The sequence below is a fragment of the Strix uralensis genome, chromosome 21, assembly GCF_047716275.1.
Source record: "Strix uralensis isolate ZFMK-TIS-50842 chromosome 21, bStrUra1, whole genome shotgun sequence".
Classification (NCBI taxonomy): domain Eukaryota; kingdom Metazoa; phylum Chordata; class Aves; order Strigiformes; family Strigidae; genus Strix; species Strix uralensis.
In genome coordinates this window covers 7,343,736-7,450,502 of record NC_133992.1, presented here as the reverse complement: position 1 = coordinate 7,450,502, position 106,767 = coordinate 7,343,736, and the positions used below count along the sequence as shown (strand labels likewise).

The 106,767-nt window shown below is 59.3% G+C and overlaps 4 protein-coding genes across 4 annotated transcripts; all 4 read right to left on the bottom strand.

Annotated features, from left to right (window-relative positions):
* Positions 1–11,853: 11,853 nt before the first annotated feature.
* Positions 11,854–40,757, bottom strand: ASS1 (argininosuccinate synthase 1). Its single transcript, XM_074891420.1, has 16 exons — positions 40,694–40,757; positions 38,503–38,567; positions 37,705–37,816; positions 37,181–37,249; positions 36,705–36,893; positions 33,878–33,934; positions 33,319–33,393; positions 29,962–30,032; positions 29,546–29,576; positions 25,736–25,826; positions 23,802–23,886; positions 22,670–22,734; positions 18,371–18,502; positions 14,239–14,395; positions 12,673–12,738; positions 11,854–12,148 (listed from the first exon to the last, which is right to left on the bottom strand). Exons 3-16 carry the CDS (start codon positions 37,810–37,812, stop codon positions 12,094–12,096), a joined length of 1,251 nt encoding a protein of 416 aa, XP_074747521.1. The 5' UTR covers positions 37,813–37,816; positions 38,503–38,567; positions 40,694–40,757; the 3' UTR covers positions 11,854–12,093.
* Positions 40,758–41,761: 1,004 nt separating this feature from the next.
* On the bottom strand, positions 41,762–79,587 carry LOC141952906 (hemicentin-2-like). Its single transcript, XM_074890976.1, has 69 exons — positions 79,353–79,587; positions 78,364–78,434; positions 77,261–77,419; positions 76,887–77,009; positions 75,906–76,077; positions 75,441–75,547; positions 75,120–75,240; positions 74,761–75,024; positions 74,432–74,576; positions 74,050–74,171; positions 73,684–73,956; positions 73,440–73,581; positions 73,000–73,127; positions 72,628–72,741; positions 72,323–72,472; positions 71,433–71,627; positions 70,993–71,088; positions 70,489–70,613; positions 70,054–70,198; positions 69,812–69,924; positions 69,402–69,558; positions 69,030–69,192; positions 67,382–67,509; positions 67,123–67,231; positions 66,596–66,765; positions 62,664–62,788; positions 62,334–62,490; positions 61,699–61,980; positions 60,925–61,092; positions 60,645–60,758; positions 60,364–60,450; positions 59,670–59,861; positions 59,050–59,223; positions 58,535–58,648; positions 57,140–57,282; positions 56,843–56,993; positions 56,396–56,614; positions 56,056–56,169; positions 55,800–55,987; positions 55,478–55,595; positions 51,840–51,878; positions 51,551–51,741; positions 51,391–51,472; positions 50,989–51,125; positions 50,732–50,873; positions 50,374–50,521; positions 49,985–50,112; positions 49,726–49,882; positions 49,485–49,606; positions 49,084–49,248; positions 48,888–48,995; positions 48,665–48,799; positions 48,222–48,356; positions 47,909–48,099; positions 47,364–47,577; positions 47,057–47,191; positions 46,795–46,985; positions 46,627–46,708; positions 46,216–46,485; positions 45,334–45,483; positions 45,071–45,208; positions 44,765–44,886; positions 44,422–44,659; positions 44,227–44,289; positions 43,985–44,113; positions 43,546–43,866; positions 43,192–43,311; positions 42,764–42,890; positions 41,762–42,634 (listed from the first exon to the last, which is right to left on the bottom strand). The coding sequence occupies exons 1-69, from the start codon at positions 79,585–79,587 to the stop codon at positions 42,292–42,294; spliced, it is 10,596 nt and encodes a 3,531-aa protein (XP_074747077.1). The 3' UTR covers positions 41,762–42,291.
* LOC141953195 (hemicentin-2-like) lies at positions 63,154–66,331 on the bottom strand. Its single transcript, XM_074891640.1, has 9 exons — positions 66,316–66,331; positions 65,932–66,027; positions 65,637–65,813; positions 65,159–65,313; positions 64,679–64,802; positions 64,311–64,486; positions 63,964–64,051; positions 63,584–63,600; positions 63,154–63,240 (listed from the first exon to the last, which is right to left on the bottom strand). Exons 1-9 carry the CDS (start codon positions 66,329–66,331, stop codon positions 63,154–63,156), a joined length of 936 nt encoding a protein of 311 aa, XP_074747741.1.
* A 3,766-nt stretch (positions 79,588–83,353) lies between the features above and the next one.
* NCS1 (neuronal calcium sensor 1) lies at positions 83,354–106,295 on the bottom strand. Its single transcript, XM_074891281.1, has 8 exons — positions 105,898–106,295; positions 91,227–91,251; positions 89,336–89,474; positions 88,767–88,845; positions 88,529–88,617; positions 88,184–88,261; positions 87,683–87,799; positions 83,354–87,045 (listed from the first exon to the last, which is right to left on the bottom strand). Exons 1-7 carry the CDS (start codon positions 105,959–105,961, stop codon positions 87,701–87,703), a joined length of 573 nt encoding a protein of 190 aa, XP_074747382.1. The 5' UTR covers positions 105,962–106,295; the 3' UTR covers positions 83,354–87,045; positions 87,683–87,700.
* Between the last annotated feature and the right edge of the window lie 472 nt (positions 106,296–106,767).

Below are 106,767 nucleotides of genomic sequence, written 5' to 3'. Positions count from 1 at the left end.
TCAGGCCCCCCCGGCCCAGCCTGGCAGCACAGGGGAGCCTTGATCTAAACCCCCCCCCACCCAGATGCAGCTGCATGAGTGGGTGAGAGATGTTATCTCCCAAATTGCAGCCTGCAGCCAGCTCCTGGCGTGGCTGGGTTTGCACGCTGAGCCTGGAATAGTCCAAGTTTCACTGATCCCAGACCCTGTTTCCCAAAGCCACTGAGTATTAAATTCAAAATTCAAACTATGACCCAAGTTGTGTTGCGTTCCTTCTCAGCTGTTTCTTGCTCTTTCCAGTTTTATGCATCTCATTTGCGCCTACATGAGTAGGCAGGAATTGCTGAGGCCCATGGAATTATCTGGTGGCTTTCCAAGAGCAGTGAACACGCTTCTTCACTGGGATGCGCAGTCTGCTGCCAGTCACCTGCGTTACACCAGTGGGCTTGCTGATGACCAGCCTATCCTCCTTTCATAAGTTGATATAATTTTCTTAAGCAAAATGCCTATTTATTTTAGGAGAAAGAAACACAGTCCATGGGGGAAGAATTTTAAGATGATCTATATCACCGCGGCCACCCCATCATCTCCTGACCAGAGTGGAGGAAATTTCTCCAGCCATGCCCAGGGCTTTGCGTCTTCCTCTCTTGCAAACAGCCCGGCTACTTTACTGGATTCAGCATCTTTTTCCCCTCCTAGCCCTGGCTGGGAAGATCCAACAGGCTCAGCACCAGCCTTTCCCCAGCTGCCCCTTTCCCCAGGCGGGTGGGGGGATCACCCCAACATCCCCATTCAGCTCTCAGGGGTGCCCTGCCCTGAGCAGGATTTGCCCTGTGACCCTCCAGCTAACGCCAACCTCAAAGTGGCTGCCAAAAAGGTGACCAAATCTGAAGCTTAAAGCCCCCAGTGCTCGGATGCCAGCAGAGAGAAGCCATAGCCTCTGCTGCCAGAGCCAGCGTGACTCTCGGGGCTGTGAGAGCTGAGTTTTGGCAGTCTCAACCCCGGCAAGAGATGGAGGAGCCTCCTGGGTGCTGGGCAGGACTGGGCTGAGGGACCAGGCTGCCAGGTGGGTGACAGTGAGCCCTGGCGCTGGATGAGCAGGGACGACCTGGAGGGAGCCCAGTGAGACGAAGACATCAGGCAGCATTTGAAAAGAAGGAAATTACAGGCCTTAAACACTTCCAGAAACAAATTTCTGATGTAAATCTTCCTTTTGAGGGTAAAAAAAAAGGGAAAAAAAAAAAGAAAGGAGTGATTCTACGCCTCCATCACCCGCCTCCCCCTGCCCGAGACACACACACCTTCACACACACACGCGCTGAAATTAGTTGTGACAGCTGAAATTCTCCTCTTGTCGGACGCTGTTTGACAGGGTACTTAAAAAAGGAGGAGAAAAAAAAAAAAAGAGAAGAAGAAAAGGGAAAGTGGTTTGGTGTCGCATGGGGGAGGCAGAGGGGGGTGATGGGGTGGGGGGTTTCAAGTGATACAAGGCGCATAATTCAGGCTTCTTGGATTGCAAAAGCTCCTCTTACCTAAAGGGCCTGCTGCCTTTATTTTTATCCAAATGGCTCAATTACTGCAAAGCCCCACAGAGAAAATTATGGATGTTTGCCTCTATTTTTCTCCCCTTGTCTCGACAACTGTAGATATTTTGTTTTCCTTCTTTCCATCTCTTTTTTTTTTTTTTTTTTCTTTCCCTTTTGGTGGTGGTGGCTGCGGGAGGTGGAAGGTGGCTGGGGACCAGGACGGGGGATGGATGGAGAGATGAGGGGGGACTCAGGGCAAGGGACGGGGCACTGACACATGGTGGCCCTGCCACCCTCCCACATCTTGGTCCTCCCTCCATCTCCCCCACGTCACCTCGCACCTTTGGATCCTCACATCCCCCTCATCCCCATGTCCCCCACCCTTCTCCCTTCCTCCAGCCCTCTCTCCCTCTCTTTTCTCCCACCTCCCTCCTTTCCTTCCCCCTGCTCTCCTCCCCATCACCCCCTCCCTGTGCCTCTCAAAGCCACCATAATAGCAGCTTGTTTGGCACTTCACTTGGTCTCAATGAGAAAATTCCCCCCTCTCCCTCTTTTTGCCTTCGTTATTTCCAAACCCTGCAATAGCTCCTTTGCTCAGGGCTGCGGGAAGTGCCCATTTTTCAACATTTTTCTTTGGCTTATGTTTGTCATCCTCTGAATTACCGCACCGGGGAGTCCAGTCAGCCCGACACCAGGCCCTGCTATTCACGCCTCTCCTGCTCCTTGAGATCATGTAGGGAGAAATTAGTTATTTATTTCAAGCACCACTGCAGTGTACTTCCCCGCAGAAGTGTTTGTTTTGATCCCCCACTGGAAAAGGAGGCTCCGCGGGGAGTGCCGGCATGCTGGCAGCGCCGGGTCCGGCAGGAGATGCGGTGAGGGCAGGGCAGGGTGTGGGCAGCCCCTGGGGTGTCCCAGGAGAGGTGTGAGCATGGAGACCCCCAGCAGACACGTGGCTCATGAAGGGGTCTTCACCATGCTGAGATGCTTCCCCGAGGCTCCTCCTGAAGCAGATGCTCTCTGCAGGTCCTGAGAGTTTCCAGGTGATGTTGTCCCATCAGGAAACCTGATTGTCCATGGTTTTATCCTTAGGGCAGGCATGCCATGGTGAGATGGATCCCAAGACCGCATGGCTCCAGGGGAGCATCCCACCCCAAGGTGGCCATGACTGCACCAGGGAGTGCAACCCAGGAGGTGCTGAAAGACTGGGTAGATTTGACAGCTGGAGGAAAAAAAAACCTGCACCAGACCACTGTCACCAGACACAGTCCTTGGTCCCACTCGCTGTCTGCTGTCCTGTCCCCCCCCAACCCCCTTCGCAGAGTGGTACCAGCCTTGCACGGGCAGCCGGGCCTTTGGGCAAGGGCAGCGGAGACCAGGAAATATTCACCAGCTCAGAGGTGGTGCCAGACGATGCGAAGGATATTGCCTGTCCTTGGAGGTCATAACCCATCTCCCCTCCTCCCTGTGCCAGGGTCAGGAGTCAGCGAGTCCCATCGCTGAGCCCACCAGTGCCGTTGCAGGCCAGGCTGGCATCGCTGCAGCTCCACGGCTGCCCTGGCAGTCGAGATGCTGCCAAAACTCATGAGCCCTTTCCTTGCGGAGATGCCATGGGCAGGCACGGGCAGCACTGGCACAGGCCTTGACAGGCTGCTAGTGAAGGGGCCCAGGGAGCTGCAGCTTTAAAGAAAGAAGAGGAGCAGCGGGAGGAAGAAAATGCAAAATTGGCCCAGTGGGTAGACCTGCTATTTAAGTGCAGTTGAGAAGCAAGCAGGAGGAATTACAGGAGAAATGATAGTGCCCTGACAGCTGCCATTTCCCATCGCCAGTCTCCCCTAATGGAGTCCTAATGTAGTGGTGGGCTCTTCGCTGTCAGCCCAGCCCGAGACAGGGCTCGTCTTTGTGCTGGTGACAGATGGGACAGTCCGGCCACAAACCTGTAATCCTCTGATTTCTGCTGGCGCTGGCTCAGCTTAACCCCTTCTTCCCCCAGCACCCACCCGCTGCCCAGGTGTGTGGCCGGCGTGGGGTCCAACCTGCCCCCAGGGTCCCCCATCCACTGCAGTGTGCCGGGTCTGGCAGCAAAACAAGGCACTGGGAAGACGAGGCAGCTGCCTGCAGCTCCCTCCACGTCGCTTGGCTGCTTCTGGCTGAGGCAGCGCAGCAAAGTCTCAGCTCTGTCACCAAACGGAGCCCGAGCAGGCGGCAGCACCGTTCCCTGTGGGGAAAGCAAAAAGCCAGAGCCCACTCTGGCCAGGTTCCCTGTGCTGCTCTGCCCGTGTGACATTTAAGTGGGCAGGTGAGTGCAGGCAGGTGAGTGCAGGCAGGTGAGTGCAGGCAGGTGTGCTCTGCGGCACCGTGCCCACCGGGAGGGCTCTGGGCTGCCTGCCTGGCACAGCACCCGCCAGGAGCCTCCCACTACTGCTGCCAGCCGGCTCTGGCACTGAACCTCCTTGCCTGCCTCAAATTAGCCCCAAGCCAGAGTAGATTAGAGAGTTTTAAGCTAAAAGATGTGACGGTTCCCCCCCCAAGACCAGGCTGACTTGACTACATGCAGTTCCAGTCCTGCTCCCCAGGAAGCCGGGAGTGGCAAAAGGAAAAGCTGCCAGAGCTTTTCTGCAGAAAAATAAATGCAGCTACTCCACACGCTTCTCTGTCTGCTGGGAGGGAAGGCCAGGCATGCTGGGGGACTCTCTGCAGCAGAGGGATGGGCAGAGGTATGCTCTCACCCCTGGGGATGAAAAAGGGTAGATTAACCACCTGCTGGTCTCTTCTCCCCCATCCCAAAGGGCCCAAAGGATGCCTGGGGAGGCATTTTTGGATGCTCCTCCATTAGGCAAAGGTCCAAGCCCCTCAGCCTCCTTCCCAGCACGGAGCATCTCTCACTTTCACCTTATCTGCCCTCCAACACACGTCTGGGTCTCCATCCCCTCTGGTGAAACCCACCGACATCTCCAAGCTTCTGTTGGCACGGGGCAGCCAGCTCTTCTCACCCTTCAGACACAGGGCCATCACCCCGGGATCACAGGCACCAAGCAAAAAGCCACCGGCCCAGTGGGGTCCCAGCACCCTCCTCATCTGCCCCTGGAGCTTGCATCCCACCAGCAGTGTGCCTGCCTGCTTTCCTGCCCAGGCAGAAGTTAGCAGGTAGGACAGAGATCCAGGCAGCTCTGCTGGGTCCATCTGCTCATCCATCCCGCTGCAAAGGGGGGTCCTGAACCGAGCCCCACTCCCAGCTCTATGACCATCCTCACCGGCCAGTCCAGACCTACCCAAGGCTGTGGGGAATAGAAGCATCCCCATCCCATATCCCTGCCCCACTAAACTCTGGGGAGCAGCTGAGACCCCAGGCCCAATCCTGGAGGATGCTGAGGGTCCCCATCACCCTCTGCTCAGAAGGGACTCCCAGCCCCCCGGCAGCGTCAGACCCTCCTTGGCAGGAAAGCGCAATGCGGTGCACGCAGGTCCTCAGCACAATTAGCCAACAAGTGGCTGTTTTGTGAGGGATTGTTGCTGATGTGTTTTAAGTGGCTTTCTGAGTGGAAATTGTGAGGCGCTGGAGAGGCCGGCAGACAAAGAGGGGGATGCATTAGGTTTTATTGGTCTGCTTCGCACACATCTGACATCACTCCACGGAGCAAGTTCTGCCCGGCTTCGGGGAAAATGAAAAATAAAGCAAGAAAAAGGGGCCGAGGGTACAGGGGCGGGGGGAGCATGAACGATTCAAGCAGGCAAGTGAGGGCTTAATAGCAGGAGACACTGGAGCAAACTGTGTCAACCAGATGGGACCCGGGTGCTGCGGGAGGAGAGGGGAATTAGCCAACCCGCGCTTTGTTCCAGCAGAAAGCGCGGCCCTCTCCCCCCAGGAGCTGCCTACATGTGATATAATACAGCCCCTTTCAGCCGCTAAGCTGGCCAAGGACAAAAGTCACCGATAAATAGCGAGAGGGTGAGGCTGAAAGCAAAAGGCAGAGTTGCCAAGAGCTCCCGCTTTCTCCTCGGGCTGCCCGCGCTGCTGTGCATCTGCCCTGGCCGCCGGCGTGGGGACCCGTGGGCATGGCCATGGCAGGGCTGGGGCAGGAGGGGTTTTGGAGTCATGGTGCCTTCAGCAGGGGCGGTTGCAGCCTGTGTGGCCTTCGTCATATTCTTTCTGCCTTGATTCCCTTTGCCAAGCCATAAGAACAACAGCCCCCGTGCCTTGGGCATCCCCCAGCGCCACTGGGAAGGGCTGAAGGCTGCCGTCCTGGCTGTGTCTCCCGGCAGCCCACAGCTTGGGTTTATTAAGCCAGCGTGCATCCTTTACCTTCACTTCCAGGCTCTGGTAAAAACACCCCCCAGCACCAAATAAAACAGTTCAAAAATCCCTCACCCAGCCCCGAATATCGGGGAGTCAGAAGCAAACCCCACTGAACGCTCTCCCTACAGCCGCCAGCATCCCTCGGTTCCTCTGTCGTTCATCCAGAGCCCCGTGAGCACCCTGTGCCCTCACCCACTGCCACCCCCCGTTGCCCACAGCAGCCCCACGTCTGATGGGTGGGAGGCTTGAGGCATCCTGGCCATCGCACCCCAGTGCAGAGCTTGAGATCCACAAACTGGAAAGAAGAGACCCCGAATGTGCCCAGTCTGAGCTGGCACCCCCAGTTTGGGGTCTCCCTTCCCTCCCAGCCCCTAGCAGGGAACCAGCCTGGCCAAGCACTAAACCAGCCATGAGGCTGTGCAAACAAGCAGGACCCCATATCCTCTCCCATCCCCAGAGGGGTCTTCCTTGCTCTTGCAGAAATATTGATCCAGATAAACCAGGGAGACACATTAGGTGCCCCGGGGGGGTCAGGAGATCAGTGGCTCAGCTGGACACCCGCTGGCCCGTGCCCATGGGGTCCGGCTACACAGCACCAGGATGGGCAAGGGGAGCACCGGGGGCCTTGGGAAGTCCCTTACACCACCAAGGGGGCCGGGGCCAAAGTGCTTTTGCCAAGGGGAGGTAAAACAAATCGATGAGGGGCCACTGTGACACGCTGACCCTGGCGCTGAGCCGTGGTTTTAACACGTGACAGTAAATCTGGGCGGGGGGCTTGGAGGCAGATGGCTGGAGGCGGGGAGGCGAGACGGGGCACTTGCTGGTGGGATGAGGGAAAGACAAGAGCTCCCAAACCGAGCAGAGGCCAGCAGAGCCTCTGGAGAAGGGAGAGGAGGTGGGAGAGGGCAACTTGGACACTGACATGGGGATGGGTGATGCCTCTGCCATGACCAGGATGCCCCTTGCAGCCGAGCATCACTCCCAGGTGGTCCATCCTGCTGCTGCACGTGCCCTGGTCCAGCCGGGAGGGCTGCGGGGTGCTGGAGCAGAGACACCCCAATGCTTTCTCCAAACCCACTTCCATCCAGCCGAGGGGAAGCATCCCCTCCGAACGGAGGTCTCAGTTTCCAGCCCATAGCTCCTCACTCCCACCTCCAATCTCTCACGCCCCGCCAAAGCCAGAGGAGAGGGCAGGAAGGCACCAACGGCCGTGGATCCAGTTACCTGCAGCCAACAAAACCTACCTGTCCCTTCCCGGCTTCTCCCCCTGCCCCCTCTCCTGGGGGACGTACCAGAAGGACCCCCCTGGCCCTCCCCGAGCATCGCCGGGTCGCTGCCTGCCACGATCGAGTGACCAGATGGACGGCGGGCTCGCGCCACAGCCTCCTCTGTGGGTCCCTTGTCCCCCCTCCCTGAGCCGGCTGAGCTTTGACGCTCTGTCCCCCCGGGGCAGCCTTTTGTCAGGGGCGTGCAGAAGGGCCCCTGTGTCCCTCTGATCCCCGCCGGCCCCACGGCAGCGCGTCCCCGGCCAGAGCATAAAGCTGGCTTTCAGGGACCCCGCGTTGGGAAACTCCCAGGGAAGAGGCAAGGGAGCTTCTTGTTAAACGGGGAGACAAAGCCACCTTGTTAAGGGGTTTACAAAGGCGACCATCTCCCCCCTTGCCTGGGAAGCTCGCGACCGGCGACTCCCAACCTCACCGGGGGGATGGCTTTCCCTTGGAAAGATAGAAACACTTAATAGCCGTGCTGTGCTGCAGCCCTGTGACCTGTGTGCGGGGCCCAGGGCATCCTCCCCGCTCCCATGATCCGCTCGGAGAAAGTCTCTGAAGGAAAACGGGAACCAAATGCTCATCGCGAGGGTTCCCGTGGTTTTCCCGTGAGTGTGCCATCACTACCGGTGTCCCTGCCAAGGGGATGCCATCCTCAGCAACATGGCCCAGGGACCACCGCCTGCACAAAATTACCTGATATTGGGTAGCACAAGAGGATTTTCTGTCCCTCCTGTGGGAGAGGTGGGCCGGGGTCCCCTCCCACACACCCCACAGATGGGGAGATGGAGCCCCAGAAGGGGATGTGATGGGGACACAGTCCCACAGGACACAGCCACACAAGACCTCCCTGCTTCCCTTCTGCAAAATGTCATCCCTTTTGCCTGCACAGACCTGTGATCCCTCTCTCTTCCCAATAAAATAAAGTTTAAGCAAAAACGCAGCAGCCCCACAGCTGCTCTGTCCCGCTGGGAATTTTCTCTTAACACCCATCTATTCTTACTGTCTTTTGCAGGAAAAAATCCCTGCCCTGAACAAGGTCAGCGGGATCTTTGGCACGACTTTTGTGGGATCTGATGGTGGCTCAACCTCTGATGGGCACCCCAAAGCCAGTGGGCCCCCCATTTTACAGACCACATCTGGAGGGTCCACACACCATGGCCACATCTGAGCGCCCAGGATGCGTTGCCCAAACCTGCGCATTGTTCCAGGTTGTTCCTGGCAACGCTTGCGCTAAAATCCACATGCATATTAAACCTTAAACCCAGTAATTACCTCTACCTCCAGAGAAACGGGAAAATTGATTTTGCCATAGTGATGCAGCAGGCTGCGGTAGCCAGAGCTGGCTGGTCAGCTTATAAAAAGCGGGACCCCCCCCGGGATGTACAAAGCCTGGCTGGGTGCAGGCTGGGCAGGGGAAGGGGAGATCTGCCCCTGCTAGCAATCCCTAGGGACACGAAAAACAGGCTGAGCCCCCTGCGGTGACCCCCACGTTTCCCAAAAAAGCCAAATTAAGAGCAAGGAGCTTTAACCCCTGTTTCTCCCTGTGGCACATGCTTGCCTTCCACCTACACTTGCAGGTGGCACTCTGGAGGGTTCACATCTCTCCTGGCATCATCCCCACATCCTCCTCCTCCTCCCCTCCCTGGAGGAAATGCCATCCCCAGGCAAGCAAGGCTGGAGGACACGTCACCTTCTCTGCTTTGAGGCAGCAAATCTGAGCTGCCACGGCTGCCCGTGCTGCGTGGTGCCACCCTGAGTTCTGGCCCTTCGCTGGGAAGCCCTGGCCATGGCTCTACACCCCACAGGGCTGGGCTGGAGGCGACTCTCCCTTGCCAGAACCAGCACTAAATTGGACTGCTGCAGCTTTAAAGAAGCATGTCTGCTCCTTGACTGGCTGCGGGGCTGGTGGCAGCGGGGAGAGCCGGAGGACACCTGCGGAGATCCTGTACAGCTGGGGAAGATTAGCCTTTTCCACTAGACAAGTCCCATTACCATGTTCCAATATACCATCACTTCCGCTAGGAGAGCCTGCAGATGAGATATCGATTGCAGTGACCCCGGACAAGCCCTTCCCCAGAGCCTGGGAGGGTGGCAGAGCACCCCCACAGCACAGCCCACGGTGCAAAGAGGGGGTGCAGCTTCCCAAGGGCATCCCCAGGGACCCCCAGCCCCAGGGCACCAGGGGGCTGCCTTGAAGCAGGCAGGAGCTTGAGCGATGGGCGACGCTGTGGGGGGATGCGCAGAGGAGCTTCGAAGCCCAGCAGTGACCCAGGTCCCGTCCTGGGGGCCCTCCAGGCTCCTCTCAGACACATGTTCTGCCCTGGGGACAGGGACCCCCATCCCACACTCATTGTCCTTACAGCCAGGCGGGCGTTGCAGAAACAAGCCTGCTACCTTGAAAGCCCAAAATGTTATCCCTGAAATGTCTCTGCCGGGGAGTTACCAGGTGGTTCAGGAACTGCTCACACCATGGCACTCACCCGCTGCTTTTTCCTCCTGCTGTGACATGAGGCCGACAGCCCCAGCCCCTGAAATACCTCCCTGAGACACGCCAGAGGTGGAAGGGTGCTGGGAAACTGCAAGGGGGGCAGTGAAACACCACCAAATCATGGGAACTGGAAGGGCTGATGTTAATTAGAGTAGTAAAGTAATTAAACATGTGGTGTTTGACTCACAGCATCCTGCTGCTGCAGCCCCCAGTAGCTGCACCAAGGGGAAAGAGCAGGCACTTGCTGGGTCTCCTCTATCCTGCACTTCCATGATTTTCAAGAATTCTTTTTCCTCCTGCAAGACTCGCTCTGGGTTTGACTTGGCTTTTTGAATACCCTGAGCTCTCCTTTACCAGCACTATGTGCTTTCAGCCCAGTTGGAAGCATCAGCTGGAAGCCAACACAGGCTGCTCCTCCAAGCCACGTCCAACACCACCTCCAAGAGCAGCCCTGTGCTGCCCGAGGAGCTGGAGCTGCCGTGGTATGCAGCATCCTCTACCCTCAGCCAAAAACCCCCTTGCACATCCCAGTGGGTGCGGTGAGGCAGGAGTGACCAGGGAACCCTTGGGTCTGGGCTCCAAAGTGCTGCAGCACGAGTGCTGGAGGAGATTCGAGGCCTCGGAGTTAAATGTTTTTTTCCAGCAGATGATTTAAGCCCCCTGGGGAGAGGTGGCCCAGCTGGTGTGATGAACCCTCCCGGAGCATGTCTGGCATTTCTCAAGCATTGGGGCACAAGACACTTCTGCTGTGACACTTTTTTTCTGCTTTCTCCCCCACCCAAAAAGACTTCAGCTCATCATTGCACCAAGTTCTTTCAAACTCCACTTTGCCAGTGGAGACCTCTGCCATGGCCAAGCCATGTCACTGCCAAGGACGGGCAGGGGAGGCAACACTCACAGCTTACAGGGCTGCCCCTTGTTCCATGGGCCAGCACAGCATCCCTCCCCGGTGTGCGGGAGGGCAGCAACTCTGTTCTCATCCTGCTTTTTGGATGACCCCCCCAGGAGGTGGCTCCTGATGATGTTTCAAGCCCTTTCCTCTGCCTGGGAAGAGGCTGCTGTGGGAGGAAGAGGGCTGGCTTGACGCCGAGCCCCCATGTGGGGTGGGCTCCGCAGCATCCCCCTGCTGCCCACCATCGCTCAAGGACACTGCTCGTGTGGGACCCCCACATGAAGGTGCACTTTCAGCATGGACTTGTTACCAAAAGCAATGGGATGTAGGGAACAGGGCCGCCCCGTGCAGCATCGGCCCTCCCCACACCCCACGGGGATTGGACAGGCTCCACCAGCCCAGAAAAACATTTCTCTCCCCTCGCCTGACAGCCCTCTGCTGCTTTCTCCTCCCAAGATGGTCGCTGCCAGTAATAGCAGGGAAAGTCACATCCAAGCTGGGAAAATAACATGTTATTTTCCCAGCTGTGATGTCAGAGCTTGTCACACTTGTCGGCTCGGCAGTGGAGCGGGCAGGGCACGCCTGTATGTCCCCAAATGGCCACCGGGCCTGGCTGTCCCCCCGGGGGCTACTAAAATATTCCCTTTTTTGGTGGCAGCTCTGCTTTTTCTCCTCAAAAGCGTTGGAAAGGAGCATGTCCCTGCCGTGGGGATGGGGCTGCCCAGTGCCCCGCAGCCGTGCCGGGCACCGCAGGATGGAGCACGGCGAGCGCATCGCTCCCAGCCCCGGAGAGCGTCTCTGCTCCTGGCTGGGGACACTCACCATGGGGACATCCCAAACTGGGTCCTTCCCCATCCTCAGCAGCGTGGAGCAGAAGAACATCCTGGGTATTTGCATGGGTTAGAAAGTGTTTTCTTTCTTTCCTCCTGCTTCCACCGTAGTTTTGGAGCAGGTCTCCCTCACTGACCCATCCCTGCATCACAGCCAAGCGCTGCAGCCTGAGCCCTGGGGACGGAGGGACCCGCAACCCGCCCAGGCACGATGGGAGAGAAACCCCCTGCCCGGCCCGGAGCGAGCACTCCTCTCCTCCTTGCCTCCCTCAACACCATCAGAAGATATTTCCCCTGTTTTTTCCTTTTCAACAAGCCCCAAGTCTACACTTAAAATGCACTAAAATAAAGACAAAAGAGAAAGGATCAAACCCTCTTACCCCATCCCTGCCACCCAGCTCGCCCCTCCGGACTGCCACTGTGTGGGGTGATGTGCCCCGCTCCCCACCTTCACAACACGGTACTGCCAAACCCCCCCACGTCCTTCAGAGGCACTTAATCCATTACAAATTTCACAAAGCCCGGCTCGGGGAAGCGCTGGGCCAGAAGAGCAAACAAACAAGGCAGGAATAAAGCCCAGCTCTCAATGAGCGGACCCAGCGCGTGGCTGGGTTTTTATTTCTTTTCCCACTTCTCCTCTGGCCAACCACCTTTTTTAATGATTGCATTTCACTTGCCGCCCCATAACAAAGCCATCACCTCCGCGGTGACTCCGGGGAGACGAGTTACAATTACAAATTACCACCACAATTAGTGCTAGTTCTTAGAGAAATTAGAAAGGGGAGCGGGAGGCTCGCGGGCGATTGATTGCTATTCATCCTGCTTTACGGTGACCTTGCTCTGGAGACGATGATATTCCTTCAGCCTGGAAACCGGATTAAAAAAAAAAATTAATTGTAAATTAACAGTAATAACACACATTTCCTTTCAATTAATTTAAGCAAAATGAGGGGGCGTGAAGAGCAGGCATTTGTTAAGGCCTGTACAGTTTAATTATTTTTTTTTTTTCCATGAGATAATGTAATTAATTTATCTTAAAGGGGTGGGGGGACATGGCGGATGGGGAGAACAAAGCAGTTAACAGGCAATGGAAAAATTAAGAGCCCATTATGTAAATGTGGCGTGTTTTACAGCCCTGGAGTTGGGGCGGGGTGGGGAGTATGGTGGGCTCTGAGAAATAAGTAAAATAACAAGACTGGCTGTGCTGGGGAAAGCTATAATTAGGCAGAGCTGGTGCTGGGTGGGGGTGGTCGCACCCCAGTGGTTGGTGGGGGCTTGGGGGGAGGCCTCGGTGCACCCCCAGAGCCTGAGCCAGGAAGGGGAAGAGCCCTGGGGGTACCAGGGGCTTCTTCCCCCACTTGGGCAGGGTCCCGCCTCGACCCCACAGACCTCAGCGAGTTGATGTTGATGAAGCCAGTGGCGTCGGCGGGCTCGTAGTCCCCTTGCACGTTCATGCTGTGGAGAGAAAGGCACCGTCACCAGGATGGGAGATCCCGGGGGGGGGGTGGGGCTGCCTTTTGGGGAGGGCGAGGACATGGGTGACCCCGGAGCTGGCTGCTCCCCAGGACCAGTGCCCACTGCTGCCCCCTCACATCAGTTGCTGGTGGGTGTGGGGGGCTCAGGGGCAGGGTCCCCACCCTGGGAAGGGACAAGTGGCCTCGGGAGCACCCCGATGGCTGTCCCCAGGCTCCCCAGGCCCTGCTACAAGACATAGCCCCAAATTTCCCTCTGTGGTCCCTCGTGTGCATCATCACCCTTCCTCCCCATGCTCTTGCATCAAGCAGGGATGCTCGCCCTGTCCTGGAGCTGTCCCATGCCAGGCAGGGACATTGTCCTGAGCAGAGGATGGGGTCCCGAGAAGGGGACATTGCCCTGGGGCTGGAGGACACCCCCGGCACCGATGGGGTTTGTGGCTGCGGCAGCCAGTGCCTCGGTGCAACACCGAGCTCATCCCCCTCCTCAAAGGCAGCAGCCACCCACCAAATCCCAACTCTGATGGTTTCCTACATCCCCCAAACACACGGCTCATTTCCCAGAAACTGCAAACCTTAAAGAAGGAAAGGGGGGGGAAATAAAGAAAAAAAAAAGAAAGAGTTTACAATGATTTTACCTCCCCTGACGGGCTACAGAAAAACCTCTGTGCTTTTGTTTTTGCTCATTCGAGTGGTTCTGACCTGCTCTATAATTACGTTACTTTCTACCTACTGTGCAGAGGCATTTCCACACAGCTCTGCCTCTCACAGCTTTCTCTCGGGTTCCTGTGACGCCGTCACTCAAAGGCTTTCAAACCAGCGATGTAGAAATCAAAAAGAAAAGGAAAATGGTTGGAGACGCAGGGAGAATAAGTGCCCCTGCTTTTCTCTCCCTCTCTCTTTTTCCTCCGTCCCACCCCCCTCCATCCTCCTTTTTTTTCTTCCCTCTTTTTTTTTTTTTTTTTAATACTTTATTCATTTAATCTCTCCAAGTGAGAGCGCGAAGCATAATGAAGGGTTGGGACGGATTATTAGGAGCTGTTGATTTTGAGGGGGAGGGAAAGGGGGAAAAAAAGCCAGAGAAGAGAAAGAGAGAAGATAATTTGACATTTACTCCGACTGATCTAAACTCATTCGGGTGTATTTATGGCTTATAAAGTGTTTAGAGAGATTGAAAGGGGTTGAGGGAGGGCTGGGGGGGTAGTGAGCGAGCGAGAGAGAAAACAACGTGAAGAAAAGCAAAAAGCCAGAGGAAAAAAAAACATTGACTTGAAAACACGGCTCGTGTTTTGGCCAGGCGCTTGGCTGGGAGGATGGTGTCACCAGTGTCACTGGGAACGGGACAGGATGGGATGGAGTGGGACGGGATGGGATGGGATGGGATAGGATGGGATGGGATGGGATGGAGTGGGATGGAGTGGGATGGGATGGGATACTCGCTGCCACCACCCCTGCCCGCCCCGGCCCCTCAAACCCCACTCACCTCACCAGCTCCTCGTTGTACAGCGACCGCGGGGACTCCCTGCCCAGGATGTAGACCTGGCCCTTGAAGACGGAGAGGCGGACGGTGCCCACCACCACCTCCTGCGAGCGCCCGATGCACTGCCGCAGGAACTCACACTCGGGGCTGTGCCAGAAGCCTGCAGGCAGGAGGCAGTGTCAGTGGGGGCACAGGGAGGGCTGGGGTGCCCCAGGGTGCCCATTCAGGGTGGTTGCCCCAGGCTAAGTCCTTCGAGGCAGACCCTAATAATTTACAAGGAAGGGATTTGATCACGGGCCTGGGAGAGGTGCCAGAACACCCAGGTTCGGCTCTGAGGGATGGAGACCTCACGTGTGTCCCTTCTCCTTGGTGGCCCTCGGGTTCCCACCCAGGAGAGGAGGCTGGAACCAGCTGGTGGAGAAGAGGCAGTGGGGCCATTCTCCTTCCAGCTCCACTGGGTGGGGGTGATCACAGAAATTAAAAGTTTTGTTAAGTTAGTATGGAACTGCCACTCAAAAACCACCATCTCGGGAAGGGCAGGTGGAGAGAGACAGACACAGAATTGGGGTGAGGGGGGATCAGCTTCCAGCCCCCTGGGAAGGCAATGAGCTGTTCTCCCCTGGGATGGGCAGGGCAGGCCCCCAGGCAGCCCTGGGAAGGGAAATCCCCCAGCAATGGGGGTCCCAGAGGGGCAGCCCCCCCAGCCCGCTCCCACAACCCGTCCCGGAGGAATGCAGAGCAGAGCGCTCCCTCCAGCTAACACAGACCGGGCTGACCCCAGAGCTGTATCGGGCTGCCCACTGGGGCACAGACATCACGGCAGCCCCGGGTGGGCTTCACCTTCCCGGCCCTTTCCCCCACCACCACGCTCCCCCCATCACCAAAGTTTGACTTCTTCCCCTGCACCCCCAAGTAAGGGGCTGGCGGGGTGCAGGGAACCGGTGCCCACGGGAAGCTCCATCTAACCACGACCACAGCAAGTGGCTCCCCTTCCTGCCCCAGCTCCGGATGACACGGCAGCACCCCAAGCCCCAGGCAGCTGGGCTGGGTGTTGGGGTGATGTGTGGTCACACCGTGGCCCCCCAAAATGCATCCTGTGGGAGCAGCCATCGGTGTTGCCATCCGCTGAGGCCATCGTGGGCACACCGAGGGGCTGTGGCCCTGCCTGCCGCCCCCGTTCCCCCTCCTGTCCCTAAGCACAGTAATTAGCCAGGGAGCCCTCGGAGACTTGGAATAAAGCCTGGGAGATGGAGAAGGAGATAGAGGCAGAGAGAGAAAGAGCCCATTCACCACCCTCTGGTCATCCCCAGGTTTTATCTCTCCCATCGCAGTCCCGCTTGGCTCGCACACCGGTGCCCTCTCACCTTTCCCTTCCCACCTGGGCTCTGGGGCTGAAGCCATTAAAGAAACAAACAATTTCTTTTGTTGTTTGGCCTCACCAGCCCCTGAGCGGGGCCGTATCCTGCAGCCTTGTCCCCGGGATCTGTGCAGCCCTGCTCCGAGGCACAGAGTCAAACCCTGCAACCCCTCACCACCAAAACCACCTCCTTGACCCAGACCCCCGCCTTGGCCACCCCACCACAGCACGGCCCAGGGGTTCGGGGATCCCCTCCCCACAATCGGCACTGCCATGCAGGTAGGGATCCCGGCTCTGGGCAAACACACCCCTCTTTTTGGTAACCACCCTCCAAGTACAACTCTTCAAACATCAGGATTGATGTCGGGCTGTTGCATCCCCGTAAAAATAAACCCAAGACACATTAAAATAATAACCAGCTACTTAAATCCTGGCTCTGACAGCTCCAGGTGTGAGGAAGCATCCTTCCCTCCCCACTTCACCCCCCACCGCAGACACATTCCCCACTGGAAGCAATCCCCCTTAATGACCTTCCTGCCTCGTAACCATCATCCTGCCCTAATCATGCGCTGGAAGGGGGACAATGGCATTTCCACACCTGGCTGTACCTGCCGGGATGGGGAACTGGCTTCAAAGCCAACCCTCCACAATGGGATCAATGGGGACAGGGGGAAGATAAACACTAATTCTCCTAAAATCAGGGACTAGTTAAAATAATGAGGTGTTAAAGGAAGGTGAGCTTGAAAGCCTGGCCTCCGGCATGGGCACCCACTGGTGTTGTTTGCACCCGGTTGGGGTTGTTCCTTAGATTCAGGCTCAGCAGCCAGGAAAGTCTAGGACCGTGCTGAATATCCCTGGGGATTCAGCATCTGGAGCCAGGGAAGCAGCAGCCTTCGCCTGGCAGAGGTGGGGAGGGAGAAGCGAAATCACGCTTCCCCAGGTGGCTCTTTAGTCTGGTGGCTTCACAACAAGCAAGTGGTTAGAAATAAACAAACAGGTTTATGCTTAAATTAAAAAAAAAAAAAAAAAAGTCAAAATAAAGGCAGCCCAGGACAAAGCCTAATAAAAATAGCCAGAGGCAGGAGCAGCATCAGAGAGTGAATTAAGGCAAGGGTTGTGATTCAAGAGGAAGGTAACTGAGACTTCGGCAGCCTGAGAAGCCCTCACCCTGCCGGGGCCCTAAAATATGGTTTAAGCAGCAAAGGGGCTCGGACATTAAATGCTGGTTGTTGAGGAAGACACAGGAGGGAACGTCCTTGGAGGGGAAGGTGCTGAGGATGAGCACAATCATCAGAAACTGCAGGGAAGAAGAGAGCCTGACCCAGTCCTGATGGATTTGCTGCTGCCCAAAACCTGAGTTCCTGGAGTCAGGTTATTTCCAGAGGATCTTCCCATGGAAGATTCCATATGGGAATCTTCCCAGCCTTTGTGGTTAGAGAAAAATGCCTGAAAAAAGTACTGGGAGGAGGAACAGGGAGGCTGAGAAATCAGGGCACGTGAAAGATAAAAGTGGTGTTTGGCTGAGGGGCAGGAAATCTCCCTGGTGTGGGGCCTCCAGGGATGTCAGCTCTGAACCAGGCAGGGGACGGAGGAAAAGCCAGGGCATGGGGACACACCGCTGTGCTTGGAGCGGTGTAGTGGGCACCCAGCTGTGGGCAGCGGGGTTTTGAGCCCACCTACGGCATTTCAGCCTGATCCTGCTTCTGCTTAGCACCAGAAACCGAGTTGGGGTTGATCCACGGAGCAGACCCCAGGGCAGTGCTGATGTGTCCCCCCGGGGGTGCCACTCCCGGCCCCCCCCAGGCCTGACAGCCTCCTGGCCCAGTGGGCTGTTCCCTCCAGCCCCCGCCCCAGCAGCACAGAGGGCTGAGACCCCTCAAACTCAACCCACATGGGTGGCTGAGCAGATCCGAGCTGGAGCTGCTGGGTGCACCACAGGAAGAAAGGCAAGAGGCTTCATTTCTGTCCCTAACTACGGGTGCGAGCCAGCGTCCCCTTGTCCCTTATGGCTGCCAGCCCAGTCCAGGCTGTTCTGGGAGCAGCTGGAAGCCCCTCCTGCAGCCCCCGGCAAAGCCACAACCCGCAGTGCCCCTGTGTGGGCTGCACACCGCATAGCACGGCCGGGACCCTCCCGTCCCCTCCCGCAGCCCCCCGGAGCGCAGCAGCCAGGCCCACGGCACCTCGAGAGACCCCTTGTGTCATGCACCCCGGCGCTTCTCCCTCCCAGGGCACAGGGAGAGGTCACCGGCTTCAAATCCCACCGCAGGGGCGCCCGTGCCGGGAATGTGGGTGCTCGTGTGCCCCATATCCCCACGTGCTGCAGTCCCCGTGGGGCGAGGGCAGGCGGAGGGATGGAAGGGGTCGGAGGGAAGAGCTGGGGAAAGGCGATGTGAGGGGGACAAGGAGACAGTGAATTACAGCCTGAGCGCCGCCCGAATGTGGTGGATGGGATGAAGTGGTGGCACCGGGCTGGGAGAGATGCTGGGAGAGATGCATCCCCCACCATCAAGCCCTCGTGGAAGGTGGCGTTGTCTCCCAAAGGCAGGCAGGGAGCCACTTCGGCACAAAAGCAGGCCAGGTGCAGGATTGAGCTCAGCCCTCAGCACGAGCAAAGCCATCTTTTCCTCCGTGAGTAGCCTCAAAATCCACACCTAAATTTTACATCCCTGAGCGCATGCACCAGTGGGACCTGCAGCCTCCAGTAGCAATGAGGGAGGAGGAGGAGGAAGGCTGGGAGGATGCTGCAGCAGCAGGGCCGGGCCGAAGGACCGTACGTACCATTGTACACCAGCTCGGAGAATTTCAAGGCGAGACCCTGCTTGATTTTCCGTACTTCCCGGTCCATGGTGAAGGCCTCAATATCTAAATGCGCATGGTATAGGATCGTTCCCGCTGGGGTCTCATAGATACCTAGCCATTTTTCCAGGCAGGGGGAAAAGCAGAAAAAGAGAGAGAAACAAATGAGACCAAAACTGTCAGCAAATGACAAAAAATAATGACTTGGCTGACAGAAGGAGCCGTGGTCGAGCGCATTCAGTCCCAGCTCGCTGTAAAATGCATCTGTCATTATATTCATGCTGGGGCCGAGACAGTCCACTCCGCACCTTGCGGAGAAAATTTCTAGATTCCCCTCTTTGAAGAGGCACTCTGACGAGGCTAAATGACAGGGTTTGGGAACCGATCCCCCCGCCGATCCGTGCCCAACGGTCTGCGGCTGAAAACCTGTAATTAAAGGAACGACGCGGGGCACAGGCACGGGGAGCGCAGGGCCTGAAACACTCTCCTCTCCCCTTGGCTGGCGAGAAAGAGCCCCGTGCGTCCGCTGTGAAGCAATGAGGCTACCTGGGGGCTGGGAGGGCAACCTCATTTGGGGCTGGCAGGGACCCCCCAGTCCCTTCCCTCCTGCCCCCACCATTGCACGACGCCTGGAGATGAAGGGATGCTTAATTATTTTGGCGATGGGGGCTAACGCAACGGGCGAGCTGCTCCCTTTGTTCCAGCCGCTTGGGGCTTATTTGCTGCATAACGTGTTTACTTGGTGTTTAAATCTGAGGGTGGCAATGCGGTGCTCCGCTCCAGGTCAGATGTGGGTGGAGAACCGGTAGGGGAAATGCTGAGCTAGTCCAGTAACGAACACGCAGCGGGCATGGCTGTAACCTGCCTGTGGTTGGGGCTGCTCCACCAGCACGTCCCTGTCCCCTGCCCGCCCATGGGGACTGTCCCCTCCCAACGTTGGGCATCTGTGTTATAGCACGGCCATAGGAACGGCAAAGGGCACCCACACGTTGGAGTTTGCTGGCACACAAAGAAATGCCATAGAAAACTGTCCCCGCCAAAGGGGACCTGTCCCCAGCCAGCCCCAGCCCCGAGAGGGGTGAGGGGAGCCCATGGGGCTGTCAGGGGGGCTTAAACCCACACCGGGCTCTGCCTGCTCGGTGCCCTGGAGAGTGGCACAGGCTCAAACATGGCCTGTCCCGGAGTGGCCACGGTCCCACGGACACGGCAAGAGCCCTGTCTACCATGGCAGCCCAAGCCACTTCCATCAAGCCTCATCCCTACCAGGGTCCACGATTTCAGCATCCTACAGGGACAGGATGGGTCTCTGTCCCGAAGGAGAGCCACCCCCTCCTCTCAGGCCACCCCAGCAATGTTGCAGCCCAGTCTTCGAGGGCAGCTCACGGGGTGCTCACTGAGCACCCGTCCTCACAGGGCTGCGGGAGGAGGCAGCTGAGTTAACACCAAAACCCAGCTGTCCCCATGGGCACGGCAGTGGCACAGGGGCACAGAGGGCTGCTGTATGCCCCCTCGACACCAAACCCACCACTAACACAATTAATATTCCCTTCCCTTCCTTTAGAAGGTGTTAAAGCCAGTTTAGGCTGACCAAAGGTTTGGGCCCATGTCTTGACCTCCACATTTTGCCCATCTGCCTGTGCCCCTGCCCATCCCATTCAACCTGATGCAAGAGGATCGGGGACCGGAGCGTGACAGCCAGGGTGGAGGGGAGGGGAGCTGACAACCATGCTCCAGCCTTGCCGCCGAGGAGACAAGAGACACCTTCAAAGTGACACTCGCAGCGGCTCCAAGTGTCTATTTTCATCTCCCCGTGTTTACAGGAAAAAGACAGAGGTGTCAGCGCTGCAGCCTGGCGAAGCTTCAATCACCCCGTAATTACTGCTGGGGAAGAGGGGGGGACTGGAGCAGGGGGGGGACATGGAGGGGGGCAGCCAAGGAGACAGCTGCCGCTGCTTAAAATTTTCTAATTTGTAACCTCAGCTGTCAGTTCACCTTCATCTGAGCAATTTTGCTGTGCTGAGTGCGGGCTGTCACTCCTGACGGCATCCGTGGGACAGGATGGGATGCGGTGGCTTCCCGAGGGGAAGGGGAGGGCGATGCTGCCTGTGGGAAGATGCTGCCCAAATTTCTACCGCTGGTCCAGGGCTGAGACTGAGCATGGCCTGATGGGTTCATCGCAGGGAAGAGGTTTTCCACTTTCCTCCTCCATCTGCTCAGTGCATTTAGGGGAGGAAAAGGGAAAAGGAAGGAGAGAGCCGAGGGGAGGAAAAGCCCCAGCCGAAGGCAGCGCTCGGCTCTTTTGACAGCGGCTGTCCCCTCCTTCCTGCTTCCTCCCCACTGATTTCATTTACTTCACTTAATTAGCCCCCCTTCGGAGTTAAAAAGATAATTTGATAATGAGGATGTGAAAATGCGGGAGAGGCAGGGCCACGCTCGTGCTTGCAGCCAAGAGCCCCCGGCTGAGCCATGGCCCCCCCGGCTGGCTGCAGCGCTACTCCCCAGCACCCCATAATTAGCCACCCTCCTCCCACTAAAACAAATACGGAAAAATCGAGTTAATAGGTCTTAAAAGGCTGGTACGGGCACGCTCAGCTCGACCCTCGCCCATTAGGCCTTAACGAAGTTCAATTAGGAGCTTAGTAAAAATCAATGCAAATGAATTTTTCTCTTCTCCGACTCCCCGGGTCTGGGAGGTGAGGGAGAGGAGGCACCTGGTGGGAGCCTTCGCTGCCACCTCTGCAGCCGTGGAGGGCTCTTGCTGTGCTGCTGGCTGCCCATGCCTCAGTTTCCCCTGCAGAGCGGGGCTCCCTGGGGACGAGGGGTCCATGTGCCACCCCAAGGACCTGCAGAGCCCCGAGCCATCGAGGCCATCGCACGCCGCTGGGGTTTAAGGGATCATTTCCTCCCACCTGCGAGGCCGGGGCCTGTCTCCTGCCTCAGTGACCCTAACCCCATTTGGGGTCCAAAATGTTCCTGGCATTGTGGTGGTGGGGCCACCTTGAGCTGCCCTGCACCCCAAAACCCCCAGGGGAGGCAGATACTGGTAGCACCTTCCTGCTCCAGCCCCCTCCCATCCCAGCTCTCCTGCAGAGCATCTCTTAAAGCAGATTTCTGGGCGATTCCTGCTAATCCCAAGGAGCAAAACTGGGGACAGGATCCTGCTCAAAACAAGGGGGAAAACCCTCCACCAAGGTCTCGTCCCCAAGGCACGCGCACCCCCGCTGTCCCCAGAAAGCCCGGTCCTCCCGCGTCTGCTGGCGCACAAACACGGCAGCGATCGCTTGGCAATGTCACGCAGGAGACAGACATGACAGTTAAATGGGGTTTAGAGAAATTATTAAATGCTGGAAGGGTCACTAGAGCGTGTCAGTGGCTCTTAAAAAAATAAAATAGATTTTGACAAATTACTCAGCATCCTGCATGCAAATGCGCAGGCTGGTGTATGTGGTTTGGGGTTGTTTTATTTTTTTTTCTTCTTTCTTTCGGTTTTAATTTGATTATTCAAACTTGGATCAAATGATTTGGGGTTTTGTTTCTCGCCTTTTGTGGCTGATGGTCCTGCAAAGGGGCTGGTGTCCTGCGCTGGGGAGGGAGACTGTGGACTGAGTCTTATCAAAATGTTTGCTGATGCCCTGTGCAGAGGGCAAGTTTAAAGAAAAGGAGCATCTAATTAGGTATTAATGAGATTTAAAACAAAAGAGCAGGGGCAAGGAAATGGGAAATGATGATGAGCCATCTTGTTACTTAGTTCTGCACGGGGCAGCTTGCTGCCTCCAGAGATTTCCAATGAAGCTGATCCTAATGGATGATCAATATTAAGAGTCACAGCCTCAAAAACACATAGATAAATCAAAGAATTGACTTAAAAAAACCTTCAGTGACTTGCATCAGCCTGTGCTTTGTACCTGTCATAGAGCCTTGCACCCTCCAGGACCTCCCATGAGCATCCTCCCACGTGAGCCCACAGCTTGGTGTTTTTCCCACTGGAGACAGGTCTCACCCGAGACCTGGGGTCTCCGGTGGCACTGGGACCCCAGGGCTGGTGCAAACAGTGGCACGGGCAGCAAGCAGGCAGCTGCCTTCATTGGAGAGCCATGAGAAGTCCCTGTCACAGGGAAATCTTTGTCAAAAGCTAATGGGGAGGGAGCGGTTGAGGGCTGGTGCTGCCACCCGAGCCAGAGCACCCCAGCGATGCTGAGCACCCGCCGCATCCTGCCAGGGTTTTCACTTCTTTTGTTATTTTTAGGGCAGGGACGGCACTGCTGCCAGGTGACTGCTCACCTCTGGACTTCATCCCGACGAAGCGGTTCTCCACGATGTCGATGCGCCCGACGCCGTGCTTGCCCCTGCCGAGGAGAAGGGAGGTTGCAGCAGCCGCAGTAGGACACGGGCGGCTGCCAGAGGTGGGTCGGAGCAGGGGAAAATGGGGGACAAACCCCAAATGACAGCGTGGCCAGCCCCTGAGCAGCACTGGTGACCCTCAGTAGTGACCCCCAGATAAGACAGGTGCAAGGAGATGGATTTTCTCTCCTTTTTTCCTCCTCCTTGCTGTGCCACCAGCCTCTCCATCCTCACTCGCTGCAGGGACTGGCAGCCGCAGGCAGCTGTCACACTTGGGCCACTGGAAAATAAACCGGGCAAGGGGACAGGCCGTGCTGGAGCTGTATTCCCGATGGCCTAAGTCATTTTAAAACCACTTGATTAACATTTAAAAAGTGAACTACATGGAAAAGTTCATTCCCATTCAGTGCCAGGGGGATAAAGACAGAGGCACAAAGGAGGACGGGCCGGGGACTGGGTGGCACTTGGCACGGGGTGGGAGGAGTGAGCACTGTCATGGGCGCTGCCATATTTTTGGGCAAGACCCTGGGGATGGCTCTACCCTGGTGGCAGCAGAAACCGGGCACGGGGTGGCACAGGGCAGAAAACCCCAAAGGAGCTGCTGCTGCAGAGGCAGGGAGAGGGCAGGGCAATCGATGGGCCTGGCCAACATGTCTCCATGCACCAAAAAATTTGACTCTCCACCCAAAAGGAACACTTAGCCCCTTCAGGCAGGCAGGGTGAGGCAATGCCCCCCAGGGAGGGGGGTAACACCATGCAGCTGGGGCACACAGTAAATGCAGAGGGTGCTAATAAGACTTTTTAGCCCTCCTCATGCACAGGGAGCAAAACCCTAAATACCCCTGTGCTCCTGGCCTCAGTGCCCAGCTCTGCTTGCTGGCATGAATGGCACAACTGGGACTCAACTGGGACCCAACTGGGACCATTCCATCCTGACCACTACCCCTGGGCTCATTGGGACGTGCCTGCTGCGAGCATCCCGCTTCCGCCCGGCACTGGGGACCCCGGGGACGCTGCCTGTGTCCCCGCTGCCAGCCGGCGGGCAGGTGACAGGGGCCAGCATGGCACTCACGCGATGTCGTTCAGGTACACGAAGAGCTCCAAGGCCGAGCAACGAGTGGCTCCATCCCCGGCGTTGGTGACCTTCACGGGGACACCTGCGGAGGCGGGGAGGGAGGATGGGCAGGATCAGCCGGTGTCAGGATCCCCCCGGAACATCACCCCGCGGGTGTTAAATAGATGTGACAGATATGAACTCTAAATAACTTCTTAAAAAGGCATATCCAAGCTGGTGCCGGGGGGAGGCAAGGGGAGGGGGAGCCACCTCGGGAGAGAGGCGAAATAAATAAATAAAAAAGGCCATAAAAATGTCGCCCCCCCCGCCGCTTTCTCCCCTCTCCTCTCCCTCTCTCTTTTTTAGGGCCTGTGAAATTGCAACCAGGCCCTTAACTAATTGAATTTCACGCTCGGCAATTGTCTTACGTCGCAGCACCTTCTGTCCCACCAGCCCCTGCCGGGGCGGGGGGGTGCGTGTGTGTGCTGACAAATGTGTCCCCCCCTCCCCTGCCAGCATGGGGGGCGTCTGGGGGGGACCCCCACCCCGGGACACGGCTGCTCGCACACGCACACACACGCACCCCGCGGCGGGGTGCTCCCCGCCATGAATTAATTATTGCACTTTTTTTTTTTTTTTCTCTTCCCCTCTCCTCTTTTTTCCCTTAAATTTTTTTTTAAGGGTGCTGGGCAAGAGCAAGGCGGCGGGGGGGGGGGGATGCTGAATAGAAAGAGGCATTTTTCTTTAGCGGTGTGAAATGAGCAATAAATGTATTAGGAAGCTGACAAGGGGGCTGCGGGGCCCACAAAGAAAAGCGGTGCGGAGTTGGAGGCTAATCCCCCCTCCATCTGCCCTCCTCATTACCATTTAACGCACTATCAGTTGCCAATCAGCCTCAATGCCTCCCTTTCTAGTCTTTATTATTGAGGCGCCCGAGCCCTGTCTAGTGACGGGGGCTGTCAGATCCCTCCCCCCCGCCCCCCCTAAACCCCCTATTTTCCAGGGGTTTATAAACTCAGTTGTAAATTGCTATTAAATGTAACTCGCGGCAATAATGAACCTTAAGCTGCTTCTCGGCGCGGTTTCCCCCCCCTCCGCGCCCTCCCCTCGCCCCGGCTCTTTCTATTCGCATCCTCCGCCGGGGTATTGGCCGGGGTCCGCTCGGCGGAGAGCCGACGTTGTTGGGGCCGTTGTTGGCAAAAGCTGCTTAGCCTTTAAAATAGTTAATAATTAGATTAAAACTTCAAATAAATTAACTAGGGGCTGAATGGGCTGCTGGGAGGGGGGGGCTGCTCCTTGCAGGGGGATCATTATAATGGAGCAGGGATGCTGGAAGCAGCGGGGGTGGTGGGGAGGGGGTGCCCCCTCCGAGTGGGGTGTCCCCAGCGCAGGCTGGGCTCGCTGCTGCTGCCAGGATGAATGGTGGCCCCGGGGATGCCTGTGGCTGGTGGAGGTGGGAGATGCTGCCCTGTGTCCCCTCTCCGGGTGACGGCTCCGGGGCTGGGCCCCACCGTCCATCCCTGGGGATGGAATGGGGGTGTTCCTGTCTCCTTGGCACAACGCTGGTAGCATCGCCGGCCAAATCCTGCTGGAGCATCTCCCCAGCTGTGACACCGGCCTACCTGTGTGTTCCCAGGGCCACCTGTGTGCCACCCTGAAGAAGAGGGACCCTGTGCCCACTGCCCCTCGATGGCTGAGGAGGGGGCCCGCTCTCTGCTCTCTAGGGGGTTCCAGCAAGCCCCCCAAGATGTACCCAGACCCTCTGCGCACCTCAAAGAGTCCCAATGTGCTGCAAGCACCATCCCAAGCCCTGACACCACGAGTTGGGGCTCACCCATGGGCCCCCACCCCGAGGATGCTCCCAGCTGTCTGCAGCCCCGGTCCTGGCCGGGAAGTGGGGTTCAGCTTCGAGGGGCAGAGGCGCGAGGGGCCGGCTGCGAGGAGACGCTTACCCCGCTCAAACTCGATCTCCAGCACGTCCGGGGTGTCGGGAGAGGTGGCCGGATCACGGGTCTTCGTGTAGAGCCCAGGGGGGGCCTGATTCTGCCGGGGGGGTGGCGGGGAGAGAAGAGGGACAGTCAGTGGCATTGACATGGCCAAGGCTGCCGGCAGCCCCCACCCCGGCACGCATCCCCCATCCCAAAGCGCAGGGCCGGCACAGCACAGCACCGGCGCTTACCGGGGCCCTGGGAACAAAGGGGTTGGAGGAATCAGCCAATTTTTCCCCTCAACTTGATCTCATCTTTTCCTCCGACGCCCCCACAGCTGGAGGCGGGATGGCTGTGGAGAAGCAAGTCAGGCAGGGAAAAGCGGGACGATGGCAGCGAGCGGCAGGGCGGGCGCCCGCACGTCCCCGCGCCGCGGCCGGGCTTATTCAGCACTGACCGAAAAAACTAATGAGGAGGCCTGACCCCAGCAGGTGCTCCAGGCGCACCGGCTCTTTCATGGTGTCCCCGGGGTTAATACACACGGGGGAAAATAGAGGAACAAAGCAAAAACCCATTTCAGAGCACATCAACCTTTATGTATATATTTTTTTCTAGATTTATAGGAAAGAGGCATCTTATCTCCATCAGAGCCGGGCCAGCAGAGGCTTGGGCGCCAACGATGAATTGCAGCAATTGGAGCACATGTCAGAACAGGGGGGAAATATATAATAAAAAAAAAAAGCTTTCCGTCCCAGAGAGCAAATGCTTTGCAATTTCGTGTGTCCCCTCGGCACTCACGCGTGACGTGACTGCACATGTGGACCCCCAAAACACTTTTGGACCAGCGTTTGCAAACTCCTGTCTCTAAAAGGACCCTCCAGCCAGCCACAGCTCTGGGAGGCAAAGGGGAGGGAAACTGAGGCACGGAGCACCCAGGGCCTGTGCAACGTGGTGGAAAGGCAGGTAGTGCCGAGCAAGCCAAGGGCAGAGCCAGGATGGGCCAAAGCTGGCCGTGGCCAGCATCGAGGGAACATCGCCAAGGAGCCTCCAGCGGAGGGGTCCCAGTGACCTAAAACCCCCTTGCAAGCCGCTCGGGTGGAGTTTCTCCAAAGAGAGCTGCTCCTGCAAACATTTTAAGCAGTGATAAACTAGTATTTCCCCACAAACCCCAGCTGGTGAGAGCTGGAGCTCTGGGTATCCCTGGGCAGCAGGGCTCTGCCTGCAGTCGGGGCTCTGCCTGCACCCACCCACCCCCTGTTTCTCCTCTCCTTTTTAAAGCACAACTCTTCATCTGCTCATTTTTCCTCCCTTCTCCTTTCCAGCAAGGAAAAAAAAGAACAAGGTAGAAAGCAAGTTAGGGGGGAAAAAAAAAAAAAAAAAAGAAAGCAAAAGTGATTGCTTTAAAAAAAAAATTTAAGCTTTTTTAAGGGAAAATGAATTTCTCTGCAGAAGTAGTTTTCATCTAAAATTTTTAAAGATGGGCAATAAGTCTTTTAGTGAAAACTTCCCCTTTTTTTTTGGTACAATAAATAGCAAAGCCCAATCACTGCCAGCACGTGAGGGCAGCCTGCCCAGCTGCGAGCATCCCTGCCACCGCCTCTGCACCGGGGATCCCCCTCACCCCAAACCCTGCGGCACATGTCCCGGCACCCACCGCAGCCGAATCCTGGGAATACAGACATAACTACCCCAGCACACACTCCAGCAAAACCACCCTCAAGTTTCCATTTTACCTCATTTTTGCTCCTTTCCCTTGTTTTAAACAAGAGGTGCTCGCAAGCGCGTCTCCCCCATGCCCCCCGCGCGTGCACACGCACAAATTACACGGGCTGCGGATTTCAATTTTACATCGTCTGGCCTTTCCTAGCCCTGATCACACTTATTAACTAGACAAACCCATGAGAGATGATGAAAAACTTTGAGTTCAAAAGGAAAGATGGGGGGGTGGGAGGGGAAAAAATACCGGAAAGTATTAAAAACTCTTTACTAAACATTGGAAGTCAAAGTCAGGTAGTTTCCAATTTTCCGAGCCAACTATGAAAACCCCTATTAAATAAAATAACTAAATAGAAATAAAAGTGACATTTGGCTTGCATTCCATCATTACGGTGCGAGTCTGTCCTCTTTTTATTCTCTCTCCTAAAAGCACAGTTCAAATGACAAATAGTTTGTTGCAGTGTATCAATGCCTTCTATTTATCCCTCCCCGCAGGGGGGCTAGTCCTGCAATGTCATCTTTAAAGGGGAGAGAGGAAAAAAAAGGGAGAAAAAAAAAAGGGAAAAAAAAAAAAAGGAAGAGTGTGTGGACAGGGAGAGAGGGAGGGGGGAAGAAAGAAGCAAGAAAAACGGGGCAAGAAGAGAAGAAATTGGAAGCAAATGGTCCATGAAGTAAACCATGATGCAGAGCTATCGATGCCGCAAATGGTTTATTCATCCGGCTGATATTGTTGTGCCCGGGACTGAATGAACTCTTTCAGAGTGCCATATGAAGTTAAAGCAAGTAAATTTCTATCTTTCTCCGCATTAGCTGCCTCATTGCCCTTCAATCGGGCCTCACAGAGGCAGAAAATAGCTCAACCATCTGCTTTCAAATCCCTGCGTTTGGCAGGTCCCGGGGGTTTGGGGAGGGGAGCCCGCCGTGCCTGGCACCCCGGATCCTGCCGCGGCCGCCCTGGTGCCCGGCGCTGCTTTCCGGGCTGGGGAAGGAGATGGTGGTGACACCACGCTCCGGGGAACCAGCCCCTGGTGCTGGCAGAGGGAGAGGTGCCCAAGCGGAGGATGCGCAGGGATGGGCTCAGGGCACCGGTCAGCCCCATTTTCCGAGCTGGGTTTGGGAAGGAGTTGGATTTGGCAGAGCCTTGAGACCGGGGTCTTCCCCAAGAGGAGAGGTGCTGGGTGCGGAGGGGTGGATCAGGATGGATGCACCAGGAAGGGCGCAGGTCAGCCCCTTGCTAGCTCCAGCATGAAAATCCATCCCTGTGCCAACTGCTCTCCTGGAGGAGGAGACCCCCCGAGGGCCCAGCTTTGCAAAGCCCGACCCGCAGACACCCCTCCGGAGGGCGCCAAAGGGGGAGCGGGACCCCGTCTCCACCTTCCTCTTCCTCACCAGAGGCACGCGCCAGCCCAGCCACGGTGAGCCGGCTGCGGGCGCTGAGCTCCAGCCAGCTCCTCTCCCTCTCCGCCTGCCTCCCCCTCCTCTCCCCAGATTGTCTAATTAGCGCTGATGGATAGTTTAAGTAGCTAAGCCTGGCGACCCACTGGAGCATGAACAGTGTGGGCAGGGGCCAGCAGGCAGCCGGACCACGAGCAGTATTCGGAGGCAGTCGGGGCCAGACCCACACCTCCCGGAGTGATGTGCCACGCTCACCGCAGCGCCCGGCTGCAGCGCCCACCGCCACCGGCCTCCAGGTCCCATCAGTAGCCAGAGCTGCCCGGGAGCTGGTGGTCCCATGGGTACCCCTGGACAGTGGGGATGGGAAAGTGAGGAGGGCTGGGCGAACTGCAGGCACGGGCAGGGGACCCAAGCTGCAGGGGCCAGCCCAGACCCCCGTTACCCACCACCAGCCCCCACTCTCCCACCAGCGCCTCATCTGTCTAATTGCTCCTTTATTGCTGCCCCGTGACATTGTCCCCTCTAGTGTCACCCTGAAACGGGCCCTTCCCCTATTCACGCCGGCGGCAATTAATGTGCTGGGAGAGGCGGAGGGGCTGGGGTGGGCGGCAGGGCCTCCCCACCACACACGGCCCGCCGTGAAATTTCCAATTAGGCTGCAAATACACGAGACGCCCTCAGCTCTGTGGCTGCCATGCTGGCCGGGTGGCCATGATCGATTACCTTGGGGTTCTCCAGGATCCCGGCTTCGTAGCTGCAGCAGGCAGGGAAGGAGAGAGATGTCACTGCAGCACCTGTAACCTGCAACCCCAAAACCCACTGGGATGACCCCCCAACTCTCACCACCCCATGAGGATGGGCGTAAACACGTGTCATGGATCTCCACGGGCTTTTAGCAGCAGCCCTGCAAGGAGCGCCAGGTTTGGGAGAGCCCAGGAGATGGATGGTGCCATGTGGGATGTGGACAAGCAGGCAGAAAGGGAGGCTGGAGGTTTTGGGGTCACCCTTGGCCAGCACGCGGTAGGGCAGCCTGGGACTCTGGAGGTGTGAGCTGTCCTGGCCATGCAGGATGAGGGGGATTGGGGCCCCAGGCTCTGGGTCCTCACCCCACAGGAGCTCCCACCCACCCGGCTTCTCACCTGATGTGCATGAGGTTTTCATCCATGCTCCAGGGCGTCTGAGGCGTCACAGGCACCGGGATCCCGTGTTTCTGCAGAGAGAAGGGGAGTGGGGCTGAGCCAGCCCGCGGGGAGAGCCAGCCCCCACTGGCACCGGCTCCTGCCGGGATCATCCCAAAAAGCACAAAGGCACAACTCAGGGCCACCAGCAAGGCAGCACGGAGAGAGGTGGACATCTGTGTCCCTGACCCTGGGCAACATCAGCTCCCACCATGAGGGCCACCTCGATGGGGACATTAGGGACACATTGTGGCTGGGAGAACAGCCACCCCAGCCCTGCCACAAGCTGAGAAGGAGCTCCAGAGCACCCCATGAACCCAAGCGATGGAGACGTCAGCATGGACGTTGTGTGCTTTTTCTCGGTCCAGGTCCAGGATGGTGCATTCCCCCAGCTTAGTGCCTCATCAAGGGGAGGTGACACAGGGACAGAAGTCCCCAAACCCACAAGATGCTCTCCAGCCTAAACAGGACTGATGCTCTGCCGCGAGGGAAAAACACACGTGTCCCCACAGCCTCGTTCAAACACGTGGCGATGCAGACACACGGCACACAAGCAGCAGGCACTCCCCCAAGCCCAGGCACCACGAGCATGCCATGCCCAGGGACGCATGGCCCCGCACCGGCTGCCTCCCGGCACAGCGCACAGCGCCGAGCCCAGCTCCCTAACAAGGTCACCAGCGTGCTCAATTATCCACTGACATTTCAATGGGGGAAATTGCCTGTGAAGACGAGGTGAATACATGGGGGAATTAGCGGGATAGGCGACGGCGGCGAGCTAACAACCAGAGCCAGCAGGGACGTCGCCCACCCTGCCAGCATGCTGAGACGCAATGTCCCGGCTATGGGATGGCCACGGTGAGTCAGGGCTGGAGACAGCAGTGGCTGCGGGTTCTCACCATGCCTCGGCGCATCTGGACAGGCTGTACATCATCGGGCAGCTCTGCCATTTCAGTGTCACCTCAGCAGGGATGTCAGCTAAGGGCTTGGCCAGAAACAGAGGAGCAGGGGCTGAGCAGAAGCTCCTTGTTTGCCAGGAAGAGGGAAGGGAAATGCTTGTGGTTGTTAAATCATGGTCCTCAACCCATCACTGAGATGGAAGCAAGGTTCTGAGATACCTCCTAAGGCTGCAGAGGGATGAACTCAACCCTGCTCCTGGGGCACTGTTGCCCCGGGCTCATGGGTCCTGGTTTGCTGGTCCCACACTGTACACCCGGTGTGGGACACCCTGGTACCCCCATCCCAGGCTTTGGAGGTGGGTGCTGGGCAGCGTTCATCTTCTTGACCCAGGCCCCTCTGCAGAGCTGCTCTCCTGCCTGCAGACCTTGCCCACAGAGGAGAGCAGGCAGGGCACATCAGCGCTTCACACAGGCTTCAAAACACAATCTTGGGCTTGCTGGAAGGGCAAAACGCTGCCTGTTGGGTGTGAGTGCAGGGGATCTCCTGGCTTCTCCAGGAAAGAGCAAGAAGATGCCTCCTCTCCCTGTCCCACCCCTTGAACAGATGGAGCTACAGGTGCCTCCGAACCCCCCAAAGTCCACCAAATAATGCTAGGGGGGACCAAAGGCTGGGGGACAGACCTCAACCCTGCCTGAGGTCAGACCATGCTCCCATTGGCACCTGCCTCCTCATTCTCATCTTCATCCCATCACCCTCATGGATGTTGACAGAGGACATTTCACCTTAATTAAAGCCGAGCAATTAATGCAGAGGGCTGTTTACCCTGAGGGGTCGCACTCAGCCACACAGGGCTTGGGGGAGGCCATGCCCTCTGATGGGCTCTCTCCATGCCATCAGTCATACCCATCTCACTTGGGATGCATAAACGCATCTTTCAGACCCAAATACCCACCAGTCGCAAGCCACAAGCTCCAGCTGATTTATTTTCTCAGCCAGCACTCTCCTTCCTCTGCCTCCTCCTGGCAGCTGGGGAAGCCCATGCTCCCCAGCCCATCCTCGCCCCATATTATTGCTTCAAAGGGGATCCTCCAAGTCCAGACCCACGTACCATCTGCCAAGCCCAGGCAGCCTTGGTTGGGGTGAAACATGCCACAACCAAGGAGAGATCTCATTTTCAGGGCACAGACTCCACGAGCTCTGTTCCTCCCAGCTCTGCCTGCAGCAATGGCTCATCCTGGAGCAGCCTCCAGGAGAGCTTCACCTTTCTCATTAAGGTGTTTCAGCCTCAGCTGCTTGTGGGGATGAAGTGGCCGCCAAAGCGGCTTGCTGCCAGAGCAAGGTTGGCTCCAGCCCCTGAGCAGCAGATCTACGCAAGAGCTGTGCCACGGTGGCACGGATCCCAGCTTCCCCCGGCACAACGGAGCCCCAAATGTCAATGCGTTATAACTCCCCAAGCGCCGAGTAACCGCATCCTGGTGCTGAAAAGACCTGGCCACACATCTCCCTCTCCTGAGAGTGAAAAGGAAAGGAACCTCTCCTTTTTTTTAAACATTGAACATAACGAGAGACCAAGAGGTACTACAAACCCTCAATCCCAACCTTTTCTCTTTGAGCGGGGCCCCAACCCATTTAATTTCCCTTTTTCCCCCCCTTCCAAACAAAAAAACCCAACCCCAAACAAAACCCCCAAACCCAAAACACATGTTCCATTTTCCATATAATAAAACCGTGGCGCTCTTAATAACTCCCCTATTTGACAATTTGTTTGGCAACATATGGAAAGCTCTCGTAAACTCGCCCCTTCATAATACAACGGCAGATGGCAAACACAATCCTCAACACGCTGCTCCCGGCAGCCCTAATGGGCTCGGAGGGCTCCTCACCCCATGCCGCATCCCTCCGGCTCCACACCTCGCCTTCCCAGAGATTACCCAGGCAGCCTCGGTGGCAGCTATTTAAAAACTGAAGCAATTTTCTGGTTTATGCACAGAGCTGTCTTTTCCCTTTTGATTGATTGAGCCGAGTTGTCAAGCATTTCCATGAAGTTGCTAAAAAAGAAAGGTACCCTGGTGGGCATGTAAAAACCTGATGCAAAACTTCTAATATGTTTTATTGCAACTTGTACTTCAAAAAGGAAGGGACAACAAAGGCGAACGTATTTGCTTTGTCTGTTACGCAAATCAGGGAGCTGGGACCCGTTTCCTTGGAAAGCAGGTTACCATTAATAGCCAGGTAATTATGGGGCTTTTAGAAAGGAAGGAGAAAAAAAAAATAGGGGGAAAACCCCCCCCCCCCGACCAGAAGGCTCCAGCGTGGTGCTGCAGGGATGTTGTGCAGGGCTCGCTGCTGTCACCTGCCAAGCCATGGTGAGCACCCCCCAGCCACCTGAGCATCCCACGGCCGCCCCACACCAGCTCCTACCTTGGCGTAGTCCATCAGCTCGCGGCGCCCAGGGAAGCGCTGATAAAACTCGGGCAGCCTCCACGGCGCAATGACCTGGCAGGAGGGCAAGAGCATGAGACCAGAAGCCCCCAGCTCCCTTGCAGCCCCTGGGCCCCCTTTTCCCCTCAGCACCCCCATGAGCTCCCCACACGAGAGGGCTCCTGGCAGCCCTGGGGAGTCGGGACCCATGGGGTGTTGGTTCCCCAGCCGAAATTTAATCTCCCTGCACAAGGGGGGAGTAACTCAAACCCCTGACCCTAACAAGGCACTGGATGCAAGGCCAAAACAGGCAGCATTGATTATCCAGCAGCTGCCTTGGTACTGTTTCCTCCGTGGCCTCGTGGTGTTTGGGGTAAAAATAGGTCAATTAAGGATCATTACAGCCCCCTCAAATGCCAAAACGCCACTGTGCAGCTGGCAGCTTGTTAAAGCGAGGCACGGCTACTTGCATCGGTGTTAAAACAAAATTCCCCATCAGCTGGGGAGGGGGCCAGGACCCTGGCAGTGAGGCCCCAGGGAACAATTTTGGGTGCCTTACCTTGATCTTAGGACACAGGGCATAGCAGGTGAGCTCGAACCGAACCTGGTCGTTGCCCTGAAACACAAATGGGTGATGCTGAGGGGTCAACCCCACATTGGGTCGGGCTGGGAGATGGGTGCCCCCCACCCCAATCCCACTGATGGGGGACAGAGCCTCCTCCCTGGACCAGCTCGCCCAGGGCCATGCAGCACTCTCAGGAGAGGAACGTGGCCTGGCAGCACTGCAGGTTTGGATTTGGGAAAAGAAACTGCAAAATCGGTGGGAAATGTTAAAAAAGTGGAAGGAGCGTTAAAAGTGCAGGTGACAAAACAGCAGTTCCTGGCTGTGCTACAGCCCCATGGCTTCACCCAGGGAGCTGGGAGACTCCGGACTGCTGGGCGAGCATGTGTGTGGCGGTACACACGTGTGTGACAGCCTTTGAGACACTGCTTGGCTGCGTGTGACAGCACACACGTGTGCAGCCTTTGAGGCGCTGCTTGGCTGCAGCAGCAGCTCCCCTTGTAGCGCTGGAGACTTCAGGCACGGCGAGCAAGGAGCCACCGTTTCCCTGCTCCCGTCTGCTCTCCCTGCACAAGGACGGGATTGAAATCCCCTCAGCAGAGATCTGGAGGGGACACGTCTCAGGGCCTCAGCTCCAGCCAGCACAGGACAGCCACTTGTCCTGTGTCCATGGGGAAAAGCATCCCAGCCCGCGGCGCGGGGGACCCTCGGATGAGCGGAGCATTTGTAAATCCCTGTGAGAGCCACCAGCCAGGAGGGATGGTCCGGCTGATGCTACCCAGGACTTCATAGACTGAGGAGGGTGTGACACCTATTCTCCCAGTAATGCCACTGGGACGGGATTGCTGGCAATTTTCACTGGAAAAACAAGGCCTGAGGCTGAGGACCCATCTCCCTCCTCCATTCCTCAGCATGGAGTGTGGCAGGATGCCAGGACCTGGTCTGGCTCTGTCCCACGGGGTCACTCATAGTCCCTCTCCATGGCTGGCTTGAACCCCAAACTACCTTCCTGATGCTCCTGATGCAAAACCCCAATGCAGCTCATTTGCCTGGCTCCGAGGGAGCCTGGCTGACCCTGGGGTCCCCCAAGAACTGTGCTCTCCCCTGGGCTGACACTCCTAAAACCTGAACCAGCAGAAACCCAGATTTGGGGATTTTTTTCCCCTACAAGCATCAAAGGACACATGGAGGGAGAAGGCAAGATGGAGGGGAAGACCATGGTGACCAGGAGGATGCAGCACTCATAATTAAATAGCTCTGAACATCCCTTTATCTTAATTGGACCATGCTGACAAGGTCCCACTAATGAGACCAGGTAGTTGGGAAGGGGCGAAGAGCGAGCCTGGGAGTTATTAGCACTTCCAAGGGAACAGCGCTCACCAAAGCCTATATTCCACCAGCGCCAAGGGGTGTAAGGACCCCCCCCCCCGCCTCTTATTGGCCCCAGCCTGCAGGATACATTTACAACCTGGGCTGGGAAATCCCTGAGGACTATTACACAGAGGCGAGTACATCCACCAAAGCACTCATTTCCCTTACAGGCCCAAAACAAGTCCATCTGCTCCGGCAGCGGGGACACCGCAGATGGCCCACTTTTAAGACGCCGCGGCCTCAGCCGGGGACGGGGCGCAGCCGGCTCGAGTTACCCACAGTCGGTCCCTGCCTGCGCCCGCGGCTTAATGGCTTGGGGAGCGGGCAGAGCCTGGGGAGCAGCTGAGGGTGCCCCTGTGAGCGGGGCCGGCTGGTGCTGGTGGTACCCAGGAGTGGAGGGGACATGGCAGCACTGGGGGTGTGTTGCTCCAGGGCACCTTGGGGCTGGGGCTTTCAAGAGGGGGCTGCTGAGGATGGATGAGATGAACAGGGAAGGGGTGTGGGAAACCCATGGCAGCAGGAGCAAGAGTTATTCCAGGCACAAAGACCCCTGGCTGCCCCTCTGCCCCGTCTCCCTGGTGCTGGCATGTCCCTTGGCTGTCTCTGGGCTGGATCTAACATCCCCCTCACCACAGGGTCCTCTGCCATAGCTGGGGACACCCAAACCCACCCCTCCCAAACCCAGCCCCTTCCACTGAGACCCCTCCAGGTGGGCACCTCGTCTTTACCCCTAAACCAAGATGGGCACAATCCACACCTCGAGTCCCTGTGGGACAGGGAAAAGGGGGCATTGGGTAGGTCCTGGGTGCATGCACAGCACCCAAGGGCCCCACAGAGGCCTCTGGTGACAGTGTCACCCTGCCCCAAGTGTCCCCCCACATGGCTGGGCAGCATATGGGCAGGGGCTGGAGGTGCCAGGGGGTGGCCCATGGTCACGTCGTAGCAGGTCCCACGCTCCCCGTGGAGGATTCCCTCTCTCCGGGCAGGGACTGGCCCTGGGCATCCTTTCCACGGTCTCTGGCTGCCTCTAGTGGCAAAGTGTCCTCCCTGCGACCGGCAGGGATGGGGACAGGGATGGAGACAAGAATGGGGACAGTCGCACTCTGCCCGGGGTGCCCCGAAACACCCCTGGAGGTGCTGGCTCACCCCCAGCCAGGTCCTGGCCCGGGCAGCCCCTGTCCGTAACAGCTTTTAGAAAGTTGAAGCCGAAAGTGGGGGTTTGGCTGTGACTCGAGCCTTCCCGACAGGGAGAAGGAACCGAAATTTGGTATAGAAATCCCAGAAGCAAGAAGGAAGTGTCAACACGTGGTTGGGCTTTGCGCAGCCCCACAGAGCACCCACAAAACACCCTGCACGCCCTTCCTGGTACCCGCAGCTTGGCCAAGGGACTGACCTGATCCCCCCACCAAGCACCCTGTGTCATCCCCACCGTGGAGCCCCCGTCCTCCCTCACCTTGCCAGTGGCCCCATGGGCAACATACTGGGCACTCTCCCGCTGGGCGATCTCCACCAGCTTGCGGGCGATGCAGGGCCGTGCCAGCGCCGTGCCCAGCAGGTACCGGTCCTCGTAGAGAGCGTTGGCCTGCACCGCCGGCCAGATGAACTCCTCCACGAACTCCTTGCTGATGTCCTCGATGTAAACCTGCCAGCATGGAGGGAGCCTTGTGATGGGAGGGTGCCTGGAGGGGGATCCCACTCCTCTGGGGTTTGGGGACGGTGCAGTGAAGGGTCCCTTCATCTCCCCTTCCCTAGATGCTGCTAAAAGGCTTTGGTGCAAAACCTCTGGAAAAGGGATTTCTTGCTGGCACTGTCCCCTCCCCTGCAGTGTCCCCGGCCATGGGGTGTGTGAGACCCCCGGGCTCAGCCCCATGGTGGGAAACAGGGGGAGCTCAGAGTCCCCTGGGCACCCAGAGGGAGGGATGCTGTTACCTTCTTGGCCCCCAGCGCCAGTGCTTTCTTTCGTGCTGCCTCAAAATCTTCCTTCTGCCCAATGTTGGCCTGGAAGAGGGGGAAAAAAAACCCAAACAGGATGGTTTGAAAGGAGACCACAAAACTCAGCACAAGTCCAGCCCAGCACAAGGCATCATGCAAGGCATGACAGAGCCTGTGTTGGCCAGGCTTAAGGTCACCCAGGACGGGCAGGAGCGGGGTTCCCCCCCCCTCCCCAAGATGGCATACCTCAGGGCCGTACCTCCCTCTGCCAGGCCCCTTGGCTTTGCCCCGACGTGCTGCCCTCATTAGTGGAGGATCATTTGCTGGCAGGGACAGGCTGTGCCGCACAGGGCTGGCAGCTCAGCAGAGCAGCACCCAGGCTGGGCGATGGTTATCCAGTGAGAGCAGAGTCACCACCATGGCCACACACACACCGGGACCCCCGTCACCCACCCAGGTCCCCAGACCCAGGGCCCCCTTCACCCCCAGCCCCCACAGACACGGCAGGGCTCGGAGCTCACCAGGTAGGTGACAACATCGTAGCCCTGCTCCTTCAGCCACACCAGGATGCAAGAGGTGTCGAGGCCCCCACTGTAGGCAAGGACCACTGTGCTCTTGGGCTGAGCCATGTCACTGGCAAAGCAAAAGGAAAGGGGTTCACGATGGCCCCAGCCCCTGCTCGGCGCAGGGATGCTGCAGCCATCAGCTGTGAAACCCTCCAGTGTCCCTGAACTGGCCATGGGGCCGTCACGGTCCAGCCTGGTGCTGAGGGCAGCCAGGGGCGAGAGCTCTCCCGGGGGATGGGATATTCTGGGCAACACAAAGATTATCCTGGGAATGAATAACCAGGAGGCAAGAAGCAAAGCCAGGGGCAAACTAAACACTCGGGGCCGGCAGTGGCTTGAGTAGGTAGAGGAGCATGTGGTGGAGCTGCCGGTGCCAGGACAAGCTCTCTGAGTAAAACACAGGCTCCCAGAACTGCTCTCGTTCACGGGCAGCGAGAGCTGCTGCCATCAGGTGCTGGGTGCTCCCTGGGACCAGGGCCATGGGCAGCACCCAGAGTCAGGCCACGCTCAGCTCAGCCCCCTCCTCTGCCAGGCACTCGCCCTGGCATCAGGGGCGATCAGTTGGACCAAGACCCTTCCCAGGGCTGCAAGGAGAAGGCTGGGGGCAGGAGAAAAAGCCACGGCACCATGGCCACATGCAGGGTGTGGCTCCCAGCCAGGATGGGCACCCTGCCCATGTGCTGGCCAGTGCAGCCAGTGGCAGCCGGGCAACGGAGGAGGCCAGGGCAGCCATCGCGGCCACTTCGCTCTTACCTTTGCTCCACGCGGCTCTCGCTCTGGCAGCCCTGGCACAGCCTAGCCCACGATCTGCAAGCACCCTGCAACGCCAAGGGGCCGGGACTCAGATGCAGGCACCCGGCCATGGCGGAGATGCAGCCTGATGTCTCACTCGGGCACGACCCGGCACGTCGCGACCCTGCGCCAGATGGGTGCAGCCACACACCGGCTCAACCCCGAGCACTCACCGGCACTGCTGGGTGTGCGAGAGCTGCAGCGCTGGGGGCTTGGCAGCACCCCCCACAGCCCAGCCCCAAGTCTAATTAACGCTTATTGGGTGCTTGTCCTAATTACACTGCCCCATGTTTCCTGCCAGTGCGAAACACCTACGTGTGGATGCCCTTCACCCTTCAGACGAGGATATCAAGGACTTCAGCCAACAGCAGGAGATGGCGAAGGATGCGGCAGCCCGGAGCTCAGGGGGAGGGATGGGGGTCCCGCTGCGGGAAGGGGCTCGGGGCTGTCCCCACAGCCCCCGGGGCTGGGCTGCCCAGGGCGCCGTGAGGAGGCGATGCCAGCTGACCCTTGGCCGGGGAAGGTGGACAGCAGAGCCAGCCAAATCCCATCCTGAGCAACTTTCATCCTGCTGCTGCCAAGTCAGCACAATCCTGCTCCTGCTTTTGCAGGCAGGGAAGGCGCTGCCGGGCTGGCCCACCGGCCCCTCTCACACCCGGCTGCGGTTATGCCGGGGTGCACCCCAGCACCCTGGTCCTGCAGCGCGGTGTGTGGCCAGCGTCCCACGGGGCATGGCTTGCAGCCGGCCCGGGTGCAGGATCCGGCCTGCCGCTGCTGGTTTCTTGCTGAAGAGCAAAAGGCTCTGGCAGCCCCACTGGGCTCCCTGCGCCTGCCTGTGCCCGTCGGGCTGCCTGCGCGCGCAGTGCAGGCAGCACCCCGGCTTGTGCAACCACTGTTTCCCTACCCTCGGGGCCCCACGGGTGTGCCGAGCTGGGGACGCTCAGCCGTTCCCTTCCTCACTGGAGCGTTTACAGGAAGGCAGTCGCAGTTCCCGAAAGGGCCCAGCCCAAGCATGACGCTGCACCTGCAGCTCCTTGTTGGGCAAATTCCTTCCTTTACCCTCAAAACCCGTCCCTGCTGCGGCCGCCAGCATCGCTGTTACAGCTGCCAGCCTGACTAAGCGCCTCTGAGACCGGGCACGCTCGCTTCATGAGTGGCCCGGCAGCAGGTTAGAGGAAACACCTCCAACTTCTGCCTGCTCAGCCATGTTATGCTGCCCACGTGATGCCCCAGGGACCTGGGGGACGCATCCTGCACCCCAGGAACAGTGCGGGGCCACCAGCATTTCCAGCTCCGGAAATGGGGCTTGGGCCAAGCCCGTCTGCCCAGGAAGGGAGAGCCCCGAAGTTTTGGCATTAGGTGGTAATAAATCAGAGCAAACAAAGCTCAGTGAAGAGGAACGTGGTGGGACTTTCTCAGCCCTGATTATTATTCTGCAGCAATTTCCGTGTGAGTTGGGGCAGGGTTTTTACCAGAGCGACTCCAGCAGCTCTGCTCCGCAGGAACATTGTGTTTTTGTTTTTAAAACCAAGGGGAAAAAAAAATAAAAGGGGAGGGGAATAAAAAGTTTGAAACTTTGCTAAGGAGAGGAACTGCCTTCGCTAGCCGGGCTGGAAGAGCTGCCTCTGCTCCGGCGAGTGCTGCCTGCGGGCAGGGATGGGGCAGGCAGTGCGGGCAGGCTCCCCAGGGGTGCCTGCAGCAGGGGCATGTGGGGATGCACTCGCTGGTGCTGGGGTTTGCCTCAGCATCGCTCCTCAACGTCTTGGGGGTCCCATCCTGCCCCTCAAGAGCCCCAGAGCAGAGCGGGGAGGGCACGGGGTGGTACCAGCCGAAGTCCCAGCTCCCCTCCCTGGGGGTGGCCAAGGGGACCCCTGAGGGAGATGGAACTCACTTGGACACCCCCCCACACCCCCCCCCCCCAGACTGAGGTAGAAGAGGCTTGACTGCATCCTGCACCTCCCAGCGCTGGGAAGGGTCTGGGACCCCACTGCCTGGCTCCTGCAGGGACCAGCGAGCCCTTCTCTGGCACCCAGGGGTGAGGGAGACCCATGGGTGGGTGGAGAGGGGACAGCCAGGGACAAGAGGTCAGGCCCCCCGAGGCAAAGGGCCCCCTTTCCCCTCGCACCCCATCCCATGCCCTGTCTGCACTCACCCGCTCTCCGGCTGCCCTCAACGCTCTGGTCCGGTGCCTGGAGCATCCTCCTCCTCCTCCTCCTCCTCCCTTATAGCCGGGTGTGGGCAGGCGGAGCCGCCGCAGGACTGTCCCCTCTGTGGGCACTGTCCCCAGGCAAGGCCCTGCCCTGTGCCTGCCCACAGGACACACGGGCAGAAGGGTGCAGCTTGCACCCCGATCCCAGATGGAGATTGTGCCTGGCGCTAGCCTGCTGCACGGCTGCCCTAGGTGCTGTCACCTGTGTCACCCCACTCCTGACTTCTTCGTCAGCCTCCACAGAACACTGAGGGGGTGCCCCCCCACCCCACAGAGCCATCTGCCCTGAGCTGTGGGAAAATGGGGGGCAGAGGGGAGCTGGTGCCTGGCTGCTCTGCGACCGCCTGGCTTTCTTCCCCAGCACAGTGACAGGGGAAGGTTGAATTTATTAGAAACACCATAAGGAGGCAAATTTGGGAGCTGCAGCTCCCAGGGAGCCCAGGTGGGCAGGAGAAGATGGGGCAAAACCACCTTTCCCCCTCACATATGCCCAGGGGACCCCAGACCAGCAGCAGACCTGGCCTTGGGGGAGGGGAAGCCCCTAGCCCAAAGGACAGCACCTTTTGGGGGCAGCTCAGTGCCCCTCCATGGGTGCAGCAAGAGCAAGCTCCAGTGATGGGCTCCAACCGTGGCACCCTCACCTGGGTGCACAGCCATCACCAGAGCCAACGGCCCGAACGTGGGGAAGTGTGGGCTCAGTCCCTGGGGTCAGTGCCAAGGAGTAAGACTGAAACAGGTTTTTGGGAACAGCCTCCACCAGCACCATATGCAGAGAGGGCAGATCCTGCTCTTGCTGACTGAGGAACCTGACACTGGGGCAGGATTGGACCTTCAGATGCTGGACATTGGCCCTCCAGCGTTGCCACATCCAGACAATCTCCCTTCTATGGTCCAAGGCCATGCAGGGAGGTGCCCAAAGCCCTGGGAAGTCAGGGCTGCTGCTAGGGCAGCCCCCTCCTGCACACTGAAGGAAGTTGTTTTCTTCAGGCATGGCTGATACTTAGCCACAAAACACCTTTATTTGGAACAAAACCATAAATAAATAAGTGTACAGAGAAACCAAGTGGATTAAAAAAAATAAAAATTGAACACAAGGCTATTTCAATTTAATACATGATTAATGCCAGGGGGCCCTGTGCCCTTCCCAGCCCAGGGGTTCACACCCTGCACCCCAGCAGGGCCCTTGCTGGCCGCTGTCACGCAGCTCATCCCCCCACCCCCCCCCCATCTGGGGGCTGATTGCGGCCAAGGCCGTTCAGAGCTGTGTTTGCTCCGGGGCTGCCGCTGGGAATTGCGGGGTTGCAACAAAACCTGATTGCGAGAGGCTGGCGGGACATCTTGTCCCCCCAGGGCTCTGCTGAGTCAGGGACTGGCCCCGGGTGAAGGCAACGCAGGCAGGGGCTGCTGGGGGGCAAGGGGGTGTCCAGGGGGGAGTGCAACGGTGCAAGCTCAGCTCTCCCTGAGCCACGTGTCCCCACCAGCGTGGTGGTAAGGGACAGGAGGAGATATGGCCCTGCATCCCCTCCTGTCCCTCGGCTGTATCAGTAGGGGTAGGGTGAAACAGAGATGAGGAGGAGGAAGGTGCTGGGTGCCCGCTGCCCGCCCGGGGCCAGCGCCTGCACCTTGAGGCGGTGGGTGCCAGGGTCCCTCAGTGGGCGCAGGGTGGAGATGATGCCACGGCCCCGCTCGGTGCGGAGGGTGAAGGGGCTGCTGGGCTCCCACTCCAGCAGCGTGAATTTGGGGCGGCGGCGGAGGGCAGGGCTAGGGGCGAGGTGCACCACGTCCCGGCCGGCAGCGATGCCGAGGGGCAGGGTGAGCAGCTGGTACTGCAGAGTGGGGGGACCAGCCAAGCCACAGTCTGGGGCGCAGCGACCGACACACAGCCTGCATGAGAGCCAGGGGCGGGGGGGGATACGGGATGCAGCGGGGTGTCAGGAGTGGCCAAGACATCTGGGTCCACAGGGCCATGTGGGGTGTGGGACAGACACCCCCAAGCCCTGCAGCACAACTCACCCGGGGCTGGAGCCTCTCTGGTACCCAGCTGGGCACAGCACATCCACGCACTGGGCACCTCCGCGGGTGTTGAAGCACATCTGGCTTGAGCCACACTGGATCGTGCCCTCCCCACACTCATCCACGTCTGTGGGCAGAGAGCGGACAGGTCTGAGGGTGCTGGGGTGCCCATGTGCCCCAGGCTGAGATGGGGATTCAAACCCCAGCTCCTACCCCTTCCCACCCCTGCCTGGGGTTTCACACACTGGGGTAAGCTGACACCCAGCCTTGGAGAGGTGCTGAGCCTGAGAACAACACTCCCCTGGAAGAAGAAAGACTTGCAGCCCCAAGGGGATGACATCCAGGGTGCCGTGGGGACTGGGTTCACACCCCGAGGGACACGGGCATCCCTCCAGGGCAGGAGCATCCCCTGGCACCCTGGCACTGACCATGGCAGGTCCTTCCGTTGGGCAGCAGCCGGTAGCCAGGGGGACAGACGCAGCGGTAGCTGCCTGGGCTGTTCCTGCACTGGTGCTGGCACTGGTTCAGCATCTGACACTCATCAAGGTCTGCAGGGTGAGAGGGGCAAAGGCAAGTGGGGAAGTGTCGGTCCCCTCCGGTGCCTGCTGCCACGCAGCTCTCACCTCCCCTTCCTGGCACAGCCAAGCCCAGGGAGACCCCAACCACATGAACGTGGGCGCAAACAAAATGGGAGACAGGGCAGCAACGGGCACAGGGGCTGCCTTTTGGGCACAAAGTTGCCTCCAAACGCCCTGCAAAGCCATTCCCTGACACACACTCACCGGTGCAGGTGCCATTCCTCTTGACAAAGCCTGTGGGGCAGGGGGGGCCGTGGGCACCCAGCCCTGCAGCCTTCGCCACGCGACGGAGGGCGAGCTGAGTGTAGAAGGACCGTCCCCAGGGGCGGCTGCTTGGCCCCAGCCGGCGCACAGGGGGGTCCCGAGGGGTGCTGCCCCTTGTGCTCCCTCCATCCACCCCTGCTGCATCACACTCTCCGCCCGGCAGCAGGGTCCTGCCAGGGGGGCACAGGCACTCATAGGAGCCCCGCAGGTTGCGGCACTCAAAGGCGCACGGCGGAGGAAACCGCAGGCACTCGTTTATGTCTGGTGGAGGAAAGAAATGGGGTGTTGCAGCTGGATGGGGAAACTGAGGCTGGAGAGGGCAGGAGAGTGACCCTGTGCTCTGTGCCCAAGGATGTGTCCCCTGAGGCCCCAGCCCTACCCAAGCACGGCCAGCCAGCACCCAGCGAGTGGTAGCCAGGAGGGCAGTCACAGTGATAGGTCCCTGCCACATTCTGGCAGAGCTGGTTGTAGTGGCAGGTGTGGGACCCCTCGGCACATTCGTCGATATCTGGGGAGCAGAGAGGGCACAGGGTTGGGAGGACAGGGTTGGAGGGACAGGGAGGTGGCACCACGCAGCAGGTGCCCCTCGCCATCCTCATGTACCCTCAGGAAGGTCCATACCGATGCAGTATGGCTGCTCAGGGCTCAGGATGAATCCTGGTGGGCACTGGTCTCCATCGGCCCCTGGGAATCAAGCAGAGATGATGAGACGGGACATGTCACTGCAGAGACGTGGCTCTTTGCACCCTCACAGCCACCCAGGACCGACAAGGGATCCCACATCTCCATCCCCATCCCTGGGAATCCCCTCGTTACCTGCATCAAGCGAGGCACGGAGCTGGAAGAGCAGCTCCTTGGAGGCCGGGTCGTAGGAGGCTTTGACAGCGCTGGCCCGGACGTGCTGCACCAAGGGGGGCTGAGGGTCCGTGGCGGGGTCATAGATGATGGTGTGATTGCAGCGGGCACGGATGATGTGCCCATCCCGCAGGAAGCTCTGCACCGAGCCCCCTGAGAGTCGCCCCGCGCCCGTCTGCACGTAGCGCTCACTGAAGTCCTGGGGAGAGGCAGGGAGGGGAGGGGGGTCAGGCCACAGAACCCCTCTCTTGGGCTCCCAGCATGGGAGTCATGGCCCAGCAGGCAGGACGGGCAGCTCTGGCACCTGCAGCAGCACCGTGGCCTTGCCGATGCTCTCTGGCACAGAGCCGCTGATCACGCTGTCCAGCAGCAGAGCACCGGCTGCATCCGTGCCCCGGGCGAGGTGGGTGACCCGCAGGAGCTCCCCTGCCAGGGGGGAGCAGTCAGCAGCAGCCCGGGGCACCCCAAATGCAGCTCCATCTCTGGCTGTGAGCTCAGCCCAGCAGCGGGCTGAGCCCCCGAGGAGGGTGCATGGGCTGAGGGAGGCTGAGCTGGGCAGGACAAGGCACTGCAGCCCCCCAAAACACCTGGGGCTCCTGAAATTCCTCACCTGTGGCAAACTCCAGCTGTGACTTGTGCCGAAAGGTGCCCTGGGTGAGCAGGAACCCACTCCGGGCCTCCCTGCTGGCGTGTGCCAAGGACCAGTAAACAGGGGAGATGATGGCAACCAGCACCCGCATCAGTGGCCCTGGGGGTGAGGGACAAAAGATGCCACCACAGAGCCAACACCCTCCCAAGGGTCCTTTCCCCCAGGCTTTTCACCTGATACAGGTCAAAATCCTCCCTGGGGTGAGGACGGGGGCAACCACCTACCGATGGCGGGTGGGATGCTGCCGATGCTGCTCCGGATGGTGGTGGTGCCGGAGCGCGGGTCATCCAGCACGTTGGCATCAAGGGTGGCAACACCAAGCCCGTGGGCATTGATGACACCAACCAGACTGCCCCGTGCCCGCTGTGGCTCCCCTGGGGCAAAAGAGACAAGGGCAGCAATGTTGGGGCTGCTCTCCCATGGGAAAGCGTGGAGTAATTTGTGCATCAAGAAAATCTGATTTTCTGGAGGCAAAGGCAGCCAGAGCAAGGTGGGCAGCATCCCTACCTGGCTGCGAGCACAGCCCCCAAAGACCCCGTGGGTCTGGGCAGCACGGTGCCATGTTGACAGGGGATGCTGCGAGCGTGGCCCCGTGCCTTGCTCACACCGATGTGCACCAACACGCCCCAAACACTGCACAGTATCAACCCCCACGGTCCTGGCCGCAGCCCCAAGATTTATTTGCTTTTCCTCCAGCGTGCCTGGCAGCAAAATGCCAGCAACCACGCAGGGGGCACACAGGGCACCCGGCGCTTCCTCCGTGCTGCCAGCCAGCCTCACCCTCTGCTCCCTGAGAGGATGTGCCTGTGCATTTAGCAGAGCCCCTGGGAAATGGGAATTTAATCACAGGCAGCAAATGCAGGAAGGCTGAGGAGAGGAGAGCGGGGGTGAAAGCTGGCACGTGGCGGCTGCACGGGTAAGGGTTTGTCTGGGCTCAGACCTTCTGAAGAGCAGTGGAAGAGGGGAGAGAGCAAACCAGAGTATGAATCAAGTAAGCAAGGAAAGGTGATATCCCTCCAAACCACCGCGTAGGAGTCTTACCCCAGGGTGTAATGGTGCTGTGGGAAGCCCCACCCCCCCAGAAGCCCCCCGGGGCAGACACCCACCTTGGACGGCCAGGGAGGCATGGGCGACAGCGGACCCCAGGGTGTTGCGAGCGAGGCAGGAGTAGCTGCCGGCGTCACGGCGGCTGACGGCAGGCAGGAGCAGCGTGGCGTTGGGCAGGACGCGGGCACGGGGACCCTCGGGCAGCGGTTCCCCATCCCACTGCCACTCCACAGAGGGGGTGGGCTCCCCTGACACGGCACAGTGCAGCAGCACCCGCTGCCCGGCACGCACCACCACCGCTCGGGGTGTCACCGCCACCACGGGGTCACCTGGGCAGGGAGAGGAAGGTGGGCAGTGCCGCAGCATCCCAGTGCTACCCCAGGGCCATTCCCCAGGGGTCAGGGGTGGGCTGGGGGGTGACTTGATTTGCAGTCCCTCAAAAGGAGGGTGCAAAGTGGGTCAGCACTCACTTTGCAGGGCCAGGGTGACAACCTTGGCTGCCGTGCCTGCGTCATTCTCCGCCACGCACTGGTAAAGCCCCGTGTCGGTGCTCTAACAGTACCAATAGCATTAGCACAGCACTTGGCTTTGCTGTGAAAGCTCCCAAAATGCTCCGGCATCCCCCAGGCCCCACTCACCCCCACGGCGTGGATGGCCAGGGAGCCGTTCTGCAGCTGGTGCAGGCGCCTGCTGGCAGCCACCGGCACCCCGTCCTTACTCCAGCGGACGAGGGGCACGGGGTGGCCCCGGGCATCGCAGTCAAGGAGGGCATTGCCCCCAGGGTGCTCTGCCTGGTAGGTGCTGGGGTCCCCCTGTATGATGGGTGCCTCTGGGAAAGGGAGAGGGGTGGCAGAGGAGGGGGGGTTGGCTGGGCACCCCAGTTTCCCTGCCAACACCTACCTCTGACGGAGACGAAGGCGGTGGCCATGATGGCACCAACGCTGTTCTCGGCGTGGCAGACGTAGGTCCCGCTGTCAGCATGGCTGGCTGCCTCCCGCTGCAGGGCACTCTGGCCACTCTGCCCAGACACACCATCTGCGGGGCACAAATCCCCCAAAAAGTACAGTTGGGGACCAACTGGTTATAACCTCACACAGACAGACATGCCAGCACCCCAGGAACCCCAAAAGGTGGAACAAGGACTGGGGACAGCACCAGGATCACATCCTGCCCCCATGCTCAGCATCGTCTGCCCCTGCCCACACACCAGTGACGAGCTGCCCGTTGGTCGTCCAGGAGACGTGGGGCTGGGGGCTGCCTGTGGCAGCACACACCAGCTCCAGCCTCTCGCCCTGGCTCAGGGTGACATCTCCGGGCAGGCGGGTGAAGGTGGGCAGGGTGTGGACAGAAAGGGAGAGCCGGCGGACGGCCCTCCCGGCCGAGTTCACCGCGGTGCAGGAATAGCTCCCGGCATCCCCTTCCTGCACGGAGAAAGGGAAGGATGAGAGTGGGTCAGCTGGGGTCTGGGGTCCAGCTGCAGCCCTGGCTCACTGGGCTAGGGCTCTGCTGGCTGTTGTGCATCCAAAAAGCCATGACTTGGTCACAGCCACTTTTTTCCAGCCCAAGTTAGCAAAACCACTCTGCCAGCCTGTTGCAAAGGGATGCACAGGGCTCTCCCGCTGCCAAATATTTTTGAAAGCAGCCTGGGACATGGCAGGGTGCAGAACAACCTGGGCTTTCTTTTCAGCAGCAAAAGACACTTATTCCTCAGACCTTACAGCCAGCTTGGCTGCAGGAGGGGATGGTGCTCACCTGGGCATCCCGGAGCAGCAGGTCCCCAGAGGGCAGGACGGTGGCCTTCCCCCCACCACCCCGCATCATGGTTCCCTCCCGGCTCCAGGACACACGAGGCTCGGGGACACCATGGGCAGCGCAGGGCAGCAGCACCTCCAGCCCCTCCAGGACAGCCAGCTCCACCGGGCCGGCCGCAATGACAGGTGGCACTGGATGGGGCAGGAGGGCAGGGACTTGCTCACACCTTGACAGCCACATTCCACTGTGAGGTGCCAGGGAAGGAGCCAAGCAGAGGAGGGGTTGAGCACTGGGGCCCCGGTCACAGCCTTACCTTGCACAATCAGCCTGGTCCTCCCTGCAGCGGTGCCCGAGGGGTTGCGAGCCACGCACAGGTAGGTGCCCGCGTCCCCTGGGGAGGCTCGGAGGAGATGCAGCTGCCCATTGGGGAGCACCTTCAGCCCAGGCCCTGCGGGGATGGGCAGGAGTGAAGGGCAGGATTGAGCAGCACAACCATGCCAGGGCATGGATAGACAGTGGGCAGGGACAACTTCCCCTGCAGAAGTGCCCCTTCCTGGGGACTCTCCAGGGAATGGCTTCAGTGGCAGTGGCCGCTGTACCCACCTTGGATAGCAGCCAGGAGCCAGGAGGACCCATGCACGGTGCCACCCAGCACCCTGCTGGGACACTTACAACCCCTGGGCACCCAAATCTCCCCCCAGGCAAAGGCTAGCAGGCAGCATGGCCTCTGCCAGCCTCCAGCAGGCTCCTACTCACCTCTGGTGATGCCAACACCATCCTTCTGCCAGGTGACCTCAGGCCGGGGGATGCCTGTCACCTCACAGGACAGCACCGTGCTGGTGTTGACCATCACCATCACCATGGCAGGCAGGGGCTTCAAGGCGGGGGGCTCTGTGAATGGCAGGGGAGTGTTACCGATGAGGGGTCCCCCAAATTGGGCCAAGGCACAGGGAGCAGGACCCCTGGGAGCCATGCGTACCATGCACGGTGAGCTGGAGGTGTTTTCGGGCTGTGCCAGCAGTGCTCCTCGCCGTGCAGGTGTAGCGGCCAGCATGTGCAGGCAGTGCCTGCTTGATTTCCAGGGCCCCTGGGAAGAGAGTAGGCAGAGGGGAGGCAGCAGGAGGGCTGGCAGGGACCCACTGCCCCGCCAGGGCTGCACTGCCCTGTGTCTGTACCTGTGGGCAGGACACGGTACCCCACTCCTCGGCTGCCCAGCTGAGCCCCCTCTTTGCTCCACGACACCGTGGGTGGGGGCACGCCGGAGGCGTAGCAGGTGAGGACTGCGGGGGACAGCCGGGTGACAACCACATCCGTAAGGTCATTAGCAATGGTGGGGGCCACTGGAGAGGTAAGGGAGGGAGGTGAGCAGGGCTGCATGCAAATGCTGAAGGGAATTCCATCCACATGCACACGGACAGAGGTATTTCTATTTCCCCTCTTGCCCACCCCCATGGCGCAGTCCTTGAGAGGGGACCCAACCCTGCAGGGGGCTGGAGTGCACCCACATCACCCCCGAGGTGGTGACAGACCCCAGGAAAGCCGCTTTCGGCAAGACTCACAGCCCCTGGAATCTCACCGCTGACAGACACGAGGAAGACCTTGCGAGCCTCTCCGGCGGCGTTGGTGGCGATGCACTCGAACCACCCCTCGTCCCGGGGACCAGGGCTGGCAATGAGCAGTGACCCCGAGGATTGCAAGCTGTGTGGGCAGAGCACGCACCGGGGTCAGCCCCTGTCCTGTGGGGAGCAGTGAGAGAGAGAAAACCCCACCCTACGATGGAACCCTTCAGTGGGCGAGGTGACCGGTGTTGCAAGTACCTGTAGGCACCGGGCCGGAGATGTGGGTTCAGGGGGTGGCCATCCTTCTCCCACCTGACATGGGGCTCGGGGGATCCCCAAGAGTCGCAGCCCAGCATGGCTGGCTGCTGAGCCAGCAGCGTGAGGTTGGAGGGCCCGGGGGCGATGGTGGGAGGGACTGCGGAAGGGCATGGTGGTGATGAGCAGAGGACAGCAGCACATCGTTGCAGGGTTGCAGAGGGGTGAGCCCAGGAGGGATCCATCTAACTCTTCTTCTTACCCAGGATGTGGAGGTCCAGGCCTCGCCGGTCGGAGCCAGCAGGGCTGGATGCCATGCAGAGGTAATAGCCCGAATCCTGGACCTGAACGGGGTCAATTTGCAAGGAACCGTCTGGCAGGAGCTGCAGCCTGGGGAGGGAGAGCAGGGGAGTCCTGGGAGGGTTCTGCATGGCCGGGCTGCAACACGGAGGGACAGGCAGCTGGGAAGGTGGCAAGTGCCACTGCAGCTATGTGGCATATGTCCACTGAGCTGGTGTGGGGACAGAGCACAGTTCTTCACAGGGTGACAGTGCTGCGCCTGCTCCAGGCATGCCCAAACATCTACTGACGTGGAGGGTGGCACAATCCAAGAGCCAGCTCTTGGTGCCACCAACCCACAGATCCTCGTACCTGTTGCTCCCGCGCAGGGGAAGGAGCCAGCCGTCCTTCTGCCACGTCACCCGGGGCACAGGCCACCCCTCCGCCCGGCATGGCAGCACCACCGAGCCGTTCAGCAGTGCCCTCGCCTCCTCAGGGCCTGGCTGGATCTCTGGGGCCACTGCAGCAGCGCCCAGCCAGCACACAAAGTCAGAGACAGGGCTCAGGGGATGGAGAATGTCATCCCAGACCAGCACTAGAGGCTGGGCACTGTCCAACCCTGCCTTCCCATTCCCCCAACTGTAGGACATCCCATAATATTGCGCATCCCTGAACTAACAGGGAAGGAGCTGGCACCACCAGCAAAGCCCCATGGCGGGGTGGCACTCACCGTGAACCTCCACCTGGGCGTGCAGGCTGGTGTCCCCCAGCGCGTTAGTGGCACTGCAGCTGTACTCCCCGCCGTCGGCCACCTCCACGTCCCGGATCTGCAGGAAGCGCCCCTGGGCCAGGACCTGCCTCCGGGCATCCTCCTAACACCCCCAGGAGCCCCCATCAGTGGCTCATCCTTGTCAGGGGCCTGACAGGGCTGGTGAAGGTGCACCCCAGCCCCTGCCCATGCACCGTCCCTGGTCCCATCACACGTACCCGCAGTGGGGAGCCCTCCCGGTGCCACTCAATGTAGGGGGGTGGCACGGCAACCTCAGGGCACTCCAAGATGAGCAGCCCCCCTGCCACAGTGGTGATGCTGGGGGTCTCTCCAATGCTCGTGATGCTGAGAGGTGCTGTGGGACACATGCCAGGTCAGTCGGGGGTGCCACGTGGGTTGGGTACCCCCATACCTGTCCCTGTAAATCATGCACAGGCCCCCACTCTACAGGACCATCATGCTGTGCTCCAGCCCCGACCACTCTCCCCATCCATCCACCCCCCAACAATCCCAAGGAGGGGTGCAGGGGATGCTCTGGCTCTCTGGTCCTCCAGAGCTCTGACACCCCCCCAGCACCCCCTGCTAGCACCCTCCTCACTGCACCGCTGGGGCTATACTACCTTGGATGCTGATGTGGAAGCTCCTGCTGTCCTCCCCAGCTGGGCTAGTGGCCAGGCAGGTATACAAGCCAGCATCAGTCACCTACACAAAGCCAAGAGATAGAAAAATTGAGGCACGAAAAGAAAATCCAGGTGGAGAAAAGAAAAAAGGAGCCTCTACCTTTGTGCTCTCGATGTGGAGGGTGCTCTGATTCCCCAACACAAGCCAGGGCCCTGCCAGCAGCTGTCCGTCCTTCTCCCAGGTGACGGTGGGCATGGGGACACCCATCACCACACAGGTCAGCTCTAGCGGGGTGCCCACAGTGATGGACATCTCAGTGGGATGGGACGCAGCCTCGATGCGGGGTGGCTCTGCAAGGCGCCCAGTGAGACAGGTGGGCTCTTCCCCTCATTGTTCCCAAAAAATTGGCTAAGCTGCCTTTCCCAAATCCCCAGGGGAAGACACGCACCCATCACCAGGAGGTGGAAGACTTTGCTGGCCTCCCCCACCTCATTCGCTGCCAGGCAGGAGTACACCCCTGCGTCGGCTGGCCCCACGGCCACCAGGCTCAGCCGCCGGCTGCCAGGCACCAGGTTGCTCTGTCGCCCCAGAGGCTCGCCATCCTTCAGCCAGGTCACCGCTGGTGCTGGGGACCCGGTGGCTTCACAGGTGAATGTGATATTGGAGCCTTCAGCCACCATCTTCTCCTCGTTGCTCTCGGGGTTCTCCAGGACGGGGGGCACTGGGGAAGCGGAGTCCCTTTAGGGGAGGGAGCCGTGGGAGCAAAGTCGGGTCCCCAGGCTCTGGGGACAGGTTTGGCAGTTCCTTGGTGTCCTGCGACCACCCAGGGGTGGCTCAGCCTCCCTGCAGGGTGCTCTGGGGCTGCTTTAAGCCTCACTCCATCCTCTCCGAGCCCATCCCAGCAGCCACGGGATGGCTCAGGACCCCGCTTGTAAACAGAGCTGCAAAGCACAACATGTGCTCTGACAGCAAAATTGGTGCCTGGGTGCTCCCCCTCCACTCTCCCCAAACCCCTGGGTGCCCCATACCCTGTATCTGCAGGACGAAGCTGCTATCGGCCACCCCTGCCCGGCTGGAGGCGATGCAGGTGTAGAGCCCGGCGTCGGAGACCTGTGCCTGGGAGATCCTACCCCATAGAGTGGGGCATGGGGATGGGGAGGAAACTTCAGCTCCAGGTCCCCTCCCTGCCCCCCAAACTGACACACATCCATCTTGGGGTGCAGCCATGGCCACCCTGGTGTACAAACCTGGGTACCAGCCCCAAAGCCTGCGGCTGAGCATCACTCCAGGGTTGTTTCTTACCGGAGGATGTGCCCAGCTGAGAGCAGGGTGACGCGGGGGGACAGACGCAGGGGCAGCCCATCCTTCAGCCAGCTCATGTGCAGCGGAGGGGACCCCCCTGCCCGGCACTCCAGTGTCACCGCCGCGGACAGGACACCACGAACCACCTCCGAATCATCGGTGCCTCTCTCAATGGTGGGAGGGACTGGGTGAGAGGACAGAGGGACTGACGGGTCTGTCAGGGGTGGGTGGCCCAGACACTGCCCCGTGGGCCCCAGCCCCACTCACCCAGCACGCTCAGGGTGTGCAGCCGTGCGTCTTCGCCCGCGCTGTTTCGGGCCAGGCAGGTGTAGGCCCCCGAATCGGCGGCTTGGAGTCCCTCGAGGAGCAGGGAGCTGCCGTCCGGGGACATCCTGCATGGGAAGGATGGTGCAGTGACCTGTGTGTGCATCCTTAACATGCCCATGGGGCAGAGGTGCTCTGTGCTCTGTTTTGGGGTGCACTGCAAGGCCAGGGCAGCAGCTGAGACCCTTGGCAGGGTGACAGTGACCACAGCAGGCTGCAGCACCATCCAGGACACCAGGGCTTAACCCAGGATGCTGTTCCTCAACAAACAGCTGGGATATGCTCATCCCAGCCCAAGTAGGGAGACAGAGGAGAAGCAGCAGAGCTCAGCCTGCTTTTGCACATGGGGAAACTGAGGCACGGAGACTCACCGGGCGTGCGAAGGGGTCTGCAGCCGCAGGGGCTGCCCGTCCTTCAGCCAGGAGATCTGGGGGGTGGGCTGCCCCTCCGCCCGGCATTCCAGCCTCACCCCTCTGCCCTCCAGCACACTGTGTTCACTGGGTACCCCAGCGCTGGTGATCCGGGGTGCCACTGCACCGAGAAGAGAGGAAGGCTGAGGAAGAGAAGGGGGAGGAAGGCTCCCCTCCGAGGAAGAGCCTGTGGGATCTCCCGCCACCTCGGGGAAGCCTTACCTCGCACCAGCACCACAAAGTCCTTCCGCATCTCAGAGCCCGGGCCGCGCACCAGGCAAGTGTATCGGCCCTGGTGGGAGGGCTGCAGGGGGCTGAGCTGGAGCTGGCCCCCCCCGGACACCAGGCCCCACTCCGGGCTGCTCTCTGCAAGGAGATGGGGTGAAGAGGGCTGCAGCAGCGCTCCTCCACCAAGCCCTTCCCAGGTGCCTTGTTATGCTCCCCCCTTCCCACCCCCAGCACCCAGGTCTGGGGACATTGTTAAAGCAGAGGTCTCGGCTCTGCAGAGCAGGGCATTTGCACTGTGCATTGCTGGAGATTTGCAGGAGAAAAGAGCTGCTGGTTTGGGGGCAACCCCCTGCCCCAGCCGGTACCCCAAGGGCTGGTACCCAGAGAGCTCACCCCCACACCCTGTGTCCCATCTCATGCCCACATCCCATTGCTTCAGCCTCAGAAACAAAACTGAGGCCTCTTCAAATCATGCAGGGAAAACGCCAGCCCTTTCATGCTCTGCCTCCTCCCCTGTGAGGCCTTGTGGGGTCTCTTGCAGCAGCAAAACTGAGGCAAGACTTCTTCAGGCCAGGCAGCAGCGAGGCACGGGATGGCAGCCCGTCACAGTATCCCCCTGCGCACATACCCAGTGGGCTCCCGTCCTTCAGCCAGGTGACGGCAGGTGCGGGCACGCCGGTGCCTTGGCAGGTCAGAACGAGGGGGGTCCCCAAGTCAGCGTCCAGCACCTCCTGCTGTGGGTCCTGGATGCCCGGGGGGTCTGAGGAGGAGGAACCGGGATGGGGTGTGGGAGCAGGAACACACAGACCGGTGTTTGCCATCAGGTCCTCGGTGTGTGTTCGGGGGGCAGAGCTCTGGACCCAGCCCTCTTCGCTTACTGTGGACAGTGAGGATGAAGCTCTTCTCGTCCCGGCCGGCCTCATTCAGCGCCACGCACGTGTACGTGCCCGAGCTGGAAAGCTGCAGGCGAGGGAGCTGCAGCACCTGTGAGCCTGAAAGAAGCAGGGAGTGGGGGGTCAGAGCAGGCTGGAACAGGACCAGGTCTGGGCCACCATGCCAGCAAGCTGACCCATCCTCCAGCAGCCAGCCAAGCTCCATGCAAGAGGTGTCTGACCATCAGAGTCTCTCTCTGAGGTCCGAGGCCTCACTGTGCACAGCAGAAAAGGTGCTGAGCTCCTGGGGAGTGGCAGCACAGAGTTTGTGGGATGCAACCCTTGGCAGTCTCAGAGGACATCACTTGGCAACAAGTTGTTAGCACAAAAGTCTGGCCAAAAGTCTGAGCTTGAGTCCCACGTGTGGCATCCAGAAGGGTTGATTAGGGGACGTTAGAGCCTGCCATCAAGAGCTGGCAGCAGTGCCAAGCCTCGGGGACAGACTGTCATCCTTCCTCATCCCAGCGTACCTGGGGTGACAGTCACCTCCTCACTGAGCCGCAGGACTTGTCCATCCTTGTACCAGGCGATCTCCGCAGCAGGGTGGGATTGGACATCGCACACCAGAGAGATGCTGCCGTTGATGACACCATCGACGCTTTCGGGGTTTGTGCCCACAAACCAGGGAGCTTCTGCTCTAGCACACCCCAAAAGAGAGTCCCAAAGGGGAACCGTCACTGCAGAGGTCGAACTCTCCCCAGGGGGAAATGTGCACTGAGCATCTCGCCTGCTCGGAGCGTGCCAGCAGCTTGACCTCCTCGCATGGAGTGTGACAAGTAGAGGGGACAGAGGCAGTCATGCTGTTCAGGAGCCGTGGGAGACTCCAGCTAGCAGAGGAGGAGAAGGAAGAGGAGGGGGAGGAGGACGAGGGTAAATCATCAACCCAGGTAGGGTTGCTGGGGATGCCTTACCCTGCACGGTGAGGGCAAAGTACTTCTCAGCTGACCCGGCTGGGTTCTCAGCCACACATGTGTAGCTGCCAGTGTCACCCACCTCCACCGCGGCCACCTGCAAAGGAGGAGCAGAGCCCCGCTGAGGGTTTCCCTGAGCCACGGAGCTGCTGGAGCTCCCATGGAGCCCTCAGCACCTGGCAAGACCAGGGCAGCCTCCTCCTTGGGGAGGGAAGAGTGTTCCATCCCCTCCACATCTCCCATGTGTCCCCCGCCCCCCCCCTCCCCGCAGCAGAGTCACCCTGCCCAGGGGGACACCAACCTGCAGAACTGTGCCACCCTCCAGGAGCTGGTGCCGTGGACCAACCACAACGGGGACATCGTTCCAGAGCCAGGACACCGTGGGCACCGGGTGCCCAGTGGCTTCGCACTTGAAGCGGACAGTGCTGTTGATGGTGGCTGCCACCTCCTCAGCCAGGTCATCTGTGCCACCGCGGATGGCTGGGGTGGCTGGAAGCAGGCAGTTATGGGGCTGCCACGTGTCACTGTCTCCCCCCCAGCCCTGGTCCTGTACTCACTCAGCACCTCCAGCTCATAGTGCAGGCGGTCCTGTCCTGCCGCGTTGGCTGCCTCACAGGTGTACCTGCCCGCGTCCTCCTCCCGCACCGCGGGCAGCTGCAGCACCCGGCCCCCTGCAGCACAGGGCAGGGTTGGGCTCTATGAGGGGCTCCCCTCCGATCTCGCTGTGCACAGACCCCTATGCAGCCCCAGTGACCCTGCAGGTCCCAAGAGTGCTGTGCACGTTGGCAGGAGCAAGGGGACAGGATCCAACCTCCTCCATGCTATGGATGCTCTCAGCCCACAAAGCTGCTGCAGGAAACCCACCCAGACCCCACAGTGAGGGTCCATGGCCATTACCTAGGAGCATCAGCACCCCTGGGCCAGGAGAGAGGGGCTCCCCATCCTTGTACCAGGTGAGCTGGGGGGGTGGAATGGCATTGGTGTCGCAGTAGAGCGCGGTGGGCTGGTCGAGGACAACTTGACGGTGCTCTGTCACCTCCCCATCCTGGTCTTCCTCCCGGTAGAAGATCTCAAGGGCTTCACTGGGGCTTGTCTGCTGCTGGAAGAGGGGTGGCACTGCGGGGACAGGCTGCGGTCAGCTGTGGGGAATGGGGACTTGCACCCTCACATGCAACCAGAGCATCTGCCCAGGCCTGACGAGGACCAAGGGGATACTTGTTTTCCAGCAGATACAAATTCTCTTTCTGCTCACCCTGCTCTGATCCCATAAGGGACCCCACCAGGGACTCTCCTCTTGCCAAGACACCCACTGCTCTGGGCACTGGCTGGCCACCCAGGGCTCACCTTGGACATGTACAATGAAGTCCCTGTCATCTTCACCCACAACATTGGTGGCCACACAGGTGTAGTGCCCCGAATCTGAGACGCTGGCTGGTTTGATCTGAAGGACCTGCCCCTTGTGGAGGATCTGGAGGTGGCTGGCACTTGCCAGGAGCTGCACGGGAGCCGCAGCCCCAAGGCACAGTCAGGAGGAGGATTACACACCCAGGAGTGGGACAGAGCTCATATCTTCCCACTTCCGTCCACCTGGGAGGGTCCCCAAACCCAGCAACTCCTCCCTGGTCACTGTTAGAACCTCACCTGCTTGTCCTTGTACCACCGGATGGTTGGCTCAGGCACAGCCCAGGTCTCGCACTCCAGCACCACTGTGCTGTTGACTCTGGTTTTCACCTCTTTCACGGCAAATTCCCTCAAAGGGTCATCTCTGGCAATCCAAGGAGGAACTAGCAGGGAGAAACAACACAGCTGTGATGAGAGAAGAGCCCTCAACAGCCTTGCTCTGCCCTAATCAGCAACAGGCAGCATCTTGGGGTACCGCTGGCACCCCCAGAAGAACCCTTGACAAGTGGCATCCCTCAGAGGTCCGTACTGGGACCAGTACTGTTTAATATCTTCAACAACGACAGGCAGTGGGATCAAGCACACCCTCAGCAAGTTTGCAGATGACACCAAGCTGAGTGGTGTGGTTGACATGCCTGAGGGCTGTGATGCCATCCAGAGGGACCTGGACAAGCTCAAGAAGTGGGTCCATGTGAGCCTCATGAGATTCAACAAGGCCAAGTGCAAGGTCCTGCACCTGGGTCGGGGCAAACCCTGGTATCAGTACAGGCTGGGGGATGAAGGGATTGAGAGCAGCTCTGCTGAGGAGGACTTGGTGGTACTGGTGGATGAAAACCGGACATGAGCTGGCAATGTGCGCCCAGAAGGCCAACCATATCCTAAGCTACATCAAAAGCAGCGTGGCCACCAGGTCCAGGGAGGTGATTCTGCCCCGCTGACCCGCTCTGGTGAGACCCCACTTGGAGTTGTGTCCAACTCTGGGGCCCCCAGCACAGGAAAGATATGGGCTTGTTGGATTGGGCCCAGAGGAGACCACAAAAATGATCAGAGGGCTGGGACACCTCTCCTGTGAGGACAGGCTGAGAGAGTTGGAGTGGTTCAGACTGGAGAAGAGAAGGCTCCGGGGAGACCTTATTGCAGCCTTTCAGTACTTAAAGGGGCTTATAAGAAAGATGGGGACAGACTTTTTAGCAGAGCCTGTTGCAATTGGACAAGGGGTAATGGTTTTAAACTGAAAGAGTGTAGGATTTATACTAGATATAAGGGAAAAAAAAATACTATAAGGGTGGTGTAACACTGTAACAGGTTGCCCAAAGATGTGGAAGATGTCCCATCCCTAGAAACATTCAAGGTCAGGTTGGATGGGGCTCTGAGAAACCTGATCTAGTTGAAGATGCTCCTGCTCATTGCAGGGGGTTGGACTAGATGACCTTTAAAGGTCTCTTCCAACCCAAACTATTCTATGACTCCTTTTCCCTCCCCACGGTAGACCAGAGGCTTTCTGGGGCCACGTGCTGATATGTGTGTGACCAAGCACCAGCTGCATGAGGTGCAGCTCCCCAGGAGGAAGGCATGGCCCGGTCACAGCAGTGGATTCACTGCAGGAATTAGAAAGGACACGAAGAGCTCCCGCACCCAGGACCTTCACGGAGTAGTTCTTCATGGCCTCCCCGGCTTCATTGGCGACGATGCAGCTGTACGTGCCTGCGTCCTCTTCCTGGGCATTCAGGATCTGCAGCTCGTGGCCACCTGGGCAAAGGGGGTCTCCTGAGAGGGTCACCGCTCACAGCCACAGCTGTCTATCCCCATGCAGCACAAGAAGGCATCTTATGGGACCTGCTGATCATCTGCAAGCCTGACTTGAGGGGATCTAATGCTCTGCTAGAGCCCAGTTTCCAGGTTTGTAAAAACCATCACTGTCTCACTGATGCTGCCGAGGAGGCTCTTGCTATTATCAGTTGATGCAGCACATGGAAGAACAGCATCCACCTGATGGCCTGAGCCCCTTGGGTCCTGCAGGATGATGACTTCTCACCATCCCACTGCCCTGGACCCCAGCCAGACCAAGAAAAGGCCCCACTCCCACTCCCCCAGGCATGCAGCAAGGGACCACCATGGTCATGCAAAACCACTGGAGACCAGCACAGTACCAGGGAGCAGGAGGACATTTCTAGATGCTTTGAGGGGAACCTCATCCTTGAGCCAGGTGATGTTGGGAGATGGATATGACAGAGCCTCACAGACCAGGGAGATGGGGTTGTTGATGATCACTGTGACTTCTTCTGCGGCAGCATCTTGGACATCTCCAGCAAAGGCAGGACTGGCTGCAGAGAGGTGTTTGTGTGGCAGATAAGCATTAGCACCCACTTAGGCTTCCCAGTGCTTCTTCCCCCCACCAGAGAGTATGATCCAAGTTCAGGGAGTTGGACTTGACCACAGCATGTGAAATGCACAACACATACAGCACAAGCCCAGCTTCAGATTCTGCTTTGTCTTGCTGCCCTTGAAAAACACAGGGGACACAGAAGACACACTCCCCCTTCCCACAAGCCACCATCAGAGATGGATCCTGCACTAGACGGACCCTTTATATTCCTCCATGAGGTCTCACAATGGTTTTGGGGCAGGTCCAGGACCTCATGCCATGCTGCTGGCTGCAGGACTAAGGGATCCTCACCACCTACCTGGGGCAGGCAATTCAAAAGCCCTCTAAGTCCACATCCCCTGCTCACACTTGAGACTCTGCCTCCATCCAAAGACATCACCGTACCTAAAACATCTAGCAGGTAGTACTTGGTTTGGTTTGCCACAGAGCTGGAGGCCATGCAGGAGTAGCGGCCAGCATCAGACAGGGAGGCTCGGGGAATGTGGAGCACGGAGCCGTCAGGGGAGATGGAGAAGGTGTCTCCACTGGGCAGAAGGTGGCCGTCTTTCAGCCAGGTGATCTTCGGTTGGGGGTTGCCTGTGTGGGGTGGAAAGCAGGTTTTGGCCTTCACGCAAAAGTTTTTCCATGCATGAGCACAACCTGACCAGGGTCACTGTGCCGGAGCTTTTCTGGGAAGCAGGGACATGAGCCCAAATCCAAAATTATCATGATCTGGATCAGATTTTTAGAGGCTGCTGGATGAGCCAGCAAGAAGAAAGAAAACTGTCCTGAGTAGGAGGTGATTAATTATTCCCATCACTAAAGGAGAAACCAGATTAGAGGAGTTTTAGCTCCATTTGGGAAAGATTGGAGCTTACGTTGTGGAACAAGTTCCCCGCGTGGGCGCCCCCTCCCCAGCGCTTCCCGGACAGCCCAACTGCAAAGCCAGGAACTATCCCAAAAAAGCTCTTCAGTCGATTTCAGCTATTCTCACGTCATCAATTGGAGCCATCCATTTGCTCCACACCCCAAAGGGAGACTCAGGCCGGCTGTCCCGAGCTCCATCTCCCACCTGCTCCGCTCTCTGTGTGATGCTCACCCGCAACCAGACAGGACCAGGTGACAGGGTGACCCTCGGGCACTTTGACGGTCTCTTCTTCACCTGCGTTCTCGATGTGGGGAGGAACTAGGAACACAAGCCACCAGGGACCTCAGCAGCTGGCCAGTTTCGCTGAGTCTCTGAGCTCACATGCTAAGGCACGAAGGACTCCAGCACTGCAGCTCCCACTATGCCCAGTCTTAACTCATGCCTCGTCCTGCAAGGATGAATCTCTGAAATCCCACCATGACTCCTGCAGCAGATGGAGGGCCCTTTCTTACCTAGGACCTCCACATAGAAATGCCTCCTGGCCTCCCCAGCTACGTTGCTGGCCAGGCAGGAATAGTGGCCACCATCCTGGACTCGTGCACGGGTGAGCCTCAGCAGCCAGCCGCCTGAAAGCATGGAGCAGCGAGGTCTCAGGGCCCGAATCCAGGCACAAGCCCATCCCAGCAGTGCTCTTGCAGGGCTGGAGCTCTACCATGTTTAAACCCATCAGAATTGGGGCAAAAGTGTTCCCGAAGCGCTTGTCTCTCACAGCATCCTTGCCTTGTCCCTGACCTGAAAGCACATGAGTGTGCTCACTGGGGGTGACAGGAGAGCCGTTCCAGGACCAGGTGACTGTGGGCAGAGGAACACCAGTGGCCTCACAGGTCAGTGTCAGGGATCCTTGCAGAGAGATGCTGACGTTGGTTGTTGATCCTGATCCTTGAATGAACTCAGGAGGAACTGGGGACGAGAAAAGGATGGGCATCCATTTACAAAGCAGCCAAGACAGCAAAGGAGAAAGGCAAAGGGGGAAATAGGGTAAACGCAGCTTGTTTCCACCCTTCTGCTTTGTACAGTTTGAGGACACAAGCCCAGAAGGACCATTAGCATCATCTGAAGTTGTCGACTTTGCAGGTTTTATGGGACAGATGACCCACAGGAAGTATGTGCCACTTACCTGCACCCCCAAGCCCACTCTTACAGGGGTGACACCAAGCTGGCCACACACCCTGAGCCACCTCAGGTGTTTTTCAGCTCAAGGGCTTGGTACCTTGTCCGATGAGGTTTCCCCAACTCCTTGGGAAGTAGATGACTTTTTATAAAAGAGATGGTCTGTTCTGATGACCCTGGAAAGAAACTCCTGCCTGATGGAGCCAGTTCTATAGCTACGCCTGGAGCATACCCCTTCTGACCCAAGACCTTCTATGTGCTGAGTCACCCAAGATCTACTCCACGCCAGGTTGCTCTCTGTGCTTATGCTGCATCAAACGTGTGGTGGGACATCACCACCTTCCTAAGCCTGCCTCCATCCATACCCCCAGCCACAGCCTCATCCCACACCCTTACCATGCACTGCAACATCAAACTCCCTCTGCTCCTGCCCCACTGCATTTGCCACCAGGCAAGCGTAGCGTCCCGCGTGGGCCACCTCCGCCTTGGGGATGCGCAGCCGCCTCCCTTGCTCCATAATCAGGAGCCCATCCCCACCGGCCACGGGCTGCCCGTCCTTCACCCACGTCACCATGGGTGGTGGCGTCCCCACGGTCTCGCACTCCAAAACCGTCTCGCCAGCCTTGATGACAGAAACCTTCCTCAGGGCTTTGCTGCTGCCCTGGATCCTCGGCAGCGCTGCAGGCAGAGGGACACAGGGTGGAGGGGATGCTGTAGCAACTCCCTTGGACATATGCAAGGGGAAATACCAACGCCATTGGTCTGGATGGCAGGAGGGCGAAGCAAATGTGAGTGGGTGCAACTAGTGCAATTGGGCTGCTGGAGTGAAAACCAGCTGCAAGCAGCTTGGAGCTAAGAGGAAAGCTGGAGGGGCAAAGCTAGCCCTGCTAGCAGCATCCTTTCCAAAACACCCAAGGCAGCAGGTAGAGGCTGTGAGCTTTTTTGTCCAGCTGGACCTTGCATTGAAAGAGATCATGGCACGTTCAGCCACCCCTACAGGTCCTCTGTGTCTCTGGGGCCCTCCAGCTCACCATGCACCTCCAGGCGATGCTCCTTGCTGCTGCTGCCGGCGGCATTCCTGCACTCACAGGTATACGTCCCCTTGTCCACCAGCTGTACCTTCTCGATGTATAGCATGCTCCCTCCCATGGACACCAGCTTTGGGCTCCCGGGCTGGGTGGAGAGGGGCTCACCTGCCCGGAGAAGGGGACAGTGGCCTCCTCTCAGGTTCCCAGCAGGACCAGTTCCCACCCAGAAGCTGGATACTGCTCAACACAAAGCACTCCTTTCTCCAAGGAGACCAACATCTGTCTGGGGGGATCAACACACGTATGGGGAGGTATGAGGCTGAGCAGCAGGACCCTACCGTCCTTCTGCCAGCTCAACGTGGGGAAGGGGATCCCATGGCACTCGCAGGCCAGCCTGAGGGACTGTCCCTCCAGCATGGACACGTCGGCAGGCTCTGCTGAGGAGAAGGACGGGGGCACTGCAGGGGACGAGAGGAGAGGAGCAGGTCAGTGATGGCACTGGATGAGAGGAGAGGGGCAGCTCCCCGCTGGAGCTCCGTCCTCCTGGCTACACATCATCCACAGCTCTGCTGAGCATTGCACAAAGAACCATCAAGCCTCCCCTGCACTGGCTCCATGTGGAAATAATAATCTTGACTCTCCAGCTATTAAGCGAGCGATGCTTTTAATTGCACGTGGCCTACAGCAGAGGATGACCAAGCATCCTGCGCCAGCCACACAGGCAGGCCAAGCCCAGGTTGGCCAGACACAGCCTTATTAGGTAGCACTGCTTGCTGGAAAGGTTACCTAACTCTTTCCATTATCGGATGCTGTTCTCAGTTGCTCATAAATACAGCTGGCTGAAAAACAGTAACTCCTTCCCATGAGGGATATCAGTTTGTAGAAGAAAAACCCCAACACCCAGAAACCCCTGAAAAACAAAAACAGCAGAACCCAAACAATCCACCCGAGCCAGGACGCCAGACGTGCAAACGTTTCCCTGGGAAGGGATCGCAGGAACAAGCCCGGATCAGGAGAACTGGATTTTCTCCACTCCCTGGCTACCTGCCTGCAGGACTTCCACCAACTGGCCTAGATCATCCCTGAGAAAAGCCAGACCCTGGCTCAGCCCCCAGCTCTACGGACATGCTGAACAGGCCAGGAGGCTGCAAGGATGCTCGAATTGAGTGAGGGAAAGCGGCTGGTGCCCGTCTGGGAGGAACCACCACTGGCATCCTCCCGACTCGGGCAGGGGGAGAGAAGGGGGACAATACCTGCAGTGACTGCCACACTAAGTGCAAAAAAGGGACAGAGAAGCCCTGACAGTGGCAAGGAAATCCCTTCCCTCTCCTGTCCAAATTTTGGAAAGACACTTCTTCTGCATCTCCACTGAAATCTCCCCCCAAGAGTCATGCAAACACCAGCTTTTTCCCCTCTAACACCCGGTCTGATGGGGATTCCCTAACACCTCCAGCTCCATCATTTTGCAGAACTTTAATATTTTGGGCTTAGAGTGTTTTCCAAGCCAGTCAACTATCCCAGCTACATATTTTATATATAAACAAGTGGTATAGCATATAGTATATCTATGTATACACATACACACAGTATATATTTGCCCCTGGCAGGCTATTTCAGCTGCAATGGCCCTTACCCCACACATCAAGGTTGTAGTGTCTCTCCGGGTGACCAGACACCTGGCACGTGTACCTGCCCGCGTCCTGTGCAGTGGCTTGCCCGATCTGCCGGAGCAAGCAGAGACACTAAGATGCTCTGCAGCAGAGCTGGATCCATGCAGCCCCTCCATGGGGGGATTTTGTGCCAGCTGAAGCCACGGGGATGGGATCAGTGTGAGGGGTGGGAACAGTTCTGAGCCATGGGCAGCAGGGATGGAGACCCCCTCCCTCTGCACCCACTCTCTCTCAAGGGTGGGGAGGAGGAGATGGGGGTCTTCACAGCCCTGTTTCCTCTCCCATCCTCTACAATACTCCGAAACATCACCTGGAGCACGGTCCCCTCCACAGACAGCTGCACGCCCTGCTTTGGCATGAGCAAATTCCCATCCTTCAGCCAGCGGAACCCCTGAGGGGGGACCCCGGGGGCCAGGCACTCCAGGGTCACCGGCTGGTTGGCGATGACAGAGACATTCTCCTCCTCACCCAGGGTGGTGGAGGGCACTGGAAAACAGATCAACAGGGCAACACCTCCCCCGAGCCACCCCCTTTGGTAGCCTTCCCCCCCAGGGCTGGTCCCCCACAGCCCTGTGTGCTCGCAAGGGGACTGTGGAGCAGCCCCATAGCCCCAAGCATCACCTCCAACCCCACAGCCACACTGGTGCGAAGGGGCCACGGATGCACGGGGTTACTTACACCACACCTCGAGAGTGGCCTCATGTCTGTCCTCCCCCACGGCGTTGCTGGCTACACACGTGTATGTCCCCGAGTCCTGGAGGCGAGCGGTGGGCAGGGACAGCATATGTCCACCAGAGAGAATCTGTGATTCCCCAAGACACAAAAAGAGTCTAAATGAGCATGAAACCAGAGAAACTCACAGCTGGACTACAAGCCAGCATGCAGGAGAAGTGATGGGTGGGCATAAGCCTGCCTCGAGCCTGTCCTCATCACATCCAGGGACCTTCTGCCCATCCATGACCCTCGTGGGGCAGGTAAGCCCAGGGCAGGGCTGAGCAGGTCCATGCTCCCATGGATCAAACATAGGGCAGGTCTGAGCAACATTGCATCTACTTAGCTCCAGCAATTGTTTTTTTAAAAGACAGAACAAGGAAAAGAATCATCTTCCTAGAGGGATGTCCCTGGTAAGCCCCCCTCCTCCATCAGCAGCTGTCTCACCTGCGGGCCCCCGGCCACCACGCTGGGCACCGGATTGCCATCCTTCAGCCACAGCAGCACCGGAGCTGGGGTCCCCGTGGCATCACACTCCAGTGTCACCGGCTCATTCACCACCACCACGAGGGGGCTGGGGCCAGCTGTGATCTGTGGAGGCACTGGGGAGGCAGAGAAACATCACCAGGAGCCACAGGGTGCAAAAAGGACAGGGTGGGTAGGAGACACCACAGTGTGGAGCTGGCAATACCCATCCATGGGGCCATGGGTTTTTAGGACATTATTTGGGATGAACACAGCGGATTGCATGGCTGGAATTGCATACAGGGCAGAGGACAGGGACTCTGCTAAACCCATATTCCAGGAACACATCCTGAGGGCTGGAACAGCCCTGTTGGTCCCGTGCACACACAAGAGGTTCCCGGTGGGGAAGCACCCAGCTCTTGGGCAGCTGCAGTCCTTCCCCTGCTCACCAGGGACTCACCAGTCACCTTCAGGCTGTACCAGAGCTCAGTGACACCAGCCACGTTGGAGACCACGCAGCGGTAGCTGCCAGTGTCAGAAAGCCGGGCACGCTGGATCTCCAGGCGCTTCCCATCCCTGGACAGGGTCCGGCCCGGCCCGGCCGAGAGCTGCTCGTGCCCCTTGTACCAGGCAATGTCTGGAGGGAAGCACAGAGCCAAGCTGTAAGGGGCAATGCTGCTGCCCCTCTCACCAAGGGGACCCAGGGAAAGCCCCAGGGACACATGAGCAAGAGCCCAAGGAGAGGAGCCACTCACTGGGAGTGGGCAGCCCCGAGGCCAGGCACTCCAGGGACACCGTGCCATTCTCCAGGACGGCCAGGTCCACCTCACTGGGTTCGATGTTCGGAGGCACTGCAACCCAGCATGGACAGTCATCGACTCTGCATGGCCCAAGCCAGCTACAGCTGCATAGTGCAGTGCCACAGGGCACAGCCGGGCTCACCAAGGGCTCTCGGCACACACCGAGTGCTGGGAGAGCAGCAGCCAGGGGTCAGGACTCGCCTCCCGCTCTGGGAGGGGACCACGTCACCATGTGTTTCCACTGCTGCTCCCTAAGTCAGCTAAGAGACTTGTTCCCCGCCCCAATGAGATATCCATCCTTTCCAGGCAGGGATCTCTGCTCCCTGCCTGGTTTCTCACCCAGCACCTTCAGCATCACATCCTGTGACACCGACCGAGGGGTGCTCTGGCCAGAGGGGCTGGGGGTAGACCCTCCATTGGGAAGCACCCATCAAGGTGTCAGCAGCCATCAGCTCTCAACCTCAAGTTGAGACTGACGAAGGGCAAGATCCCAATGGATCAAGCTAGTGACCCTACACCTCCCAAAAAGTAGGGCCAGGAACACCCACTCCTTCAGCTAGCCATGTCCTCCCTGACACGTGGGATGTATAGTAGTTCTTGCCCCAGATGCTGCACTCACCTTGCACCGAAACCTGCACCTCTGCCTGGGCCACCCCTGCATGGTTGCTGCCCTGGCAGACATAGAGCCCTTCATGGCTGAGCCCCACACGAGTGATCAGCAGGGTCCCACCATCCTCAGACACCACCACCCTGTCCCGTTCTCCCAGTGGATGCCCATCCTTCAGCCACCTGTGAGGAAGGGGACAGGAGGCAAGTCCTTGGTCTGTCCTGCCACCACCCACCACCCATTTCTGCCCACCAAAGAAGTGAACCTGGCAGCAAGAACTGTCCCCTTGTCATCTGGAAGGGGGCTGGCAGTGCCCAGATCATTGGGCAGAGCAGGATCCCAGGGGCAAGGAGTGGGAATGGATGCCTCCCATCCTAAGGGACACCCCAAGCTGGAGGTCCCCATCACTCATCCTGAGTTCCCATCCCGATCTCTGCGGCAGCTTTGCCCACTGGGCTGTGGAGCACCCCAGGGAGTTATGCAGTCCATAAGGGAGCTCAGGGGGACATGGGCAGGACCCCCAACTCTGCAGTACTCACTGGATCCGGGGGGAGGGGATGCCCATGGCACGACAGTGAATCCTCAGGGAGTTGTTGGCGACAGCCGTGAGGTGACTTTCCCCATCGCCGATCAGCAGCTGGGGGGGAGCTGGGGAGAGAGGGGACCTCAGGCTGGGACCACCCTCAGACCCTGACACAGCAAAGTGGGAGCAGCCAAGGGCTTGAAGGGTGCAGGACTCTGGCGGTACATTAAGACCCGCAGCCCACGGGTGGAGCATTTTAACCAGCAGATGTGAACCTTGGACACGCAGGCTGTAGCTGAGCGAGGCGTTCCCCGCGGCGTTTGTGGCTGTGCAGGTGTAGAGGCCGGTGTCCGTCACCTGGGGCTCAGCCAGCCAGAGGGACCCTGAGGGGAGGACACTGTACCTTGGGAGAGAGGGAACAGAAAAGCTGGATGGGAGGAACAGCCATGTCCTCTGTCACCTACCCTTGGGTAGGAGATAAGGGCTGAGAGCTCAACATCACCTTGAGACAGCCAGAAGAAGGTCCCCAGAGCCACCTCATGCACATGATGGGCAGCAGAACTGTCCACGGGTGCAAAATCCCCTTTTTCAGCTCCTGCATGAGCTCAGCATGAGGCAGCAGTGTGAGCCACCCACCCGGGGGGACAAGGGAGCACAACCCCTGCAGCTGGAGCTGGCCATGCTCTTGCTCCCAGCACTGTCTGTGCTCCACAGACATAACATCATCTCAGCCCACGGCTGCAGATTCCTCCCATGTGCTCCCATAAATCACCCGGGCACGTGAGGGCAAGCCAGCTGAGATGTGGGGAGCAGCACAGGTCAAGCAGGAGCAGCCATGGGAAACTAGACTAAAATAACAAGGTAACACAGTCCCTCAAGAGGAGCAAAACCAAGATGCCTTCCTGCTTCCCCAGGTTACAGCAATGCTCAGGTGCAGGGAAAGAACTGATTAACCCCAAGACCAGGGCCCATGATTTTAGGAAGGCCCTTCCAGCATAGTGCTAACATACTGAGAAAGCACGTCCATCTTTCAAGGGGGAAGACCAAGACACTCAATAAACACATATCCAACCACCCTCCAGGTTATCTTCTCTCGTCAAATTACACCAAATGACTGTCCCGTGGCTGTCATCAGCATCAACGTCATCAACAAGTGAATTTGACCCTCCAGAAGTCACCCACTGGAACAGAACTGGCCTTTAAACCCATGTCCCAGTGCAGACAAAGCCACCGCTGGGCTCACAACTGTGTTTCTGCCAAACTTTGGCCCAGGAGCATTTCAATGCCTAAAGCCCATTAAGTCACCCCAACACATGGGATGTGAGGGGCAGCAGAGGCTGCAGCACCCCCAGTCTCCCTGGCTGCCCATTCTCCTCGCCACACAGCGCTCCTCTTCCTCCAGACCTCAAAACTACTCCTCCTCAGTGCCCTGCAGCCACCTGGCTGTGGAGCAGCAACAAGACCCAGTCCAACACCTCCCACAGGGATCCGCCATCCCCAGGCACATCCTTGACCTCGCCGCCTCCAGCACCGTGACAGCACAAGGCAGGAATGTGCATGAAGGCGGATGGGTGAGTGGGGGTGAGGAGCTGTGCTGGAGCTGCCTTCCCTTCCCAACCCCAGCCCTGTGTCCAGGGCAGGCGCGTGGAGGGTCAGGAGCAGCTGTTCTGTTCCAGCAGATGTTTGTATGATGGAAAAAAAGCCTGGTGGTTCTTGCTATGCTCTCCTTGAAGAGCAGAGCTAGTGCCACACCGCTCAGCTGCCTTAGGTCTTGCTAGGGCATTGAATATTGGCCACTTGGTGCCAGGGATGCCCTTCACACCTCCCTACCAAGCAGCTGAGTCCCTTCCTGGGCCCAACATCCCTCTGGGGAGACACATAATCCCAAGAGATCATGGCCCCAGCACCCGCAACGCTTCTTACCTGGCAGTGGCAAAAGGCAGCGGCTGGGACTCCTGGGTCCACACCACCAAGGGAGGGGGATAGCCTTGAACCTCGCAGGGCAGGGTGGTCTCCTGCCCAAGTACAGCCAGGATGGTTACAGGGTCTGATGCCTGCGATCCGTTCATGCTGATCCTGGGCTTTGCTGGGTGGAGAGGGAGCACCACTAGTACAGAAACACTTCAGGTGCCCCACAGCCCTCATGGCTGCTCTTCCCATCCTGCAAACCCATCTGGCTCCTGACTAGGTGGCCCAAGGAAGCTAGGAGAGTCCCCAGGTCATGCTTTCCCAGCCAGTCACCCCCTGGAGCTGCTTTACTGGGAGCTGGCACCAGGGCCAGTCCCAGGCACTCACTGCTGACTGAGAGCTGCATCTCCCGGCTGGAGAAGCCTGCCACGTTGGTAGCTGTGCAGAAGTAAGTCCCAGCATCCCCAGGGGAGGGTGAAGGGATCAGGAGGGTCCCATCGGGGTTGAGGTGGTAGCGTGGGCTCCGTGAGATGGGCTCTGTGCCCTGCAGAGGAAAGGGAAGGGAGGAAGGAAGACAGCAGAGTCTCCCACAAGCTGAGCATCCCAAGGGCAAGAAGAGGGCTCTGGACCCATCAGAGCAAGCCGCCTCCAGGTCCCAGCATCCCAGGGCACTTTGTGCCACCTCCCACGGCCACACTGGAGAGCTATGTCCCCTCCAAACACGTTACCCCGCTCATGAGGGTGACCCACAGCCTGGCTGGCATGGGGGCAGCAGCCTGCCAGTCCCTGTCACCTACCTTTGCCCAGGTGACAGTAGGGGGGGGCACGCCAGTGGCATTGCACCACAGGGTGACAGCCACTCCCTCAGTGGCAGTGACAAGGACAGGGCCAAGCTCAATGCTGGGAGGAACTGGGAAGGAAGAGAAGCACCTCATACTGCATGGCCAGGGCCACGTCCACCAAAGAGAGCAGGGTTTTGCAGCTTAGGAAGTGCGGAGGGCACAGGCAGAGTGGGGACACCCAGCACCCCACCACTCACCGTGGATGATCAGGGATACGTCCTGCCTGTGTGAGCCAAGGGCGTTGGTCACCTCACAGGTGTACCTCCCTGCATCCCCCTCTGACGCCTGGTCCACGTGCAGGCTCCCGTCAGCCTGGACGGAGTAGCGGCTGCTTGGGGCTACCTGGGCACAGGCAGAGAGCAGAAAGCAGGACAGACTGAGGGTCAAACATTGCCATATTGCTGTGTCTTTGAGGCGTATCTAGAAACCGATCCTTGAGCAGTAGGAACATCCTCATGTGGTGATAAACCCACAGTGCCTTCCCAACCCAAATGCTCCCTTGGCTTCTTTCACCAGCAGCTTTGGCCCCAGGAGGTTGGGGCACCCATCCTGCAGCAAAGGCTCCGCTGCAGGGCCGTGCTCGCATCTGCCAACCCACCCACCCACCATCCCGGCGGGCATGGAAGCCTCACCGGCTGCCCGTCCTTCAGCCAGCGGCGGGTTGGGAACGGCCTCCCGGCCAGGATCACACAGGGCAACAACACGGGCTGGCCTGGGAGCGCACGGACCACGGGGGATGCAAGAGCTATTTCTGGGGCTGCTTGGAAGATGGGAAAGGGAAACAGTATTAGTTGGAGATAAACTGGCCAGGAACACTCATAAGAACAGATCTAGATTGCCTTTCTTCCAAGGTCCAGACCTTGGCTCAGCACAAGCCGGCTCCAACATCAAGCTCCCCCAAGAATATGGGGATATTTATCTACAGTTTGGGTTCAAGCGCGTGTCAGTGCATTAAGCCAAAGTGGTGGAAAGGCATTATCCAAACCCTGAGCTGGGGGGTGGTTTTGCTGAGCATTCACCAAGGCAAGCTTGGGAGCAGATGTGGCTGCACAGGTCAGCCGCTCACTCACCGCCAGCACAGCCGGCGCTGGCAGCAGCCAGGATCAATATACCAACAAAAGCATGTAAAAGCAAACCGTGTCCAGTGACCGTGAGCTTGACCTCCGCTTGGATTTTCCCAAACTCATTCTGGGCTTCACAGATGTAGATGGCTTGGTCATCCAGTGAGGCACCTGGAGCATGGATGGAAGAAGCCTGAGGCTGATGGGGCTGGAGAGCTCTGAGCAAGCTCCGGGATGGGGGTGACACCACCCTCCCCTGCCCCACCACTGCCTCAGACAGGGGAGAGACCGCACAGCACTGAAGGCTTGAGGGTTGTTACAGCTCAGCTAAGCTTGACACGTAAAAAGTGCAAATAAACCCACTATGTCAATGTTTTACTACTGCAAAAAGAGTGGGCACAGGGGCTAATCCCACCAGCCTGCAGCAGGCGGGGGGAGAGCACCCAAGGGTGACACTGTGTAAGCACGCACCAGGCGGGATGCCCAACACACACGATTGCACGCTCGGCTCTTACTGTCGATGAGGAGCTCGGCAGCCTCCAGCTGGCTGGAAACACCCCGTGGCTGGTGCCAGCCCGGCACAGGCTCTCCATCCTGCCGGGACCAGGCAACCCATGGTGGGGGAGAGCCCTCGACGCGGCACAGCAGGCTCACGCTCTCCCCAACCTGGACCGCCACGTCCCCCAGGGGCTTGGAGAAGTGAGGGGCCACTGGAGGAGAGACCAGCGGAGAAGGGGCTCAGGTAGGTCCAACAGCCCGGCTTCCCCACAACAGACTCTGTGCCAGTCAAGCCCAAAGAAGAGACGGGGCTGCAAAACCCACAAGCCAGGTGCCCTGAGAAGCTATGAGACTGACTTAAAGCGTTTGGTGTTTTTCCGAAGCTGTTACAGCTGTTGCAGTTTCCATCCCTTCCAGTTACACTCAGCACCACCCCGGCTCAGCAAAACCTCTTGCACTTTTCCACCTTTAACTGCTTCAAGCCTCACTGCCCTCAGCTCAGCACCACCTCTCCTCCTCCTCCCCAGGCTCTTCCATCCCTTCTGACTCCAGTGGGAAGCCCTGAGCACTGCTGAGGTACCTGGATTTTCAGACACACAGAAGCCAGCCCCCACCTCTGCCCTCTAATTGCAACTTACACCCCCAGTCTTGCCCCATGCTATCATGTCCCATGCCATAGCATCATCTTCTGCCTCTTCTTGAGCCTCTTCCCTCCTCCTGACCCTTGGAAATCCCACCAGGCTTCAGTCTGCTTGTACTGAGCACTGACACCCCGATGTTGGGAAATACAGGAGCTGGGGGCAAGAGGAACCCTGGGAAGCAGCAAGTGGGAGCTGAGCCGGGAGCGAGAGCGGTGGAGGTAAGGTCACATGCTCAGTGTCACCCAAAAGAAGAGGCGGAGACTTACACCCCACTTCCAGCACGGTGCTGTCGAAGGTGACGCCAGCCTCACCGAGAGCCTCGCAGACGTACCGCCCCGCATCCTCCTCCCGCACCGCCTGCAGCCGCAGGACAGCACGCTGGGTGCCGGGTGGGAACGTCGCCACCTCCTGCTCGCCTGCCCAGAGACCCCCCCACATCAGCACCCCAAGTGCCTCTGGGGGTCCCTCCCGCCATCGGTCCAGGGAACCCCATGTGTGACATTCCTGCAAGGTGGCAGAGGGCCACCAGTGCACGGAAGGAGTTTGCTCCCTGGGTCTGTCCCAGTCTCACCTTTGTACCACACGATGTGGGGAGGGGGCACCCCCAAAACCCAGCACTCCAAGGTCACGTCTTCTCCCACCAGCGCCTTCAGGCTGGGCGTCACCACCAGGATGGCAGGAGGCTCTGTGCAGTGGGGAGAGACACAGCTTCGGTGACTCCCTGCAGCGCTGGGTGTCATGTCATTCACCCCAAGGGGACCCTGGGGCCCTGGGAGTTGCCCCCCAACACCCTCCATCACAGACAGCCCCATCCCATGGCTCGCGTGCCGCAAGATCCCAGACGGCAGGGAAGGGACAGCAAGGAGGGATAATAAATCCTTCCTGCGGCAGCGCTGAGCCAGGGCCCTTCCCAGGATGGCGCCGGCAGGTGGGGAGCAGGTACCAGTGAACTCCAGGGTGACGACTTGCTCATCCCAGCCCAGCACGCTGCCGGCGTAGCAGCTGTAATTCCCCGCATCCTCTGGGACTGCGGCCTTGATGTGCAGGGTGCCCTGAGCATCTGTGAAAACCCTGCAGCAAACGGGGAGAGAGAGGGAGAGAAACAAGCCCGGTAAAACCAGAGCTGATGTAAAATGTGTTGAAATAAGTGAGCGGGCTTAAGGCCATCCCACACGTGTGGCAAGTGCTGGGCATTTGATAGATGCGGGTTAGCACTTAAAGCCAGCTTCATCAGGTCCTTCCCCAAAGTCCATTCCAGCACTCACAGCTTGACATGGACAGGGAGGTGGAAGCCCCTCTCCCTCAGCCCGTGCACCCCTGCAAGGGGAGCGCCATCCCCAGTGGGACAGGGAGGATGAAGGCCCCCAGGTCCCCAGGGGTTACCTCTCATCCTGCTCCAGCGCCCAGCCCCAGCGCTTCCAGGAGGTGTGGGGCGGAGGGTGGCCCCCAGCCGTGCAGTTCAGCTGCAGCTCCTGGCCCCTGCTGAAACGCTGGGGGCTGGCATCGACCTTCACCCAGGGCACCTCTGCATGGGGTTGGAGAAGAGCTCAGCCCCCCAGTCCCATCCACTGCCCGCCCAGAGGGCAAGGGATCACCCGGGCCAGGGTCCCACGGGGACAGAGCCTACCCTGGACGAAGAGCCAGAGGGAGGCGGTGGCAGTGCCATGGGCATTGTGGGCCACACACTCGTACAGGCCCCCGTCCCCCAGCTGCACGGGGCTGATCTCCAGTGAACGGTTCTGCAGCAGCCTGGTCCGGCCGTCCCCCGACCCTGCTGCCTTCCCGTCCCAGCTCCACGTCAGGTTGTAGGGCATGTCGCCCAGAACCAGGCAGGACATGACCACGTCTTGGCCCGGTGAAGCCGTGATGTTGCCCAGGGCTATGAGACGTGGCGGTGGCTCTGCAAACATGGCACGCCGGGGTGAAATGAGCCGCTGCCCAGTCACAGACCTCAGACTCATGGGCACCGAGGCTTGGCCTGAGCAGTCCCCACCTGAGACAGAGACGTGGGCACGAGCCCGTGTCACCCCGACCTTGCTCGTGGCTGTGCACTCGTAAAACCCTTCGTCACTCTTGGACACCACAGGGATCAACCAGCTGATGTTTCCTGAACTCCTACAAAAAGGGAGAGACTACAGGGTCACCCCCACCCTGGGGCTGCCATGCCACCACCCTGCTCCAAACCCCTAGGACTTTTTTTTCCAACTGAGTCATGCAAAGGGATGCACCCCCACCCCTTGCAGACACACATCCTCCAGGATTTTCCTTGGCTGCCTTGGGATGCTCACAGCTTGCAGGCACACAGCCAGCTCAGGGGGCTGTTGCTGCCCACATGGGTCCATTATGGAGCCCACTGGGCCAAACCAGAGGCTCACCTGAAGAGCTGCTCTTCCCCAAGCCTCATCCTACCACGGCTGAGCTGCAGGTGGAAAGGGACCTCGCTCCGTGCGGAGCAGGAGATCAGCTGTGGCTCACGGTTGTAAGCCTGGATCTTGCTGGAGATGTTCACTTTGGGTAGACCTGAAAGTAGTTGGGGACATGCACACAGTTGGGGACACGCACACATGTAACTCTCCTTGGGAGCTCACCAAAAGCTGCGCTGGGAAGCAGGATAAAAAAATACCCAAGCAGAAACTAAAGCTGAGGCAGTGCTGGAGCCTCTGGTCCCTTCTCAGCACCTTTGGGGAGTGTGGGGACCACTCACCGGGGATCACGCTGGTGTAGGTTACCCCGGAGAGGCGGTGCAGGGTGTGGCCCTGGGCATCTTCACCCTTCACCTTCAACAGAAAGTCACCCGGGGGGACACGGAGCGGTGAGCCCACCCAGAGCTGCCCCAAGGAGGTGTTGGAGAGAGGCCGTGCGGGCAGCGAGAGGAGGGCATGGCCGGAGGTGTTGAAGAGCTCGATCTCCTGCAAGCGCCCAGGTGGCTTCAGACCGGTGCAGTTCACCACCACAGCGATGGGCAGACCTGGAAAGAGGGAAGGGAAAAAACAACCCAGGCACATTCCCAGCTGCAAGAAGCCCAGATGTAGCATCCATGCCCCTGGGCAGCACCAGCCTCACCCTGCACCGGCCTCTCCCCAGGCTGGCTGGCATCAAAGTCTGGCTGGGTGGAGAAGCTGGCTTGAAAATTAACGTTGCTGATGCCCGTGATCCTCAGTGAGTGGCGGCCACTGCTCTGGGTCTGGAAGCGGAGCAAGAGGTGCATGTTGAGGGCAGGGGAAGGAAGAAGCCACGGGGAAGGGAGGAGGTGGCCGCTGGTCCCTTCCAGCATCCTCTGCCTGGCTGGAGGAGGATGGGGAAAGCCCACGCCTGGCAAAGCCTGGCCAGCTAAATATCCATCAGGGATGGGTAGGGGATGTTCAGGGTCTGCCACCAGCCTACCGTGACCAACCACGTCCCTGGCTCGTGGGGCTCCACGGCCACCACCATGGCTGAGTTGGGGATGCTGAGCAGTTCCTTCAGGCCTTGGCCTTTCTCAAGGACCTTTCCTGAAACAGCGAGTGAGCCTCTGGGATGGGCAACCTGGGTCCAGCCCCAGGTCTCTGCAGCCAGCCAGAAGCCCCCTCCCTCAGGGCTCACCGTGGTGCAGAGCCCATCACATAGTTCTCACAGCCTGGGCAGCAGAGAAAACCCTCCTAAAACCAGAGGCAAAGCCAACCCGGCAGGGGAGCAGAGCAGAAGCACTTGGTGCTTAATGAGGGCTTTGCAGCTCGTTGTTTTGTTATTTATGTTTTCAGCACAAGGTTTGGCGATCCCCATGCCTGCAGCCTCCCGTTTGTCCTGACGTGAGGGCTCTCCAGAGGCAAAGCATCACCCTCTGCACATTCCCCTCCCCTGAGCTCCTACCTGCCGGATCCCGGACCTCGATCCCTGGGGCAGGGCCGCTCAGGGAGATGGTGACCTCCTTCAGGCTAGGGTCGAACGGGACGGGCCACGTGTGCTCCCCGCCATCCTCATGGTCCGTGGACAGTAAGTGGACTTTGGAGGCCTGGATGGCCTCTTCCACCCACTTCAACACCTGGGGGCATGCAGGGGAGGATTAGCCCAGATCCCCCTCACCACCAGGTGCAGCCATTTTGGGGCCATTTTGGGAGCAGGGCTGTACTGCACTGGGTCAAAATCTCAGGTGTGACTGCAAAACAGTGCCCAGGTGAGGGACCAGCCCCAGCCAGGTCCGGTGGGTGCCAGCATGAGCGTGGCACAGGGACGGGTGGGCAGGAGGTGACAGCCCTGGCTGAGCCCCTTGCTACAAGCAGGTGCAAAAGGAATTGGGTAATTTGATTTAATTGTTATTGCCACATGGCTCCTGCTCAGCTGCTCAGAGCAGGCATGTTATTACCCCCCAGCTCACTCATGGGAACAGAAATCATTAAAATGCACAACTGCCAGAGGCTGGGCAGGGGCTGGGGTCTGCTGGGAGATGCTGCCCAGTAATGAGCAGAAAAGCACTTTGATCTTCCTCAGGTCTCTGAGATTTTGTGCCAGTCAAGAGCTTCAAGAACAGGCAGAGAGGCTCCTCCCCCCACGGCCAGACCACCCGCCTAATTCCAGGGGTGCTCAGAGCAACAGGAGCACCCCAACTTCAAGCAGAGGCATCCCCTCCATGAGGGAAGGCAAGTCTGCTCATCCCAAGGATCACACAAGCAGCCCCGCAGCAAGCTTGAGAGCAACCAGCCTTCTCCAGCCCTTGCTTCAAGCTAAAGCAGGGCTCCCAGAGCCTTGGGCATGAGGATTTAACCCCAGGGAGAATATAAGAGCAGCCGAGCCAGGCTGGATCACACACACCTTGGCCACCCCATCCCTGTTCCCGCATGTCTCCCCTCTCACCTCGGTCACCTGCTGCTTGTCCAGGTGGAAGATCTGCCCGGAGCTGGTGGCAGCGATGCGCTCATACACGAGGTACCCAGGGTGGCTCCTGTCCCCGCAGTCCCCCGTCAGCACAAACACCACCTGCCACGGCAACGCTCCCCATAGCATCACGCACAGCCCCGGGGTGTCTGTCCATCCCAGGGAGGGGATGCAGCCAGCATCCACCAGCCCCCAGTGCCTCGAAGCCAGCCCAGGGGAAGCAAAATTCACCCCACTAAGGGGCAATGTAGGGGGGTTTCTTGCTGCAGCTCATTGCCAGGAGCTGCTGCTGTGCTGCTGCAGCGCCCACCCGAGCCAGCTGTGGCAGGAGGCCGGTGGGCAGCACTGCTCACCTGGGCCTGCTTGTGCTGCAGCAGCCGCAGCAGCTCCTCCTGCTGCTCGTAGTCCTTGGCCCGAGCATCCGAGAAGACGTAGATGAAGGAGCCAGGGTGTGAGACCTCCACGGCCAGCCTGATGGCTCCCACACTCATCTCCGGGCAGTCCCCTCCGCCCTGCAGCACACAGCGAGGGATGTGGCACAGGCACCAAGCTCAGCCCTTCCCTGCTGAGCTCCTGGCAGGATCCCACCCAGGGTCTGCTCATGGGGAGGAATCGCACCCCTTTGCTGGAGTCAGGCCAAGCACAGCCAGAGCAGCGTGATGGTGTCGCAGGAACACGCGGGATGACAAGGACCTGTCCCTGTCTCACCGCTAATGATGATTAAACCACCCATTTGGGGATCCAGACTCACAGAAGCCATTGGCTTCCCATGAACACCTTTAGCGGGCACATTTGTGCCCACCCCAGCCTGTCACCCCCTACATGGCAGCAGAACTGACCACCCCAGGCAAGCGCAGAGGCACAGCGAGGGCCAGCTCCTGCTTCCACAGGGCTTTGCACCCCCAAAGGGCTGTGAAACGATTTGCAGCCGCAGCTTTACACCTCCAGCCAAAACACAGCTGCATCTGAAGGGAAACGCCACAGGGATTTAGCAATGCACGGGAGCCAGGGCAGGAGTGGTGATGGATAAAGCATGATTAAACTCCCGAAGAGCGTTTCAGCTGGCAGAATGCAGCTGAAATTGTTTTAAAAAAAAAAAAAAACCAAAAAACCACAAAGAACCTCAAACAATTTTCAAACAGCACTTCTTGAAGAGATTTTTGGAAAGCATTCCCACTCTGGGACAAGAGCTGTGAACTGAGAGCACTCTGCCCCGCTGCAGGAGCCTGGGGCACAGCGCCAGCGTTACCCACCCTCTCTGCTCCCACCACGGTGTGGTCAGCCCCCAGCAAGCCCAGCTCAGCCCCAAGCCCCTACCACACTCCCGGGGGACCAAGGTCCGGAGAGGAGCAGGGATCGCAGCTGGGACCCACCACCATGTGGGAACGGGCTTCCCACCAAGGGCCACGCACGAAGCCACCCCTGGCACAGCACCGTGGGGCTGAGGACGCTTTACCTGGACGTGGAGCTCCCGCAGGCGCCGCTGGAAGAGCCGGGGGTCGGCAGTGAGGGTGGCGGGTCCCACCTCTGCAAGCACACCAACACCACTGCCTCAGCCCTCCCAACCACCGGCACCAGCCTCCACCAGCGCCACGCTGCCGGCGCTCCCCAGCACCCGCCCCGGCTCAAGCACCCTTATGGGACCTGCAAGACTCAGGGTTAAGCATCTACCCTGGCTTGGCACCCAGCGAGATGTGGATTTGGGCAGCCCAGGTCCGTGTCCAGGTCTTTTCCTGCCCTGGGAAATCTGTCCCCAACACCCTGGCTTGTCCCAGCCAGGGTGAGCCGCAAACCCAGCACCCTTTTCTGCTGGGGAGGCTCCCAGCAAAGCGATGCAGAAACCCATTTACTGCCTCTGCCTCCTTCCCTCTCCAGCTCCAACGATTTTCATTCAAACTCAGTGTTTCTACTGAAAATAAAGCCTCAGTCCCACTCTCCTTGTAGGGGGTCGGTGCTCTTCTGCGGAGCAGCTGCTATTTATGGGTGTGCCCAAAAATCCCAAGTCTGGGACAGAAAGAAATGATTCTGGTATTGCAGTAAATTACCAAAACCTCTTAGTGAGTGGTGCTTTTATTGAGGTGACCTGTACAGAAATGCCCCCCCATGATTAGACTGAGGAGATGAACTGGCTGGAAGTAGAATAGCCACCCAAAGGTGGCTGCCAGCATCACTGGGATTAAATCCGGTGGGAAACAGCTTGCCCTGTGCCCACAGGGAGGCTTGGGGATGGGATGCCCTGCCCAGCACCATGCTCTCGAGTTGCGGCTCATCCTGCGCTGCCATCCCCATCGCAGCAGTCACCAGGACATTAAAAACAGGGAGAAAGGACAGTGCAGGCGCTTGGGAAGCGCATGCTTCAGCCCCGAACCCGGCCAGAACCACAGCCCAGCTCCCCTCAGCCCCGTCCCCAGCAGGACACGTGTCCTTGCCCTGTCCCAGCCGTACCTGGGTCGTGGAAGGGGACCAGCACGTAGTTGCTGATGGGCTTCATGCTCCTGCTGAGCGTCCGCTCCAGGATGCGCGAGGCCCCGTCCATCACCTGCACCAGGTCGTCGTACATGGAGCCAGTGATGTCAAAGACAAAGGCGAGGGTGGCCCCCCCTGTGCTGGGGGGGGACTCGGCGAGACTGGGGGCCAGCAGCAGCCAGAGACCCACAAACACCCCTCCGTGGGGTGGCATCGTGGGGGAGACCCTCAGGTGCTGGGGACACCCCTTCTGTCCTCCCCCTGCTCCTTCCCCCAGACCCCCTGGGCACCGTCCCCGCACCGGGGAGGAACACAGGGTGCGAGGGGCCACACGCAGTGGGGACAGAGCAGGGACCCTGGCTGGGGGACGCCCAGTCGCCCGCAGCTGCGGACCTGCTCCTCCAGCGTTCAACTTCTGGGAGGGAAGGAGGGAGGGAGGGAAAACAGGACTTTTGGAGCCAGAGGCGCGGCAGGGAGGTGGGTGGGAGCTGGAGGAAGCCGGGATGGGGATGCGGAGGTTAGGAAGCAGGTCCTGCAGCCCACAGAACTGTCAGAAACACTGCTCAGGCCCCCTCCTTGGCTCTGACACACCCCACCCCACCCCCCCCCCCCCAGGTCAGAGAGCCCCCTGCTCAGCTGGGGGGAGCTGGGGGTCAGGGGAGGACATGGGGGCTCGCAGCTGAGCGCCTGGGGGGAAACCCTGCCAAACCCACAGCGGGGGGGAGGAGAACCAGCTGCGAAAGGGACCCCGAGGATGCAACCCCCCCTTCACCAGGCAAAGGGCTCTCCCAGGAACAGGGGTCTGCAGTGGGGCTGGGGGGGACGACAAGAGGCTCTGGGGGGGGGGGTCCCCAGCGCAGCCGCCCTGGGAACAGGGAGCAAACAGCCACGCAAAGTGCAGACAAAGCCAGAGCCAGGACAAGGGCTGCGAAACAGAGCCCTTGGCCGGGAGCAGCAGCCCTTGGCCGGGAGCGCTGGCTGGGGGCAGCGGAGCTTTTCCTGGCTCCCCTCGAAGCGCAGCGCTGAGCTCATGGCCGCTCCGCAGGGATGCTCCGCTCTTGCTCAACTCCCCCCCAGCGGGACCCGGGGAGCGGCTGCGGCCAAGGGCCGGCTCCAGGTGAAGCTGCGCACCAAGGGCCGAATCCTGCCTTGGGTTGAGCATCCCCTCCAGCCCCCAGTGCCTCACTGGCATCAGCCCCACTTGTCCCAGACACAGGGGCTGGGGGAGATTAGGGACTACACTCACCCCCCATCCCCACGCGTGGGACAGTGGGACCCTCTTGGGGATCCCTGCAAGCCTGGGCTCAGCCCAGCACAGTCCCAGGGTGGGCAAGGCCCCCCCCTTTCAGAAGGGCAGAGGAGGCACCCAGATGGCACCTCTGCCCCACAGGGCTGAGCCGTGAGCTGTGCTGGTGGCCTGTCCCCATCCCATCCCCAGTCAGGGCTGTGGGCTTGCACACGGCCACTCACCTACAGCCTCTTGTCCTCTCCAGGCTTTGTATCCCCAGCCCCACACTCACTCAAGCTTGGGGAGGGTTCTCCCACTCCACAGTGCCACCAAACCTACCACAGAACACCCCCAGCCACTAACCCTGCACCCCAACACCATCCTGCACCCCAGCAGGGAGAACCTCTCCCCAACACTACGGGCACCAAGAAACCCCAACAGCTTCTTCCCATCAAATTAATCCTGCCCAGCCCTTCCCACACCCACCAGTGCTCCCAATTCCAAGAACACCTGCCCTAGCTGGGCTTTAACCCCTTCCTTGCTGGGGGTTAAAGCACAGCAAACCGAGGGTAACCGCTGTGGTTTGGAGGCTGTGCCTGTCCTCACCCGCTCCCCGGCACGGGGGATAAATCCCCGGGTGTCCCTGTTGTGTGCTGGCACTCCAAACAAAACCCCCTGTGCAAACACAGCCTCCTTGTTTAGACCGTTAGGGCATCTCCTCTGGCCGCCCAAAAATAATTAGTCAGCCTCGTTAGGAGAGCAAACAAATAAAGATGGGCTGGCAGGGAGGCCTCGCGCCGTTCGTTTCCAGAAGACTTGGCAGGGCAGAACGGCAAACGCGACCCTGCTGCACGTGAAAAGCCTAATCCAGGCTGTGACCCTCCACGCTCGCCCTGTCAGCTGCGGCGGGGGCTGCCGAGGGGCACCTCCGTTACGGGCTGTGAGGCACAATTATGAGATATTAATATCAAGCTTCCTCGGCAGCTGTTGCGTGCCAAAAGCGACCCGAAGGCTCTCAGCCTGCTGCATCAACAAGGGGGCTCGGAGGAGACGGGGAGGGCACAGGCGGGCACGGCGCGGCTGTAAACGGCTTTGCTGTGAAAGAGAAATAGTAGAAAGGATGTGGGTGCTGGCGGGGATAGGACCTGGCAGACAAAAAGCTGTGTCTGGGTAAAAGGAGGTGGAAGGAGCTGTGTTACAGGGGTGAACGGTCCCTGACGTGCCCCCAGTCTGGAGCTGAGACCTGACAGCTCATCACAGCATGTGGGCATGGTGCCTCACCGACCGCCTGCCAGCGTAGCTCAGCACGTCCCCGTTTGCAGCCACGCTGGCATAGCCCAGGCACTGCTTGCTCCCCGTGCTCGGGGCACACTGCCCCAGGCGCTCACACCCCCCCGGCCCCAAGCCCAGGTCCCAGCCCCACTGAGTCCAGGGACAGATTTGGGGGCCTCAGGAGGTGACAAGCATGATCTGTGTGCCCCCCCCACCCCCGAGCCTGCCTGCCTTCCCCCCGCTCACCCCGCAGCGCATCACAGACCATAGGTGCTTCGTTACTGTCATTAAGCTTTTATTTCCACAGTCACAAAGTTCCTGGGTTTTGTTTCATTTTCTTCTGGTTTTAAACTGTTTCGCTTGCTTGGTTTGCTCTTGAATTCATCTCAAGACAAGGCAGCAGGGCATGCAAGTCGAGACACCGGCACGGACGCACAAACAGGCTTCATCTTTACAAACAAGGCTCTTTGCTGGACCTGCTGTTTCACAGCCCGGGGCTCAGCTGCCCCCCCCGGACAGGGGTTCCGTGGGACATGGCACCCAACCCGGGGCTGGAGGCCGCAGGAGCAGAGAGAGAGAAGGGAAGGACAGCGTCGCTGGACCAGAGTGTGACTGAGACCCCAAAACTGCTCTGCAAAGAGACCCCCAAGCTGCTGCACTGAGACTGGGGTCAGCGGCTCCCTCCTTCGCCCCCAGCCCTTGCTCCTGCCCCAGCCGGCCCCCTCCCCTCCAACACCCCCATGAAGGTGGGGCGGCTGATGCCCTCCCAAAGCGCCCCACATCTCCCCCTTTGCCCTGGGGCTGGGGACGATCGGACAGTGAGCAGGCTGCGGGACACCCACCCACCCCCACCAGACCCCCCCAACCCTAAATTTATGGAAAGAGGGCAACTCTGCCAGCGATTTCAGCTGCCCCCATGCTGCGCCTGGCCCTGCTTCAAAACCAGCCCTGCTCCAAGGGGGCTCAGCCCCAGACCCCCAGACCCTTCCACTCTCCAGGTTAGCACAGCCAGTGGCAGACCTGCCCGCTCAGGGGGAGCAGTGGCTCTGGGATGGGGGTCCCACCGCCTCAGCCCTCTCCCATCCAACTGGTTTGCAGTGTCCTGATGGCACGGGGGGCAGGCACCGACAGGCACCCGCTTCTGCGCTGTCAGGATGCAGCTGGTACCCGGCACAAATGGGGGCTGGGGTCCCCCATTAGCAAACAGCCCCCCCATGAATCTGGCGGGGAGCACTCCCAGGGGCTGCCTGGTCTCATTACAAATCGCAGCAATTAAAGGGATGCTCTGGAGGAAAAACTCACTTCGCTTTTCTCTCTCGGGTCCTGGTTTGTGCCGTGATGAGAGGGGGGGCGGAATCTGCCCCCAGAGCCTTCTCCCACGTCCTTGCTCTCCAGGGGAAGCAGCTCAGCCCAGCCCAGCCCCAGAGCTCAAGGAAAGACGGTTACAAAGCAGCAACAGTCAACACACGAACAGAAAAATGAAAAGAAAGGAAAGCACAGACATGGCATTTTAATGGGGCAATACCGACGGGGACAAATGAGAGGTGGGGGGGACACACACCGCAGCCGCCGGGGCCGGACCCTCGCCTCTGCCTGGCTGCGCTTCCATCCCCTTCCCATCGCCAGGGCTGCAGCCGCCTTTATTTCAGACAGGCATGAGGAACCCGAATATAAACAGAAACAAATCAGGTCTTGTCAGCTGTTGGCTTTTAATAATGAGCAGGTGTATAAAGAAGACTGAAATTAATTATTCTCCGATGTAAACTCCGACCCGGCGGTTCATGCACCGCTCCCGGTGCTCCACACGTGCCCGATGTTCGGCGGGTCCTGCCAAACCCTCATGGTCACAGCCATGAGCTGGACCCAGCGCTCGTGCTCCCCTGGGCACAGGTGTCGAATCGCTCTCCGGAGAGGGGATGGCTCACCCAGGCCATTTCACTGATGGGGAAACTGAGGCACGAGGAGGTTAAGGCCAACGCTTCCAAGCGCGAGATGCTTCAAGCCTGATTTTCAGCGGTACCAAGAAGCTGCAGATCCTGGTGATGTTCAGGAGGAGTCGGGGGCCCTCGGTGCTCCCCAAAGGGAGGCTACAAGCATCCAAGCCAGGGTCCCAAATCCACAGTCAGGGGGGAATACCGGGGCCAAAATTATTTGCTTGGGGACACTCAGCATGGCCAAGAGCAGGGCAGGACAGACCCCATGCTGGGACCTGCCACGGGGCTGGAGCCAGGACCCAGGACAAGAGCCAGCCCCGAACCCACAGGAGGGGCTTCTGCCCAGGAAAAGACATCGTTGTCACCAAACAGAGTCCTCAGAGCTGGCACACAGCTCTCGAACACAGGCCAAAACCTTTTGTCCTTTTTGCTCCTTTTTCTTTTTTTTAGTGTGCAAATATTTAACAAGGGGTGAGGGAGGATGAGGCATGGGGCTCCACCCCTGAGCCCGCCAGCATCAGCGGCAGCAGGGGGTTGCTGACGATGACAACAGCACCTGACACTGAATTTTGGGATTTCTGGGGTCTGAAGCTCTCTCAAGCTGATGCTGGTCCCTCACCCCACCCGTGACGGGGGCTGCACACCCCGCTGCTGCTGCAGGGCTGCCTCCCTGGTGAGATGTCAGCGAGCACTGATGGAGCTCAAAGCATGGCAGGTCCTCTGAAAATTAAAAGCCTTTCAGGGGGAAGTGTCAGAGCAAATGAGGTTTGCCTTTGCCTGGGAATTGTGTCAAACGTCGCAGGGTCCATCATTTATCAGCGGAGGTGATTACAGCAGCGTCACATTCATTGGGAACATCGATTGGCACTGGGAAGGGCCCAGTCTGGCAGACAAGCATTAGAGAAGTTGGAGGCACTGCAAAGATCTACCCAAGAGAGTTGCATTTTGGCCACAAAGCATCAAGGAAATGGAGTTTCCATGGGAGGGAGCGAGGTGACACCCCACAGGAGCCCCCCACAATGAACCACGGGCACCCTCAGGGGCAGAAACCACAGAAGAGGCAGAAATATTGCACGTGGACCTGAAGTTGGTCTCCTTGGGGATGGGGAAGGGCAGTTTTTTATGGACATCAGAAAGTGCCACCAGCACACGGCCCTGAAACTGGGAAGCGGGGCCGCGCAGCAAAGGACCAGCACCATTTGGCCAGAGAGTCTGCCCCTGCCACGGGGGGACGACTCAGACACCGCTGGGTCATCGTCCTGTCTCCTGCATCGCGGGACACCTGTGAGAGTGTCCTCCACGTCCAGCCATCACCTCCTGCTGCCGTGGGGACGGTCCCTGTGGCCGAGGGCTGTGGGCACTGGCCAGGCTCAGCCGCAGGAGCTGCGGGTGTCCCGGCGGAGAGCCGGGCGGAACGGGGATGGAGGGGTGAGCCTGGCAGAGCAGCACGGGTGCTACTGGGCCAGGAACAATCTGCACCAGAGCAGGAGGGGTTTGCATCCCCACTGGCATTAGGGGTCCAGGGGGCATCTTGCGCTTTGCCTCCGAGGAGGTACAAATCTCTCCTTCCCCAGGGCAGGGGCCAAGGCAGATGGAAACTGAGCTGCAGCAGCATCCGCCCAACGCTCATCCTCCCGCAGAGACGCCGCTGTGTCCCGCGGTGCATGTCCCGGCGGGGCTGAGCCCTGCTTGGGCACATCCCAGTGCCACGGCGGCTGATGGAGCGGCCGTGCAGACACTGCTTGTGGCCGGGGGGGCCATTTCCAAGCCCCACACTCGGGGGTCTCCAGGGGCGTTTCCCCAGCCCTCTGCCTCCCCCAGGGCGGGCACAAGTGGCTCCACTTTGGGGCCGTGCTCTTGGCTTAGAGCAAAACCTGCCACGTCCTAAACGAGGAGCAAGGGGATAAGGAGACACCCCGAGCTGTGCGTCTCCCAGCCCGGCACTCCCGAGGCAGGAGCTGCCACATCGCCCCAACCGGGATGGGGGGACAGAGCGAGCCGTCCCCGCCGGCGTCCCCTCCGCTCCCCTGGCCCCGCCGGCACACGGGCTAAACCCCAGCCACCGCCCTGGGGTGCAAACAGACTTTCCCACTGTTTGCAAAACAGAAAATATTAAAGGAATATCGACTTGAAAGCAAAATCCAACTCTCAGCTCCATTAATACTTTTTCATGCAGAGAGAAAATGAAAGAAAAAAAAAAGGAAATAAGGATGTTCTGGTGCCCTGTGGCTTCTTTGCCCTGCCCGACTGAGAGATGGAGTGGGCTCGATCTGCTTGGAGCTGGGGCTGAGTGAGCCTTGGCTGAGCTTGCAAAGAGAAGGGTGAACAGAAAAATGCAGGGAACAGGGGAATGAGAAGAGGAAAAGAAGCTACAGCATCCCCTTAAAACAGCAGCCAGCCCACGGAGCTTGGGATACAGGGGGTGGGAGGAGAGGGAGGAAGGCAGATTTTTGGCTTCATTGTTATTGCAGGCTCCCGGTGCCCCGCAATAGTGTACGAGCATGTAAACCTTACATATCATCACCTAGGTGGTTGGACACACACACAAGAGACTAAACACGGCAGCAACATTTACAACAAATAAATAAGGATATCGATCGTCGAGACAGGCATATAAAAAAAGCCTCACTTTTTTCCACTGAAGGGAAAAAAAAAAAAAAAAAGCACAATACTGTCTCACCAAAAAAAAAAAGAAATTATAATAATATATATCCCTAGTGAGCCGGGCCAGGCTGCCAGTGGCATCGCAGGTGACACCAGGACTGTGTTCCCAATCGCCGTCGGTGCCTCGGCTCCCCGGCTGCCCCGCACAGGCAGCACCCCGGGGTGCGCAGCCCCCCGGTACCTTTGGGCTCCATCTCCAGCCGGCCGGTTCCCTGGAGAGGACCATGCCAGCGCCGGCACATCCGCAGTCCCATCCGAAAATGTAGCAAAGAGGGAGCAAAGAGGGTGAGGAGGCCGGGGTGGGGCTCTGCCTTTGGCGATGCTCGACCCGTTCCCCCGGCCCTGAAGTCTTGGGCGATCGCTGCCGCTCAGACCGGGGTCTGTCGCGGGTTTTTTTTTTGGAAAAAGCAGAAGTTGGCAAATGGCAGCGGCTGGTTCAGAGTGCAGAGAGGGGGAGTGAGCTCGCGCTTCGAGGGCATCCTTTGCTTGCAGAACAGAAAGGAAGGCCGAGAGGGACAGGCAAGCTTCGCGCGGCGGTGGTCGGATGGCACGGAGAACATCTTCCCCCAGGCATCTGCAGGAGAGGGTGGGGAGAAGGAAATTCGGGTGAGAAGGATGGGCAGAAAACCCTGCAGCCGTCTCGCGTGACACTAGTGCAGCTGGAAGGGCAAAGCTGGAAACACAATAAAGATTTTGAAATAGCCCAGAACTCCAGCAGGGTTAAAAAAATAAAACCATCATCCATGGCTGGGTGCTGCCTGGACTGCGATGACCAAAATCATTCCAAGAGACATCTCTGCATAGCCCCATGGGGCATGGCGAGGACCACGGGGTGCTCAGCCCAGCACCCCCAGGATGCTGTGAACCACAGCGTCCCTGACACCACCCTGCCAAACCCTGCCAGCTCTGGGGCATAATATAATAAGATATAATATAAATAAAACATTTAATATAATCTCTCTCCAGAGTATCCCCGTGCCCCCAGCATGCCAGCTGCCTCCCTGCCTCCTCTGCAGCTGCATCTGCAGGAAAGAGCATGAGTTGTGTCGCAGGCAAACGCCTGCCAGCTGGGCAGCTTGTACTGCATCGTCGTGGGCTGCGGTCCTGGGGTTCTCTGTGGGACGGGGAGAAACCCATCAGGATGGGGGTAATATCCCCCCCCAGCTGGATTTGGGGGGGATGTCCATGCTTTGACATCCGTGAGCACTCACCGCCGCTCGGCCCCGGGACTATACGAGCCCGTCGTAGAGGGAGAGCGCCTGCACGATGGAGGGGTCGGCCTTGGAGCCCTCCTGAAACTCCTGCAGCGTCAGCTTCCCATCTGCGTTCTGCAAAACACTCTCGTGGCAGCACTGTTTTGCCCGGAGACACCGAGCACCCCGGGACTGAGCACCCCAGGGCCCCGGCAGCACCCGCACCATCCCACACAGCCACCCGGGTCGCCCCCACCGCCGCAGCCTCGGTTTCCCCATCAAACCACCCACGCCTGCAGCCAGGGAGGGGTGCCACGGAGCATGCAAGGACATCTCAGGGACCCTGAAATGGATACGGGGATCCCGGAGGGATGGGAGGGTCTGGAGCGAGCCCAGTGGCAGCTGAGACCATGTATTGGCAGGGGAAGGAGGCACCTGCAAGAGCCGAGACGTGGCAAGAGGGCCCACAACCGCCTCCTAAATCCCTTAGCCCCAGGGAAAAAAAACACTTGAGCTCACCTTGTCCATCATGGCAAAAATCCGATCCACCCTCTTCTCCGGTGTGTTCTCCTCCTCGGGAAGCTCCACCGTGTTTCCCTGCAGTGGCAGGACGGGACCCAGTCACGCACCCGTTTGTGCCCTGCCCAGAGAGTGTCCCCAGGCGAGGACACACGCTTCGCCCCTGCCCCTCCCCGCACCAGGATGGTGCAGGGGGCTAGCATTTGTGCCAGATTCGGACCCTGCCCCCCACCAAAAGAGCCCAGGAAGGGAATCAGGGGTGTTTCAGCATACTCCCTGCAGCCCTCCTGCCTGTAGAGCCGGGCTCCAGCCCAGCAAGAACACCCCACACCCCCCGCCACTTACCACCATCTGATAAATCGCATCCACAATGTCCAGCATCTCGTTCCTCGTGATGTACCCGTCGTTGTCCAAGTCGTACAGTTTAAATGCCCCTGCAAGCCACAGCAACACCGAGAGGCTGGGGATTGCAGCCTCCCCACGCACCGCACACGCACCCCATCGCCACCCCTGTGTCACCCCCCTGGCCCCCTCGCCGTGCCAGAGGCTGCAGGGCTGAACCCACCATGCAGGGAGCACTTACACCTCAGCTTCTCGTCCAGCGTCCCCCGGGAGGTGACCGACAGCGCTTGGATGAACTCCGAAAACTCGATCCTCCCGTCCTGGGGGAGGGAAGGAGGGGGTGAGGGTGCTGCTGCCACCCCCGCCATGCAAACTCCTCCCTGCCCACGCGTGCCCTCGTAGGGGACACATCTGAAAAGGCAGCAGGGAGGGAGGAGTGATGCACATTTATCTCCAGCAGCGTGATCCAGCCGCCAGTGCCCAGCCCGACAGCGAGCATCCCGGCGGGAGCGACGCCGGAGCGCTGGGGGGGGGGGCACTGCACAGGTGGGCTTTTGTCAGCGGCACCAAAACATCACGTTTCTCCTCTCTCGCTTTGTCACTTCATCGCCTTTTCCTGTGTGACTCTCACTGACTAAAATAAGCGCAGGGGCTCGCTCGCTGCAGCTGCGCCGCTTTAATTTCACGCCCCAGGAAGCGCTGGAATATTTTGCTCCTCCAGCGCCGCGCAGCCGCGTACCGAACCCGTCCCACCATCGCCACAGGCCCAGCCCCGACCCCCCAGACCATGCCCCGGGCTCGCAGACTTACTTTATTCTCGTCAAAGACATTGAAAACAAAGGTGGCGAATTTGGTTGGGTCGCCAAAAGGGAAGAACTGCTTATAGATCTTCTGAAAGCCGGCGGCATCGAGCTGCCCACTGGGGCAGTCCTTGATAAAGCCCTTGTACCTGTGGAGGAAGGGCAGAGGATGGGCACCGGGTGGGTCTCCCTGCTGAACACAGTCCCCCAGGCCCTGGGGAGCTGGGCTGGAGCCGGGCAGGTCCCTGGGTGCTCCCCGTGTCGCTCCCATCGCCCGCCCAAAAGCTCCCAGCCCCGTGGGACGAGGTCCCTGTGGGCACCGCAGTGAGGGTGGCAGCGGGGAGAGTCTGGGGAAGCAGCGAGTGGCACCAGTGACACCGAGCCCACTGCTCCAACCCCGCTGCGAGCCCAGAACTGGCAACCGAGCACAGCCAGGCTCATGCTGAACATTGTCCAGGAGCTGGGAGGGGACAGGGACCCACCGCCCAGCCGGGAGCACCTGCGAGAGTCTTTTAAACCTCCTTTAAAATAAAAAGCCCTCTACACAAAGTTGCCTCCCGCCAGCACGGCCACGCTGCAGGCAGAGGTGCCGGGGCAGGCGATGCCTGGCTCAGCCCTGAGGCCGTCATGGGGAGTGCAGGAGAGGATTTATATCCCTCGCTCAGATCTCTGGATGCACACGGCTCCCGAGCAAGAAGCTGCAAATGGAAAGCTTCACCCGAGGGCTGGAGCTCCCCTTCCCCTCCACCACTGCGGCTTGGCCCTGATACATCAGGCGCATCCAACCGGCTCTCCAGTACGGAGGCAGCCGGGAAAGCTCCCCCCGAGCTGCTGCACCACTGCAGGGGAGGGGCTGGTGATCGGCAGCAATCCCACAGGCAATCTGCAACCCACCGCTGGGCACGCGCGTCCTGCAGCCATGCCCTGGGAAAACCAACAGCACAGCGGCCTGAAAGCATCTGGGGCGTTTTTTGCACGACCCCAAGTGAAAGCTGCTCAGAGGAGCTGGGGGGCACAGTGGGGTTACTGCGTCCTTGGGGTGGCACAGCCCAGGGCATCTCTCAAAACCCATCGGTACTTAAACACCCCCAAAAGCCCCCGGGCCCAGCTCTGGGCTGGACCTGGATGCTGCAAAGTGCCACCTCAGAGGATGCAGGGGAAGGGGCTCGCCGGCTCCGTGGGTGCAGGGACCACGTGGGGACCACGCGGGGACCACGCAGGGAGCGTCAGCGTTATGCAACACGTCGCCCAGATCTGTCAGGCACTCGCTGCAGCGGGCCGAGGGCTGGAGGAGGAGGGGAAGGGGGTGGCGAGGTGGGAAACCGAAGTGCCGGTGACATCTTTTTCACGCTGCTGCAGCTATGACTCATCGGGGAGGGGGGAAGGATGAGAGAAAGAGATAAAGAAAGCAAACCTTGACTGGTGGGATAGGAAGATGAAAGGGAAACAGTGGCTTTTCTAGGGCGCCGTGTTCAGTGGGGCGGAAGGGATGGCCACAGCCCCTGCCAGCCTCTGCGGGCCCCACTGCAAATGGGGACATGCTGGGATGGCATTAACCTCCTGCAGCCAAGGCCACGGCCACCAGCTGGACAGTCCCCATGTCCCCGCTCCCCTCGGCCACCCATACGGGGAGGGAAGAGATGAGAGGGAGCGGGCACCGTCCCACATGGGTGGCCGAGAGCAGCCAGAGCCAAACCCCACCACGCACGGCTCACGAGGTGTGCAAGGAAAAAGCCCTCTATTTTCTGGTCTCCCCCCTATGAGCTAACACCCGCACCCCAAAACAGGCACACCCTCCTGCACCCCCTTGCTCTGCATGGCTGGCGGGGTTGCAGAGCATTGCTGGCTCCCACCCCCTCGCCCCGGCAGCTCACCGCCACACCGCTGCGCTGGACACTCACCACTGCTGCACCTCCTTCTCCGTAACTGCAAGGAGAAAAGAGAGAAAGAAAAGGAAAAGGAATTTAGCACTTTCCCTGCTACGGCTGGTGTTTTGCACTTCACATAAGTGACTTCCCTGGGGGGATGCTGCAGGGCTCGCTCGCTGCTACATGTTATGTGTTACCACACGCAGGCAGCTGCCTTCGAGGCATGGCCCAGGAGTCCTCCACCAGCCCAGGAGGTCGATGGGGTTGGGGATGGAGGCACTGGGGTCCCTCCGGCTCCAGAACTGGGGAGACCACCAAGACGTTTTGCCAGAGGAGTGCAGCACCATCGCTGCAAGATGCAATGGACCACGCAGGGGCCAGGCTGGTTCGTGTCTGGGGAGGATCCGGCCCTGCCCTCTCGCCTCCCCAGAGCCAAAACATCCCTGGGAACATCTGCCAAAACATCTGCCTGGACGTGGCTCAGGGAAGGCACCTGCCCAGCTCCGACATCGACACACTGACTGTGGGCATGGACACAGCCCCGGGGCTGGCATCCCCCAGGTACTACACAGACAAACATCACCAAACCCATCCCAGGGCCCCGGGGAGCTTTACCCGGCTCTGGAGAAACCCCAAAAACGTGACAAGCTAGAAAATAGCAAGCATTAGCAATCCTGAGTGTCCCCAGCCGGCGGACAGCTGCTGAGATCGCAAATGTCCTCAGCAGAGGAAAGGCCCCGATGGGATGCGGGATGCCGGGGAGCCTGAATGGGTGGGGGGCTGGCACCTGTCCCCATGCGTCCTGCTGCAGGAGCGGTGCCTGGCCGGCACACCAGCGGGGAGCCCGGTGCCAGCAGGCGGGCACGGGGAGTGGGGGGGGGGGGGGGTAACAGCCTCATTAGTCATTTCCTTTGCATCGTACATCTAAATAATAATAAAAAAGCAATAGGTCTGAAACGCGCTGGGATAATGAGGCAGAGTGGAGATGTGTCAATGTGCAAACGGCTGATAAAAATAGAGAACCAAGACACATCAACAGATGCCAATTACCTTGGATGGCAAAAAAAAGAAAGCAATTTTCCATCAGAAAGATTTATAACATGCCTGGCAGAAGGTGCAGACCGCAGAAGGCGAGGGCTGGCAGGCGGCAGCAGTGGGGCAGCCGGGGGGGCACACGTCGGCCCCGACCTCGCAGCCAGCTGGGCGCTGGCTCCTGTGTCCCTGTGGGCAGGAATTGCTGCACCAAGGCTGTCCCTGTGCATATGGGGGGTCCCTCCACCCCAGCTCGGGACCACTGGAGGGATGCAGCCTGCAAACCCCCCAAGGAAGGGCTCGGCATGGGGCAGCCTCTCCTCCAGCCTCCCCTGCGGTGGCCGTGCCGGGAGGGCAGCAGCACCCACTGTCCCGACATGGGGTGTCCGGATGGTGGCACCCCGGGAGAGGAGAGGAAGGCGTGGGGATGCTCAGCACCTGGGCTGAAGGACACCGAGGGCTTCCGCCATGCCGCAGGAGGGATTCCAGAGGGTTGTTTTGGCAGGGCTGTCTGGCAGGAGAAGAGCAGACAGGGGAAAGGACTGAGGTCTCCTGGCAGGAGGGAGCTGGGAAGGACATGCCGCATCCAGCAGCTGAGCAGGGGCAGGCCAAAACAACAGTCGTGCCAGTCCCAAAGGATTCCCCATTCCCCAAAAAAGGGTTGCACAGAAGCATCCTTCCACACGGGAGATGCTGAGTGATGTCTCTAACAGAAACAGGCTTCCCTGCACGCACTCCCCACGAGCATCCAGACACCAGCCATGACCCCCACCTCGAGGATGCCCAGGGGATGCTCCAGGCACCAGCTCTGAAGCCCCAATTGTCCACAGGCACTGATGAAGGTGGGTGGAAGGAGGAGGAGGAGGAGGAGGGGGAAGAGCAAGACTTTGGGCAGCCTTCAGGGCAGGTGAAAGGGGCAACAGTGGCAGCAGCCTGGGGCTGTGGTCAGGGCTCGGCTCAGCCCCTCCAGGCAAATCGCCTCCCGCTCTCTCTCCTTCGGCTGTGTTTCCCCCAATGTGCTATTTCAGGCCTGGGAGCTGCCTTTCAACTCCAGCAGGAAATAATTAAGAAATTTGTGCTTTTTTTAGTACAGGAGAAACGCTGGTAATGACACGCTTGGGCTGGAGTGGGGAGCGAGGGATGGAGCCAGCTCCCCTCATGCCCACAGGAAGGACGCGTGATGCTCCTGGGAGAGGCTTTTCCGACCCAGGGGACCGCTCAGGTGCCAGCTTGAAAACCAGCACAGGGCTCCCGAGGTGGGATTTGTTAATGTGCATCCCTGGAACGGGGCCACACAAAGGCCCATCCCTCCTCCAGCACACTGGCACTGGGCGCGAGGGGGAGCTGCGGGGTTTGCCCGGGTGTGGGAACACGGCCCCATCTCCCAGCCCTTGGAAAACCACCCAGCTCTGGGTGAATCCCTCCGCTGCCACCACCTCCTCCCTCTCCCTGGGGCAGAGTGTTCCCAGAGCAGGGAAGCACCACGGCCCCGTGCCCAGCGTCACTGCGGCCAGGCAAGCCAGGGCTGAGCGGGTACCTGCCTCCCCGTATCTGCAGTTACGGATCCGAGACAGATGATGACTTCGCAGCTGCCACTTCCCAGCTGCTCTGACCTCGCCGGGTGTCGATGCTCCGAGTGGCACTGATTAGGGATGCTACTGCCTGTCCCCTCAGCAGGGACCCACAGCCATGGAAGCTTTGGGGACATGCCACTCTCCTGGCTAGGCTGAGCCACCCATCCTAGGGCTGGGAACAGGGGACACACACAAGGGCAGGGCTGTCCCTCTGCTCCCCCCACTCCATCCTCTGCAGCTCCCCAGCATGCACAGCCCTGCCGAGCTCACAGAAAGTACCTGTGTGGCGGCGGCTGCTGCATTTCCCTCCCCCGGGCATTGATTACAGCGCGATGCTGAGCCGATGCAGATCAATTCGCAGCGGTACGAACCTCAGCCAGGTTTGACCCCCAGCGCTCAAGGACAAGGGGATGACCCCCAGCAGCCCCACTGTAGCATCCCACCAGAGCAGGGCCGGCTCCCTCGCCGTGCCCCCGCTGAGCCACCCTCTCCAGGGACCACCGTTCCCGCAGCCGCTATGGGGATGCCTATAAATAGCGCACGTAGCAGCTTGTTAGCGGATGCAGCGTGCCCCGGGATCCTTGGGGATGAAAGGCGCTAAATAAAGGCAGAGTATTAGCATTCGTTATGAACCGCAACGCTGGAAGAGGCATCGCCGAGCTGGGAGCCCCGGCGACGCGCCGCAGACGCCCTCCCGTATGCACAACGCCGTGCGCGCGGCAGCATCTTTGTTTTTTCCACTGCTCTTAGCAAAGCGCGGGGAAACGCCGAGCGCAGGGCTCGCACCGCGGGCAGGGGCAGGCAGCAGGGGCAGTCACCCCGGAGCTGCGCAGGAGCTGCCCCACACGGCCAAGCCGCGGCCACGGGCCCTCGCTGCCCCTTTGCAGCGCTGGTCGGTCCATCCCCGCTCCCACCTCAGCTGGGAGGAGGGTTTGGGCCACGCATCTCATGCAGCACTGAGGGACAGAGACTGTGTGGTGGGGCTGCACTGCAAGCAGCCCCCAGCCCCCTCCTCCCAGCTACCGGTACCCAAAAACCCCCAAGCCTCTACCCCCACCTTTCCATCACTCCCCACCAGGACTGACAGCGCTGTCACCACCCGCCCTTCGTGTGCCCCCTCTCTTCCCACCACCCAGCTGCCACTGCAGCAAGAAACAGCTCTGGTTAATCAGTGCTCAAGCCCGTTAATTTGTGTTTGCCAGGCAGTGAGGAGAGGAGGAACCCGGGACTGCGAATCCCCATCCATCGCTCTGCCCGCGGGGGAGCTCGCTGCTCGCTGGACCGCAGCGGGGACAGGAAGGAGTGCAGGAGAGGTGGCCGGATTCAGAACGGTTTGGGGACCCCCTGGCCACGGTGGGATGTGTGAGATGACATGATGTTCCAGCCCCACAGGGCTTTTTTTGTGCTGCTGTCCCCTCACCGGTCTGAGCAAGAGCAGGGGTTCAGCCACTGCCGCAGGGCCGGATCCTGAGCAGGAGCACACACACTCAGCCTGGCCCCGTCTGCCACAGCTCTGTCCTCGTGTGGGCTCGGGCTCCCAAAGGCTCAGCAAGCACCGTCCCCACTGACCCCCGCACGTCCCCCCTCGCTCCAGCTGCTCCCACAGCACCTTGATCCCACGGCCACCGCCACCTTCGCAGGGAAACCAGGGTTAATGATTTCCAGGCACAAAGCGGCTCCCCTCGCTGCTGCAGGGCTCTCCAGCTCTGCCAGGTCGTGGCCAACCCACAGGCAACTGGTCCAGCATCACCCGCCGAGGCGTGGCAGTGTTGGCCCCGCGGCATTGATCTCCTCCAGGGACTCGCCGCGGCTCCTTCCCGGGGTCCCCACAGGTCCCCACACATCCCAGGTGGGGGGACCCGGCACATCACCCCGTACTGGGGCTCCCATCCAGGTTTGGGGCTGCGGATGCTCAGCGCAGCACCCAGATGAGGGCAAATTGGGCACCTACGTGTATGCAAAGTGGGTGCTCAGGCACGACTTAGTGGGGCACTCATGCACACACTAGCTGGGCACCCATGCCTGAGCGAGATGGGCACTCATGCAAAGATAAATCGGGTGATCATGCATGGACTCATTGGGCACTCGTGCATAAATTATTTGGGTGCTTTTAGGTGAACTAATTGGGTGCTCATGCATGATTTCATCGGGTGCTCATGCATGAACTACCTGGGTGCTCAGGCGTGAATGAAATGGGCGCTCATGCATGAACCAGCTGGGTGCTCATGCATAAATTTTTTGGGCACTCGTTAATTTATCGGGGCGCTCATGCATGGACTAATTGAGCACTCAAGCGTAAATTCACTGGGCACTCCTGCGCGAACTAATTGGGCACTCATGTGTAAATTAGTGTAATTAGTAGATAACACACTTGTGTGTGTACTAATTGGGCACTCAGGTGTGAACAGATCAGGTGCTCATGCATAAATTAATTGGACACGCGGGCATGAACTGATTGGGAGCACATACACCCATTAATTGGGCATCCATGCATCAACTAACAGGGTGCTCACACACGGACTGGTGTGCGATCCAGCGCAAATTAACTGGGCACCCATGCATAAACCAACCGGGTGCTCATATGTAAATTAATTGTGCACTTGTCTGTGTATTAATTGGGTGCTCATGCGTGAACTTATTGGGTGCTGATGCGGAAATGACTGGGGTGCTCATGCATGAGCTAATCGGTCCCTTGTACATAAAACACCACGGTGCTCCGGGGTGAACCCCGCACACCCTGCAATTTATGCCCAACACACTCCACCCCTCGCCTCTGTGAAACACATATTTGAGAACTGGCTGAACATAAATCTGTTACAAACTCCACTTTCAACATCATCACAACGTTAATATTCACCAATTACGGACTCCCCCCTCCCTCCCCGCCGAGCGGGCGCCAGGGGCTCAGCAGTGTGTGCATGTTCTTGCTCAGATTTCAGTCCTTGCCCCTGGAACCCAGATTTGGGGGTCAGCATCACAGCCCGAACCAACACCCACCACAGAATTAGCCCTTGGTCCCTTCTGAGCGACCACAGGGCTTGGTACAGCTGTCCAAATGGATACTCGGTGCAGACTTCACATCTCGCTCCTGCAAACACAGACCCGAGAAGGTCCCCTCAGTCGGCACAGATGGACCCATCGCCAGCCCCTGGCCCTGCAGAGCACCTTACCCCGGGGTAACTGCATCATAACGTGAGCAGTCATTACCAATTTCAGGCCTCCTCCCTAGAAAACACATAGCCAAGAGCACGGCAGCAGCTCAAGCTGTTGGAGGTACTGATGGGGGGGCTTCATCCAGCCCCCAGACTGGCACTGGGCAGCATCTGCTTGGTGCAGCACAGGCAGGGAGAGGAAGGCTGCCCCGTGGGCAGGACCTGCTGCATGCCGGGGCTCTCCGGGATCATCTCCAGCAGCCTGGGCTGTTGGGTGGCTTTGTGCAGGCCGTGTGGGGGGGGAAGGACCCACTGGCCCCCGGGGACGGCTGGAGCGTGGCCATGAGACTCCCCAGCAACACACTCCCCAAGCCCAGCACAGAGCCCCGGCACGGAGCCCAGAGCCTGCAGGAGCTGCACTGTGGGGTGGGGGGAAGGGGTGAAAACACCCCCCAGGCTGCCACGGGCTCAGTCCTCCCCCGGGGCCATCCATCACCCCACCTTGGGGCACCACAGAGCTCACCCGGGTCCCATTCGATGATGGTATCTTTTAAGATACGGCACATGTCAGCACTTTGAAAATTCAGGTTGTTTGGCCCTGACAATGCAGTCTCATTAAAATTCAGATTTAACTACGTAACCAAAGTCCTGGTTAAACATTACAGAGCACAGGGTCCTCCTGCCCTCCGTCAGGGCTCAGCCCCCACCCCGGGGCTACCAGAACACCCCGGGGCTGGGGTTTGCTCCCACTCGCTTTGGGGAAGCAGCGTTAAAACACGACCCCCGTAAAACCCAGCTGCAGCACCGGGTCACCCCCATGGAAAGAACCACGGCAAAAGCCTGCGCGATGACATTTTCTTTAGCTCCTGGAGATGACCAGCAGCAGCTTGCCCGAAGCACTGTGCCCCCATCTCAGCCCCGTGCCCCAATCCCGGCCACATCACCCACACGCTGGGGGTGTCCCCATGCCAGGGTCGTCCCCATGCAGGCACCCATCCCTGCAACATCCCATCGCAAAGGGATGTCAGAGCAGCCTCACCCACAGAGCCGGAGCTGCCTACCTGTCGGAGCAGGGCATCCCCATCCCAGCTCGCCCATCTCCCCGTGCGCTTGCCCAATTTGGCTTCTCTCCCCATCAGACACAGACATCACCAGCATCACGGCGGGTCCAGGAGCCTCCGAGACATTCAGAGCACAAGCCTGACAATGTTATTGGTGTCATTTGTTACTGCTGAGATTCAAAGCAATATGCAGAGAGAACTGCATGTGCGTTTGGCACTCTTCTGGCTGGCGGTTGCCATTAGTGGTCTGTCTTGCTCCCAGACTGGATAAACAGGTCCATGAGCAGCTCTGTTCTCATCTCCCCCGGGGCTGATACCAACAGGAAAGCCAATATGCAGTTAAAATCCTTTTTAGACTTTATTAAATATTTAAGGGCCCGACATTAAGCTTTGGAAACTGGGTTCGGGGAAGAAGCAGCAGTCGCTCTTTGCAGCAAAGGCAGCAGAGGAAGGGCAAAGAACAGTGCCTTCATTTGGAAATTAATGAATCAGACTGAAACACATCCACAGCAGGAGTCGGTGGCTGCAGCAGGTCTATCCTGGGCTGGATTTAATCCTGGCTTCCCCCCGAGCCGAGGCAGCATCCCCAGTGCTGCCAGGAGCAGGGATGGAGCAGCCCCCTGCCTTGGCTGGGCGGGGGGCAGCTGTGTTCAGCCTCCTGCTCAATCCTGCCCTTGGCTACAGGGATTTCAGCATGGCCTGGCACTCCAAGGTGCTGTCCCCAACCCATGGAGTGATTCTTGCCCTGGGCAGAGGAGGAAACTCTCCTCTGCACGCAGCGCTGGCAGGGGAAGGGAAGTGTCTCTGACTCGGCCATTGGACTCTGGAGCCAAGGGAAGGTCATAGGATGCTACAGGGCAAAGCCTCGCTGGCAGCGGGGCTGCCTCTGCCACCCTCCCTGTCTCATAGAATCACAGAAGGGTTTGGGTTGGGAGGGACCTTAAAGATCATCCAGTCCCACCCCCCTGCCACAGGCAGGGACACCTTCCACTAGCCCAGGTTGCCCAAAGCCCCATCCAACCTGGCCTTGAACCCTTCCAGGGAGGGGGCAGCCACAGCTTCTCTGGGCAACCTGTGCCAGGGCCTCACCACCCTCACAGGGAACAATTTCTTCCTTGGATCTAATCTAAATCTACCCTCTTTCAGTTTACAACGGCTCCCCCCTGTTCTATCCCTACACCCCTGATCCAGAGTCCTTCCCCACCTTTCCTGTAGCCCCTTTAAGTCCTGGGAGGCCACTCTAAGGTCTTCCCGGAGCCTTCTCTTCTCCAGCTGAACACCCCCAACTCTCTCAGCCTGTCCTCACAGGGAAGGTGCTCCAGCCCCCCGAACATCTTCGTGGCCTCCTCTGGACTCACTCGAGCAGGTCCACATCCTTCTGATGTTGGTGCCCCCAGAGCTGGACACACACTGCAGGGGGTCTCCCGAGAGCGGAGCAGAGGGGGAGAATCCCCTCCCTCGACCTGCTGGCCACACTTCTCCTGATGCAGCCCAGGACACGGTTGGCTTTCTGGGCTGTGAGCACATGTTGCTGGCTCACAGTCAGTTTTCCATCCACTAATACCCCCAAGTCCTTCTCTGCAGGGCTGCTCTCAATTCACTCATCATCCAGCCTGGATTTGTGCTTGGGATTGCCCTGACCGATGGGCAGGACCTTGCACTTGGCCTTGTTGAACTCCATGAGGTTCACACAGGCCACCTCTCCAGCCTGTCCAGGTCCCTCTGGATGGCACATCCCTTCCCTCCAGCGTGTCGGCCGCACCACACAGGGACACACTGCACCCAGGGCTGCCACAGCGGAGGGTGCTGGAGGTGCAGAACACCCGCTCCTCCACAGGGGATAACACAGTAACCCAGGGTATCTCCACAGGGCCCGGCCACCCATCAGGAGATGCTGGAGAAACACAGATAGACAAAGCACAGGCAGCCCTCCTTCCATACAGAAACCAAAAACATGCCTTGAAGGGAGAACAACGTGCAGGAGGTGTGGGAAACGTGTCCCGTGCCGGCACCACCAGGCTGGGGAACCCACAGGAGCGGTGGTGATGGCAGCAACACACTCATACCCTGGGGCTGAACACCCCCACGGCCCTCCTGCCCTCGGGAGGGCAGGCAGGGGTGCAGGGCATGGATCCTGGCTCTCCTTCCTCCCTAGATGACCTGGGAGGACAAGGAGGGGAGGGAGGAACAAAGCAACCCCACAAATGTCACCCCGATAACGGCGCGAGCGCGTCCGCAGGCTCCTCCCTGAAGCAGCCGCTTCCTTTGATGTCTTCGGAGCTTCTTGTTTCACACCCTTAATTATAGCGGCAGCAGCGAAGGTCAGGAGAGTGGTTAAGCAGATCCATTAACATGTCAGGGGATAAATGAAATGTGATTCTTCTGATGCCTGAGCAGTAGCCGGCAGCGGCGCGAGCGTGGCTGGCAGGGACGGCTGCTCTGCTCTGCCGCAGAGGGAGCCCTCGGTCATGTCCTCCCCTTCCCACCCCAGCACTCCAAGCACCTCCCAGGGACCTCAAAGCTTGCTTCTGACACCTCAAAACTTGTGCACGTGGAATGCCCAGTCATGAGAGCTGCTGGCAGCAGGTGGGGGTCTCCTTGGGGAAGGGGCTGGAGATGCCTCCAGACCACCACAGCCCTCTGGAGGCAGCATGTCAGGTCCCCACGGAGCTCGCAGTGACCCTGCACCGCAGCTGCCACCTCCGCAGCTCTGGCTTACACGTGGCTGCAATAAAAACAGGCCCCAAACAAAAGCCAGCCCCTGGGCATCCCTCCGGCACGTCCTGCCCATCGCCCTCCCCTGGGGCCCCCCTGGGACAGTGGACCCGCTCTGCTCCCCGCTCCAGCACATCTCCAGGGTGCTCCACACTTCAGGTATTTATTTCATCCAGCGTCTGCTGCCGAGGGATAACGGCTGCCCTGCCTGGCTGGCTTGCCCTGCTTTCTGCCTGATGAGCAACAGGAGGGATTTTAACACAAACCAACCTGGCAGAGAAACCCGAGGTTCCCCCCTCCTGCCCACCACCTCGACTGACACGATTCCCCAGAACCGGGGAGCAAAGCCCCAACCTGGTGCTCCCAGCAAGGAACCAACCCATTTTCCTGGCTGAAAACTGCTGCAATCGGAGAATTTTCTTTCCTTTCCCGCAGAATTCAACCCGCCACGACGTACCCCCGTAACTACAAATCAATATGTTTGTAGTTTGCTCTTAAATTAATGCCCATTAATTCAATGCATTACTGTCGAGCAACAGAGCCAATTTTGCGGCTTATTGTAAAAGAGCAGAAAATGATGATGCCAGAGTGAGTTTAAAATCCACGAAATAGATCACAGTGGGTGGGACACGGTTCTTGGAAAAAGAGCATCTTCCTCTCCCCGCACCCACTCCGCAGCCGGGGCCTCCCAGCGCCGCGGGCGTCGTTTTGGCACCCTCACGGCGGCGCCCACGCCTTCACCGGAGCCTCGCCGCGGCCTCTGGAGCACCGGGACCATCATCCCGACCCCGCGCCCGGTCCCAGCAGCGATGTCCCTGCACCTACATGGCTCCGAGCACATCGGATTGCACGGCTATTGCAGCTGGCATTAAGAAAAACACAGCGTTAGTAGTTCTGGACATGGGCAATAGCTATGAAAAGCGAGCCCTGAAATCCAATCCCCCCCAAAATGACTAAAAACAAGAGCTAAAATGGGCACTTCTGAAACAACCTCATATTTTTAAGCCTGTTTCATGATTTTAAGGGTTGCCAATGCTGCGGCCGGGCTGGCCAGCGTGAAGTGCTGCTACAAGTAGGGATACTCGGCACTGCATTCCTCTCCCAGTTCCTCTACCTGGAGTCCACATCGAACCATTTGCACCCACAACACATATTCTGCACCCACAACTGCACACGGGCGCTTCGCATGACTTTATGCAAGCTGCAGGGAGCAGCAATACCCCAGGACCTTCATAAATCTCCAGCTTAGCAGAACCCTTTGACCGTGGCCCCACAAAGCTCTTAAGCACCATCCCAAATCCCACTGCGGCCCTGAGCCGCAAGCACCTGGCCCAAGTTAAGCCCAGGCTTAAATCCCTGCCAAAGAGGGGCCGGCAGACGCGACCCAGGGAGGACGGTGGATCCTTCAAGCCTCAGGTGTTATCACCTCCTGGGACAAAACACACAGGAGCCAAAACTGCGTCTCCAAACTACCTCAACGACGCATCAGGAAGATTAATAAATTAATGATTATAAAGCACTTTAGGAGCTTTTGGATGAAAGGCTCTATGGAAGTACAAAGAATTACATAATTTATTATTCATTATTATTATCACTCAGTGTTGGCTTCTCCCACATGCTCCTATATGGCACCAGCCTGGCCTCTGAGGAAGGTTAAACCCTCGCCCCACAGCCGGGGTCTCCCTGCCAGCGCCGCTCCAGTGCCTGGCAGATGGGTGAACTTGGCACTGCCAGATATTCCTGGGCACTCAGGTGCCCGGAGATGCCGAAAGGCACACGGTGATGGGTCCAAATCAACAGGAATTGGGCAGCCAGCACTTCGAAGAAGCCCTCGGATGTCCTTCTGCGCCTTTAGGTGTCCAAGTGCCATTAAAATCTGGCCCCACGCACCGTAAGGCAGGAGCGGAGTGGGGAGGGGAGCCAAGCGACGAGGTTTCCAGGCTCCTGCTCTTCCGTGTCCGGTTCCCAGCAGGGTCCAGAACAACCTGCTCTGAATGCCCACAGTAAAATAATTGTCGCATCTCATGGAGGCTGCTGACGGCAACCCCGCGGCATCCTCGGCACGACCACCGTGCCCACGCCTGCCTGGCACGTGAGCAGTCCCACGCCCCTCACCCAGCTGCTCCCAGCGCCTGCTTGCCCCAAGATTGCTGTGACCGAGGCATGACCAGAAAAACGCCACAAATAGGAAATGGAGAGACCAGACAGGACAGGGGACAGTGGCCAGGGGACACAAGAAGCCACCAGGCACTGGAAGAGCACTGAGGGGACACAGCATGGGCTGCAGGTCCTCTGTGTCCCACGGATGAGGTGAATCTGCAGAAAAGCAACGTGGGGCAGGGAAAGAGGGAGACGTCTCCCCATCCCTCTGATCCTGCAGAAATGAGAAGGGGCTTTTTGTTATTTGCTTTGTTTTGGCTGGAAATCACACAAACAGAAAATGATGCAATGGAAGGAAATCCCATCGTGGGAGAAACTCTTCACGCACCGCAGCCACGGCTCACGCAGCCACAGGAACCTCCCCGGGACAAAAGCAGGGTCCCCATCATTAGCTGCCAGTTACAGGCTCCTGGAAACATCTGCCCAGATGTGCTGTAACAGCAGCAGAAACGCAGGAGGCAGGGCCAGCGCCTGCTCGTGGCAGCCAGCACATGGGAAGGGCACCACGTCCTGGGGATGCTCTGAGAAGGATGGACATCGCTAGCCCAGAAAAAAAGGTGCCAAAATACCACAGTGCTGTGGAGTAAAACCTTTCCCAAGCAGACCCCAAGCAATTCTTGAGTTCGCCATGGATTTGTGGATATGACTATCCCCTGCTCAAGCTGGCCACTAGCCACGGCACAGGGATGTGGATCAGTGCCTCCCCCTGTAGTCAGTGCAACCCTGCCCTCCTACCTGCATCTCCTCTGCCTGGATTCCCCGAAATGCAGAAGGCAATTAATATCTTTCCAATCTCCCAGGGTCTGAAGATAAATCAGAGGCTTTCAGACGTGCCTGGGAGGGCCCTGTGAAGTGCTTCGCCAGACAAGGGAACGCGCGCTTGCCTTGACAGCTGCAGAAAAGGGGCAGAAACACTCAGCAAAAGTAATTAATCCCAGAGACGAGAGGTGGAACGAGCAGAGCTCAACAAACAGAGCCTGGTATTAGCGACGGCTCTCCCTGACAGGCATCGCACCGCCGGTCGCACGCTGCCGGGGCATGTTGGGATGCTGCACCGGGCTCCGGCCACGCGAAGGGCCACGTGCTGCCCCATGACGTGGCTGCCCAGGCACTGCTGCCTCACCTGCACAGGTACATGGGTCTGGTGCGCCTTGAAAAAGAGGCAGCAAGAGGCCTGGAGTGGGCAGGCAAACCCGAGGCAGGCCGGGAACTGATGGAGGGAGTGATCAGAGGACCGGAGTCTTTCTTGGAGGGGGTGCAGTGGAAAGGGGAGGGCACCCACGAGAAAGGAACAGAAAGTTTGGAATAAAGTGATTCAGAAGGCAATGACCCTCTGCTGGCCTCATCTAGCAAAAGAGACATCCCTGTGCCCACAGACGATGGTTTCACCAGCGCTGTGTTTGTTTGGCATCAGCTGCCGGTAAGACACGGGGCATGGCTGCCCGTGTGTCCCGCCATCGGCCCCACTGGGGTTGGCACCTTCCCCACGCAGAAAGGAGCCACCCCAGGGGTGCAGAAAGCCCGGCACGCAGGAGATCACCAGCAGATGAGGCTGCACCGGGGCTGGCTCTTCCCAGATCCCTCTCCATCGGAGATCGGATGGTCACGGCGGCTACAAACCGAGCGGGCGATTGCAGCACGGCAATAACCGGACCTGGCTGCACCCACCGTGGATCACAGCTGCAGCGAGGATGCCAAAACCCAGGGCTCAGCTGCAGCCAGGGTCTGTGCCCAGCCAGCACTGCCACGTTCTCACTATTTCTTCTCCCCCAGCCACTTCAAGGAAGCCCAGCCGGGGTACCCCAACCTCTCCTACCATGGCTCACGGTTCAGCTATGCAGACATGCCCCCCACAACCTGCCTGCTGCCGGCTGTGCCACGACGAGAGAGAGCAACCCCGCGTGTAGGGTTGTGCAATGCACCAGTATTGCCTCTTCTCCATATGGGAGAACTTGCTGCATCCTAATCTATTGCCTTTTTGGGTAAGCGCTGCCGTGGGACTGCAGCAATGACAGCGGGGAGAGCTCACAGGTCTGCTGCACGTTAGGGGAATATCTCCGACCTGCGAGCGAGGAAGCAAACTTGAACCACCAAAGCCTTTGTTCCCTTTGTGCATCATTCAGGAAAAAAACCCTGATTTCGCTAAAACTGGATGGCTCAGCCACTAGCCACATTAATAAGCTTACGGTGGAGATTCAGACAGGAAAGCCACTCACTTAGAAAATCAGGTTATTAAACTGATACTGAGATATTCGTAGAAAAATACCGAACTCCCTGGTGTCGGGCTCTTCTCTCCACTTCAGAGCATAATAACAAAGGAACCCCCTCCAACTAACGCACCCAAACTTTGAAAGCCACCCAGACGGTTTGGCTCGCTGTTCAGGGAGCAGCTGCCTGGCTCCAGGGAGGCAGCGAGGGGAGGACAACCAGCACGGCCAGTCCCTGGGTACCGGCCTGGCAGCGAAACCCCAGGGCCAGGCAGCCCTGGGAGAAAGGATGCTCCGGGCGGGGGCAGGGGGGGTCAGGAGAAGGCAACCGCATCGCTCCGGGAGGGCAGGACGCGGCCCTTGTCCCACAGTTACTGGAGGCTTAGGAATAGGCCCCGGAGGATTGTTTTGGTAAGAAAACAGAGTGTTTCTCTGGCTCCCTACCCCTCTCCTCGTCTCTGCTGCCTTGTGGTTTGGGTTTTTTTTATCCTCCCAGGCTAATCTCTGAATTCTTGCAACAAAGCCCGGCCGAGCCTGCGCCCTCCCCTGGGGACCGGCCCCGGCAGCGCCGACGCCCGCAGAAATCCCAGCTCCCCGCTGCAAACGCAGGGACGAGCCGGGGGCAGGAGGAGGAAGAGGAGGAGGCCGGGGCCGGCACCGCATCTCCGGGGTGGCCGCGGAACCCAGCAAACCCCCCCCCGCCCCGCTCCCCGGCCACGGCCCCATCGCCTCCCCCAGCCCCGGGGGCCGCCCCGGCAGCATCCCCGCCGCGCAGCCCCCCCAGTCCCCCCCCGTTTACTCACAGTACGTTTTCCTGGTCAGCTCCTCCACAACTTCAGGCTTCAACTTGCTGTTGGATTTCCCCATGGTGGCCGGCAGCCCCGGCACAGCGCCCAGCGCCGGCTCGCCCGCCGCCTCCCGGCCTCACTGCGGGGGCATGGAGGGACGGGGGGGGGGACACGGGGGGGGACCCCGCGGTGCCTCGGTGGCCGCTCCCGGCCGGGCTACATCCCGCGGAGGGGACAAAAGGGAAGGGGGGGGTGTCTTTGTTGCCGGGGTTTGGCCGCAGAGGCGAGCGGCGCGGCGCTGCAGGGCGGCCCTGCGTGTGCGGGAGTGTGTGTGTGTGTGTGAGTGTGTGTGTGTGTGTGCGTGTCCCTGGTTACACGCACCCTCCCTGCCCTCCGCCGCCAAGCGCGGAGCGGCCGCGGCCGCGCTGCGGAGGCGCGGAAGGGAGACGCGCCCCGCCCCGCGCTGCGGGATGGGGGGGGGGGGGGGGGGGGGGGGGAGGAGGGCTCCGGCACGGCCCTGCCGCCCCAAATCGTGGGGGGCCCCCGGTGGGAGGGGGATTCCAGACCGGCCTCCGCCGTGGGGATGTTTCCCCCCCCCCGCCCCGCCCCGGATCAGCGGGGAAAACCGGGGCGAAATGGCGGGAGGAGGAAAAGGGGGGGATGCTCAGCCCGGGGCTGGGGGTCGCGGTCCTGCGTGGGGCCGGTGGGCAGCTGGAGGGTGGGGACAGAGGGAAACTGGCCGTGAGAAGACGCAGCCCGGAGCAAAGCTGAGCTCAGGGCCTGGGGGGACCGGGGTGACCTTGGTGGGACACCAACACCTTCCCTGGGAAAAGCATCTTCCCGCTGCGGGCTGCCCCCAGCTGAAGGCAGGTCCCAGCCTCTCAC

What these genes read in the sequence shown, in the direction of transcription:
- LOC141953195 (XM_074891640.1), bottom strand. An exon ending in CTCGGGGCTGCCCACTCCCA is followed by an intron (nt 65,814 to 65,931) that starts GTGAGTGGCTCC and finishes GCTTCCCTCCAG; the next exon opens with ACATTGCCTGGTACAAGGGG. An exon ending in GTACAGCCTGAAGGTGACTG is followed by an intron (nt 65,314 to 65,636) that starts GTGAGTCCCTGG and finishes CTGCCTCCCCAG; the next exon opens with TGCCTCCACAGATCACAGCT.
- ASS1 (XM_074891420.1), bottom strand. Translation starts at nt 37,812, where the DNA reads ATGGCTCAGCCCAAGAGCACAGTGGTCCTTGCCTACAGTGGGGGCCTC. An exon ending in GGATCCTGGAGAACCCCAAG is followed by an intron (nt 25,827 to 29,545) that starts GTAATCGATCAT and finishes CCCCCCCGGCAG; the next exon opens with AATCAGGCCCCCCCTGGGCT. An exon ending in TACAACGAGGAGCTGGTGAG is followed by an intron (nt 12,739 to 14,238) that starts GTGAGTGGGGTT and finishes TTCTCTCCACAG; the next exon opens with CATGAACGTGCAAGGGGACT.
- NCS1 (XM_074891281.1), bottom strand. Translation starts at nt 105,961, where the DNA reads ATGGGGAAATCCAACAGCAAGTTGAAGCCTGAAGTTGTGGAGGAGCTG. An exon ending in GAGAAGGAGGTGCAGCAGTG is followed by an intron (nt 89,475 to 91,226) that starts GTGAGTGTCCAG and finishes CTTCCTCCACAG; the next exon opens with GTACAAGGGCTTTATCAAGG. An exon ending in TTTTTGCCATGATGGACAAG is followed by an intron (nt 87,800 to 88,183) that starts GTGAGCTCAAGT and finishes AGTGTTTTGCAG; the next exon opens with AACGCAGATGGGAAGCTGAC.
- LOC141952906 (XM_074890976.1), bottom strand. Translation starts at nt 79,587, where the DNA reads ATGCCACCCCACGGAGGGGTGTTTGTGGGTCTCTGGCTGCTGCTGGCC. An exon ending in TGCGGGAGCTCCACGTCCAG is followed by an intron (nt 77,420 to 78,363) that starts GTAAAGCGTCCT and finishes TGTGTGCTGCAG; the next exon opens with GGCGGAGGGGACTGCCCGGA. An exon ending in TAAGGCATCCCCAGCAACCC is followed by an intron (nt 51,879 to 55,477) that starts TACCTGGGTTGA and finishes CAGCGAATGAGG; the next exon opens with TGGGGGAGGCCAGCAAAGTC.